The 144,179-nt window shown below is 41.2% G+C and overlaps 1 protein-coding gene and 1 pseudogene across 1 annotated transcript; both read left to right on the top strand.

Moving 5' to 3' along the window:
• The first annotated feature begins 258 nt into the window (after nt 1-258).
• Nucleotides 259-866, top strand: LOC101050611 (tubulin beta chain-like; annotated as a pseudogene).
• Nucleotides 867-24,717: 23,851 nt separating this feature from the next.
• On the top strand, nt 24,718-100,219 carry LOC104650596 (uncharacterized). The gene is made up of 10 exons (XM_074397095.1): nt 24,718-24,839; nt 28,689-28,794; nt 30,512-30,835; nt 68,386-68,517; nt 75,944-75,966; nt 78,983-79,299; nt 79,383-79,473; nt 81,747-81,882; nt 96,608-96,652; nt 96,741-100,219. Exons 1-8 carry the CDS (start codon nt 24,718-24,720, stop codon nt 81,844-81,846), a joined length of 1,215 nt encoding a protein of 404 aa, XP_074253196.1. The 3' UTR covers nt 81,847-81,882; nt 96,608-96,652; nt 96,741-100,219.
• Nucleotides 100,220-144,179: the final 43,960 nt, after the last annotated feature.

A 144,179-nucleotide genomic window follows, 5' to 3' on the forward strand; every position in this document is an offset into this window, starting at 1 on the left:
TGGTCAGGCTGGTCTCGAACTCCTGACCTCGTGATCCACCCACCTCCACCTCCCAAAATGTTGGGATTACAGGTGTAAGCCACCTTGCCTGGCTCTCTATTAATCTAAACGTTTTAAATAAATGAAAGAAAACATTTGTTAGGTATATAGTAACTAACACAAAGTTATCTGGACATAAAATTAAGAAACAGCATATTGAATCCAGAAGTATATTAGAAAATACAAAATAAAGCAGCAAAGTGGCCAGGCCCCCTGGGTGGGGGGACTGGGTCTGGGATGGGTAGTCTCCTCAACAAGATCTAGAAGGAGTACCCAGACAGGATCATGAACATGTTCAGTGCAGTGCCCTCACCCAAGGTGTCAGACACAGTAGTGAAGCCCAACAATGCCACCCTCTCCATCCACCAGCTCATAGGAAAAACAGACAAGACCTACTACATCTATAATGAAGCTCTCTATGACGTCTGCTTCGGAGCCCTAAAGCTGCTATGCCCTCCTACAGTGACCTGAACCACCTGGTGTCTGCCACCATGAGTGGGGTCACTACCTGCCTGTGCTCCCCAGGCCAGCTCAATTCTGACCTGCAGAAGCTGGCCATGAATATGGTTCCATTCTCCCACTGGCACTTCTTCATACCCAGTTTTGCCCTGCTGACCAGCCAGGGAAGCCAGCAGTCACAAGCTCTGACAGTGCCCAAGCTCACTCAGCAGATGTTGGATGCCAAGAACAGGATAGCAGCCTGTGACTCCCGCCATGGCCGCTACCTGATAGTGGCCGCCGTGTACAGCGGCTGCATGTCCATGAAGGAGATGGATGAGCAAATGCTTAATGTCCAAAACAAGAACAGCAGCTACTTTGCTGAGTAGATCCCCAACAATGAGAAAATGGCTGTCTCTGACAGCCCACCCCAAGAGCTAAAAATGTCCACCACCTTAACTGGCAAAAGCAGAGCCATCTAGGAGGTGTTCTAGTGCATCTCAGAGCAGTTCACAGCCATGTTTCCACACAAGACCTTTCTGCACTGGTACACAGGCGAGGGCCTGAAAAAGGTGGAGTTCACCAAGGCCAAGAGCAACATGAATTACCTGGTGTTCAAATACCAACAGTTCCAGGATGCCACAGCCAAGGAAGAGAGCAAGTTCAAAGAGGAGGTAGCCTAGAGCCACCAGTCACCAGGGAAAGCAAGGAAGCGGTGAGAACTCTTCATTCACTCCCAGCCTGTCCTCTGGCCTGTCCCACTGTGTGTGCACTTGCTGTTTTCCCTGTCTACATCCCATGATGTACAGACACCATTATTAAAGCATTTTCATAGTGAAAAAAAATATTTTGGTTTATATCTATGTCATCTTTTTTGCCCAATATACATTTTGTCTTCTATAAAATACCTGTGCACCTACTGAACACTTCCATGTGTGACTGCATATGTGTCTGTATGTCTTAAAGAATAATTATCTACATATCACAGATATAGATCTCAGAGTTTAACTGTGTATGCATTCCTATAATCTCTTCATCTCCTAAGAATCTTAATTTTCATCTTGGACACAGAGGCTATCCTTTATCTTTTGAAACAGAGATTGGAAATCCCGGGCCTGAACTGTTACACTCTAGGGTTAGTAAACTTCATTGAACATCTTTTGCTGATCTTTTGAGTGGGAATATTTTTATTTAACCAGCGGGAGGGATGAGGTTCTCCCTTTTAGCAGCTATTTTGCAAGATGCTTTCCTCATGGGCTTGGTCTCCTTGTCCTCATCATGACCTCATAACCACATCAGTCCTGGCTCATTTCTGAGTAAGCTAGGGCTTTGAGCTCCACTGAGAATCGGGTCTGGGCTCAGGTATCAGGGACACAGTGAAGGGGGAGAGTTTTGCATGCCAAGGTTGGGAGGGGCAAAGCTGGGAGTCACGGAGGGGAGAGAGGTTGCTGGGGATAAGATGATGCCAGAACAGCTCAGGATTGGCCTTGAGTTCCCCTCTAGAGTTGACCTGATTCTGAAGACCAAGACATGGCTCCAATAAACCAGACCCATCCTCATTGTTAGTCTCCTGGGGCCATAAAATCTAGGGGAGACAGGGTCTCCTGACAGAGCCAGGTTAAATTTCCCAGAGATATAGGCATTCATTCACCCTGATCCAGAGCCTTCATACACCCAGGGAAAGAATCGCTATTCCTAAGATAATGGACTAAGGCCAGTAGGGCAATGAGGAAGTGCTGGGGGCATAATGCCCTGTGCACACCCAGCCATCTGAACTCTTCCATGATGGCTCTGTGGGGCCCTCATACAGCCTCCATGCTCCTGCTTGCACTGCTTGCCCAGACAGCAGCCTTCCAGCTCCACCTGAGTTACACAGATCCCCAAGTGAAACCAACCCGCTTCAGCCTTTTCTTCCACAGCCCCTGTTTATTCCCAGGAGATTCAGTCTCTTTCTTTTGCATCCTGGGTCCCTTCACTTGTGCTTCCACTGTGGGTGGTAACAAGCTCTGTGCCCTTTGGCATGGATCTCTCTGTTGGAAGACACAGGACACCCTACAAGTCAGGGATGGGTGTCATCCCTCACAGAGACAGCCATGTGGCCCAGGTTCTATACACACCTGCAAAACTGCTATTTCTGGCTTCTATAAACAATCTCTGACTGGGTTGGTGGCTGACGCCTGTAATCTCAGTGCTTTGGAAGGCCTAAGTTGGCAGATGGCCTGAGTCCAGGAGTTTGAGACCAGCCTGGGCAACATGGTGAAACACAGTCTCTACAAAAAGTTAAGAGAGAGAGAAGAAAGAGATGGGCACAGTGGCTCATACCTGTATTCCTAGCACTTTGGGAGGCCAAGGTTGGTGGATCACCTGAAGTCAATTTGAGACCAGCCTGGCCAAAATGGTGAAACCCTGTCTCTACTAAATATACAAAAATTAGCCAGGTGTGGTGGTATGCACCTGTAGCCTCAGCTACTCAGGAGACTGAGGCAGAATAATCACTTGAACCTGGGACGTGGAGAGTGCAGTGAGCTGAAATCTGAGATCACACCACTCCACTCCAGCCTGGGTGAGAAAGTGAGACTTCATCTCAAAAAAAAAAAAAAAAAAGAAAAGAAAAGAAAAAGAAAAAGGCAGGGCACTGTGGCTCATGCATGTAATCCCAGCACTTTGGGAGGCCAAGGTGGGCAGATATGTGATCAATAGATAAGACTGTCCTAGCCAACGTGGTGAACACCTGTCTCTACTAAAATACAAAAAGTTAGTTGGACACGGTGACATGCACCTGTAGTCCCAGCTACTTGGGATGCTGAGGCAGAAGAATCACATGAACCTAAGAGGCAGAGGTTGCAGTGAGCAGAGGTGGCACCACTGCACTGTTATACCAGAGCAAGTATATAAAATTAACACCTAGGCCAGGCACAGTGGCTCAAGCCTGTAATCCCAGCACTTTGGGAGGCTGAGGCGAGTGGATCACGAAGTCAAGAGATAGAGACCATCCTGGTCAACATGGTGAAACCTCATCTCTTCTTTTTTTTTTTTTTTTTTTTTTGAGACAGAGTTTCGCTCTTGTTACCCAGGCTGGAGTGCAATGGTGTGATCTCGGCTCACCGCAACATCCGCCCCCTGGGTTCAGGCAATTCTCCTGCCTCAGCCTCCTGAGTAGCTGGGATTACAGGCATGCAACACCATGCCCAGCTAATTTTTTGTATTTTTAGTAGAGATGGGGTTTCACCTTGTTGACCAGGATGGTCTCGATCTCTTGACCTTGTGATCCACCCACCTCGGCCTCCCAAAGTGCTGGGATTACAGGCTTGAGCCACCATGCCCGGCAGTGAAACCCCATTTCTACTAAAAATACAAAAAATTAGCTGGGCATGGTGGCGCATGCCTGTAATCCCAGCTACTCAGGAGGTTGAGACAGGAGAATTGCCTGAACCCAGGAGGTGGAGGTTGCGGTGAGCCAAGATCACGCCATTGCACTCCAGCCTGGGTAAGAAGAGCAAAACTCCATCTCAAAAATAATAATAATAATAATAATAATAATAATAATAATGCAAGCAACTGTGTACTCTCAGAAACTTGAGAAATGTGACCAGGATCTCAGCCAGTGTTACCCTTATAATGCAAAGCCCTGCAGTACCATCTGTGACATTTATTTCTATTCACTCAAAAAAAAAGAGATTAATTTTTTTTTTTTTACAAATTACTTTATACCATTCAAATCAACACATAAAGTGGTGCATTTAGAGGTTTTGGTTGAGGTGTCAGAGGCCACGTGACTAGAGGAGGGGGCTGAAGTCTCAGAGGATACTCAGGAGAAGGTTGAGTGTTGGTTGAGACAGCAGGTCATCCAAGTGAAGGAGTTGGCTGAAGTACTAGGTAAGACCTAGGTGAAGGAGCTGGCTGTGGGCTGAGAGATCATGAGTAGATTATTTAGGTACTAGAGGAGACTCATTTGAAGGTGACAGCTAAGGGAGGCCACTGAGGTAGAGAAGGTGGCTGAGGTTCCAGAGGCCATTAACTAGAGAAGTAGGCTAAGGTCCCAGAGGTCACACTGCTGGAAGAAGAAGAGGTTCCCCAGGATAGACAGCTGGATGAGGTGGATAAGGTCCCCCAGGACAAACACCTGGATGAGGTGAATGGGGTGCTCCTGGAAAGGCAGGTAGATGAGGTGGATGGGGTCCCCCAGGACAGACAGAAGGATGAGGTGGTTAAGGTAACTCAGGACAGACAGCTAGATGAGGTGGATAAAGTCCCATAGGAGATGCAGCTGAGGAGGTGGTGGGGGTCCTACAAAACAAACAGCTGGAAGACATGAAGGAGGTCCCAGAGGACACTCAATTGCTGGAGTTGTCTGCAGTTTCATAAGATCACCAGCTGGGTAAGATGATGGAGGTACCAGAGAGTACTTGACTGGAGGAGGTGACTGTGGTCTCAGAGAACCTTCACTTGGAGAAGACAGTTGAGGTGGCACGGGACCCTTGAGTGAAGTAGGTGGCTGAAGTCCCAGAGGACACGTGAGTGAAATAGAAGGTTGAGGTGCCAGAAAACACTCAAGTGGTGGAGTTGCCTGTGGTCTCAGAAAATTATTAGCTGAAGAAGATGGTACAGGTAACAGATCTAACTTGGGTGGAGGTGTGTGTGGTCTCCAAAAACCTTCAGCTGGAGGTGGTGGTAAATATATCAGAGAACACTCAAGTGGAGTTGTGTGAGTTCTTAGAACATCTTCAGCTGGAGACGATGGTAGAGACACACCAGAGGACACTCAAGGTGAGGTGTGTTGGGTCCTAGAAAATCTTCAGCTGAAGACAGTGGTAGAGGTACTAGTGTACACTCAAGGGAAGGTGTCTGTGGTCTCAGAAAATCATCAAGGTGAAGAGATACCAGAAGACACTCTATTGAAATAGGTAGTTGAGGTCCCAGGGAACACTCAAAAGGTGAAGCTACCTGTAATCTCAAAAAATTATCAGTTGGAGAAAGTGGTTGAGATCCCAGAGGACACTGGATAGAAGGTGCGTGTGGTCTCAGAAAATCATCAGCTGGAGATGATGGCATCAGTACCAGAAGACACTGGAGTAGTGGTGTCTGTGGTGTCCAAAGATTATCATCTGGAGAAGGTAGTAGAAGTGCCAGAAGACACTCTGGTGGAGTTGTATATGGGCTCAGAAAATCATTGGCTAAAGGTGGCAGAGGTAACAGAAGACACTCATGTGTAGGTGTCTGTGGTCTCGAAAACTCATCATCTGGAGAAGATGGCAGAGGTACCAGAAGACACTCGGGTGGCGTTGCATATGAGCTCAGAAAGCCATTGGCTGAGGAAGGTGGTAGAGATGCCAGAAGACATTCATGTGTAGGTGTCTGCGGTCCCCAAAAAATTATCATCTGAAGAAGGTGGCTGAGGTTCTAGTGGACACTGGAGTCAAGGAGTTGTCAGAGGTCCCAGAATACCTTTAGCTGATGGGAATGGTTGAGCTCCCAGGTGACACCCTGATGGAGGAGGTGGCCAGCAACCCATCAGTGGTCTTGAAGGATCAGCCATGATGTAGGGTGAGTAGGGCAATCCTGAGCAATGGTGATGCTGTGCTGCAGCCATATTAACCTGCAGGAAGAAGGAGAAAGTGTTTTGAAATATATTAATTTGATGGACAGCAATACCTTATGTTGCTGCTGATAGTTTTTTGCACCTTTCAATCCTCCAGGTTTCAAAATAGCAGCATCAGTGTCATGAAGTCACCCTTCCACTAAGTACCGCCGACAGCTGGGGAGTGAAGAAAAGTCATTGGGACAAACTGCTTTCCCCACATGCCACTGTGTCTGTCTGCAAATGTAGGTAGGCTGGGGCCCTGCCCCAGGGAAGACAGAGTCATAACACAGTAAGGAAGAAGCATGTTTCAGACACAGGAGTGTCTATGTCTATCCTCATTTCTCCGTTATCACCATCACTAGAGCATGCTCCTTGCATCAGATAAACAGCAAGTAAGAAAGGCATGAAAAACCCATTGTCCACACGTATTACAGCTTCTTTTTGGAGCATGTTCTCCAGGCCTTTTATGTTCTGTCTCTGATTCTCACAACTCTGCAAGTCAGCGTGACCATCCTGCTCCAAATCTAAGAAAACAGAGGCTCCCCGAGGAAGGAGAGCATGTGCCCAGGGTCACACAGCTTGCAGGAGACAGAGTGGAAGTGGATTCCAGCTCTGCCTGCAGGACCCTCTCATTTCCCCTCTGCTTCCTTTCTTGACAAAGGGTCTTCTTCACTCTGGGGGTGCCCCCTGTGAAAACAAGTGGCTCTAGGGAAGTGTGGATTCCTGAAGACATGCAGGAGAACTTGGAGAGGGTTTTCTGACAGAACAATCCAACATACTGAAGTCAATTAGGCATGGCTGGAATATTTCTTTTAACTCCCAGGTAATACAAATTTTAAGTGCATTTTGACATAAATAATACTATTGTCCCTGGAAAAATGAGGTGGGAATTCTGAAAAAAAGCAAGTTTTAGAAAAGTGTTTGATTTCAAGTGTACAATTCCCATCATATATAATCATAGGTCTTGACAGCTATTGAAAGTACAGAGGCCACATGAGAACAAGCATAGCTGAGCATCATTTAAGGCCTTCATTGGGAATCGTCAGTGTGGGTAATAGGTTACATTCACTTTCACTAGCTCACAGTCAAGGTGTGTTTTCTGTTACAAACATGGAAACTCTGACACTTAGAATATTAGATCAGGGGCACAACCAAAGTGAGTGAAGGCATTTTTGCACAACACAGTTACCAACAGGAATGGGACTGTGATGAACTATGAAATTGAACTTGTCAAAAAGCGTTCAAAATTGCACAAAGCACATATTAATGTTGGATTAATGAGTTTTCACTTTTATCACTTCTGGGAATACAGCAGATATTTCAACTGTTAATCATCTACCTTACAGAAGAAAACAAAATCACAGCAAAATAAAAGAAAACCCCACATATTTCAGAAATAGACCCCACAACATCTTGAGTAAAAGGTATCGATCAGTGTACACTGGGCCATGAGACCTACAGCAGTGGAGGTGAGTCTACTCAAGATGACTAGCTGGGAATGGAGACGCCAGAAATCTTGTGGGGAAAGTTTTGCTTCTGAAAAAGTCAAGACAGAAAAGGTATCACAGTACCCACAGAGCAGATGCCAGGCCAGGAGAAGGCAATGGAGGAAAAGACTACAGTGTCCTAATACAGGCAGAGTGAAAATTACTCCAGCATTTACCTCTGTCTTCTCTGTGTTTTCAGTTGGGACACAGCTGCTGTTTCTCATGGGAACTGAATGAGGTCCTGAATCTGCTAAGGGCTAGAGAAGGGAATGGGGCTAAATCTGGCTTGCATGTTCTGTGCAGAATAAGAAACCCTCCACGCCCTCCACTGCCACCTCACTCTCTTTTCCACATTCAGGTCCCTTACCAGAGTCACAGGGTTTATTGACCAGGTGTCTCAGAGGAGCCTGGAGCCCTCTGGGCCTGAGCCTTCAGGAAGACACAGCAGAGCCCTGGTCCAGGGGTTTTCTTAACTCTCAACAGGCTGTGGACAGGTTGGGCGCTAACCAGTTGGAAAGGAGCTTAAACAGCCATGGATGGAAAGAACTTCTATAGGCCCAGGACAGAAGCAGCACTGCTCCTTATAGGGGCATTTAAAATTCTGTGGATTCACAGTGAATCTAACCTCCATATATCACCAGGCATTGTCAATATTTATGAACAGAAATAAACATAATAATACCAACAGTCATGAGAAAAGCTAAGAGCTACAGAAATTAAATGGAGGCCAGGTCTGGTGGCTCACACTTTTAACCCAGCACTTTGGAAGGCTGAGGCAGGCAGATCACTTGAGGTCAAGAGTTAGAGACAAGCCTGGCCAGCATGGTGAAATTCTATCTCTACTAAAAATACAGAAAGAAAAAACTTGCCAAGCATGGTGGCAGGCGCATGTACTCCCAGCTACTTGGGAGGCTGAGACAGGAGAATTGCTTGAACTCAGGAGGTAGAGGTTGCAGTGAGCAAAAATCATGCCACTGCTCTTCAGCATGGGTGACAGAGCAAGGTTTTCAGAAAGAAAGAAAAAAGAATGAAATCAATTGGAAAGTTTTAGGGTCACACTTCAAATGGTAAAGGAGTAACATTACATAGAAATTTAGCTTACTAAAGGAGTTACATAGTTCACAGTAAACAATTTAAACAAGCAAAAAGAATAAAGGAAGTTCCAAAGACTGCAAATAAATGTTTCTTTTCTTAAAGCAGATCTCATGGTACTGCTTTATTGATCCATGAAGACATTGCCCAAAAATCTCTGCTCTCATCAGCACTTACAGCTCCCATTCTAAAATGCTATTGTTGTTACTTTTCTGAAATGAAAGAAAAATAAAGCCTTCACACTGACTCAAGGTGGGAAAGGGAGCTGGCCCATTTGCCTTGTAGGTTTAGCAGTTAAAAGTAACCAAGACTTCAGGGTGGGGCAATGTCCACAGTCAGTGGAGGGGCCTGAGCTCCACCATTCATAGGGAACCAGCCAAGAGGCATTCAGCCAGAGCACCTGAGAAAAATGGGGTCCTGCCACCCAAAGGGATAACTGTTCTCTTCATAAGTGCTTGGAACTGTTTCCAGGAAACATGACAATTACCCCACCCAAGCTGTCACCACCAAAAAGAGAAGCAGGGTGTGTGGATTGTGCAGCAGAAATTAAGCGACTGCCTTGATGGGAGCTCCTACATCTCCAGAAAGGGTTCTCTATGCTCAGGTGTTTCTTGGCCAGCTCCTCACTCATGTGTCTCTCTGGCACTCTTGTTTTTCCTCATTTCCCATGTAGAAGACAGAGAAAGAATTGACTCAAAGAAGAATTAAAACACCACGTTCTTTACTAGACACTCAAATCTTCATCTTAAAAAAAAAAAAAAATCCTTAAAAATGACCATCACAACTGGGTGAGGTGGCTCACGCCTGCAATCCCAGCACTTTGGGAGGCTGAGGTGGGTAGATCATCTGATTTCAGGAGTTTGGGAGTGGCCTGACCAACATGGAGAAACTGTCTCTACTAAAAATACAAAATTAATCAGGCATAGTGGCACATGATTTTAATTCCATCTACTCAGGAGCCTGAGGCAAATAATTGCTTGAACCCAGGAGGTGGAGGTTGCATGAGCTGAGATTGCACCACTGCACTCCTTCTGAGTAACAGAGCCAGACTCTGGCTCAAAAAGAAAAAAAAAAATCCATCACAATGACCTATCTGTGCTGATTGTAGGCAGCCCTCCTCTGCCATTTCCCTATCCAAGGCTCTAGCACAGAGCTGTAGGGAGAAAAATACATCCATGTCCTGACCTCACTGACTGTGCCCAAAAGCAAGGAAAACAAACAAACAAAACTTACTCAGTTGTCAAGAGCCTTTCTTGCAGAAGGGGCCATCTGAAAAAGCCACCATGCCCAGCCTGAAAGAACATTTTTTAAATTCTTTTTAGAATTTGATTCTTCTGATTTGAACTCTCAGGTAATACAAATTACCTTGGAGCTAAATTCAGAAGTAGTACATTAAAAAACATCCCATCCCCAGGCATGGTGGCTCATGCTTGTAACCCCAGCACTTTGAGAGGCTAAGGTGGATCACTTTGAGAGGGTGGATCACTTGAGATTGGGAGTTTGAGACCAACCTGGCAAACATGGTGAAACCCCATCTCTATTAAAAATACAAAAATTGGCTGAGTGTGGTGGCAACTGCCTGTTGTTTCAGCTGCTGAGGGTGGGGGCTGAGACAGGAGAATCACTGAATCCCAGGAGGTAGAGGTTGCAGTGAGCCAAGATCACACCATTATACTCCAGTCTGGGTGACAGAGCAAGACTCTGTCAAAAAAAAAATAATAATAATAATTCCCACAATTTATATTAACAATTCTCTTTTCAGGACTAAGTGGGGTAGGGACTATTAAATGCAGCAGGGCATGGTGGCTCACACCTGTAATCCCAGCATACTGGGAGGCTGAGATAGTGGATCACCTGAGTTCAGAGTTCAAGACCAGCCTGGCAAAAATGGTGAAATCCCATCTCCACCAAAAATACAAAAATTAGCCAGGCATGGTAGTACGCACCTGTAATTCCAGCTTCTTGGGAGGCTGGTACAGGAGACTCACTGGAACCTGGGAAGCAGAGGTTGCAGTGAGTTGAGATTGTGCCACTGCACTCCAGCCTGGGCCAGAGACTGAGACTCAGTTTCAAAAAAAAAAAAAAGAGACACTGTTAAATGTGCCTCGGTTTCTTCATAACTCATCTATTTTCTGTTTTCTACATATCTCAAAAGGCAGTCCTGAATGGAGGGTAATTATGTAGGTTGTAAAAACAAAACATACTTCCTCTTCCCTTGAATATAAAACAACATTGCGGGATTAGTGCTTTTTTCTTGGATCATTGCTCAGAAGGAGGGTCAGCCCCCAGCCACATTTTTACTATCATGAATAGCAAGAGAAAATGTACAGCTCAATTTACCCAATGGACAAAAAGGCTCAAATGATGGCACAACTTAGCAGCCAAATTCCTATTAAGTACAGACTTTGGACATACTGATCCCTCTCCACTTGCAACTAAGAACATGCACTTTGAGTGGTGTCATTCAAAATGACCCTGCCCAGACACACTCTTCACTGATTCTCTGAAGGGTAGTTCCAACAGATTCTCTGGGGCTTTCTCTGCATCATGAGAGGCAGTGCAGCTCTGCCCTTCACTTTCCTGCAGTTTGTCACCTCTTCTCTGTGATCTCAGAGGAAGTTTGTCTCAGGCCAACTGTTTGTTCCTTGGGCTCTTTCATTTCCCCTAAATCACTTACTACCCTTCTAAGTTGCCTCCATCTCCATCTATCTCCCTCTCTCCTAAAAAGAGAGTCCTCCTTAAGCATCAGCCATCTGAACCTTGTTGCAGTCTCATTTTTTGGCTGGCTCCCATGTTTATGCCTGTTCTATGTTTTTCTTCTGTTAAGCTGTCTGTTGATAGTTCATTTCTGCCCTGAACTTTCAGAGGGAAGAGTAAAAGCTTTCCTTCCAGCCATACAATAGAACTATGAAGCAGAAAATTTTAGACAGAATTTCCTATTTAAGTGACAAAATGTCATACTCCATTTCTGATAAAGAGCACAAAGGTTAAAAAAAAAAAAGAAAGAAAGAAAGAAAGAAAAAAACTGGCTGAGTGCAGTGGCTCACGTCTGTAAGCTCAGCAGTTTGGAAGGCCAAGGAAGGCGGATCACAAGGTAAAGAGATCAAGACCATCCTGGCCAACATGATGAAACCCCATCTCTACTAAAAAATACAAAAATTAAGTTGGGCGTGGTGGCTCAAGCCTGTAATCCCAGCACTTTGGGAGGCTGAGGTGGGTGAATCACGAGGTCAAGAGATTGAGACCATCCTGGTCAACATGGTGAAACCCCGTCTCTACTAAAAACACAAAAAATTAGCTGGGCATGGTGGTGCATGCCTGTAGTCCCAGCTACTCAGGAGGCTGAGGCAGGAGAATTGCCTGAACCCAGGAGGCAGAGGTTGTGGTGAGCCGAGATCACGACATTGCACTCTAGCCTGGGTAACAAGAGCGAAACTCCGTCTCAAAAAAAAAAAAAAAATTAGCTGGCCGTGGTGGCGCACACCTGTAGTCTCAGCTACTCTGGAGACTGAGGCAGGAGAATTGCTTGAACTGGGGAGGTGGAGGTTGCAGTGAGCCGAGATCACACCACTGTACTCTAGCCTGATGACACAGCAAGACTCCACCTCAAAAAAAAAAACAAAAAACGTATTTTTGACCCAAAACTCTGTTGGCATTCTATTAAATAAACACCAACCTATTTAATTTTTATAATGTCAATGACAGATATTTTCATAATTCTTATGCTAATAAATCATTGCCCTGATGTTTTTGGTAAAACCCAATATTCATAATAAGGTCCAGAATTATGAATTGTTTTAAATAATTTCTTCTTATTTGTGATTACATGTATACCTCTACAGGAAGTTAGTATACTCTCACACAAGCGAATTTTTTGGAGGAAAAGGCCAACTGTAGAAACCCCTGGAAACACATAGTGATAAGCATCCTCAGAACGCCAAGAAAGTCATGCCCAGGATACAAATAATCAGGTGGAAAACTGATCACTTAGAATAATAATAATTGAAATAATGAAAAGGTCAATGACATTTACAATATTTCAGTAAAAAATAGTAATCTTTAGAAACTATCAACCTTCTCCAAGTGGTAACCACATCCCTCAGATAGCACTAGGGGATTTCACTGCTTCAGAAAAGATTGGCGGTTACCAGTTTTATGTTTTTTGCATGTCTGGTAGTGTTTTTAGGCATTCTGAATGTAGAGCAGCTATTTTTTTTTTTAATTGGTGTAAAGCAAGCATATCCAATTTTTTGGCTTCCCTGGGCAATATTGAAAGAAGGAAACTTGTCTGAGGCCACACATAAAATACATTAACACTAACAATAGCTGATGATCTAAAAAAAATCACAAAAAGGCCAGATGTGGTGGCTCGTGCCTGTAATCCCAGCACTTTGGGAGACTGAGGCTAATGGATCACCTGTGGTCAGAAGAGCCAGACCAGCCTGGCCAACATAGTGAAACCTCATCTCCACCAAAAACACAAACATTAGTGAGGTGTGGTGGCAGGCGCCTAGAATCCCAGCTACTCATGAGGCTGAGGCAGAAGAATCACTTGAACCAGGGAAGTGGAGGTTTCAGTGAGCCCAGTTATCTCCATTGCACTCCAGCCTGGGAGACAAGAGGAAGAGTTTGTCAAAAAAAAAAAAAAAAAAAAAAAATCACAAAAGAATTTTTTTTTTTTTTTTTTTTGAGACAGTGTCCCGCTTAGTCACCCTGTCTAGAGTGCAATGTCGCAATCTCGGCTCACTGCAACCTCCACCACCTGGGTTCAAGCCATTCTCCTGCCTCAGCCTCCTGAGTAGATGGTATTACAGGTGCCTGCCACCATGCCTGTTTAATTTTTATATTTTTCGTGGTGACAGGGTTTCACCATGTTGGTCAGTCTGTTCTGGAACTCCTGACCTCAACTCATCCACCAGCCTTAGCCTTCCAATTACAAGTGTGAGCCACTACACCTGGCCTGTCATTTCTTTATATTTGAATAACATAAGGACTTTAAGACCCTTTCTCCTTTGGGTCAGTCAATGATCTGCACCATACACATTTTACAAAACAAAGGACAATACAGTCCTCATTCACATCCTGGTCATGTCACTCCTAGTGACTCCCATATTGCAAACCTCCCAGCAGGTGCAGCCCTTTCCTCTCCATCTGATGGGCTTCTCAGCTCCCATCACACTGACTGGACATGGACTCTCTGGAGGCAGCCCCCAAGAGTAGAAGACACGGATGATTCAGAGTTTCTAAAAAAGCCATCAAACCAGATGACACAAAACTCAAATGACATTTCACTTTGTTTGGGTTTATTTTGTTTGAGACAAGAGAGCAGTGGGCATCCAAGTAATCTTTTTTGAAATCTTTGTAGAGATGGGGTTTGTCTCTGATGTCCAGGCTAGTCTTAAACTCCTGGACTCAGGTGATCTGCCCATCTTAACCCCTCAAAGCACTGAAATTACAGGACTGCACTGTGTAAATTGCCACATGACACAGCCCAATAACAAGGAAGAAACCCCCTGAGTCCAGCATCTACTCACAAGTGTGGATTGATGGCTGGGAAATCCCAGCAGGAAGAGCCAAAAGAGCAGGCACCACACCCACATGTCCTGGTCCTGTCAGGGCACTCTGAGGAGGCCAGGACAGAGGTGGGGGTGGTTTAGGGCTGGGGGAGGGAAGGGGAAGGGGATGGTGTGAGATCTGAGTTAGGGAGGGGGACAGGAGGGAGGAGAAGGGGGGATGTTGGGTACCTGGAGGAGGGGGTCTGGGAAAGGATCTGGTTCAAACTAAGTCTTCAAAGGTGAATGGGAGGTTCAGCTACAAGTCAGGGAGAAAGTCCATCAGGGAGGCAACAGGACATGTGGAGGACAAGAAAGCAGGAGGCTCAGGAGCAATTAGACGGAGACCAGGGCTCTGGTTTCCACCAAACTTTCTCTTGGCTGGGCACTGCCTAAGCAACCCTTGGGCTTTATACTCCTTCTCCACCAATCCCCTGCCCTGGAATGTGGTACCTCACAGTGGACATTCCACAGAGCACCTACATTCTCCAATGCCCCTCCCCCATCTCAGTCCCCCATGCACCTCCCAAGGCTCTCTGCAACCTTCACAGACCTGATTTCTGGTCTTCTCCACCAGCTGCCTGTCCCTGCTTCTAGGCGGCTCCTTCCTTGCTGAGCTCCCAGGATTTCTCATGGTCAGTCTTGGCTGCAAAACATAAGAAACAAATGATGGCAGAATGGAAGGAAGAACCTGACACACAAGCAGAGTAGGGGGCTCCACAGGCCCCTCTCAGCCATTCATATTCTAAGCAACAAAACATCAGAAGAATGTGGGAAGTCCTAATAGTAAACCATCTCCATCACATCCATGGAGCCATCTGTCCATCATCCCGTATCTCGCGAACAAGTGTTGGAGCTACACTAATTTTAAGCATGCACAGTACATTTATAAAAATTAACCTGACTTATTTTGTTCATCAAGCAAATCTCAATATATTTCAGACAAATCCAATCACGCAGCAGGTTTCTGATCACAGAATTGTGCTAGAAGTCAATGATTAAAAGCTAACCAAAAATTATTATATGCTTGGAAACTCAAAGTGCCCTTATAAGATATCAACAGAAGAAAGAATCCAAAATGAAACAAGATTGCCTTTACACTCAGTGAGATCATAACATGGCAATCAAATGTCTCCCTCTGGCCCAGGAATTCCACTGCATGGCACAAGGTTTTGTGGTCTCAAATTACTCCTAACCCACCTAAACATGTTAACATCTTGAAACAGGGTGATGATGTCACTTATCTATATTATCTTACTGCCTGTGAAGGTGGACTTTTAATTCTGAACCCTAATGAGGGGGAGAAAACCAAGTTGATTCTCATGGTTGAGCTCCCAAGGATGTCCAAGGACTCTGTGCATTTCAAGAGACAAAGTTCATCAGCTTCTCTCCTGGGGGATTCGGCCACAGTACCCAGAGGGTTTGGCAACATCATGAGTGATTGCTAGTGAGTGCCAAGCTGGTGGGCAGGACCCAGGGGTCTGGTGACCAGGTAGGATCCCCACCGTCAATTATCTTTCCTGGACCCATCCTCAGCTAAGCTTCCCAAAGGCCTGCTTCTGCTTAATCAGAGTGTGTTCAAACTTACTCAGGCCTCTCGCAGCTGAAAACCACTGCTTTAATTCTCCTTACAATTTACTGTGACATAAAGTTATTGTAAACTGCAAATATTCTATTCATGCTACAAATGGAAAGCCAATGCCTTTACCATAAATAGAAAAACAACCCTGAGACACAAGGAAAACAAAAATGAAACAGGGATAACACAACTATGGCATTCAATTCTATTCATATGCTGTCACCTGCATGCAGAGCCCCAGATTCGGGTTATCTGGGTTGTAAAAGGAGAGACTAAGTAAGTGGGTATTAAAGTCAGATTAGCCCAGAAATGAATGGCAGGGTACCCTCATGACCATGAAGGGTTGCTGGGGTCACCTTGGTTATAGCCCAAGCAGCGACAGGGTAAGGAAGGATATGTGGGCAGAGTTTGAGGCCTCCAGCCGGGGAGGTGATTTATGCAGCCTAGGAAAGCCTCCTCAAAGCCAGGGTCAACCTCCCTTGCAGGCAGGTCCCTCATGAAGACAGGGCCAGGCACCTCAGATTTGAGACCAGCTGTACTGCTGACCGGCTGTGTGACCCTGGGTTGCTTTCCTTCCACACATGTGAGTGTCCATTGCTGTGTCAATGACTGTCTGAGGATAGGAGGAAGCAACCTGTTGAGCAACTGTGTATCGAATGTCATCACCTCCCAAGGACATCTTTCCTTCCAAAGCTGGTACCTTGGAAGGTCCTTGGCCACTAAAGACAATAATGATAATAACAACAGTAAATCATCATTTATGGCTGTTGAGGCAGGGCAGGGAGTAGGGGTCCTAAGTCCTTGATAAGAATGAGGGTCTGGGAACTCCTAAGGACAGCTGAGTGAGTCCTGCAGGTCTCCTGGGTCCCCAGGGGCCAGGTCTGTCTTCAGTGGCATTGGGCCTAGGCTGGGATGCTGAGACAGCCACTGGAGTATCAGCAGGACAAACAGGCACAGAGGCAGTGGATCCATTGGAGGTGGCAGGTGTAGGATCATCTGTCTACCAAGTAGAGTCACCAAGCCTGGCTGCCCACTCCCTCCCACAGATGATGCCCTGTCCCTTGCCTCACACTTTGACAGGGCAGCAGCTGGCACCTGGGGCCCCATGGAACATCACTCTAAGACCTCTGTGTCCTGGTCATTGAATGGGCAGTTGAGTCACCAAAAGCCATTGAACAAGGAGGAAGAATCTGGTCCCACGATGTTTTGGGACAGTGTTTAGCACAGGAAAATGCACAGAATACATGCACGACACAGGGGAACTGTTGGTGTAGGAGCCAATATTTTATGACCTCCACCCCTAATCTGAGCACTCTCACCTGCGCAATCTGAAAGAAACAGGAGACTTGCAGGAAAGATAGTGCCTGGATTTAATTTAAAGGAACTAAAATGTTAAATGTTCACACTCCTGATATCCTGCCAAATCAACTCTCTCAATGCTCCCATCTTCATCACTATCATATGGGGTAACTGAGGCCGTCAGAGACTTACTGACTCAATGCCACTCAGTTGACTTCTGAGTTCACTGCTGATCACATCTGAACAAACTTCTTTTTCTGAAGTTTACCCTATTTGATCATGATGCTAATGATTTTGTGCAGCTCTGGGACAAACTCTACCTGGTAGAGGATAAAGCAAATGCAGTGACTCAGTCCTGCTGTCATTTCCCATCAATTCCCCACTCTCCTCCTCTGTCCCTCCACAGTCTCCCACACAGGCTGACACTGTATGGTGGCCTCAGTGGAGTCCACTGAGTATTTCAGGTTCTCCTTTGGGCCCCTTGAAGGTGGAGGTAGTTAGGGGATTTGCTTGGACTCAGGAGATGTGAGTGGAAGTGAAATGTGTCTCCTCGAGGCAAAAGAGTTGGGAGCCATTGAGACTGGCCACCCCTTCCTTCATCTCTTAGAGCTGCTGACAGGTCCCATATCAAGGCTGCTCCTTTATTCTCATCGCAGATGAGGGGATGTGGGGCATAGGGCCCACGAGAGCCATGGAGGACGTGCAGCATGAGCAGACAAAGAGCCTTCAGTGTTGTAAATTTCCATGTTTTGGGCTGTTTATTACCTACAGTGATACCTAGTTCATCTTAGCAGGCATGCACCATCTACTCCATGTTCTGTGAAGCAGACTAGAATACCATCAGAATGTGCACTGGCTGTCAGGCACATGTAGGCTTCAGTTCCAGCTCTGCCTCTTATTAACTGCAACCTCAGGCATTTAACTTTCAGTCTCAGAGCCTCAGTTTCAACTCTGTAAAATGGGTTGGCTATATTATCTTAGGTTGTGGAGAGAAATAAATGATATAAAAATGCATGTAGAGCACTGAGCCCAGGGCCTGGCAGACACAGTGAGTACTCAGCATTAGCCATGCAGCTTCAGAATGTGAATTGACTGTCAATACCCAGACAATGCAGCAAAGTATTACAAAAAGAGAAATGTAAACTTATTTGCATGTGATTTATTTCTTTCTAAACAGATAGGATAAAACTATGGACCAGGCACAGTGGCTCATGCCTGCAATCCGAGCACTTTTTGAGGCCATGGTGGGCGGATCATGAGGTTAGGAGTTCAAGATCAGTCTGGCCAATATGGTGAAATCCTGTCTCCGCTAAAAAATACAAAAGTTGGCCAGGTGTGGTGGTGTGCACCTGTAATTCCAGCTATTCAGGAGGCTGATGCAGGAGAATTGCTTGAACTCAGGGAGGCAAAGTTGGCAGTGAGCTGAGATCACAACACTGCACTTCAGCCTGAGTGACAAAGTGAGACTCTGTCTCAAAAAATAATAAACCGTGTACATTCTTTCATAGCCAGTGTGTTTCTCTTAAATAATATATCATTAATATTTTTAGCTCAAAAACAAAGGATCATTTTTGAGATTATCATTTTAAATGACAAGATAATGCTCAATTTAATGAGTAATTTAATTATTACTATTGGACTTCTTGCAGATTGCAAAGAGTATTCAAAACAAATGAAGTAGAATAAAAAATATGTATTACATGTCATAAATATGACTTCATTAAGTCTTTTATTCAGAAATATAAAACACATATATGTAATATAGAATTTATTTATTATGAGTCATGTTAAAAAATAGTTTAAAAGCTGCTGATATGTTTCCTTTGTTCAATACCAGCTTGGCTAACATGGTGAAAATCCATCTCTACTAAAAATACAAAAATTAGCCAGGTATAGTGACACATGATTGTAGTTCCAGCTACTCAGGAGGCTGAGAAAGGAGAATTGCTTGGACTCAGGAAACAGAGGTTGCAGTGAGCCAAGATCGCATCATTGTACCCTAGCCTGAGCAAGAGAGCAAGACTCTGTATCAAATAAATAAATAAATAAATAAATAACCTTTTTAAGTATTGTTGGGCATTTGTCTGCTTGTTTTTCTTTAGGTTAACATGCCAGCAGTGATTCTTTTTGAGTTTCTGACACAGGATGGCAGTTTTTATCCAAATAAGTCAACTACTCTACCCCATCCCTAAGACACTTGTATGGAATGAAAAAGGAGGAAAAAGCCAGTACTGTGACTGCCTATGCTTCCCCCAGCATGGCCCCCTGTGAGACGTGTGGCAGCTGAGACCAGGAACTGTTCAAGGGCACCAGGCCCTGTCTGTCTGTACTCACTCACCTTCCTCAGGTATTCACATGGGGGATGGCACTGACTTTACATGCTGCTGCAGCTCCTTGGTGAGCTGGCCCTGGTCATGGGACAGGAACTGTGGGGTCAGGACAATAGAGGTTTCAGCACCTGCAGAATGGGAACAGAAGCTCATTATGAGTGCTAAGCTATTAGACAATTTTTTAAAAATGTTTGTTGAATGAGTGGAAAAACAAGGTGATATTTGAGTCTATAGTGGTCAAGAGCATGGTAGCCTCGGAAAGGGTCAGAAAACCAAGTTCAAATTCCTGTACTTTGAATTTCTACCTCATGCCATGCCAAATTACTTTACCCCTCTTCACCTCAGTTTCCTTCTGTGTGAAATGGGAACAATAAATTTCATTCCTCATTCAGTTTCTGTCAAGGATTCATGAGATAATACCTTTAAATCATCTGACTCATTTAAATGTATCATCATTTCTGTCATAACTAGTGGGATCAATTTCACTATTATTGCATATGCAGTTCTGTGCCTGAAACCTACAAAAGAAAAAAAAAGAAAGAAAATCTTACCTCTAAAAAGTGTCAGTGATTTTTCATTTTTATATTATTATTATTATTCTTTTTTTTTTTTGAGACGGAGTTTCGATCTTGTTACCCAGGATGGAGTGCAATGGCGCGATCTTGGCTCACCGCAACCTCGGCCTCCTGGGTTCAGGCAATTCTCCTGCCTCAGCCTCCTGAGTAGCTGGGATTACAGGCACGCACCACCATGCCCAGCTAATTTTTTTTGTATTTTTAGTAGAGACGGGGTTTCACCAAGTTGACCAGGATGGTCTCGATCTCTTGACCTCGTGATCCACCTGCCTCGGCCTCCCAAAGTGTTGGGATTACAGGCTTGAGCCACCGCGCCCGGCCGCATTTTTATATTATTAATCATAACCGTATTTAATCACACAAGGCTTTGTACATGGCAGGTGCTCCATAAACACTTGTGGAATCAATGCATATGGGCTCCACAGCCACACTGTTTAGATCCTGTTCGGCCTCCACCACTTATGAGCTGAGTGACCTGAGCAAGGTAATTCACCTCTTTATGTCTCCGTTTCCTTCACTATAAAATACAGATAATAAGAATCCCTAGCTCCTTAGGTTGTTGCCAGGGGTGAATGATTTGGCACATAGTAGGGGCTTTTTAAACATTCATTAGCTGTGATCTTTCAAATCTTTCTTCTCAGAGCCACTGACGAGGCCATAGTGCCACCTGGTGACCCTAGAGTGTAAGTACACGTGGTCGCCAATATGCTGTCTCTTCACCACAGGTCCCAGACTGGCTAGTTACTGCCTGGATGTATCTACTGCATCTGCCTTCTCAGGGCTCAGGTAAAGACTTTTGTATTTTCCTCTTTGAATTCCTGCAGATGGGGTTGAGGTTGCCCGACACAGCTGGGTGATCCACGGAGTAGTGACCGCCTATGCCAGCCCTATGAGGCAGCTGGAGAATGTTCCTTCCTTCTTAAGTTCTGGGCAGATGCCAGGGCTGGGGTGACCCATGACCTCAAGTTTCTTGCTTTGGAGGGTCACATTAGTTGTTGGCAAGGAAGGCAAAGGTCACAGGAAGCCAGAGACCCGGGACCTCTCTGTGCCATGGGCCCAAACAATAAAGACCTGAACAGTCTATGCTAAAAGCTCAAGGCTAGAGTGCGCCCCAGGGCTTCTTGCCTCATGACCTCTGCTGAGGGAGGATGTCCTCCCAGAGATTTGGGAGCTTGTGGCAAGCAGTCTTCCCAGCACAAAATCCCTTGGAAACCTCAAACTGTGTCTAAAACATTCATGCACATTTTGCATCCTATTTCCCATATGTCAGTGTGTTAAAAAAATAAATAAATAAACCTCAATTTCCTAAATATACAAGAGAAATGGGTATTGTAGGACAATTCGGCTTTTTAAAACATGTTGTTATTTAGGCCAGGGATCATGGCTCACACCTGTAATCCCAGCATTTTGGGAGGGTTAAGTGGGTGGATCACCTGAGGTTGGGAGTTCGAGACCAGCCTGAACAACAAGGAGAAACCCCATGTCTACTAAAAATACAAAATTAGCCAGATGTGGTGGAGCATCCCTGTAATCCCAGCTACTTGGAAGGCTGAGGCAGGAGAATCACTTAAATCAGGAAGGTGGAGGTGTGGTGAGCCAAGATTGTACCATTGAACTACAACCTGGGAAACAAGAGCAAAACTCTGTCTGTCTCTCTCTCTCTCTATAAATATATATATACATACATATATTATAATATATAAAATATATATATTATAATATATTATATATAATATATGTATATATAAAAATATATAGTATATATAATATAATTATATATATTTATATAATATAATAATACTATATATAATTTAAAATATATATATTATATATATAGTTATTTAAAAATCTTCCCTGCCCCCTTTCTGAACTCCAAGAATGCCAAATACTTGTTGAACAAATTTTATTAAATTATTAAACCCACCTACTATGGGCCAGGTGCAGTGGCTCACAAAGTGTAATCCCAACACTTTGGGAAGCCAAGGCAGGTGAATCACTTGAGGCAAGAGTTTAAGACCAATCTGGCCAACATGGTGAAACCCCATCACTACTAAAAGTACAAATATTAGCTGGGTGTGGTAGTGCATGCCTGTAATCCCAGCTACTAGGGAGGCTGAAGCAGGAGCCACTGCACTCCAGCCTGGGTGACAGAGCAAGACTTCATCTGAAACTTAATTAATTAATTAATTAAAATAAATAAATAAATGCCTACTATATTCCAGCCACGATTCATGGTCTTGGGCTATAGCAGATAACAAACTGACAGGGTTCCTCTCTCCTGTAACTTACATTCTTATGTGATAATGATGAGGTTTAACATTAATTAAGCTGTTACTACATGTTAGTTATGGTGCACAGTCTTTCCCACACATTATTACACTTAAACCTACTAGAAATCTTACAAAGGACATAGTTATTTTTCCCTGAAAAACTGAATCTTAGACAGGCACAATGGCTCACACTTGTAATCCCAGCAGTTTGGAGGGCCGAGGCAGGTGTATTACCTCAGGTCAGGAGTTTGAGACCAGCCTGGCCAACATGGTAGAACCCCATCTCTACTAAAATTACAAAAATCAGGCCTGGCACGGTGGCTCATGCCTGTAATCCCAGCTCTTTGGGAGGCCGAGGCAGGCGGATCATGAGATCAAGAGATCGAGACCATCCTGGCCAACATGGTGAAACCCCATCTCTACTAAAAGTACAAAAAATTAGCCGGGCATGGTAGTTCGTGCCTGTAGTCCCAGCTACTTGGGAGGCTGAGGCAGGAGAATTGCTTGAAACTGGAAAACAGAAGTTGCAGTGAGCTGGGATTGTGCCACTACACCTCAGCCTGGCAAAAGAGTGAGACTCTGTCTCAAAAAAAAAAAAAAAGGTTACAAAAATTAGTTGGGTGTAGTAATGGGCACCTGTAATCTCAGGACTCCAGTGGTTGAGGCAGGAGAATAACTTGAACCCAGGAGGAGGAGGTTACAGTGAGCCAAGATCACGCCATTGCACTTCAGCCTGGTGACAAGAGCAAAACTCTTCTCAAAACAAACAAACAACAAAAATCTAAGTCTCAGAATGATGAAGCACTTTGTCCAATGTGACACAGATAGTAAATGTTGAGACCTCGCAGCCAGTCAAAGCGTATCTCATTCTAAAGGCTGTGCTATGTGCTCTCTACCCCATGGAGAATAATTTTTACATAATTGATGACATTTCTACACAACAATATTCTTGTCTCAAGTCCAAGACTGCCTTCTATACCACTATAATACTGGCTTTCTGGTCCGTAAAGATGCCATTCTAATGAGTAATCAGGTGGCCTATGAAGATACGGCCAAAGTCATCATGTGTGTACACCCATAACCCTATACACACTCGTCCTGTGTTTGATTCAATTCTTTTTTTATTACTGAGCAAAACTGAGATTTAAAAGGGTTAAGGGTTTTTGGGTTTTTTTTTTTTTTTGAGACTGAGTCTCTCTCTATTGCCTAGGTTGGAGTGCAGTGGCATGATCTTGGCTCACTGCAACTTCCGCCTCCCAGATTCAAGCAATCCTCGTGCCTCAGCCTTCCTAGTAGCTGGGATTACAGGCATGCACCACCATGCCTGGCTAATTTTTGTATTTTTAGTAGAGATAGGGTTTCGCCATGTTGGCCAGGCTGGTCTCAAACTCCTGACCTCAGGTGATCCATCTGCCTCAGCCTCCCAAAATGCTGGGATTACAGGTGTGAGCCACTGTGCCTGACCTAAAGGTTTAAGGTTTTTATATCCACATACCTTTCTGTATTGCTTTTGGAGTCTCTGGTTAAATGAATATTCTTTATATTTTTGTATTTTTGAGACTTAGTCTCACTCTGTCGCCCAGGCTGGAGTGCAGTGGCACGATCTTGGCTCACTAAAACCTCCACCTCACAGGTTCAAGTGATTCTCCTCCCTCAGCCTCCTGAGTAGCTGGGACTACAGGTACGTGTCATGGTGATGCCTGGCTAATTTTTTGTGTTTTTAGTAGAGACGGGGTTTCACCATGTTAGCATTAACTTTGGGATTTTTCAGCTGGGTTCCTCAGGGAGTCTAAAGAATGTGTCTCTGATCTTGTAGAGAAGTTAAATGATTAGATTTATTTGGCAGGTTGTATGGGCGGGCATTGTCAAATGTGGTGATACTGCATGGGAGGGCATTGTCAGACGAGGTGACAGTAGATCTCATCTCAGTTATACTTATGGGTATATTCTTGATATACATGTTCCAGAAATTATATACATTTACACAATTTTAATATGTTATGATTTGTAATTTTGATTGTTATGCTAAATATTTGCTAAAGTCATATGTATATAAACATGTTATTAATGGCTTAGCTTAGTCGCTCATGCCTATTATCCCAGCACTTTGGGAGACTGAGGCTGGTGGATTAACTGAGGTCAAGGAGTTTGAAACCCACCTGACCAATATTGTGAAAACACATCTCCACTACAAATACAAAAATTAGCCAGACATGCTGATACATGCCTGTAGTCCCAGCTACTTGGAAGGCTGAAGCAGGAGAACTGCTTGAATCAGGGAGGCAGAGGTTGCTGTAAGCGGACATGACACCACTGCACTCCAGCCTGGGTGACAGAGCAAGACTCGATTTAAAAAATAAATAAAATACAGCATACTGCAAGAGGTCAGGCTGGCCAAGACACTCCATCTGCTACACACTTAGGCCCACCACAGGCTTCATGCTGATGCATGCTCTTCTCAGGCTGTGCCAGCCAATGACTCTGCATGTCAGGGATTCCAGATTCAGGCCATTCCTGCCTTACAAGCAGCTCTTACGTGGACAGTCTCCTCTGGACTCTCTGCAGAGCTCTCAAATGGTTGTCAGACCTGCATTGTGGTCAGTATGCTCTCCATGAATATTTGTTTTATTTTATTTTATTTTTATTTTAAATAGAATTTGGAGTGCAGTGGCTCCATCGTGGCTCATTGTAGCCTCCACCTCCTGGGCTCAAGCAATCCTCCTACCTTGGCCTCCTCAGTAGCTAGGACTCCACATTCATAACACTATGCTCAGCTAATAATTTTATTTTTTTTTTGTAGACACAGGGTCTCGCCATGTTGCCCAGGCTGGTCTTGAACTCCTGGCCTCAAGTGATCCTCCTGCCTTGGCTTCTCAAAGTGCTAGGATTATAGGCAGGAGCCACTGTGTCCATTCATGCCTTTAAAAAAAATTTTTTTTTTAATTTTTATTATTATTTTTGAGACAGAGTCTTGCTCATTCTGTCACCCGGGCTGGAATGCAGTGGTATGATCTCAGGTCACTGCAACCTCCCCCTCCTGAGTTCAAGCTATTCTCCTGCCTCAGCCTCCCAAGTAGCTGGGATTACAGGTGCCCACCACCACACCAGGCTAATTTTTGTATTTTTAGTAGATGTGGGATTTCACCATGCTGTGCAGGCTGGTCTCAAAGTCTGGACCTCAGGTGATCTGCCTGCGTTGGCCTCCCAAAGTGCTGGGATTACAGGCGTGAGCCACCTCACCTGGCCCATCCATGCTTATTCTTGCTCCCCCTTTCCTTTATTCTTCACAGGCTTTTTTTTCCTGTCAGTCTCTTGCACATCAAATTCCACCTTGTCATCTGCTTCTTGTGTTATGAAACCGAACTGGGATCAGCTCGCCTGGTTCCTCCTTTGTTCATTGTACTCCCATGGCACAATGGCTACCAGGAGTATCCTTCCTGCAGTCCAGGAAGTAAAACTTGTGTTGCTGAAAGATCAGCTGTCTCAGTGCTAATTTTTCTTTGTGGTACCGAGCATCTATTTCCAACATCTATTTCCAACACTACCTGAGCCCAGGAGTTTGAGACCAGCCTGGGCAATGTAGCAAGACCCCATCTGTACAAAATTAAAGAAAATTAGTCAAGCATGGTGGCACACACCTGCATCTGGGATTACAGGCATGCGCCACCATGCCCAGCTAATTAGTAGAGACAGAGTTTCACCATGTTGGTCAGGCTGGTCTCGACCTCCTGACCTCAAGTGATCCACCTGCCTTGGCCACCCAAAGTGCTGGGATTACAGATGCGAGCCACTGTATCTGGCCCCAAACTTTTCTTATTAAAACAGGGTCTCCCTCTATCACCCAGGCTGGAGTGCAATGGCACAATCATAGCTCACTGCACCCTTGAACTCCTGGGCTCAAGCAGTCCTCCCACTTAACCTCCTGTGGAGTTGGGACCACAGGAACTTTTCTACTTCCCACAATTTACTCCTCTATTACTTTACAGTTTTCCTTTTTAAAACTTTTAAAACATGTTTTGGCTTAGCTGTTTTGAGTTTTTAAAAGAAAAAGCTTCTCTCTCTCTTTTCTCTTTTTTTTTTTTTTTTTTTTTGAGACGGAGTTTCGCTCTTGTTACCCAGGCTGGAGTGCAATGGCGAGATCTCGGCTCACCGCAACCTCCGCCTCCTGGGCTCAGACAATTCTCCTGCCTCAGCTTCCTAAGTAGCTGGGATTACAGGCACGCGCCACCACGCCCAGCTAATTTTTGTATTTTTAGTAGAGACGGGGTTTCACCATGTTGACCAGGATGGTCTCGATCTCTTGACCTCGTGATCCACCCGCCTCGGCCTCCCAAAGTGCTGGGATTACAGGCTTGAGCCACCACGCCCGGCTCTCTTTTCTCTTTACACTATTTCTCTTTAGTTTGACTTCCCATCCCTCTCACACACGCACATTCTCTTACTATTTTATGACGTATATGAACCCTTTTTTAACATTTTGCTGGCCAGAGCCAGACTTGTCTTGGGCCAATGCTTGTGCTGTTGGCTATGATTACCTTCTTGCTTATCACGTTGTTCAATGACTTTTCAGGGTTAAGTGCTCTTTTCTTGAAAAAATTCAATATATTTTTTTAATGTTCATGCTTGTGTGGGCCTGCAGGCTACTGTACCTTCTCACTTGGAGCACCCGAATTGACAGAGGCAGTATTTATCCATGCAATCAATACTATCTCACTGATCAATTCCGCTCCTGACGTATTCCTAACAGAAATGAGGGCTCAGGCTGCCTGGGCAGGGTGGCTCATGCCTGTAATCCCAGCATTTTGGGAAACTCAGGCAGGAGAATTGCTTGAACCCAGGAAGCAGAGGTTGCAGTGAGTCATGATTTCCCCATTGCACTCCAGCCTGGGCAACAAGAGCAAAACTCTCTCTCCAATTAAAAAATAAAAAATAAGGCCGGGCGCGGTGGCTCAAGCTTGTAATCCCAGCACTTTGGGAGGCCGAGGCGGGTGGATCACGAGGTCGAGAGATCGAGACCATCCTGGTCAACATGGTGAAACCCCGTCTCTACTAAAAATACAAAAAATTAGCTGGGCATGGTGGCACGTGCCTGTAATCCCAGCTACTCAGGAGGCTGAGGCAGGAGAATTGCCTGAACCCAGGAGGCGGAGGTTGCAGTGAGCCGAGATCGCGCCATTGCACTCCAGCCTGGGTAACAAGAGCGAAAACTCCGTCTCAAAAAAATAAAAATAAAAATAAAAAAAATAAAAAAAATAAAAAAAGAAAGTAATGAGGGCTTATGTCCACCAAAAGTCATTTATAGAATTCATAGCAACTTAATTAGTGATAGCTAAAAATAAGCCAGATGTCCAACAGCAGTAGAATGGATAAATAAAATTTTGGATATGTAATATAATGTATTATTACACAGTAATGAAAAGTAACAGTCACTATCTACAATAAAATAGGTAAACCTCCCAGACATAAAAGAAGCCACATGATCAAGAGATCTCATTAACTGAGTAAAGGAATCTATGTGAAGGGAAGCTGCAGGAGTCCACTTAGATTTATGAAAATCATTAGGGATGCAGAGTGAGGATTTTTTTTTGAATCAAGATCTCATTCTGTCATCCAGGTAGGAGTGCAGTGGGGCAATGTTTGTTCATTGTAGCCTCAACCCACACCACCATCCCAAGAACCCTGGGCTCAATCAGTCCTCCCCCCTCAGCCTCCCAAGTAGCTGGAACAACAAGCATGCACCACCACACCTGGCTAATTTTGTATATTTTTTGCAGAGACCAGAGCTCCCTATGTTGCTCAGGCTGGTCTCGAACTGCTGGCCTCAAGCAATCCTCCTGCCTCAGCCTGTCAAAATGTTGTGAGCCACCCCACCCGGGCAGAGTAAGGATGTTTTTGAGGACTGTGGTAAACAGCCTCCTCATATTTATGTCCTGTATAATCCTCTCTGTTTGAGCATGGGCTGGACCTAAGGACTATTGAGACTCTTTTTCTTTTCCTTTTTTTCTTTTTTTTTTTTTTTTTTTTTTTTTGAGATGGAGTTTTGCCTTCTAGGCCAGGCTGAAGTGCAATGGTATGATTTTGGCTCATTTCAACCTCTGCCTCCTGAGTTTAAGTGATTGCCCTGACTCAGCTTCCCAAGTAGCTGGGATTACAGGCGTGTTCCACTACGTTCAGCTAATTTTTACGTTTTTAGTCGAGACGGTGTTTCACCACATTGGTCAGGCTGGTCTTGAACTCCTGACCTCAGGTGATCCACTCACTTCGGCCTCCTAAAATTCTGGGATTACAAGTGTGAGCCATCATATCTTGCTGGACCTAGGTGCTATTTTCTAAGTAGCAATAGAATGCATAAAAGTGATGGGATGTTACTTCTGGAATTAGGTTACAAAAAAAGGACTAGGATCACTCTCTCGTTTTCATTTTCTCTTCCTCTTTCTCCTCCCTAGCCCTGGGGCAAGCCAGCTGCTTCTTATGAAGAGGTACAAGTGGACAGGAACTGAGGCCTGCAGCCAACAGAGAGCACCTGAGGCCTTCTGGCAGCTGTGGAAGTGGGTTTGAAAGAGGATTGTGAAGCCTTGCGAGAGCTGCAGCCCTGGCTGACAGCTTGATTGTATCCTCATGAGAGCCTGAGCCAGAGGACACAGCTAACCTCTTCCAGATTCCTAGCCCACTGAAACTGTGAGGAAAAATAAACGTGTATTGTTTATTAAGCTGCTAAATTTGGGGCGAGTTTTACCCAACAATAGGTAATGAATACAAGGATATTGCTTATTACTCAAACTCACTATATAAAGCCCCTGAAAAATGGAAAGCTGCAACAAGGGAAACACTGAGAGTCTCCAAGAACACTGTGTTTCTTCTTAGACACAATGATAAAAGCACATACATGTGTTTTCCTCTCAGTTTTGGCCACCAGGAAGCTCAGAGCCAAATGTATGACCCAATTTTCATAACTGTGTAAGCCCCTATGACTGGCTTATCTGTGTTCTTATTCCTGACCTTTCATTTTATTCTCACTTTTTGTTTTCTTTTTCTTTTTCTTTTTCTTTTTAAAAAAAACGACGGAGTTTCGCTCTTGTTGCCCAGGCTGGAGTGAGGTGGCGCAGCTCACCACAAACTCGCCTCCCAGGTTCAAGGGATTCTCCTGCCTCAGCTTCCCGAGTAGCAGCTGGGATTGCAGTCATGGGCCACCATGCCAGGCTAATGTATTTTTAGTAGAGACAGGGTTTCTCCATGTTGGTCAGACTGGTCTTGAACTCCCGACCTCAGGTGATCTGCCTGCTAATTTTTATATTTTTAGTCAAGACGGGGTTTTACCATATTGGTCAGGCCTCCCAGCATGCTAGGATTACAAGCGTGAGCCACTACGCCAGGGTGTGACTTTTCCTTTTCTTCGTACTGATTTTATTAGCTCATCTATATTTTTCTGTATGATACGAATTATGGGAAGGCACCTCAAATTCAGCTTACAGAGAAGCAAGGCATTCATAAATTTGTTTTTTGTGTTTTTTTTTTTGTTTTGTTTTGTTTTTTTGACTCTCACTCTATGGCCCAGGATGGAGTGCAGTGGCACCATCTTGGCTCACTGCAACCTCCGCCTCCCGGGTTCAAGTGATTCTGGTGCCTCAGTCTCCTAAGTAGCTGGGATTATAGGCGCACACCACCATGCCTGGCTAATTTTTTATTTTATTTTATTTAGTAGAGGCGGGGGTTTCACCATGTAGGCCAAGCTAGTCTCGAACTCCTGACCTCAAGTGATCCACCTGCCTCAGCCTCCCAAAGTGTTGGGATTGCAGGTGTAAGCCACTGAGCCCGGCCCATAAATCATTTTTTTAAATAGTTTTTTAATTTAAAACATAGTTGTGCACATTAAAAAAAAAAAAGTTTTGCACAGGTTGAACACAAAGTGCCTGGAGGTTGTGGTGGGAACATCAGGTCATAGGAGGGTGGCTCAGAATCCCCAAGCATTGGCCAGGGGTGATTTGGATTGTGTCAGAAATATCAAGTGATAACGACAAAAAAGGGAAAAAGGATCGCAACCAGTTGCCATACCAGAGGGAGGGTCTAAGGGTTCACCCAGCTACCCACAGTGTGATGCTCGCTAAGTGTTCCTGACAGCGGTTCCCGTAAGCCCCTCCCACCCAGTCCCACCCCTCACACCAGCCCCGCCCTTCACGCGCCCCGCAACGCGCAGCCTCAGTCTCAGTCAGCCAATTCGGCCTCCTGGGCGGCTGCGCGCTCAACCCCCTCCCTCCGTGCCCGTGCATAGCTTGCTCCCTCTGCCCGCCTCATTTTGGGGCGGTTGGGCTGCGCCCGTGGGGTAGGGTCCGGAACAAGCGACGGAGCCAATGAGGCGCGGCGGCTGCATCAGGCCGACTGCCAGCAGCGGCTGAGGTGGAGGCGGAAGGAGGCGGAAGGAGGCGGTGGCGGCGGAGGGGCAAGATGGCGGCGCCCGTCCAGTTCTTCTGAGAGTGTTGGTGCTGTGGTGGTAGCGGGTGGCCCAGTATGCCGTGTGCGCAGCCCGGATCCTGGAGTGGGAGTAGGAGCGGGACCCCGAGCACCCGGCCCTCTGCGACCTGCGGCCCTGGCTGAGGTGCTTTGCTGCCCTTGCCTCCATGTAGCGGTTGGGGAGTGGGCCGGGAGCGGCCGCGCCAGTAGGTAGTGGAGGCTGGGGGTGGGGAGCTCGCGGCGGGAGCTCAGGCCTGGGCCGCCAGGGACCTGCCGCGGGGAACGGACGGGGTCGGGCCGGGGCCGGGCTTGGGGCGACAGCTGGGCGCTCCAGCCCGAAGGGCGGCGAACGCCCAGGCCGCGCAGCGTAGGTGATGGGGCTACGAGGCCACTAGGGAGGGATGAGGTGAAAGTGCAGCCGCGAGGCGGGGGCGGTCCGGGTGCCGTCGGGCGGGCGGGGGCGGCGGTGGCGCTGGGCTGGAGCGGGAGAGTCTGAGGAGGGTGGGTCCCGGTCAGCCTGACAGGTTTCCTGGTTCTCGGTTGGCGGGCGGGGGTGTCCGCCGCACCCGCGAGGCCAGCGGCCACCTCTTGTCCTCCTATCGCTGCAGCCGAAGCTTTGGGGCCGGCGCGGACTCGGGGATTGCGTTTCCCAGTGTCTTCCTGGTCAGGCCTCTTTGTACTCCAGCGCTAGTGAGAATTTGCAGACTTACTGGGACGGTGACATTTATGGGCAAACACGAGTTTGACCCTACCCTGGAAGAAGATACGGGCACTTATTATATCTGATTTCTTGGATTTCCCCTTGTATATTTCAGTGTGGCAGGAGGGGGAAATGGTCTGAGTTTAAGCTTCATTGGTGTAAAGGACAAGCATGTTGTGTGTATGGTGGTGTTTTTAGGCATTGGAATGACTTGTAAAAGTTGTTACTTACTAGTGTAATAGGATACCCACAACAGACTAAAAACACATGCTTTGCTAAACTTGAGCGATTGGTTTGTGTTACTGATCACTTTAGTGTATATATTTTTTAATATTGTAATTGGTTTGTCTGTTACATTTTATTTTAATGCATTAAATTTTCCTAGGCAAGTTACTTTGAAAAACGGAGGAATTTACATTTTAATGGTTGCTGCTGTTTTTTTTATGGGGGGGGTATTACAAACATAACAATTTGAAGGAATGATTTCAGAATTGATAGATTATTATTTTAATAGAGACTATGTCTAATTAGGTGTTTGTTAACATGTTAGTAAACAGTCACATTTGACCAATTTCTTCACCTCCTGTTGATTGGTATATTGGTATGTAGACAGAAATGTATAGCTCACTAGTTTATTTTGATGCACATATTGTTGATTACATGAACAAATTAGCATTAGAGTTTGTCTTGTTATTGGTTACAAACTTCAGGGTGCAGATCTTTCCACTTAGCCTTCTTACGGACCAGATACTCTATCTCATTTGCTCTTAAACCAAAATCCTGTAGCTTTTTACAGGGGAAATAATTATTACATGGCCAAATGAAACATTTTCAAAATGCATTTAAAATGTAGGTATTAGTTTACAGAGGAAAATACATAGATGTGACAAAAAGCTCACATTTGTTGGTGGTGGTTATTCCAAACCAAGGTAATAGACTGATTAGAACCTCAGATACCCTTGAGAAACATTGAGTGTCTTTTATGCAAAATTTTAATGTTATTCCACTTTGGGAAAGGATTTTTAAACTCATAAGTACCTTCCACCTGAAGTTAGTTGATTGAATAAATATGTAAGAAAAACATGCAGCAGCACATTTCAAGTATTAAGAAGTAAAAATGGCTTTTGATCCTAGGTTAATATGGAATTTAAGCAGAATTATTACCGATTTCAGATTTTTTTAAAAAACAAGTAGACTAAAATTAGTAGACCTTTTAACATTGGGGCATGGAAGGAGTACTTTACTGTATGTTTAAGTTCTTAAAGTTGACTTTTTAAAAGAGTTTTGAACCATTTAATAAGCATACACTCTATTCTCATAGTTAAATGTCCTGTAAGAGCTGTGTGTGCATCATAAAACGTCAAGAAGTATATTAAAAGTATATTAAAGTACATGTAAGACTAAAGGTAACTGGATCTCTTTATAGTTTAAATTTGAATTTAGTATGTTGTGACTGAAAGTGTTGTTTCAGTGTGTCACTGTGGACAGAAAACAGTTTAACTTAGACACTTGTTAAGGACAGATAAAAATAAGATATGCTAATAAGAGTAAATAACTTACTTGCTATCTATACAGTGAAATTATTTTAAGAAATTTGTTCAGTTTGATCAGCCTGTTTATAAACTACTTATAAAAATCAAGTAGTTTATAAACTACTCATAAAAATCAAGTAGTTTATAAACTACTCATTTAATAAATGAATTTACAGGTCAGCTTATTTTGGAAATAGTTTATAAACAGCCTGCTCAAAATCACATATGTATATATACATATATAATCACATATATGTACATATGTAGACTAATTTTCTTTTGGAAGTAGGTAGACAAAACATTGAAAGTTTTTATTTTGTCAAGCTGAAAGAGACTTTAATGAAAGCTGATTATTGGACACCTCAAGTTAGTTTCTTTTGAATAGTGGTTGCCATGTAGCAGTGCTACTCAAAGATGTGACTCCTTAGGAAAAGAAAGTTGAGCTCAGGCCAGGTGTGGTGGTTCACACCTGTAATACCGCTTTGGGAGGCCGAGGCAGGTGGATCACCTGAGGTTGGGAGTTCGAGACCAGCTTGAGCAACATGGAGAAACCCTGTCCCGTCTCTACTAAAAATACAAAATTAGGTAGGTGAGCGTGGTGGTGCATGCCTCTAATCCCAGCTACTTGGGAGGCTGAGGCAGGAGAATTGCTTGAACCCAGGAGATGGAGGTTGCAGTGAGCCGACAACAAGAGTGAAATTCCATCTCAAATAAATAAATAAGTTTGAAGCCACCTGGCTCACGCCTGTAATCCCAGCACTTTGGGAAGCCGAGATGGGTGGATCTTGTGAGGCCAGTAGTTCAAGACCAGCCAGACCAACATGGAGAAACCTTGTCTCTACTAAAAATACAAAATTAGCTGGGTGTGGTGGTGCATACCTGTAATCTCAGCTTCTCAGGAAGCTGAGGCAGGAGAATCACTTGAACCTGGGAGGCGGAGGTTGTAGTGAGCCGAGATCACACCACTGCACTCCAGCCTGGGCAATAAGAAAGAAACTCTGTCTTAAAACAAATGAAAAAAATGTTTGAGCCCAGAGACAAGTTAACAGATGAAAAAGATTCTGAAGAAAGTCCTCTTTCAGGATCCAGTGTCAGCACATGGTTTTGGATTGCTTATACTCAACTTTATTCTCATTTCACAATCACAAATGTCCTAATCCAAAGAGAACAAGGTAGAGATTAAAGAGAGAATCTTGAGGGACATGTGTTATCTGTGTGTAAAGTCCTCTTTTATTTTGGGGCCATAATGATGTAAAGGGCCAGACTTTTAGATTTCTAAAGAAATATTTTCCCCAAAATTAGGAGGCTACAATAGAAATGCTGATTTTTTTGTTTTTTGAGACAGAGTCTTGTTGTGTTGCCAGGTTGATGTGCAGTCGTGTGTTCTCAGCTTACTGCAGGCTCTGCCTTCTGGGTTCAAGTGATTCGCCTGCATCAGCTTCCTGAGTAGCTGGGATTACAGGTACATGCCACCATGCCCAGCTCATTTTTGTATTTTTTTTTTTTTTTTTTTTTTTTTTAGACAGAGTTTTGCTCTTGTTACCCAGGCTGGAGTGCAATGGCGCGATCTCGGCTCACCGCAACCTCCGCCTCCTGGGTTCAGGCAATTCTCCTGCCTCAGCCTCCTGAGTAGCTGGGATTACAGGCACGTGCCACCATGCCCAGCTAATTTTTTAGATTTTTAGTAGAGACAGGGTTTCACCGTGTTGACCAGGATGGTCTCGATCTCTTGACCTCGTGATCCACCCGCCTTGGCCTCCCAAAGTGCTGGGATTACAGGCTTGAGCCACCGCGCCCGGCCCATTTTTGTATTTTTAATAGAGACAGGGTTTCACCATGTTGGCCAGGATGGTCTCGATCTCTTGACCTTGTGAGCCACCATGCCTTGCCTGATTTTTTATTTTTACCAGGTACAGCCAATAAAAGCAAATAGCACACCACTATGTCCCATCACCATTATTTCATTTAACAAAAGGATATTTTCACTCAAATAATTTGAAAGAACAGAATCTGTCACGATAAATTTTATTTTTTACCTTTTTGAGACAGTCTTGCCCTGTCACCAGGCTGGATTGTGGTGACGTGATCTTGGCTCACTGCAACCTCTGCCTCCTTGGTTTGAGTGATTCTCCTGCCTCAGCCTCCTGAGTAGCTGGTACTACAGGCATGCGCCACCATGCCCAGCTAATTTTTGTATTTTTAGTAGAGACAGGGTTTCACCATGTTGGCCAGGATGGTCTTGATCTCTTGATCTCATGATCTGCTCGTCTCAGCCTCCCAATGTGCTGGGATTACAGGCATGAGCCACTGCACCCAGCCAGAATAAAAGATCTTTAAATTGAATCATTTAGTTATATTAAAAAGTTTGCTTTCAGACCAGCCTGGCTAACATGGGGAAACTTTGTCTCTACTAAAAATATAAAAGTAGCTGGGTGTGGTGCCATGCACCTGTAATCCCAGCTACTCTGAAGGCTGAGACAGGAGAATCACTTGAACCTGGGAGACAAAGATTGTAGTAAGCAGAGATGGTGCCATTGCACTCCAGCTGGGATACAAGAGTGAAACTCCTTCTCAAAAAAAAAAAAAAAAAAAAAAGTTTACTTTTTTGTCCTTACTTTTCCCCATTTTCCCATGAATCAATGAAAATTCTGCTGCAAACTTAACACCAGCCTGCCAGCTAACATTAAGTTAGCTCTCCCTGCCCCCCTTAGTTTGGTATACTGAGCTCAAATCTAAGGGATCTGGGGGGGCTTCCAGCTCTCCCAGTTCTTAGACTTGTGGCCTTATCTTTATGGTGCCTCAATTTATTACATGAAATAGGGATTTTTACACCTACTTAGGGCCTGGCTTACACCTGTAATCCCAGCACTTTGGAAGGCTGACACCTGGCAGATCTGGAGCTCAGGAGTTTCAGACCAGCCTGGGAAAAGGGCAAAACCCTGTCTCTTAAAAAAAAAAAAAAAAAAAATGCAAAAATTAACCGGGCATGATGATGCATGCCTTTAGTTCCAGCTTCTTTGGAGGCCAAGGTGTGAGGATCACTTGAGCCCAGGAGGCTGAGGTCACTGTGGAGTGAGCCATGATGGTGCCACTGCACTCCAGCCTGGGTGGTAGAGAGAGATCCTGTCTCAAAAAACCAACCAACCAATATATATATATGCGTTACATGTGTTTCTGAAATAAAGTCTGTCCTCAGTTATAGCTGTTACCATTGATTGGAGATGTTACTTTTTTTTTCAGTGTTTGATAATAAATGCCTTTAAGTATAGTAAGTTTCTTATATATAGTCATTTATATGTTTAAACATTAATTGTTTTAATTATTTTATTGCTGATTTCATGACATAGCATAAAGATGTGTTCCTTTAAAACACTTTTGAAGTTGTGCAAGAGAAACTAATATGGAGAATATTCTCTTTTTTTTTTTTTTTTTTGAGATGGAGTCTTGCCCTGTCACCCAGGCTGGAGTGCAGTGGTGTGATCTTGGCTCACTGGAACCTCCACCACCCAGGTTCAAGCGATTCTCCTGCCTCAGCCTCCCAAGTAGCTGGGATTACAGTCACCCACCACCATGCCCGGCTAATTTTTGTATTTTTAGTAGAGACGGAATCTCACCATGTTGGCCAGGCTGGTCTTGAACTCCTGACTTCAGGTGATCTGCCCACCTCAGCCTCTCAAAGTGCTGAGATTACTGGCATCAGCCACTGTGCCCAGCCCTAATATGCAGAATATTGTATGTAGGTATTTTCTATATATCAGACCCCCTCTAAGAAGGGTTACTGTGTAAGAATAGTACAGATGATCTGGAAAGGTTAATAGGTGTGACAAATTTATGCTTCTTAACACTGTAAAAGTAGTCTGGTTGTCCTATGGTATATGCGTAGGACACATACCGTAGGGACTTGGTTCCAGGACCCCTATTTCTACCAAAATCCTGGCATACTCAAGTCCCCACTGTGGGCCCTGCAGATCCTGGATGTGTGAAAAGTTGGGCCTCCATATTTGCAGGGCTGCGTTTGGTTGAAAAGATCCACATATAAATGGGCCCATGCAGCTAAAACCCGTGTTGTTCAAGGGTCCACTGTATTTGAAAATTGAGTCCACAAAAAAAGTTGCCTTGTTTTACAAAATGTTGGATTACTACCTCTCCCATATCTTAAAAAAAAAGTACCATCTATTTACTACCCCATTGAGGTAATAAAACTTTTAGAATAGAACCTAGGGCCAGGTGTGGTCCTTCAAATCTGTAATCCCAGCACTTTAGGAGGCTGAGGTGGACAGATCACCTGAGGCAGTAGTTTGAGACCAGCTGGGCCAACATAGTGAAACCCTGTCTCTACTAAAAATATAAAACATTACCCAGGTGTGGTGGTGTGCACCTGTAATCCCAGCTACTCCTGAGGCTGAGGCAGTAGAATCGCTTGAACCCTGGAAGCGGAGGTTGCACTGAGCTGAGCTCATGCCACTGCACTCTAGCCTGGGCAATGAGTGAAACTCCATCTCAGGGGGAAAAAAAAAAGACCCTAGAAGTATTTATTGTATTTATTGCTCCTTGCTTTGTCTGAGACTCAGAGGTTAAGTAACTTGCCCAAGATAACACAGGTCATAGCAAATTGAGACTTGACACCTGGCTTCCAGAGTACTTACTTAGAGTCACCTCTGCACCCCCATTTTAAAAATTAAATCTTGTCTAGGTAATGCATTTTCTGCTTAATATTTGAAAGATAACAAGGCATGTACAGTGAAAAGTCTTCTTATCCCTTCCCACAAACAGTTCTCCCTGTCAGTAGACTGCTGTGAAACTTTTCAGAGCCATTTGATGCATAGACAAACATCCATATGACCATATTATTCCTCCTTTTTTTTTTTTAACAGGGGAGTGTCATGTATATGTTCTGGGATAGATAGACTGCTTTTGGCTTGGCATTTGGTCCATTACTCCCGTACTTTAAATTTGCTCGTATTTATATTTAGTGAAATGTTATTAACTTGCTAGGACATAAAAGGGAATTTGTTCTAGTAGTTTTTTTTTTTTTTTTTTTTTTTTTTTTTAAATTTTGAATCTTAATTTTTTTTTTTTTTTTTTTTTTTTGAGACGGAGTTTCGCTCTTGTTACCCAGGCTGGAGTACAATGGCGTGATCTCGGCTCACCACAACCTCCGCCTCCTGGGTTCAGGCAATTCTCCTGCCTCAGCCTCCTGAGTAGTTGGGATTACAGGCACGCGCTACCATGCCCAGCTAATTTTTTGTATTTTTAGTAGAGACGGGGTTTCACCATGTTGACCAGGATGGTCTCGATCTCTTGACCTCGTGATCCACCCGCCTCGGCCTCCCAAAGTGCTGGGATTACAGGCTTGAGCCACCACGCCCGGCCTGTTCTAGTAGTTTTGACTAACCAAGATGAATTTAGGAAATAAAATTCTTAACATTGTCATTGTTTCTTGGTATGGAAATTTCAGAAGCAGGTTGAACTACAGAGTCCAAAAGGAATAAAGAAATATCACAAAGAAGTGAATCTGGCCTGTAGTAGAGATAAATGTTAATACTTACAGATAATACTTACTGTGTGCTAGGCAGTGGTCTAAATGCTTTACATATATTATTGAAGTCTCACAACAGTTCCATGAGGCAGGTGGCTTTTATCACCATTTTACGGATGACTAAATTGAGCCACACAAACTAACACTTGATCCAGATAGTACAGTGGCAGAGGCCTGATTCTAACCCAGTGGTCTGGCTCAAGAGTTCAAGCTCTTTACCACTATTTCTTTCTGTCTTCCTGTCTTTCCTTCTTTCTACTTCTTCCTTTCCTCTCTCTCTCTATCCTTCCCTCTCCTTCCCTTTCCTTTCCTTCCCTCCCGTCCTCTCCTCTCCTCTCCTTTTTCCTACCTTCCCTTCCTTCCCTTCTTTCCCTTTGTTTCCTTCCTTTCCTTTTTTTTCTTTCCTTTCTTTATTTTTTGAGACATTGTCTCACTCTCTCTTCCCAGGCTTCGTACAGTGGTGCAATCATGGCTCACTGCAGCCTTAACCTCTCCACATCTAGTAATCCCCCCACCTCAGCTTCCCATGTAGCTGGCTCTACAGGTGCACACCCCACCACACCTGGCTGATTTTTTCTATTTTTCATAGTGACAAGGTCTTACTTTGTTGCCTGGGCAGGTCTCAAACTCCTGGCCTCAAGCGATCCTCCCACCTTGGCCTCCCAAAGTGCTGGGATTACAGGTGTGAGCCAACCACAACCAGCCTTTTACCACAACTTCAAATTCCATTTAGATCTAATATTATTATAGCTATAACCATATCAACCAGATTTTTAGAATTGCAAAAAGAAAAAAAAATGCTGCCATTTTTGGTATTTGTATGACAAAAATATATAGAGTTTTTATTATAGCTTTTACCTGTTTAGAGCACTCTTTGGAAAGGCAGGGAAATTACTGTGAAAGTATTGGTATTCGGGAAGTAAGTTCTTGGAGTGTTTGCATTCTAAACCTGAAGGTGTGAGGAGTTGGTTTGTCACACCCAGTTAGCTAACAGATAGGCAGTGGGGGTGAGCTATCCAGGAGACTTAGCAGGTTAGCCTAGGGAGGAAGAAGATAGGGGATCAAGGCACCTGGAGGGAGGGAGAGTGAGAAGAGTTTGTTTTAATCTGTCCTAGGTTGGGGTAGCTCTTTCTGAGGGAGGACTTGTCATGTGGACCTGCTGCACATAGAGATGGGATAATTGGACCTGAGTTGTGATGCTAGCTAAAGTACCACACAGATCTGGACATTTAAGGAGTTCATTTCCTCGATCATTAGGAAGAACTTGAAAGGGTAGCAAGTGGTCATATTTGAATGTAACATACTCACCTGGGTTGGGAAAGAACTGGAATCTAGAGCTTGGCCATAAAAAGTGCAAAATCAGGTGTTCTTGTAAACACTGATAAGACACAGCACTGATCCCTGGGCCTTTCTTCTATAAAGTGCTTGTACAGGCTGAGGATCCCCTAATCCAAAAATCCAAACTCTGAAATGCCCCTGTGAGCATTTCCTTTGAGTGTCATATTGGAACTCACAGTTTTAGGATTTTGGAACATTTCAGATTTCACAGTTTCAGATTTGGGATTGCCTAACCGGTATATAATGCACATATTCCCAAATCTGAAAAAATTCCAAGTGCAAAGTGTTTCTGCTCCAAAGTATTCAGATAAGGAATACTCAACCGTAATGGATTGTAATAGACTTGTATTAGATTACCATTTTTCAAAATTTGTATCTCAGAATCCTTGTTCTGTGTCAGTGAACCAGGGATTTCATATGCCTTTGATTCACATTTTAATGTTTTAAACTTTAAAATGTTATAATTGTTTGTATAAACTCAAGTACATATCATGCTAAATTTTAATATATTAAGACAACTGATTTGTACTACCAGGTTATCTCAAGAGAGTTATACTGAGTGAAGGCCGAGTGTGGTGGGTCACACCTGTAATCCCAGCACGTTGTGAGGCCAAGGCGGGTGGATAACCTCAGGTCAGGAGTTCAAGACCAGCCTGACCAACATGGCAAAACAATGTCTCTACAGAAAGTACAAAAATTAGCCAGACATGGTGGCGCACACTTGTAATCCCAGCTACTAGAGAGGCTGAGGTGAGAAAATCACTTGAATCCGGGAGGTGGAGATTACAGTGACCTGAGATTGCACCACTGCACACCAGCCTGGGTGACAGAGCAAGAGTCTGTCTCAAAAAATAAAAAAAAAAAAAGAGAGAGAGAGTTAAAGGTTACATACTGTATGATTGCATTTATGTAACATTATTGAAATAACAAAAACTGCAAAGATGGAGAACAGACGTAGTGTTTGCTAGGAATTAGGAATGGGAGGTGAGGGGTAGTGTGGTTTGAAGTTGTAGCATGAGGAAGCTGTGTAGGGATGGAACAGTTCTGTATCTCAGGTGTGATTATACAAAGCTGCAAATGTGATAAAATTTCATACAACCACAAACACACATACTGCATACAAATCCTAGCATTCTCAAGTCCCATTTTGCATACAAAACTGGTGAAACCTGAATAAACTTGGGATTGTACCAAGGTCAGTTTCCTGATAGTGACAGTTTACTAGAGTCACATAAGTTACAACGTTGGAGGAATTTGGGCCAGCATACTTTGGACCTCCCTGTGTACTTTTTTTTTTTTTTTTTTTTTTTTTTTTTTTTTTTTTTTTTGAGACAGAGTTTCGCTCCTGTTACCCAGGCTGGAGTACAATGGCGTGATCTTGGCTCACTGCAACCTCCGCCTCCTGGGTTCAGGCAATTCTCCTGCCCCAGCCTCCTGAGTAGCTGGGATTACAGGCACGTGCCACCATGCCCAGCTAATTTTTTTTGTGTTTTTAGTAGAGACGGGGTTTCACCATGTTGACCAGGATGGTCTCGATCTCTTGACCTCATGATCCACCTGCCTCGGCCTCCCAAAGTGCTGGGATTACAGGCTTGAGCCACCACGCCCGCCCCTCTGTGTCTTTTTTTTTTTTTTTTTTTTTTTTTTTGCAAATTCCTGTGGTTTGTAATTCTAGTACTTTTAAAATAAAAAGGTGGCCAGGCATGGTGGCTCGCACCGGTAATCCTAGCACTTTGGGAGGCTGAGGCAGGTGGATGACCTGAGGTCAGGAGTTTGAGACCAGCCTGGCCAACATGGTGAAACCCTGTCTCTACTAAAAATGCAAAAATTAACTGGGCATGGTGGGGTATGCACCTGTAGCCTCAGCCACCTGGGAGGCTGAGGCATGAAAATTGTTTTGAACCTGGGATGCAGAGGTTGCAGTGAGCTGAAATCACACCACTACAATCCAGCCTGGGCAACAGAGCAAAACTCTGTCTCAAAATAAAGCAAAATGTAAGAAATCAAAATAAATAAATAAATAATAAAATATAAGCAATGCATTTAGAATATTTGAGAGAAAATAAGCAAAAGGAAGAAAATGTAAATTGTCTATAATGCTCATACCCAGGACAACAATCCTTGGAATAGAGTTTCTCACTTTGTATATAGACTTGAAACATTTTAAATAAAATTTTATTTTTTAGGCTGGGCACGGTGGCTCATGCCTGTAATCTCAGCAGTTTGGGAAGCCAAGCTGGATGGATCATGAGTTCAAGAGATTGAGACTGTCCTGGCCAACATGGTGAAATCCCTTCCCTATTAAAAATAGAAAAATTATCTGGGCATGGTAGCACTTACCTGTAGTCCCAGCTACTACTAGGGAGGCTGAGGCAGGAGAATCACTTGAACCCAAGAGATAGAGGTTGCAGTGAGCTGAGATCACACCACTGCACTCCAGCCTGGGCGACAAAGTAAGACTCTGTCTCAGGGAAAAAAAGAAAAAAAAAAAAGCCATTTTATTTTTTAATTAAATTTTTTTTCTTTTCCTCCTCAGAAAGAATAAAAATGTTATTTATTAGTAAGACTATAGTTTTATGTTGATATTTTGAAATTTTAGGGTGGTGCTTGTTTGCTCCTGTAACATTCTATAAGCACATTCAGTACTATCAGAACTAATTACATTATGCAATAACGTGACTGCCTTATGCATATATCAGCATTAGTACATATTGTAAAGTTATTTTTTACCAAAAAGTTTACAGCTACCAAGTATTCACATTCTTTAACAGTATTACAGAATTAATTTAGAAATGTTCTACTTTTAAAACTTCTGGACAGGTGTAATTAAATTCTTGAATAAATATACTATTTTAAAAACACACAGAATACAGTCTTTATCATTTGCAAAATATACTTTATCATCTACTCATTCTTGTGAATCAGGTTTTTCTTGATACCATGCAATCAAAACAAAACAAATTTGACAAAAGACTGCCTAATCATCCATAATTTAAAGTTTGTGTTCATCAGAAGAATTTTATTGTTCTCATTATACATGTTCTACATTAGAGTTTTTTTTCTTTTGAGATGGAGTCTTACTCTGTCGCCCAGGCTGGAATGCAGTGGTGCAATCTCAGCTCACTGCAGTCTCCTCCCAGCTTCAAGCGATTCTCCTGCCTCAGCCTCCTGAGTAGGTGAGACTACAGACATGTGCCACCATGCCCGGCTAATTTTGTGTGTGTGTGTGTGTGTGTGTGTGTGTGTGTGTGTGTGTGTATTTTTAGTAGAGACATGATTTCACCATGTTGTTCAGGCTTGCCTCAAACTCCTGACCTCAAATGATCCACCCGCCTCAGCCTCCCAAAGTGCTGTGATTACAGGCATGAGCCACCATACTCAGCCACATTTGAGCTTTAAAATACACTGATAGAATAAAATACTGCTTTAATCTGTTTCTTATGTTATAGATTCACATACAATTCATTTAGAAAAATTCTTGTACTAAAATATTTAAAGATATTGGATTATTATTTATAAGTTTTGTTTTGTAGTTAGCATCTCTAGGGGAATTTCAGGGACACTGTTGCTGTCTTGTGATTATTGATCCTTTTAAAAATCATTGTGTTTGAGAAGTAAAGTAGTAGAAAATCTATGACAAAATAGGGAATTAAAATAGACAGTGTACTCAACGCCACTGTGTTTAAAGAGCTTGATTAATTTCTGTACATTGTGCTGGTGATTAAGATCTGGGACTCTAGAGTCAACCTGGGTTGAAGTCTTGGCTCCATCACTTGATCTCTTGTCTCCGTTTCTTCCTCCATAAAATGAGGGCAATAATAGTGTTAACTCATAGGATTATTATGACTATGAAGTGCACTGGTACGTGTAAACAGTCCTGGTCCCTGTCATAAAGGTACTCATAAAACATTATTATTATTTTAAAACACGATTGAGATCTTACTGTATGTTTAACATGTCTTTTCCTCACTTAACATATTGCGGCAGGGCGTGGTAGCCATAATCCCAGCTCTTTGGGTGGCTGAATTGGGTGAATAATCTGATGTCAGGAGTTTGAGACCACCCTGGCCAACATACTGAAACTCCATCTCTATTAAAAATACAAAAATTAATTCCAGCTCCTTGGGAGACTGAGGCAGGAGAATTGCTTGAACCAAGGAGACGGAGGTTGCGGTGAGCCAAGATTGTGCCATTGTACTCCAGCATGGGTGACAGAGTGAGACTCTATCTCAAAAAAATAAATAAAAAACAAAAATATATCACAACTATTTTCCAATGTTGTTAAAAATTCTACCAGTAATGTAAGGGAATATTGGGTGCCCTGTACCCTTGCCAATATTGGGCATTCTCACTTTTTATATATTTGCCAATATGATATATGAAAACTGTCTTGTCATTGTTTTGATTTGCATTTTCCCTGAGCATCAGCAAGTTTTAATGGTTTTCACATTTAATAAAAGTATTTTTTAATTTATAATCACCTTGTTTGATAATGAGGTTTTCATGTTTTTATTAACTGTGTTTCTTCTCCTGCCTAGATAAATCTTAGAATTTTTCACATTGGTTTAGACAGATGCTAGTACAGAGGTCTTTTTAAGTCTGTGAAAATTTTAATGATTTTTCTTGGTAATTTTTGTCTGTAGATTCAAGTTTAGAAGGGCATTTCCCATTCTATCATGTAGGTATATGTAATTTGTTAGTTTTAAAAAACATGACTTCTTTAATCCCCTAGATTGTAGTTTACTAGGTGTTACATTAGTCTTTTGGATATTGCCTGTTCATACCTTTGCCCATTTTTCCCCCTTCTGGGTTATCTTTTTTTCTTACTGCTTTATAGAAATTCTTTAGATATCACAATGGTGAATCTTTTGTTATATGTGTTACATGTATTTTCTCCTCATTTGTTACTTGTCTTTTAATTTTGTTTATTGTGTCTTTATATAGAAGTTCTAACTTAATGTGGTCAGATCTTTCACTTAAAAAAATTCTTAATTATTCAACTTGAAAATCTCACTTCTTTATAGCTTTTGGGTTGTGTGTGTGTGTTTTTTTTTTCCTTGTTCAGCAAAATATCTACCATCTCAAGATTATCTTTAAAACATTTTCATATATTTTATGTGAGAAATTTTTTTTCACCCTGAGCTCATTTAGTTTGAAATGGAATTTCCTTTTCTGTCTAGTGTGAGGGTAGGAATCTGACTTTTTCCCAGGTGGATAGGCTTTTGTGTCTCTCAGTTCACTGACTTGTTCATATTTCAGATGCCACAGGTTTTCCTGCATACATAAGGCCTCTTTCTGGAGTCTCAGTTCTGTTCCAGTGACAGGTCTGTCTGTGTTTATTCCATTACCATCCCTCCCCTGTGGCTTATTATAGAAGTTTGATACCTGATAGGGCAAATATACTCATTTTCAATTTTTTCTTAGCTATTCTCATGAATTTACTGTTTCCAGTGAATTTTAGAATTATTTTGATGAGTTTTAAGACAAATCTCATTGAGATTATGATTAGAATTGTGCTACTTTTATAGATGAATATGGGAAGGAGTCAGTTCTCACTAGCAGGTCTTTCCATCAATGAGCATACTGTATCTGTTTATTCTGGAGTTGCCTCTCTGATAGCAGTTTTAACCTAGATGCTCATTATAGCATTATTTTGTTCTAAACACATGTATTACAAAGATAATATTAGAGTAAATGAGTTGAGGGAAAAGCCTTATCTCAACTCTCCCTGTTTTCATTTCTCTTTTCACCTTTAACTTTGGGTCTGAAGAGACTTTATCATGATACATGGCATATGTATACTCAGGCTCTTGTACCAATTGGCAGTATAGTATCTCTTTTTCTTATTGTCATTAATATAATAATTAAGGACTAATCAAGTTGGTAACTGTATTTAACTTTTATGTTAGATATGAAGGATGTTTTCAGTTTCTGAGAGTACACATTAAGGTAGTGCTTTTACTGTTGTTTTATTTGAAAAATGTTTCAGGAGGTGTTGTTTTAGGTTTTTTTTTTTTTAAAAAAACTCTTTTGAGATAATATGTAATTATTGTGAAAATTACATACACTATTGCAGCTTAAAAAGAAGAAAGTACCTTTTGAGAAGGTGAGAGTTTTGTTCTCCAAACTTTCAGTCACTGAAGTGCCTCCGTGTTACTTTTGCCATATATTTTTGTATCATCAGTACTGTTAATTTGTAACAGTTTCCTTAAAATTTACTAAAGAAATCCAAAAATCCTTAGTGATAAGAGCTGTGAACTCATACATTGATGTATATTAGATAAATACATAACGTTGATTTATGTACATTGCTGTATATTAAGAAATGTGTAACATTGATGCATATTAAATAATTTATTCAAAAGTATGTATACTTTATGACACGCTGGCACAGTGAGTGGAAGAATAGGTTCTGAAATCAAGGTTTCATGGTTTTAAATTCTGATTCTGCTATGTCCTCCATCAGCGATACTACATAATAAACTTAAGCCTCTGCTTCCATTTTATTTGTTAAATGAGGTTAGTATGCCACCTGCCATGTAAAGTTATTATAAAATTAAACAGCAGGTATACAGTCAGTCAGCACAGCCCTAGTACATAGGTGTTCCACAAATACTAGCTATCATTCAATAGAATAATTTGTTTTTTGTGGGTTTTTTTCTGGCTTATTCTCCTGTATTTGGCCATTAAATGTTGATGTTCCACCAATCAGCCCTAGGCCCTTCTGTCATTCTTTTTTCCCTAAGCAGTCACAGCCATGTCCATGGGCGAATCCAACATTTCCATCTCTACCCAAATCTCTGCTGTTGAGAACTCCATCTGCTAATACCTAATTGCCTAGTGGATATCTCTACATGGATGTCTCAAAAGTATTCTAAATTCATCATGTACAGGATTTATTTTATATTTTTCCTCTGAAAATGCTGTTTGCTATCTTAATGAAAGGCATCACTGGCTGGGCACGGTGTTTCATGCCTGTAATCTCAGCACTTTGGGAGGTTGGATTGCCTGAGGTCAGGAGTTCGGGACTAGCCTGGCCAACATGATGAAACTGTCTCTACTGGGAAAAAAAAAAAAAGCACAAAATATTAGCTGGGCGTAGTGGTGGGTGCCTATAATCCCAGCTACTTGGGAGGCTGAGGCAGGAAAATCACTTGAATCCAGGAGGCAGAGGTTGCAGTGAGCAGAAATTGTGCCATTGCACTCTAGCCTGAGTGACATAGCAAGACTCCATCTCCAAACGAAAAGAAAAGAAAAGAAAGGCATCACCACCCAAGCAATTGTGCAAGTTAGAAACCTGGGACTTGTCCATGAATCTTTCTCCTCCTGTCCCCCACTAAATTCAATCAATCATCAGGTCCCATTGACTGTTTTTAACCTTCTTCTATTGTGAACTATAACATACACACGGCTAGGTGCAGTGGCTCACGCCTGTAATCCCAGCACTTCAGGAGGCCAAGGTGGGCGGATTACATGGTCAGGAATTCTTTTAATAATTTTTTTTTTTTTTTTTTTTTTTTTTTTTTTTTTTTTTTGAGACGGAGTTTCGCTCTTATTACCCAGGCTAGAATGCAATGGCGTGATCTCGGCTCACCGCATCCTCCGCCTCCTGGGTTCAGGCAATTCTCCTGCCTCAACCTCCTGAGTAGCTGGGATTACAGGCATGCGCCACCATGCCCAGCTAATTTTTTGTATTTTTAGAAGAGATGGGGTTTCACCATGTTGACCAGGATGGTCTCGATATCTTGACCTCGTGATCCACATGCCTCAGCCTCCCAAAGTGCTGGGATTACAGGCGTGAGCACCATGCCCAGCCCGCCATGGTCAGGAATTCAAGACCAGCCTGAACAATATGGTGAAACCCGGTATCTACTAAAAATACAAAAATTAGCCGGGCAAGGTGGTGCACACCTGTAGTCCCAACTACTCAGGAGGCTGAGGCAGGACAATCACTGGAATCCAGGAGGCAGAGATTGCAGTGAGCCATGATTGTGCCACTGCACTCCAGCCTGGGTGACACAGTGAGACTCCATCTCCCCGCCCCACCAAGAAAACCATACACATAGAAAAATCTTTGAGTGGTGCATCTTTTGTTGTTGGAATCAACAAAGTGTAACCCTGTAACCTATATTCAGGTCATTAAATAGACCAATGCCAGCACTCCTAAAAGCCCTAATCAGCTCTATGTTTCCTCCTTCTGAAAAATGTTACCTCTCTCTTGACTTTCATGAAAATCATTTTCTTTTCTAAGATCGCACCCAAACTTGGTATTTTAGTTTTCCCTGCTCTTTGAACTTTATATAAATAGAACCATTTAGTTTGTTTTCTTTACTTGGCTGCTTTCACTCAGTGTCATTTTGTGAGATTCACCAGTGTTTTATGGAGCTGTAGTTTGTTCATTAGACATTGCTGAATAATACTCTCCTATGAATCTAACACAATAGTTGTATTCACTCTCCTTTTTTTTCTTTATTGGAGACTCAGTTTCACTCTCTTCACCCAGGTTGGAGTGCAATGGCTCAATCTCAGCTCACTGCAACCTCCGCCTCCTGGCTTTAAGCAATTTTTCCTGCCCCAGCCTCCCAAGTAGCTGGGACTACAGGTGTACACTACCACTCCTGGCTAATTATTGTATTTTTAATAGGGATGGGATTTCACCATGTTGGCCAGGCGGATCTCAGACTCCTGACCTCAGGTGATCTACCTGCCTCTTGGCCTCCCAAAGTGCAGGGATTAGATGTGAGCCACCATGCCCAGCCTTCCCTCCAGTTTACAGCAATTATGAATACTGCTGCTATGAACTTTTTTTAAATCTTCAGATTTACTTAGTAATGCCAGATTATTTTTCAAAGCGGTTGCAGCAGTTTAGATTCCTACCAACAATGTATAAGAATTCCTGCTTATCCACCTCTTTGCCAAGGCTTAGAATTGTCAATATATTAAATTTTATTAACTATTCTGGTAGGTACATGATGGGTTTTTGTGTGTAACTGAGGTGTACATCATACACAATAAAATGTGAAAAATGTGCAGCCTGAAAGAACATTTTACATATAAATATATCTATGTAACCACTACCAGATGAAAATATAGAATATTTCTATCACCCCAGAAAGTTCTCTCATGCTCTTTTCCAGAAAGAAGCTGCTATTCTATCCACAATGTTTTGACTTTGGCCACTATACATTCGTTTTGCTTGTTTTTGAACTTCATATTGATGAGTTCAGACAGTATGGACTCTACTGTGTCTGGCTTCTTTTGCGTAGCATAATGTGGTTTTTTTTTTGGCAATTTATCCAAGTTGTTGGTTACACTTTTTTTCTTGCTGAGTTCTGTTGTATGATTATATTATACTTTGTTTATTCATTTTCTTAATGATTGTAGGTTTTGGATATTGTACATTAAGCTGCTATGAACATTCTTATATATACTTACTTCTCTTGAGTATATATCTAGGAGTGGATTTCTGGGTCATGGGATAGGTGAGTGTTTAACTATTAGAAACAACAGAACAGTTTCCCAAAGTGGTTGTACTAATTAACACTCCACAGTGGTTTTAATTTGCATTTCCCATATTGCTAATGAGATTGAGCAGCCATATATATATATATATATATATATATATATATATATATATATGGCCATTTGTATATCTTCTGTTTGAAGAGCTTATTGAAGTCTTTTGCCTAATTTTCTGGTAGGTGTTCTTTGTTTTAATGGTTTGTATAAGGGATAAATATATTGATCCCCTCCCCTCCCTGCCTCATATCTGTGTTGCAGCTATCTTTTACTAGCTAGTGGCTAGCCTTTTTATTCTCTTAAAGGTATCTCTTTGCTAACAGAAACATTTTTAATTTTTGTTTTTAATTATTACAGATACATAATAACCATACATGTTTATGGAGTAAATGTGGTATTTTGGAGCAAACATACAATTGATAATTATACAATGCATAATTATCAAATTAGGGTAGAGTACCCCATCACCTGAAGCATTTATCGTTTCTTCATGTTAGGAATATTCCAATTCTAGCCTATTAGTTATTTTGAAATATAAAATAAATTACCGTTAACTGTGTTACCCTATTGTGCTGCTGAACACTAGAGTTATTCATTCTTTTTAACTGTATTTTTGTACCCATTCACCAATCCCCCCTTATTTCCCACTTCCCTTCCTGTCCTCTACTCTGTCTACATGGGTTCAGTTTTTTTCTTTAGAGCCCACATATGGGTGAGGACATGCAATGTTCTTCTTTCTGTGCATGGCTTATGTCACTTAGCATGATGTCCTACAGTTTTATCCATGTTGTTGCAAATGGCAAGATTGCATTTATTTTGGTGGCTGAATAGTACTGCATTGTGTACAAGTACCACATTTTCTTTATCCATTCATCTATTGATGGACACTTAGGTTGATTCTGTATTTTGGCTATTGCGTAAGGGAGTGCAGGAATTTCTTCAATGTACTGATTTCTTTTTGGGGGGTGTATACATAGCCATGGGATTGCTGGATCACATGGTAGTTCTATTTTTAGTTTTTTTTAGGAACCTCCACCTAGCGATTGTACTAATTTACATTCCCAACAACAGTGTACAAGGGTTCCCCTTTTTCCACATCCTTGTGATCATCTATCATTGCCTGTCATTTTGATAAAAGCCATTTAAGCTGGAGTGAGATGATAGCTCATTGTAGTTTTGACTTGCATTTCTCTGACTAAAGAAATTCTTAATTTTAATGTTGTTGAGTATTTCTGACTTTTCCTTTGTAATCAGGGGGTTTTTGTATCCCTGTGTGAAGATAAGCTAAATTATTTTCTGTTATCATTTGCCTTTCACATTTAAATCACCAATCTCTGGAATTTTTGTGTGTATGGTGTAAGGTGGGGTCAGTTTGTTTTCCTAGATGACATGATGATCATGATGACGATGATGATCATGATGATGTTGTTTAGTTCCATTTATTGAAAAGGTCATCCCCTTCTGCTCTGTAGAGCTTCCTTTGTCACAAATCAGGTGACAAAGGATTTGCCTGCCTCTTCTCTTCCTGGTTTCCTGAGACCCTTTCAGAGTGGGATGTTGGCCAGGTCAAAACTATTTTCATAGTAACAGTTGGTGATTTTTTTGCCTCAGACTCATTCTCTCACAAGTGTATGATAGGGTTTTCCAGAGGCCACATGAAATGCAGTGTTGCAACAGGTTGAGCGCAGAAGCAGATAAGAGAACCAAGCTGTCTCCAAAACAAAGGAGATCTCCAAAAATGTCGAACAGTGCCACTCTTCTCACTTTTCTAAAATTTGTTTTGGAAAAGTTATTTTTTATTAAAGTGTTACTTATGTTAGCATATAACAGATTTCTTATTATTTTTAAATGAATGAATTGATAATTAAAAACTTCCCTGTTTTGGCTGGGCATGGTGGCTCATACCTGTAATCCCAGTACTTTGGGAAGTTGAGGCGGGCAGATCACCTGAGGTCAGGAGTTCGAAACCAGCCTGGGCAACATGGTTAAACCCTGTCTATACTAAAAATACAAAATTAGTGGGATATGGTGGTACATGCCTGTAATTTCAGCTACTCAGGAGGCTGAGGCGGGAGAATTGCTTGAACCTGGGAAGCAGAGGTTGCAGTGAGCCAAGATCATGCCACTGCACTTTAGCCCGGGTGACAGAGGGAGACTTTCTCAATAAATAAATATATTAATTAATTTTCTGTTTTAATTTCTAATGTGATAAATATAATAGCTATAACCTATGTTAACTAAAGCATTTTAGAACCTCAGTAGTTTGCAGGAATGTCAAACCAAAAAGTTTGAGAATCACTCATCTAGTTTTATGTCTTGATATCCAGTGGATAATAAATCTTGGTTATGTGTGACCCTGGGCCCTGTGTATTTTTCCATGTAGATTTTAGGATCAGCTGTGTTGTTCCACAAGAATACCTTTTAGGATTTTGACTGGAATTGTGTTGAATCGGTTGGAACAATTGAAAATTTTTTGTTTTGTTTTTAGTTACACCTGCTGTAATGGGAATTTGAAATCTTTATACCATTGAATCTTCTGATTCATAAACATTATTTCTCCATGTGTTTTGGTCTTTAATTTTTTTTCAGTATTGTTATATAATTTTCTGTATAAAGGTTTTGCACATTTTCCAAACAGAATTTTTGAAGGAAAAAATTCTACTTAGAAATAAACTGGCCAGGCACAGTGGCTCATGACTGTAATCCCTGCACTTTGGGAGAGAGGCCAAGGTGGGAGGATCACTTGAGCCCAGGAGTTTGAGACTTTAGGCAACACATTGAGACTCTATCTCTACAAAGAAAAAAGTAAGATAAACTTAATAATTAACAAGAATTAAGAAAATCAGAGATACTTCTGAAAAATGTTACAGAACTTTACTGAAGCTCATAAAAGATAGAATAAATGCTAAAACATATTTTGTTCTTGAATAGGATAGCTCTCACGTTGATAAGATGTTAAGTATCCCAAGTTGCCGTATTTTATATTGTTAGAAAGAAACTTTTTTTTTTTAACCTTTCATGATTTCTAAAGTTAAGGTATGCCTTAAAACTGATGACATCTTCCAGGTACTTTTGGCCATGTGGTAATTATGAAGTTAGGTTAGGAGCATCTTAATTCAATTTATTTTACATAACTTTCATTATAAGCACAAGTCAAATGTGATATGAAAACGGAAGCGTTTAAGTCTAAAGAAGCTCTTTCATGTGGCATAAAATAACTGTGCATCTTACATTGAAAATGTCTTAATTTTAGTGAAATAGGCCAGGCACAGTGGCTTTAGCCTATAACCCAGCACTTTGGGAGGCTGAGGTGGGAGGATTGCTTGAGGCCAGGAGTTGGAGACCAGCCTGGGCAATATAGTGAGATACCGTCTCTGGGGGGATACACACACACACACACACACACACACACACACACACACACACGTATATATATAGTAAAAAATATATGTATATATATGCATATATACATATATATGTATATACATATGTGTGTATATATATATACACATACACACACACACACTCTCTCTCTCACGTAATTTGTGAATTTAAAGTAATCCCAATTAATATCTCAATAGGCTTTTCAAAACTTGATTCTAAAGTTTTTATGAAAGAACAAAAATGAAATTTTTCACAAAAATTATGAATCTCTTTCATGAAGGGGGTATTAGTGCTGTCAAATATTCAAGTGTATGTTGAAGCCAAACCAATTTGCGCATCAGATCACTGGCACAGAGTTGAGAGCACTGAAGTAGCCTCATTTATAGGAATGCTTTATGTGGTCAACAGTGGTATATGATGAAAATAGTGAATTTTTTAGTAAATAGTATTGGATGAACTCAGTAGCCGTTTGGGAAAAAAGAGTAGCTTGCTATCTCACTTTTTTTTTTTTTTTTTTTTTTGATACGGAGTCTCCTTCTTGCCTAGGCTAGAGTACAGTGGTGTGATCTTGGCTCACTGCAACCTCCACCTCCCAGGTTCAAGCGATTCTCCTGCCTCAGCCTCCCGAGTAGCTGGGATTAAAGGCATCTGCCACCACACCTGGCTAATTTTTTTTTTTTTTTTTTTTTTTTTTAAGTAGAGATGGGGGTTTCACCATGTCAGCCAGGCTGGTTTTGAACTCCTTACCTCAAGTGATCCACCTGCCTTGGCCTCCCAAAGTGCTAGAATTATAGGCATGAGCCACCAAGATCACACCGCTGCACTGCACTCCACTCCAGCCTGGGCAACAGAGCAAGACTTCTCATCTAAAACAAACAACCAAAAATAAAATAACAACCTTGACATGGCAAAAACTCTAGTATAAACAAAATTGGGACTCCAGTGATAAGCTGGGAAAAAGTAGTTGCCATACAGCGTGTTCAAAGGGCTAATTTCCTTTACAAAGTCACTTGCTAATAGAAAAGGCCAACAGCTCAGTAGACACGTTAGAGACAGTTCAAAGGAAGGACAAGTGGCTTTCATACATGAATGTATGAAATGTTCCTCAGTTTCAGTCGTTATAAGAGAAAAGCAAATTGAAAGTATCCTGAAAGCATTTTAAAGATACGATTAGCCAAGATTAAGAACTTTGATTAGCTGTTGGCTAAGGTGAAGAAAAATAGCTACTTCCATATATTAATGGTATGATTCTAAACTCTATGGAGAGTAATTGAATAATATTTATTAAAATTTAAGAATGTACATACCTTGTGTAGTATAGATCAGTTTTGATAAGTTGTGATGTATTTACATAATGGGACACTATAGAGCAATAAGAGTGAATGAATTACAATTCACACAACATGAAATACTCACAAACATAATGTTAGGCGAAAGAGCCAAACACAGAAATACATGTTCAGAAACAGACAAAATTGTTGTGTTAGAAGTCAGGTTAGTATTACTCTTGGGGAGCTCACTGGATGGAGACGTGAGGGGCTTTTGGAGATTTATGATCTTCATTTCTTATTTTTTTTTTTTTGTCTGTGTTAGATGGGATTATTTTGGGAAAATTCATTGAGCTATGAACTTAAGAATTATGTACTGTTCTGAATGTATGCTATACTTCAGTACACATTTTTATGTAAATAAAAATAGCGTGCATACATGCAGTCACACACAAAGAATTCACATAACTTTTGTTTTAGCAGTTTTATCCTAGGCATGTAACATATTCTTACACACTCTTGCATATGTGGGGATTAAAAATAGCACGAAGGTATTCAATGCTGTGTTTGTAAGCACAAAAGTTCATACAAAACCTAATTACTCATAAGTAGGGAACTGGTAAAATAATAGATAGTGAATTAGTAGCAGCTCTTAAAAATAGTAAGGCAGCTTGATATGAAGTAATTTAGTAAAGTCTCTAAGGTATAGTAAATGAAAGGACCAAAGTGCATGAACAGTACGTGTAGTATGCTCCTATTTGTGTATAGGTGTGTTTTATCTCAAAAGGCATATATTTGCAAGCATGTATAGATAGAATATATTTGGAAAGATGAGACTATATCCTAACACTGACAGTCTCTGAAGAGTGGAAGTGAGTGGCCAGAAGGCACAATTGGGTGATACTTTCTATATTAATTTGTGACTTGATTTATTTTTATTTTTAATTGTGATAAAATGCATATACTAAAACTTATTACCTTAAACATTTTTAAGGGTACAGTTCAGTAGTGTTAAGTATATTCATATTGTACAACCAGTCTCCACAACTTTTTCATAGCCATTTAACAAGTACTTAATACTTCCTCCTGCCCTCAGCAGTCAACCATTCTACTTTCTGAGTCTATAAATTGGACTACTCTAGATAGCTCATGCAAGTGGAATCATGTAGTATTTGTCATTTTGTAACTGGTTTGTTTCACTTAGCACAATGTTCTCAAGGTCCATACTATTTTGTGACTTTTGAATCCTGTACATTGTTTATTTATTACCCATTTTCAAAAGAGCATTAAAGTAAAAAGACGACATTATTCAGAGCTGGTTAATTACATAGTAAAAAGTTGATGGCTGGTGTGTCTTTTTCATTTCAACCAATATTAAATGTCAGTTTAGGCAGCAAGACAACTTTATGACAAAGCACCATTTGAAGCTGGGTTTATGACATGTTTCTCATTTTGTCATCTATGGGTAACCCCAAAATGCAGGCTCAAGTCCCCAGCCTCTTGACTCTGCTCAACAGTTCCCCGCCCCCCCACCTTCACTTACTGTACATCTTTGGCCTGCTCTTCCAAATCTACCTCTTTTCCCCCAGAACAAGCTGCTTCTATGCCAAGGTTATGGCTTCCTCCTTGCACATTTTCCTTACATCTCTGACCTGGAAAAGGTGGGGTTTTTCATTCTGCTAGCTTTTAGTGCTCCTTTGAAATCAGTATTCTGGAGCCCTCTGCAATAATATTGTTTCTCATGGATTGAAATTCATTGTTTCTAGTAGGATTTTTGACTAGATGTGGGAACAGAAGAACAAGTTGAAATAACTCTGAAGCTTATAGTAGGACTGGGTATCATTAACTGGCACAGAAGGAAACGGGCTCTAGGTGGAAGGTATGTGACTTGCTTTTGAAAATAGTGGTGTGAGATTCTGGCCTGCAAAAACAGCTGGAGTTGTGAGCTAGAAATGGGGACTTAAAAAAATAGGGGTGTGTGTGTGTGTGTGTGTGTGTGTACACGCATGTGTGTATGAAAATACAGAAAAATAAGATAATGTTACCCATCATTCTTAACACTTTAAGTGAATTAACTTCTGTTTTTTCCTCTGGCTGTATGTGCATAAAAGTATTTTTATAGCCAGCATGGTGGCTCATGCTTATAATCCTAGCACTTCGGGAGGCTGAGGCCAGTGGATCACTTAAGGCCAGGAGTTCAAGACCAGCCTGGCCAATGGTGAAAACCCCATCTCTACTAAAAATACAAAAATTAGAGCTGGGCATGTTGGCACGTGACTGTAGTCCCAGCTACTCGGGAGGCTGAAGCACCAGAATTGCTTGAACCCCGCAGGCAGAAGTTGCAGTGAGCCAATATTGCGCCACTGAACTGCCTGGGTGACAGAGCAAGACTCTGCCTCCCTGCCCCCCCAAAAAAATTATACACACACACACATTTTAAAGTGTAGAAACTGTATTTTTTATTCATTCACATTTTCCCCTCTCTGTGAATGAAGAAGTCGAAAGCCATCACATAGTTACTTCTGTTAAGAGCCCCAAAAGAGGTCATGAATGAATTTGTGGGACTTGTTGAAATTTCACAGTGTGATATCTTACACAGTTGTAGAAGGAAATGTGGCAAGAATAGGATTTTGGAAATTTGCCTAAACTTTCCTAAAACTTCAGGATTCAGGAATCAGAAATCACAAAGAGGTAGGAGAATTAAGAGTTCAGTGTCAAACTAAGAAGAGCAGAGCAAATTCCAAGAAAAAAGAAAGAAAAATATTGTTTGGTGTTTTAAAGAGGTATAGCTCAATGAAGACTAAGCCTTGAGATACTAAATTGAGGGCATGAGAATGGCACGCACATGCTTATAATCCCAGTGCTTTGGGAGGCCTAGGTGGAAGGATGCTTGGAGCCCAAGAGTTTGAGGTTGCAGTGAGTTATGAGCAACTGTGCTCCAGCTTGGGTGAGAGTGATACCTTGTCTCAAAACAGCAGCAAAAAGATACAATATTGAGAAACTGATACGTGAATATATATTTGAATATATATTCTGTCCAGCAGTGATGGAATAACAAGGAATGGATTTACCTTGCTATTTTAAGCAACTAGAAAACTGGACAGTATATGAAAAAGCAATTTGTAATGTACTGAGTAACAGGCAGCACAAGACTGTGATCACTGAAAGGTGGGAAACAAACCTGCTGAGTTCTGTGGTTGCTCCAATTTATTATCTGGAGGTAGTTTTCAGGGTGCAGAGCAGGGATGGGGAACCCAAATTAAAGCCTGGTGTCTTACTGAATTGAAAAGACAAGATGGGGATTGGCAGGGAGCGAAGATTGTCATAATTTGTGGAGCAGAGTACCAGAGATGTGGGAGTGGTACACAGAACTCCAGAGGCAAGTGGAGGATTCTCCTGAAGTCAGGTTGAGTCCTGACCTAGACATGCATGAGAGGAGAGCACCTGAGGTCAGAGAAAGAACCCCACTAGAAAGGAGCAGGCCAAATGATTCCTGGAACTCACACAGAGCTGGGAATAGTCTGTGTTGCCATTAGCCAGAGTATATACAAGGGCATCAAAAGGGCATGGCCTTTTGCAATGAGGCTAAATTAACCCTGAGTTAAAGGGTACTCTGGACCTACTCTCAATGAAAAAGCAAGTGTTAGAAGATCCAGCTGATTTAAAGAATCTTACCTGTGTGTGAGAACAAAGTCCAGTGCTATTTAAGGAAATACACAAAATCTAACAAGCTCACAATGTTAGACATTCAGTAAAATGACCAGGCATGCCAAAAAAAAAAAAAAAAAAAAAAAAAAAAACAGGAAAATATGGCAAAATCAGGAGAAAAATCAACTAGATCCAGAAATGACAGAGATGATGGAATTAACAAAGACATGAAAACAACAATTACAGATATGTTCTTGCTTCGAAAAAGTAGAGGAAATGGTTAAAATAATGGGAAGAGAACTAGAAGGTATATTTTGAAAAGACCCAAACAGAACACCTAGAGTTGGAAATAAATTTTAAAGTGCAATGATGGCATTAACAGTAGTTGAGGCACTGCATATCAGAAAACTTCAAGACAGCAATAGAAACTGTCCAAAATGAGAACAGAAAGAAAAATGGAAAAATTGATACAGCATCAATGACTATAACAAGGCTAATTGTTAGAGATAGAAACAGTCTGACATACATGTAATTAGAGCCCCAGAAAAGAGGGAAAGGGGAGAACAGAAAAAGATTGTAAAAAAGAATAGTGACCAGAAATGTTTCAAATTTGATGAAAACTATAAGCCCACATATTTAAGAATCCCAAGGAGAATAACTATAAAGGTAACCATGCCAAGACACATCATCATCACATTTTTGGTAACCAGTGATAAAGTGAAAATCTTGAAAGTAGGCAGAGAAAAAATACACATCATGTACAGAGTAACAGAGATAAGAATGACAGCAGACTTCTCATCAGAAACTTAGCAAATCAAAATACAATGGAGATAACTCTTTATTTTTATTTTATTTTATTTTATTTTTATTTATTTTTTTTTTTTGAGACTGACTGATTCTTGCCCAGTCTGGAGTGCAGTAGTGTGATCTTGGCTCACTGCAACCTCCGCCTCCTAGTTTCAAGCGATTCTCCTGCCTCAGCCTCCTGAGTAGGTGAGATTACAGGTGCATGCCACCACACCTGGCAAATATTTTTGTATTTTTAGTAGAGATGGGTTTTCACTATGTTGGCCAGGCTGAATCTCAAACTCCTGATCTCATGATCTGCCTGCCTCGGGCTCCCAAAGTGCTGGGATTACAGGTGTAGGCCATTGCGCCTGGCCTGGAGAGACATCTTTAAAGTACTTTTTAAGAAAGCCTACTGGGGCTGGGTGCAGTGGCCAACACCTGCAATCTCAGCAGAGGCAGAAGAATCACTTGAGTCCAGGAGTTTGAGACCAGCCTGGGTGACATGGCAAAACCCTATCTCTGCAAAGAATACAAAAAATCAGCCAGGCACGGTGGCTTGCCTGTGGCCCCAGCTCCTTGAGAGACTTAAGGTGAGAGGATCGCTTTAGCCTGGGAAGCAGAGGCTGCAGTGAGCTACAATTGAGCCACACTGCACTTTAGCCTGGGTGACAGAGTGAGACCCTGTCTCAAAAAAAAAAAAAAAACAGAGGCCTACTGCAATTTGTTGCTGATAGACCTCCACAAGAAATGTTGAAGTTGTTCAGGCAGAAGGCAAATGACAAAGGATTGAGAAGTGCTAGAAATGGTAACTGTGGGAGTAAAAATAAGACATTCTTTTTTTCTTTTTTAACCTCTTTAAAAGATTGTTGTATTGAAGGTGATTGCTAACAGGTACAGGATTTAACTTTTTGTGTGATGGAAATGTTCTGCAATTAGTGGTGATGGTTGTGCACCATTGTGAATTAAAGAAATAGTAGCTTTCAAAAGAGTTGTTTAAAGCAAAAATAATAATGCATTATAAGTTTTATAACATGTGGGAGTAAAAGGTATGACAATAGCACAGGGAATGAAAGGGGATGGGAAGGGTATAAGAAACATTACTAAGGCTTTATTTATTTATTTATTTATTTCGCAGAGTATCGCTTTGTTGCCCAGACTGGAGTGTGGTGGCACAATCCCTGCTCACTGCAACCTCTGCCTCCTGGGTTCAACAGTTCTGCCTCAGCCTCCCAAGTAGCTAGGATTTCAGGTATGCACCACCACACCCAGCTTATTTTTGTATTTTTAGTGAAGGTGAAGTTTCACCCTGTTAGCCAGGCTGGTCTTGAACTCCTGACTTCAGGTGATCAACCTGACCTTAAGTGATCTGCCTTCCTCAGCCTCCGAAAGTGCTGGGATTACAGGCATGAGCTACCATGCCTGGCAAAAACCTTAATAAGGCTCTTAAGCTGTATATGAAATGGAGTCATCAAATTTACATCTAGAAAATTAAAACAATTTATCGTCCCACTTCAAATGTACGGGAGTGCCAATATCCTTGTCCATGTGTGTATTCATTTAAAAACACTGCCACCCAGATGTTTTTAAAAACTTGATTACCCTAGACACCCAGTCCTCACTGTGCTTGAGGGATACTTTATCTCTGAGATCTCTGAAATTCTATCAGAATCTCTTTACCTTAAATTTGGCTAAAACATAAAATGTATACATTTATTTATTTCCTTTCCTACTCTTCTTACCCCCTTTCTTCATAAGCATAGTAATTTCTTTTGTTACTACTTCAGCTTCAGTTGTTCTAGAATGTGGACATTTTGAAGACACATTCCATGTCTCTCTTATTCTCTGTTGTATCATGGCTGTAGTATACTAGATGCTCGATGCTCAATAAATTTGTCAAAAAAAAATACTGTTTTCTTTCTATACACAGTATTGGTAAGGTTGATCTGCATATTTCTAACATTTTTTTCTTTCATCTTGTTAATCTATTTTGTCTTTTTGATTTGAGTTGTAGGATAATTCATTTACTTATTTTTTTGTGTTACTAATTTTTGTTTGGTTATATTGCATCTGCTACTTACTACTTCTATTGCTGTTTTAAATTTGGCAAATCATGCTTTTCATCTCTGAAAATCTTTTCATCTCTGAAATCTTTCCTCATATTATTCTGATTTCATTTTTACAGATGCAAAATTCACTCAAATTCTATTAAAATATTAAGCACCTTGCATTTCACATTTTTCTTCAACTTATACCACATACTGTGAGACTGTCAAGTTTTTAAATCTCTTTTTCAGCTCTAGGGCACTTAAACTTTAAAATTAGGGTGTTTAAAACCCCTTAGGACTGGGAAATAAAAGAAAATGGAGTACCCATTTCTTCCTTCAATCCAGCCACCTCAACACATAATTAAAATGTGGTATTGGTGCTGGACACAGTGGCTCACACCTCTCATCCCAGCACTTTGGGAGTCTGAGACAGGCAGATCCTGTTAGCCCAGAAGTTTGAGACCAGCCTGGGCAACATTGTGAAACCCCATTTCTACAAAAAATTAGCCACACCTGGCGGCTTGTGCCTGTGGCCCCAACACTTGGGAGGCTGAGGCGGGAGGATTGCTTGAGCTCAGGAGGATGAGGTTACAGTAAGCTGTAATTGTACTCTAGCCTGGGTGACAGAGCAAGACCCTGTCTCGGAAAAAAAAAAAAAAACCCATGAAATTTTTATTAGTATAAAGTTGGGTCTAAGAGTTTTATTTGCAAAGATTACCATGTGGGGGTAATCTCTAGACATTTTTGCCTCCCTGGCCTATTTTGTAAGATCCCCCAAAGGTGGAGAACTGGATCAGGAAAATAAGCAGAGCTTGAATACACACTGCCATTTTTGTTTTGTTTTGTTTTGTTTTGTTTTGTTTTTGAGACGGAGTTTCGCTCTTGTTACCCAGGCTGGAGTGCAATGGTGTGATCTCGGCTCACCGCAACCTCCACCTCCTGGGTTCAGACAATTCTCCTGCCTCAGCCTCCTGAGTAGCTGGGATTACAGGCACGTGCCACCATGCCCAGCTAATTTTTTGTATTTTTAGTAGAGACGGGGTTTCACCATGTTGACCAGGATGGTCTCAATCTCTCGATCTCGTGATACACCCGCCTCGGCCTCCCAAAGTGCTGGGATTACAGGCTTGAGCCACCGCGCCCGGCCCACACTGCCATTTTTAAGAGGACAACAAATTCAGAACTTGAAAGAATTGGAGTTACTTCTTTCCTTAATTACACTTTGGAGTTTTGCCCTCGGGACCAAGAAATGAATGTGAGTTGTTCTTCCCTAGGAGTCCAGTCTAATGCTAGACATACATGTTAATAAGCACAATCAGTGCGACAGAAATTGGTGGCGTGAAGGTAAAGTGAAGAGACCTGTAATTCATGGTTGATGTTTTCCACTGAGTGGCCAGCATGGGTTTTATGCAGAATGGAGGACATACGAGATTTCATTTTGCGGTAATAGGAAACTGTAACCTGGGATGGGTAAAAAGAAACTACAAAGCAATGCTTACGCTCAGATTGGAAACTTTGAATTTGTACTGGTGCTAATTATGAGTTTTTTCCTAGTAGTATTTATTGCCCCTATACAGGGGTGGAAAATGAAACTAGTGTATTTACTCAAAATAAGTGATTTGAAGGAAATTGCGACTGAGCAAAGTAGTGCTTTATAATCAGCCCCAGTTTTCAGGATAAGACTGCTAGAGACTCATTACTTTTTACATTATAATGTGAAATTAATCATTAAAATCTTAAGTAAAAATGGAGGTTTTTGGCCAGGTGCAGTGGCTCGTTTCTGTAATCCAAGCACTTTGGGAGGCTGAAGGGGGTGGCTCACTTGCAATCAGGAGTTCAAGACCAGCCTGGTTACCAACAGGGCGACCGTCTGTACTAAAAATACAAAAATTAGCCCAGTGTCTTGGCTCATGCTTGTAATCTCAGCTACTTGGGAGGCTGAGGTGGGAGGATCACTTGAGCCCAGGAGACGGAGGTTGCAGTGAGCCAAGATCACAGCACTGCACTCCAGCCTGGGAAACAGAGTAAGACTTCATCTCAAAAAAAAAAAAAAAAAACCCAAACATACATGGTATGTTTCAGCCCGTTGTACTTACTCTCCTTGTCCAAGCTCAAATTGTCCGTTTTTTAGCCTGTAGTGCCACTTCTGCTTGGCTCTTGGACCTTGTAACAATCCTGTTTATGCTTAGTTTCCTTGTTGTCCAATGTGACACAGTGTTCTTGGCTTATCTTGCATATTTCCTGCCCAGCCACTTTTCCAAGAAGAATGTGAACATTTAAAACAAAAAGTTTCAGGACCCCAGTTGCACCCAAACCAGCTTAATCAGAATCCCTGGTGAGGATAGGGCCAGGATACAGACAGGGTCCCCAGAATGGAGTGTAGTGGTGGGATCTCAGCTCACTGCAACCTCTGCCCCTGGATTCAAGTGATTCTCCTGCCTCAGCCTCCTGAGTAGCTGGGACTACAGTTGTGAGCCACCACTCTCAGCTAATTTTCATATTTTCAGTAGAAACAGGGTTTTGCCATGTTGGCCAGGCTGGTGTCCAACTCCTGACCTCAAGTGATCCGCCCGCCTTGGCCTCCCAAAGTGCTGGAATTACAGGCATGAACCACCACACCCTGCCAGGATACAGTATTTTTTAAAAAGCACACCCAGCCTTGGATGGAAAACCACTTGAGGAGAGTATGCTGCCTTATCGGGCTCTGTAAACACCTTATCTCTGAACAAGACTGGGACTTTGAGTGGAGTCCTTGGCTAAAGCTCTCATTGCTACATGGTGACCTTTATTCCTCTCCTGTTTAAAGCTTGTGTTTCAGAATTTTGACCCGAATGCATCTGTGTTGAAAGCCGGGCTTGGTCTGTCATCCCAGGACTCTGTGTCGGTCCCTTTCCTTGCCTATTTGTTGAGTTGGAGCTCATCTTCATGCCTCTGGTAAATAAGTTATTTGATAGCTTGCTTAGAGTCTCAGTACTTTCCCCTGCCCTTAGAATGAATACCAAAATATGTGGCCTGCAGTGTAGACTATGCACAGCCTTCACTGTAGACTGCTCAGGCCCCCTCTTGGTTCCTGGAGTCTGCCATGCTTTCTTCTACCACCAGGCCTTTGCATGTGCTGCTGTCTGCTGGGAATGCCTTGCCTTTCCTCATTGCTTAGTTCTCCTCTACTCATCTTTCAGGTGCCAGCTTGACTGTCTTCCTTGGGGAAGCTTCTCTGACCTTGATACACCAGATCAGCCCCCATGTGCTGACTTTGTCTTATTGGTAATATTTCTCTTTACCTTCAGGACACACATCAAGGCTCCAAAGTTGCAGTTTTGCATTTGTTTGTGTGATCATGGGATGCATATCTCTCTAGAGCCTGACTCTTTGGAGCTCACGTCCTGTCTCCACCAGTTTTAGCCGTGGGACCTTGAACAAATCATTTCATCTCTGGTCCCCAGTTTCTTTTAACTGCAAAACAGGGATGATATAATATTTTCACCTACCTTGTGAGGTGGGGATGAAGATTACATAGGGTAATTTGTGTAAAGCATTTAGAACAGAGCTAGCTACTAATAGTAGAGAATCTTGGCAGGAATTACTAATGATTACTTCAGGGGACCACAAGCTCCATTACAGGCAGGGGTCATTTCTGTTTGTTTAGATTTGTATGCAGGGTGCTTGGCACATGGATGGTGCTCAGGAAATACTTGTTGGATGAATGAATGAAGTAGAGATAATAGTAATACCATGTTTATAGAATTCCATGAGGATATAAAATAATGCAAGTATATAAGTTCTTGGTAGCGTGTCTAGCTCATATTAGGTGGTCAATAAATATTCAATGCCTGAATAAGGAAAATAGGGACAATAGTAATACCAGCTTAGGAGGTTGTCGTGGGGATCTGAGGTAACCCTGTAATACCTTGTAGAGTGCCTAGCACATAGTAGGTGCTGAGAAAATATTTGTTGATGAATGAGTGAAGTGGGGATGATGGTAACACCAGCTCCTATGGTTGCTGTGGGGATAGAAGATAAGGCAGTTCGATAGCTTGTTGTATTGTGGTTGCACCTGGTAGACACTCTGTTGAGTGAAAAGAGAGGAGCTCCTATGAGTTTCTTTCTCCTGGGGCTTAGGAGAGAATCCTTTTGGGGTACAGAATGGTATGGAGCGGTCACTGGTCCTCTTGAAGGAAGAATGGGCAGCTTGCTACTCCTTGCCAAGCTCTGACCTGGATGTAAAGTTGAATCATTCCTTTCCCTCTTCCTCCCTAACCTGTTCTTTCTTTCCACTAGAATATTTGCCCAGAGTCCAGCACCTCCTTCCTGTCCAGGATTACTTTTTGGTGGATCACAGGATAAGGCTGGGCCCCTGAGACTTCAGGGAGGTGGTGGGGAATGAATGAATGAATGAAAATGCTGAGCTCCCTGCTTGACTTCTCCTTCGCTCTTCTGCAGAGTTGTCTTGAATCTACCTGTGCTGACCATGTGGTTTTGGAGACACCAACATTGTCCTCCCAAGTCCATCACCTTGAATCTAATAAACACATGAGCCATGAGCAGCTTAAATATCTGCAGAAGGCTTGGCCTGGGACAGCCATGCAGTGGACTGCTCTTGCTTTAGCTTTAGATTTGGGTATTTATTTATTTATGTATTGCCTAGACATCATGTTCAACCTGACAGATTTGGGTTTTTTAAATATTAGGTATAGTTATTATTGACATTGTTTCCCTCCCATCCGCCACTCCTTAGAAAAATAATACTGTCTCACCATAGGAAATGTGGGTTTAAAAAATACATGTGCAGATCAGTAGTAAGGAAACACCCAGAGCAACAGCTGTTACCATTTTAATATGGTCTTCTTTTCTCCTTCTGGTCTTTTCTTTTTGAGATGGAGTCTCACTCTGTCTCCCAGGCTGGAGTGCAGTGGTGCGATATCAGCTCACTACAACCTCTGCCTTCTGGGTTCAAGTGATTCTCCTGCTTCAATCTCCTAGGTAGCTAGAATTACAGGCTTGTGCCATTGTGCATGGCTAATTTTTGTATTTTTAGTAGAGACAGGGTTTTGCCATGTTGGCCAGGCTTGTCTTGAACTCCTGACCTCAGGTGATCCACCCAGGTCAGCCTCCCAAAGTGCTGGGATTACAGGTGTGAGCCACCATGCCCAGCCACCTTGTGGTTTTCTTTTGGCACATCTTTTTCTGCCCATTGTCAACATCTTATTGGGGATTATTTGAAGAATCTTTCTTTTACCCTAATATGCATCTTTTTGGTTTTTTGGTGACAGGCTTTCCCTCTGTTGCTGAGTCTGGAGTGCAGTGGCACAATCGTAGCTCACTGCAGTCTTGATTTACTGGGTTCAAGTAATGCTCCTACCTCAGCCTCCTGAGTACCTGGGATTATAGGCACGCTCCACCATGCCCAACAGATTTTTCTCTTTTTTGCAGAGATGGGATTTTACCATGTTGCCCAGACTGGTCTCCAGCTCCTGAGCTCAAGTGATTCTTCTGCCTCAGCCTCCAAGATTGCTGGTATTATAGGAATGAGCCACCATGCCCAGTCTCATTCTTCTCTTTATGAACTTTTTACAAACATCTTTTTAAAAGATTAGATGTTTTAAATAATTTCTTCAAATTACTATTAAAGAATGTCACTGGAACAGTTGATGTAATTTGTATATGAATGCAGGACAATGCAGGACACCAGATGGATGCTAATAACATTCATTCTTGTTTTGGAAAATTATGCTCCAGTTACATAAGAGTATGTCCTAGATTGTAAGGGGATAACCTGTTATTTTTAGAGGTAAAGATATGTGAAGCCCACATCTTACCTTTTTTTTTTTTTTTTTTTTTTTTTTGAGACACAGTCTTGCTCTGTTGTCCAGGCTGGAGTGCAGTGGCGTGATCTGCAGCCTCTGCCTCCTGGCTTTAGGTGATTCTCCTGTCTCACCCTCCTGAGTAGCTGGGATTATAGGCATGCACCACCATGCCTGGCTAATTTTTGTAATTTTAGTAGAGATGGGTTTTCACTATGTTGACCAGGCTGGTCTCAAACTCCTGACCTCAGGTGATCCACCCACCTCAACCTTCCAAGGTGCTGGGATTGCAGGTGTGAGCCACTGAGCTAGGCCTTTAACTGTCTGAATGGTTTAGAAAAAGATGATGCATTTGCGTGCGTGCGTGTGTGTATGTGAATGGATAGAAGTAGAATGTTACTGTAAATTTGGTAAAATGTTAATAGTGGTGAGTTGAGTGAATTCTTAGTATGATTTGAATAATTTTTCTATAAGTTTGAAATTATTTTAAAACAAAAAATGAAAGTGCTTAACTTTTTATTATAAAGATGTTCAGCTGACCAAGTGCAGTGGCTCACACCTGTAATGTCAGCACTTTGGGAGGCCAAGGTGGGTGGATTACCTGAGGTCAGGAGTTTGAGACCAGCCTGGCCCATGTGGTGAAACCCTGTCTCCACTAAAAATACAAAAATTAGCCAAGAATGGTGGTAGGTGCCTGTAATCTCAGCTACTTGGGAGGTTGAGGCAGGAGAATCGCTTGAACCCAGGAGGCCACTGTTAAACAGTGAGCTGAGATTTCACCACTGTACTCCAGCCTGGGTAGCGTCAGATGGAAAGACTAATATAAGAAAACTCAATAAGCTTATCACCCAGATTTCACTATTGCTAATTCTTTGTCATGTCAGCCTTTTCCCCGCTTCCTCAACCTGTTTTCTTGGGGGATTCTGGCTCTATTGCCCAGGCTGGAGTGCAATGACACGATTATGGCTCCCCGCAGCCTCTACCTCCTGGCCTCAAGCAGTCCTCCCACATCAGCCTCCTGAGTAGCTGGGACTACAGGTGTGAGCCATTATGACTGGGTAATATTTTTTATTTTTACTTTTTGTAGAGATAGTCACCCAATTGAGCTCATGAAGTTTTCCCATCTCAGCCTACTGAAGTGCTAGGATTAGAGGCATGAGCTACTGGTCCTGGCCCATATTAGCCTTTTTTAATGTAAAACTTTTAAAAGTTGTCAGGGCATGGTATCTCACACCCATAATCTCACACACTTTGTGAGGCCAAGGTGGGAGGATTGTTCAAGCCCAGGAGCTCAAGATCAGCTTGGGCAACATAGGGAGACTCTGTTTCTACAAAAATTAAAAAATAAAAAATAATTAGCCAGTCATAATGGCTCACACTTGAAGTCCCAGCTACTCAGGAGGCTGAGGTGGGAGGATCACTCTAGGCCAGGAGCTGGAGGCTGCAGGGAGCTGTGATCATGCCACTGCACTCCATCCTGAGTGACAAGCGAGACCCTGTCACCAAATGAATGAATGAATGAATGAGGCCTGTAATCCCAGCATTTTGGGAAGCTGAGGGGGCCAGATTCATTGAGCTCAGGAATTTGAGACCAGCCTGGGCAACATGGTGAAACCCTGTCTCTACTAAAATACAAAAAATTAGCCAGGTGTGGTGACATGTGCCTGTAGTCCCAGACTTGGGAGGCTGAGGCAGAAGAATTGCTCAAATTCAGGAGACAGACGTTGCAGTGAGCCAAGAACACGCTACTGCACTCCAACCTAGGTGACATAGCGAGACTCCATCTCCAAAAAACAAAAAAATAAATACATGAATTAATGATGAAAAATTGAATTACAGCCATCTTGACATTTTCCTCCTAAATCTTTTTTCCCTATATCTTTTCTATGTACGCCTCCAAAAGAAAGCCATTTTTCCTTTATGACCCAACAGAATGAGCTGTAATAACCTCGTAATATGTGCAAATGTTTATCCACATTCAGACATCCCCAGCTATGTGGCTGCCTTCGTTCGCAGCGGGCAGTTGTGCTGGGGAGGGGCGCAGCATCGACATGCTTGTGGAATCAGTGAGCCCATCCTCCTCCTCCTCTCATTGACTCTCATTGCCTAACTCCCTTGTGTCTTGGCATCAGGTTGATCATCCGGGACTACCACCAGCCCCTGGAGAGCAGTGGCCTCTGGTCCTTAAACAAGGAGGACATGTCGGAACAAGTCATGCCTGTTTTGGTAAAGAAGTGGACGAAGAAATGCACCAAGTCAAGGAAGTAAGTGTGTTTCCTTGTCCTCTAGAATGCCCCAGTTCCCTCCTTCCCACCCATGTGGCCTGAATCCAGGCTGTGGCCCTGGCATTGCTGCTTGTTACTAGCTTTGTGGTTCTCGCTTCTCCTCTGGGCCTCAGTTTGTTTTTCTGTCAAATGGGGTAAAATCTCACAAGTCATTAAGGCAACTGAGTAGAAAAGAAGACAGAAGCTGGGCATGGTGCCTCACGCCTGTAATCCCAGCACTTTGGGAGGCCAAGGCGGGTGGATCACAAGGTCAGGAGTTTGAGTCCAGCCTGGCCAACATGGTGAAACCCCATCTCTACTAAAATACAAAAATTAGCTGAGTATGGTGGTGAGTGCCTGCAATTTCAGCTACTTAGGATCCTAGGCTGAAGCAGAAGAATCACTTGATCCCAGGAGGCAGCAGTTGCAGTGAGCCAAGATCACACCACAGCACTTCAGCCTGGGAGACAGAGTGAGACTCCATTTCAAGAAAATAAAAGAAGAGAGAAAAACGCTGCCCAAGCAGGCAGTTGATGATATTTGCCATGGCATGTGACTGTCCCTCCTTGAGTCAGTCAGTCTTTTTTCTGTCATTTCTGAGCATCTGGCATCCCATGTGATCCTGCTGTTTCAAGTGTTTCTGTCCAACACACCCAGCTGACCATGTACGTTTGTTTAGCCAAAGAAGCCACATTTACGGGTGATTTTGGCTGTACTGGATTTTAGACTCTGCCCCCTATGTAAGGTGTGCCCCACTGTGCCACCTCTGTCATTCTTTTGGGAATCCGTTCAGGGCCTCCACTGCACATACCTTAACTCTTCAAATCAGACACCATCAGTTGCACGATACATTATTATTGTGTGTAACAGTAAGAAAGAAAAGCAACTGCCAATTAAACAAGGACATAAGACGCATCCCGAGCCTGGACGAGCTGGAACATGAAATTGCAAGTGATATGTGGGCAGTGGATTGTGGCCATGGGGACAGTAGGGTGGCTTGTTTTTGTTTCTGTTGCCTGTTCTGGGGTAAGCTTACTATGGTAAGCTGTGGCAGAGCCAGCCTAGTGCACTGGATTCTCCACAGACCCGCTGGCCTTACAGATAAATTCCCAGACCCAGGTTCAGTTCCTCATTCTATTCCAGGGATGCCCAGGATACAGGCCTTCAGTCAGACCCAGATGGTGGGTGGAAATCTGGGACATCCATGATGCCGGCCACTAGGACATCAGCAGGGGACCTCATGACCCTGGTGGGTGGCTGTTTGGGTGGTCTAGGTGATGGGAGAAATTGTCTTGTGGGAGATAGATAAAGCTTGGTCCTCCATGGCTGAGCATTGTACGGAAATGGCCCATGTCCATGACCCAGCTGAAGGTCATTGGCAGGCAGAGGTGGGGTCCCTGTTTATTACATGGAGACAGAACTAGTAGGATGGATGGATGGATGGATGGATGGATGGATGGATGGATGGATGGATGGATAAATGATAGATTGGTAGATAGAGGATAGGTAGATAATAGATGGATAGTGGATGGATACATGATAGGTGGATGGATAGATGATAGAGGGATGATTGATAGATGATGGATGAATGTATGGATTGAGGGTGAGAGGGGATCTACTAGGGAAACTGGATCATGTGATTATGGAGAAGTCCTGTGCTAGGCCATCTGCAAGTTGGAGAACCTGAGAAGCTGGTAGCATGGCTCAGGCCAAGTCCAAAGATCTCAGACCCAGGGAAGCTGATGGTGGAATTCTCAGTCCACAACCAAAGACCTGAGAACCTGGAGTGACTGGGGTCAGTCCCAGAGTCCAGAGGCTAGACAGCCTGGAGTTCTGATTTCCAGGGGCAGGAGAGGATGACATCCTGGCTACAGAAGAGCGATCACATGAATTTACCATTTCTCTGACTTTTTCTTGTGTCTGGACCCTCTGCTGATTGAGTGGTGCCCAGTCACATGGGGTAAGGATGGATCTTCCTTATTGAGTCCACTAATTCAAATGCCAGTCTCGTCTGGAAACACCCTCACAGGCACACACGCAGAAATAACACTTTACCAGCCATCTGGATATCCCTTAACTCCCTCAAGTTGACCCTTAACATCACCTGTCACCTGGATTCCTTCAGCCTCACCTGCAGTGTTCTCCCTGCTATTAAGGCCACATTTGTAGCATGAACTTCAGCATTTCTCATCACCAACACCTCTGCTGATCACCTGGCTTGGCTTCCTTTCTTGGAAGAAGGATGCCCACCTTTGTGTCCCCTGGAGCTTGCCAGGCGAGCAGGTTGTTGGAGACACCATGGGAGAGGCAGAGCCTTGGGAGGAGGACGGACTTTGAATCAAGAAGCTCCTTCACTGATGTGGCTTTTAACTCACTGAGCAGGTAAAACTGCTGTTTTTGTGCTTAGTGATGTTTAGTTCCTGAGGGTTCGGGAAGGGGAACAAAACACATACTTTTTTTTTTTTTTTTTAGACAAAGTGTTGCTCTGTCACCAGGTTAGAGTACAGTGGCATCATCTCAGCTCACTGCAACCTCCACCACCTGGGTTCAAGCAAGTCTCATGCTTCAGCCTCCCAAGTAGCTGAGATTACAGGTGTGCACCACCATGCCTGACTTATTTATTATTTTATTTATATATATATATATATATATATTTTTTTTTTTTTTTTTTTGAGACAGTTTCACTTTTGTCACGCAGGCTCGTGTGCAATGCTGCAATCTCGGCTCACTACAACCTCTGCCTCCTGGGCTCAAGTGATTCTCCTGCCTCAGCCTCCCGAGTAGCTGGGATTGTAGGCATGTACCACCACACCCAGCTGTTTTTGTATTTTGAGTAGAGACAGGGTTTCTCCATGTTGGTCAGACTGGTCTCAAACTCCCAGCCTCAGGTGATCTGCCTGCCTCGGCTTCCCGAAGTGCTGGTATTATAGGTGTGAGCCACTGTGCCTGGACTTTTGAATTTTTTTTTCTCTGTAGAGACAGGTCTCACTATGTTGTCCAGACTGGTCTCCAACTCTTGACTTCCAGATATCCTCCAGCCTCAGCCTTCCTAGTAGCTGGGATTACAGGTATGATCCACCATACACAGCTGAGTTCTGTTTTATAACAACCCAGGATGCCCTGGGGAAGGTGGATATTAGGGATGAGAGTGAAGGCAGGGAGAACTGACTGGGGATCTCAAGGCCTGTCCATGAAGTTCCTCCATGCCTCACTGGGAGCCTCTATTTTCTTTATTTTGACACAGGGTCTCTTTTGTCCAGGCTGTAGTGCAGTGGAGCCATCTCAGCCTCCATTGCCTAGGCTGGAGTGATCCTCCCATTTCAGCCTCACAAGTAGCCGGGTCTGTGGGCATGTGCCACCACACCTGGCTAATTTTTTTTTGTAGAGATGGTATCTTGCCAGGTTGCCCAGGTTGTTCTTGAGCTCCTGAGCTCAAACAGTCCACCTACCTTGGCCTCCCTAAGTGCTGAGATTACAGGCGTAACCTTCCATTTATTACCCAGAGCATTTTCTGAAATTTCAGTGAGATAAATGTCATAATAAGCTGTGCCCTAATCCTGAATAAGTGCTGGGCAGGTTTTAGTTGTACAAGTTGTATTTATTCATTGCTACATTTCCATCTTGCTAGGGAGGGTGTGGTGAGAAATGGCTCACTGGTCTCGAAAGCAGGCCACCTGAAAGGGGGCTGACTCTGTGAGTACCTTGGTGTTTAGGGATGCTCAGCGTGGGACCAGGGTGTCATTTCCTAGGGACATTGATAGATGAATTGTTTGCTTTATTTTCCCAGAGGCATAAGCCAGATCTGGCACCTATAACCCCTGTGGAACTGGAGATAATGACAAGAACAACCCTGTCCTAGGCTGGAATTTCCTGGTGTGGCCCTTTATACCCAGATCCCTTTAGTTAATCAGAGAAGGGAATGCAGCCCGTGCAGCTCTGGGCTGCTGGGTTTCCTAGGCTCAGGGACCAAGTGAGGGAGTCCTGGGGTTGGGGGTCTGCATGGCTTCTTGGACCCCTTTACAACCTTTATGGACCCCTTTACAACCTTTATTCACCACTGAGTGACTTCCTCTCAAAAGTCAGGTGTGCCAGGGCACGGTGGCTCATGCCTGTAATCAAAGCACTTTGGAAGGTGGAGGTGGGAGGATCACCTGAGGTCATGAGTTAGAGACCAGCCTGGTCAACATGGTGAATCCCCGTCTCTACTAAAAAATACAAAAATTAGCTGGGTGTGGTGGTACTTACCTGTAATCCCAGCTACCTGGGAGGCTGAGACACGAGAATTACTTGAATTGTTTGAAGCTGAGATGGCACCACTGCAGTCCAGCCTGGGGGACAGAGTGAGACTCCATCTCCAAAAAAAAAGCAGGTGTGAGCGATCTCCCTGCTTCTACATTTGGGTTTGGAAACCCAATGCTTCGTTGGTTTGTGTGTAATAGTTTTATGTTCTCTTTTTTGTGTATGGCCTCTTAGAGCTTAGGGCCATTTTGAATTGTGGTTTCTGCTGGCATGACTATAAAATGCTTTGTGACTCTGGTTTTGTTTTGTTTGTTTTTTTTTTTTTAAGTTAGGCATAGTTACTATACAGCCAGCCACTCCCTTCCCAGACATCCACCCAAGGGAGCTGAGAACATAGGTTTATAAAAGATTGATACAGGAACATTCTTATCTACTTTGTGATAACCCAAACTGGAGGTAAGCCAGACATCTATTAGCAAGTGAACAGATGGATTTACCTATTATGTGCATCTGCACAACTGAATACTAAGTTATGTACAAGAACAAACTATTGGCTGGTTTGTTCAACAAACAGTGGCTCATGCCTGTAATCTCAGCACTTCGGGAGAGGTGGGTGGATCACCTCAAGTCAGATTAAGACCAGCCTGGCTAACATGGTGAAACCCCATCTCTACTAAAAATTAGCCAGGTATGGTGGTGTGTACTTAATCTCAGCTACACAGGAGGCTGAGCCGTGAGAATCACTTGAACCTGGGAGGCCGAGGTTGCAGTGAGCCAAGGTGGCACCACTGCATTCCAGCCTGGGTGACAGAGTGAGACTCCATCTCAAAAAAAAAATTTTTTTTAAAAAAAAGGATGGTCGTGGTGGCTCATGCCTGTAATCCCAGCACTTTGGGAGGTCGAGATGGGTGGAGATCAAACCAGCCCGGGCAAAACAGTGAAACCCCGTCTCTACTAAAAATATAAAAAATTAGCTGGTCAAGGCAGCTTGCACCTGTAGTCTCAGCTACTTGGGAGACTGAGGCAGGAGAATCAGTTGAGCCTGGGAGGCAGAAGCTGCAGTGAACAGAAATCATGGCTATTGTACTCCAGTCTGGATGACAGAGTGAGAATTCGTCTCTTTTTAAAAAAAAAAAAAAAAAAAAAAGAGGCTGGGGACTGTGGCTCATGCCTGTAATCCCAACACTTGGACACTTTGGGAAGCCAAGGCAGGTGGATCACCTGAGGTTGGGAGTTCAAGACCAGCCTGACCAACATGGAGAAACCACATTTATACTAAAAATACAACAAATTTTGAAGAGAAGTAAGATACAGAGTTTATCAATGCATCACGGTAAAGTTAAGGGACTAGGGTGTAAGAAGAATGTGATGTACAGGCAGAATGCAGGGGCACTGGAGCTAGAAGTGATCTTAGGGAACACAGAGTCACAGAAGAGCAATGAGATGCCATTTCTTGCTCAACTCCAGTCCACTGGCAGCAGTCAGCTGGAGGGCTGCTTGGACCTAACTCAGTGGGAAAGAATGCCATGAATGACTGTGGGTGTCTGCTGTGTGCATGAGAAGGAAGGGAAGGGCCCAGTATTTGACATGCTTGAGATCTAACCCCTTCATTTTCCTTATCACAAAATCTAGAGCCAAGGATGTGAGCTAACCGGCTTCAGGGTCACACTGTGAGCTGGCAGTAGAATGTGGCAGGTGACCTGACTTTCAGAAGAACATTCCTCTGAGCCAGCGGCTGACCAAAAATGGACTGAGGTCCACATATGGCTCATGAGCTCAGCATGAATTTCATTGTTTAATTTTTTGGAGACAGAGTCTTGCTCTTTTGCCCAGGCTGGAGTGCAGTGGTATGACCTTGGCTCAACACAACCTCCACCTCCCAGGTTAAAACGATCCCGTGCCTCAGCCTCCCAAGAAGCTGGGATGACTGTCATGCTCCACTGCACCCAGCTAATTTTTTTGTGGGGCACAGCGTCTCACTCTTTTAACCAGTCAGGAGTGCAGTGGCATGATCCTGGCTCACTGCAACTTCCACCTTTTGGGTTCAAGTGATCCTCCTGCCTCAGCCTCCTGAGTAGCCATGACCACAGGTACATACCCCACGCCCAGCTAATTTTTTTTTGTTTTTAGTACAGACCAGGTTTCACCATGTTGGCCAGGCTGGTCTCAAACTCCTAGCCTGAAGCATCTCGCCTCAGCTTCTCAAAGTGATTCTCAAAGGCATGAGCCACAGCGCCCAGCCAGATTTCATATTTTTAATGGCGGAAAATCAAAATAATATTACATGACAGATGCTAATTCTGTAAAATTTAAATTTTATTGTTTCTAAATACATTTTTACAGGAACACAGTCACCACTCATTAATTTCCATATTATCTAAGGCTGCTTTTCCACTACATGGGAAGAGACAGGTATTTGTGACAAAGACCATATGTCCTGGAATGCTGAAAGTTTCCAGAAAAGTTTCTTACTCCTACTTTCTTCCAGTGTCTCTTAAACTTTCATGTCCATACACACTACCTAGAGAACTAGTTACAATTCAAATTCTGTTTCAGTAGTTCTGGGCTAAGGCCTAAAATTCTGCACTGTTAATAAGCACCAGGTGATGCCATGGCTGCTGGTCCATGGACCACACTTTGTGTAGTGAGGATCAACTCCAGTGTGTCTCTACATGTTGACCTGAACCAGCAGCAGCAGTACCTGAGGATGTGTTAGGAATGCAGATACTCAGGTGCACCTAGACCTACTAAACTGAAAATCTGAGTGGGTCCCAGAAAGCTGTGTTTAATAGTAACAAGCTATCAGCCAACAGAGTGGCTCATGCCTGTAATCCCAGCACTTTGGGAGGCCAAGGCAAGTGGATCACCTGAGGTCAGGAGTTTGAGACCAGCCCGGCCAATATGGTGAAACACCATCTGTACTAAAAATATTTTTTAAATTAGCTAGGTGTGGTGTTGCATGCCGGTAATCCCAGCTACTCAAAGGCTAAGGTGGAAGAATCGCTTTAACCCAGGAGGCGGAGGATGCAGTGAGCCAAGATCATGCCACAGCACTCCAGCTTGGGAAACAGAGTGATACTCCATCTCAATCAACCAACCAACCCACCAACCAAATATATTAAGCTTATATTAAGCTATCCAGGTGATTCTGATGCAGGCTTGAATTTGAATACCATCTCTCCTGCAGGTCCAGACTCTGAGAGACTTAAGGTAAGCCTGAGAAAATTCAGTGTGAGCATGAGCATGCTTTCACAAATGCTGAAAAGGCTAGAACTTCCTTAAACATTCCACCTGCAACTCAGCTAACATGAAGCAAGTGGTAGTTTAACAGATAAGTTTCATATTTATAAAAATGTTCAACACTGCTTCACAGAAAAATTTGTTAACCTGACCAGGAAGGAATAGTTGTAATGAGCATAACATTACAAAAAGAATGACACAGTTAATAATAAAAAGACAGAAAAGACATGGGGCATCATCTGAAGTCATCCTTCACCATTAACTGTTTTTAACTGTGCTTAAAAGGGAATTTCCATAATCCATCTGTATATGGTCTCCTGATAAGTGGCCAGCTTTGCAAAATGGTAAGTTGCACTGTTTGTTTGTTTTTTGTTTGTTTGTTTTTTGAGATGGAGTTTTGCTCTTGTTGCCCAGGCTGGAGTGCAGTGCCATGATCTCAGGTCACTGCAACCTCCGCTTCCTGGGTTCTAGTGATTCTCCTGCCTCAGCCTCCCGAGTAGCTGCGATTACAGACATCTGCCACACCTGGCTAATTTTGTGTTTTTAGAAAAGACAAGGCTTCATCATTTTGGTCAGGCTCGTTTCATCATTTTGGTCAGGCTCGTCTCGAACTCCTGACCTCAGGTGATCCACCCCCGCCTCTGCCTCCCAAAGTGCTGAGATTACAGGTGTGAGCCACTGTTTCCAGCCTGCACTGTTGTCTTTAAACTTTTCAAAGCCAGCTAGGCAGGGATAGATCTGTCACCGTACCCCAGGACAGGCACCAGAACACTCAGTGTAGCATGGATCATGATAGTGAAAAACAGGGAACAACCTGTTTTTGCAATGAATTGGAGAAAAGGTAATGCCAGGAGGGTATATCCACATGCCAGACAACCATGTATCATGAACACAAATGAAGCCAGGCATGGCAGTGATGCACCTGCAGTCCCAGCTACTTGGGAACCTAAAGCAGGAGGATTGCTTGAGCCCAGGAGTTCGAGGCTGTAGTGAGCTACAATCACACTACTGTACTTCAGCCTGGGGGACAGAGCGTGACCCCATTTCAAAACCAAAACTGGGAGGAAAAAAAAAAACAGAATGAACCCAGATGATAATATTATTAACTACACAGAGAACTCTATGTACACTATGATCCCATTTAAATCTCAAAATATTTATTAAAACCCTATATGCTTATACATTTTCTTCTAAAAGCATGCACGAAACTGTCACTTTGGAGGAGAGGAACTGATGGAAGAGAAGACAATATACTTTTATATCTTAATGATTTTTTTTTTCCTACAGTGCATAACAAGTATTTGTTCAGCACCTGCTGTGCATTGTTTCATGTACTAAGGATACAGCAGCCCACCTGGAACTGACATTCTAGTGGGGAAAGAAAATAAAAGTGTACTTTTAAAAATTCTTTTTATTTTTTATTTTTATTTATTTATTTATTTATTTATTTATTAGACAGGGTCTTGGTCTGTTGCCCAGGCCAGAGTGCAGTGGCTCAATTTTGGCTCACTGCAACCTCTGTCTCCCAGGTTAAAAGGATTCTCATGTCTCAGCCTCCTGAGTAGCTGGGATTATAGGCATGCATCACCATGCCCAGCTAATTTTTTTATTTTTTTAAACAAAGCAGGGTTTTGCCAGACTGGTCTGGAGCTCCTGGCCTCAAGTGATCCACCTACCTCAGACTTCCAAAGTGCTGGGATTACTGGTGTGAGCCACCATACCCAGCCCAAAATAAATAAATTTTAGAGTGTGTTTAGACCATGCCATATCTATGGTCTAACCACACTTGACATGTGTTCCATGGGACACTTACAGTCCATACTTTGTGACCAGTTGGTGATAACATGAGGAAGCAGCACCATCATGGAGATCAACTATGGCACCAAGCGTGCCATTCAGCTCAGCTCACTTTTTTTTTTTTTTCTTACAAGACTTGCTTAATGCAGGAAGCAGAAGACACTGGTTTCCATCCTGGCACAAATGCCTTAGCCTGCCATGTTGGCCAGGCTGGTCTCGAACTCTTGGCCTCAAGTGATCTGCCCACTTTGGCCTTGAAAGGGCTGGGATTACAGGTGTGAGCCACCATGCCTGACTGCCACCTGCTCATTTATAAAGCCCGCTGTGATTCACTTGCAACCAAAATTGAGAATCTTTGGTGCAGAGTGCCTCCCCAAGTCCAGGAATGATCTGCAGCCCCCACTTGCCTTCCAGGCATGTCCATGCCTCCCTGTGGCTATTTCTGTGAGACCCTGCATTTTTGAGTTCTGCTTTTGTTTGTGTCACCTGAGCATGTTTCCACAGTCACCCTGACCATACTGCTGACTGCATATTTATCCCTTTTGTATCTCCCATCCTGGGTCCTCTCCCACCTCTCCTGGGGTCAGTCCTTTCTTGCCTTACATTGTGCTGCTTTCTCTCCTGGCACCAAAGAATGAGGCAGCCAGTGCAGAGTCGGGGCTGTAGTCGTCATCATCACTGAGGTATTATGAACCAGGAAAGAGACGTGATCTGTTTCAACACAGCACAGTGTCCAAGCGCCCTTGATAAATGTTGGCTGCCATTGTCATTGTTGATGTTCTGGTGATTATTGTTGATGCTGGGTGGATTCTTCCTGGGATCGGGGCAGATATCCAGCTGTCCTGTCCCTCAATGTCCTTATCAGGGTCCTTCCCTAAGTCTGCAGCTAAGGCATCTGCCAGGGCCGGGGTCTCATCTAAAGATTCAACCGGGGAAGGGCCCACTTCAAAGCTCATCTTGTCATTGGCAGAACTAGGTTCTCCAATTGTTCAAATGTTGAAATACTTGCTTATTACTGTGGAAACAGCCTGTGCCCCAGGTACCTTTTACAATGAACTCTTGGGAGCTCTCTGTGATATGGGCACTAAAGGGTTAATTCCTGGCACTACAGGGGTCCCTGGGCCTCTGCCTGGTGGATAATGCCCTTGTCAAACTGATTATCTATTTTGAATATCACCTCTTCTTGCAGTGCTTGGGAACCAGGGGGCTATGCCCTTTCCTCCTGCAGCTCCTTGCATCCTGGTCCTGGGAAAGTGAGCTTAACACAGCAGAGATACTGTTATCTGGGCTGGGTTTTACCCATCACTGCTGGTACAGGATGCTTGCTCGGGCCCAGGGCCCTCAGTGAATGGAGCACTCTGCATAGCTGCAAAGCACTGTTCCTGCCCCAAAGGACTGAACTCCAGATACCACCTGGCCCTCAACCAAACAGCCTGTTTACGGCCTCTGCAGAGCAGGTCTACTTTCAGAGCATCCTGGCTGTCCATTGCTCTACCATCTCCTCCCGTAAGTGGCCAGTTTTTCTTGCCCTTGGTTTTAGCATCTGGCTCATATAGCTCCCCTCCCCTTCTTTGTCTCTTTTTTGCCAGGGGTCACGGGCATCAGCAGTCCAGGGAAGGAAGCAAAGCAAATGGAGAATGGCATGTTGGTGACAGACAGTATGGGGAAGCAACTACAGAGGTAAGTTGGGGGAGGTAGTGTGACTCATACAGGCCTCATGATTTCACCATCTGCCCATACTTCTGACACTCGAGTTCCCTACATGGTGTGGGTCTTTGCATACATCACTCGGGGGGACCTGGAATGTTCAGTCTTTGTGAAGCACCATTCAATATAAAACTATCTCAAGGATAGGAATGGAGGTTCATGCTTGTAATCTCAGCACTTTGGGAGGTCGTGGCAAGAGGATCACTTGAGGCCAGGAATTTGAGACCACCATGGGCAATATAGCAAGATCCTATCTCTACAAAAAAGGAAGCATCCTCCTGTTTGATTATAGAGGGCTTCCTTAGATCCCTGGGGATTTACAGCATATGCAGTATGCTAATCATGCTAGCTTTTAAAAACTGGCTAAGTTGGCTGGGCATGGTGGCTCACACCTGTAATCCCAGCACTTTCGGAGGCTCAGGTGGGTAGATCACCTGAAGACAGGAGTTCAAGACCAGTCTGGCCAACATGGTGAAACCCTGTCTCTACTAAAGATAGAAAAATTAGCCAGGCATGGTGGCAGGCACCTGTAAATTCTAGACACTCAGAAGGCTGAGGCACAAGAATCATTTGAACCCAGGAGGCAGAGGTTGCAGTGAGCTGAGATTGCACCATGGCACTCCAGCCTGTACAACAGAGTGAGACTCTGTCTCAAAAAAGCAAAAACAAAGAAACAGCAAAAGAACAACAAACATTGACAAAGTCAGAACCTAAGCATACCGGATCTTGGGGATTTGAGAAAGGATGGTGGACCTGCAGTTGCTATAGGGGTCAGAAGAGGGCAAAGATGATGTGGCCTAGCACTGTGCCTTGGTACGTGTCATTTTTGCCGTTGTTATCATCTTACGCAGCCTGCATTCTATTGGGAGATTCCAGACAGTGCATAAGTGCAGAAGGATTTAAGATTTTCATCCAAGATGCTAGCTTGGATTTGTGAAATCCTAGGTCATGAAGCAGGAAGGCCCAGCTCCCCACCTGAATTCTAGATTTCATCCAGAGTTGATTCTGATTCTTCCCTCTGCTGCTCCCTGAAAACCCACACTTGCTTTTGGATTTGAGGGCCACTGCCACCTCACTTGGCCTTAACTAAAGACCTTTGCACAGATCTCATGGGCAAGGAAAGGTTACCCAGCCCCAGGCCCTAGATCAAAGAGGAGAGGTGCTGGAGGTTTCTTTGGCCTTCAGGAAGTGTTTTCAGGGGACACAGTTTTGGGGGTGCAGTGATGAATACATGGGGCTCTTGACTTCAGGTAGCTTGTAATCTTGTTCAGGAGATAAGTAGGTAGAGGAAGGCATAGAAAGTTCCACAGCAAAGAGCCACATCTATGTTTTATATGGTCTCCACAATTTCTTTTCTTTTTTTTTGAGATGGAGTCTCCCTCTTGCGCAGGTTGGAGTTCAGTATGCAGTGGCACCAACTCAGCCACTGAAAACAAAACTGTGGGCAAGACAGTCTGATGTTCTCTGGGGTCTGCATAAAGATAATGACCACTGATGTACAGAAAGTCCTTTTTTTTTTTTTCCTTGGAGACAGGGTCTCACTCTGTCGCTGAGGCTGGAGTTCAGTGACACAATCATGGCTCACTGCAACTTCTGCCTCCTGGATTCAAGCGATTTTTCTGCCTCAATCTCCCTAGTAGTTGGGACTACAGGTGCCTGCCACCATGCCTGCCTAATTTTTGTATTTTTAGTAGAGACAGGGTTTTACCTGTTGGCCGGGCTGTTCTTGAACTCCTGGCCACCAGTGATCTACCTGCCTTGGCCTTCCAAAGTGCTAGGTTTACAGGTGTGAGCCACTGCAGCCAGCCAAAAAGTGCTTTCTGAGTAACATGCTTGCATGAAGGAGAAGCCAGGGCAAGATTCCACACCAACCTCCACCAACAACAATTTTCTTGTAAGACAAGAAAATTGAATTAACTAGGTACTTTGCCCTATTTTTTCATCATGTTTCGTATTTTGAAACTTTTTCATGTTTGAAAGATTATCTAAGATGTGCCCTTTCTGTTTTATCTTTTATTTGAGACCAATTAGAATTGATTAAAAAAAAAAAGCATGCACTTTTTATGTATCAGTGGTCATGAGCTTTTTGCAGACCCCCAGAGATCATAACAGATTGTGTTTTCCACAGGCCTCATTCCTGCCTGAGCCATTCCCTTTCTCTGGGGACCTATAACCCTGGGGAATGACATGTCTATATATATGTTTACATGTGTGCCTGTGCAGTTGACATCCCTGTCCTTTTCCAGACAGCTCAGCAGCTCCTCCTCCTATAGCGGGGACATCAGCAGGCACCACAAAAGCACAGCAGAGCTGCAGAAAGCCAAAGCCAAGAAGGAGGAGACTTGAAAGCTGATGAAGGCTGACAAGGCACCAACAGGGCAGGTGAGATTTGCTTTCAGTGATGATGGTGGCTACAGCTTACAGAGCGCCCACTGTGCAAAGTGCCTTATCTACAATACACCTGTAAAGGTACTATTTACTGCACCAGAAACTGAGGCCAGAGAGGTTTAGAGACTTACCCAGGGTCACTGCTGGCAAGCAGCAGAACTGAGATTTGAACCCTAGCAGACTCTAGGGTTGGTGCTTGTAGTCTCTGCTCTACTGACTGCCACATCGACTTGAGCAGCTTAGGAGCTCTCATTAGCTATAGGCAACCTTAATGCTTTAAATCAGGGCTGCCTGCAATGTGGGGTTCAGTTGTGCCTGAAATGGTTTTAGGTTATGTGCAAACACATTCAATGACAGACGAGTGTTTATTTCTTTTTTCTTTTTTGAGATAGAGTCTCACTCTGTCACCCAGTCTGGAGTGCAGTGGTGCTATCTTGGCTCATTACAACTTCCGCCTCCCAGATTCAAGCAATTTTCCTGCCTCAGCCTCCCATGTAGCTTGGATTACAGACACTCGGTACCACACCCAGCTAATTTTTGTCTTTTTAGTAGAAACAGGATTTCACCATGTTGGCCAGGCTGGTCTTGAACTCCTGGGCTCATCTTCCTTCCTCAGCCTCCCAAAATGCTGAGATTACAAGTGTGAGCCATTGCACCTGGCCTGTTTTTCATTTCTCATTTAGTCCTTTTGATTATGTCCCTGAGAAAGTCTCAGTTGGGTCCTAGCTTGCTTTCAGTACCTAACAGCCACTAGCCTCCCTTTGTAACAATGAGAATGGGTTTCAAGCTCCTAGTTTTATTTATTTTTTTAAAAGATCATCTATTTGGGGCAAGTGTTAATTCTCTATTTATGGTAGTGATCCAAAGTTTATTTTTAAAAACAAATGTGATTACATTTTTTAAAAACTAGGAATGGAATTTTTAATTCAGGTAAAAAAAAAAATAAGTATACAGATAAAGAAAAAAAAAACCTGAAAGTGGTAGCGGGGAGTGAGGTTGGGACACTTTCTTTTAGATCTGCTCTACTGAACTAGAGGAGCAAGATCAAACAAATTTAAAAGCTAGCAGAAGAAATAACTAAGTTCAGAGCAGAACTGAAGGAGATAGAGACAAAAAACCCTTAAAAAAAAGATCAATGAACTCAGGAGGTGGTTTTTTGAAAAGATCAAAACAGACCACTAGCCAGACTAATAAAAAAGGGAGAAGAATAGATGCAGAAAAAAGTGATAAAGGGGATATCACCACTGATCCCACAGAAATACAAACTATCATCAGAGATTACTACAAATACCTCTTGCAGATAAACCAGTAAATCTAGATAATATGGATAAATCCCTGGACACATACACCCCCCAAGACTAAACCAGGAAGAAGTTAAATCCCTGAATAGACCAATAATAAGGTCTGAAATTGAGGCAGCAATTAATAGCCTACCAAACAAAAGTCCAGGACCAGACAAGTTCACAACTGAATTTTACCATAGGTAAAAAGAGGAAATGGTACCATTCCTTCTGAAACTATTCAAAACAATACAAAAAGAGAGAATCCCACCTAACTCATTTTATGAGACCAACGTCATCCTGATACCAAAATCTGACAGAGATACAACTAAAAAAGAAAATTTCAGGCCTATATCCATGATGAATGTTAATGGGAAAATCCTCAATAAAATACTGGCAAACTGAATCCAACAGCACATCAAGAAGCTCCATCATGATCAAGTCAGCTTCATCCCTGAAATGCAAGGCTGGTTCAACATATGCAAATCTATAAACATAATCCAGCACATAAACAGGACTGAGACAAAAACCATGATTATCTTAATAGATTCAGAGAACGTCTTCTACAAAATTCAGCCCTTTATGCTAAAAACTCACAAAACTAGGTATTGATGAAGGTATCTCAAAATAAAAGCTATTTTTGATAAACCCACAGACAATAACATAGTGTATGGGCAAAAACTGGAAACATTCTGTTTGAAAACCGGCACAAGACAAATATGCCCTCTCTCACCACTCCTACTCAACATAGTATTGGAAAATCCGGTCAGGGAAATCAGGCAAGAAAAAGAAGTAAAGGGTATTCAACTAGAAAAAGAAGAAGTCAAATTGTCTCTATTTGCAGATGACATGATTGTATATTTAGAAGACCCCATCATCTCAGCCCAAAATCTCCTTAAGCTGATAAGCAAATTCAGCAAAGTCTCAGGATACAAAATCAATGGGCAAAAATCACAAGCATTTCTGTACACCAGTAACAGCCAGCCAACAAAATCATGAGTGAACTCCCATTCACAATTGCTATAAAGAGAGTAAAATATTTAGGAATACATGTAACAAGGAATGAAAGGACCTCTTGGAGACTTACAAACCATTGCTGAAAGAAGAAAGGAAACAAACAGATGGAAAAACATTCCATGCTCATGGTTAGGAAGAATCAATATAGTCAAAATGGCCATACTGCCATTTTGTAATTTATACATTCAATGCTATCCCATCAAGCTACCATTGACTGTCTTCACAAAATTGGAAAAAAACCACCTTAAACTTCATATATAACCAAAAGAGAGCCCCCGCATAGAGAAGACAATCCTAAGCAAAAAAACCAACAACAACAACAACAAAAAAAAGCTAGAGGCAGTATGCTACCTGGCTTCAAACTATACTAAAAGGCTACAGTAATCAAAACAGCATGGTTCTGATACCAAAACAGAGATAGACCAATGGAGTAGAAGAGAGGCCTCAGAAGTAATGCCACACATCTACAGCCATCTGGTCTTTGACAAACCTAACAAAAGCAATGGGGAAAGGATTCCCTATTTAATAAATGGTGTTGGGAAAACTGGTTAGCCATCTGCAGAAAGCTGAAACTGCATCCCTTACTTACACCTTATACACAAATTAACTCCAGATGGATTAAACATTTAAACCTATGACCTAACAACATAAAAACCCTAGAAGAAAATCTAGGCAATACCATTCAGGACATAGGCATAGGCAAAAACTTCATGACTAAAACACCAAAAGCAATGGCAACAAAAGCCAAAATAGACAAGTGGGATCTAATTAAACTTCAGAGCTTCTGCACAGCAAAAGAATCAATCATTAGAATAAACTGGCAGCCAACAGAATGGGGAAAAATTTTTGCAATTACCCATCTGACAAAGGGCTAATATCCAGAATCTAGAAAGAAATGAAATAAATTTATAAGAAAAAGCAACCCCATGGGCAAAAAATATGAACAGACACTTCTCAAAAGAAGACATTTATGCAGCCAACAAACATGAAAAAAAGCTCATCGTCACTGTTCATTAGAGAAATACAAATTGAAGTCACATTGAGATACCATCTCATGCCAGTTAGAATGGTGATCATTAAAAAATCAGGAGACAACAGATGCTGGAGAGGATGTGGAGAAAGAGGAATGCATTCACACTGTTGGCAGGAGTGTAAATTAGTTCAGCCACTGTCAAAGACAGTGTGGCAATACCTCAAGGATATAGAACTAGAAATATCATTTGACCCAGCTATCCTGTTACTGGGTGTATATACCCAAAGGATTATAAATCATTCTATTATAAAGACATATGCACACACGTTTATTGTGGCACTGTTTACAATAGTAAAGACTAGGAACCAACCCAAATGCCCATCAATGATAGACTGGATAAAGAAAATGTTGCACATGTACACCATGGAATACTATGCAGCCATAAAAAAGGATATGTCCTCTGCAGGCACATGGATTTAACTGGAAACCATCATTCTCAGAAAACCAAACACTGCATGTTCTCACTTATAAGTGGGTGTTGAACAATACGAACACAGGGACACAGGGAGGGGAACATCACAAACTGGGGCCTGTCGGGAGGAGAGGGGGTAAGGGTGGCATAGCAGGGGGTGGAGGGATTGGGGAGGAATAACATTAGGAGAAATACCTAATGTAGATGATGGGGATGGATGCAGCAAACTACCATACCACATGTATACCTATGTAACAAACCTGGGCGTTCTGCATATGTACCCCAGAACTTAGTATAATTATTAAAAATAAATAAATAAATTGGATGCAGCCTTGTTATGCTGCCCAGGTGGTTCTCAAACTCCTGGGCTCAGGCAACCTCAAACTCCCAAGTAGCTGGGACTATAGGTGTATATCACCACACCCAGCTATTTTTCCTACAATTTTTAATGTTTTATTCTCACTACAGAACCAATAATATAAGTAGAGGAACAATCCTACCAAGTATATAATACCCAAATAATAAGTGTTCAAGGAAAACAGCTATATGCTATTTATTGTAGTTTTTCAACTAAAAGGTGCCAGGGAGAGTCCATGCTTACCACAAGTAATTTGGCCCACTGAAGATTTGTACTGGCAAAAATATAGATGTCACACTAGTATGATTTAAAAGTCAAAGTGTTAAAATGTATCTAATTAAACCTTAACCAAATTTCATATTTTCTCTATTGAGGAAAGCATTTCCTAATGTGATTTTTCTGTTGCTATGTGTCTTCTAGTTCATTTTTGTTCAGCCCACACCCTGTCACAGTACTCATCAGAATTCTGTTAGTTGTCAACATTAAATAAAATTTTTAAATCAACTAGCCATATGTCTATGGTTTTCTCTGACCAACTTTCCATAACCATCATAAAACAATAGATAAAACCACTGCTAAATTTTAAAAGTAAATACTATGCAAAAGTTGACTGAAACAAAATTTTACAAGAGACCACTTTACCTTGGTAGTAAATCAAGTCTTCATTGTCTGGTTTAGGGCATGAATCCACACACAGTTACTGGAAAATGCTTTAGAGCAAAAATATACAATAAAAATGAGCAACTTTCTTTTTTCTTTTTTACAAATTTTTATCTGCCAATTCATATGCAGCTTCCCCCTCCAAAAAACAAAAACACAGCCTGGGGAAGGTCAGCCATCTGAATATCAAATAACATTTCTTGATACAATTAATATATGGCCTCTGTTCTAAAAATAGATTTTGGTTACCTATTTCTGCCTCCAGCTGTCCAAATCTATAAAATACTCAATGAAAACTGACCTTGAGCTTCGTAACAAATACTGACAGCCAATATATTGACAGAGCTTGACAATAATTTACCCGCACAAATTATCTGTCCTGAAGCAGAACGTGAAATTCAGTTAATGGATGACATAACTTTTGTCACCTAAACTGGAAGGAACCTTATGACCCAAAACAAGGTAGAAAGATCCACTGTCCCTTGTCCATTATCTATCTCTGGTTAAAAGACTAATCTGTGTCACTTCAAAGTGGCAGTTTTGATTCCCCAGCATAAAAACCACTTAAGAAGGTCCCAGTGCTTTCCTTTGTCCTAAAAGAGTGCAGAGAATCCCCTGCTGTATTTAAAATATGTAAGAGCTAAAAGTACAAAATGTATAAAAATAACATTAACAATTACAAAAATCCAATTATTTTCACTCTATAGGTCCTACCTTTTTCAGGTCCACATAAACTAGTAAGCCCTTAAAAACCTTCATAGGCACTCGGATATCCAATGAGAGAGTCTGCTGGAAAAACAGTCCTGGCATTTGTACCTCTTTTTCCCTAAGTACTACCTAAATATCTTTAATTCCTATGGGTTTCCACTTCCAGATTCCACCTATGCAGGGCTCCATGGCAGTTTCCAATAATCTTCAAATCTTCAGTCTATGAAAGCACAGATTCCTGAAAGGATGGCCTCAGATGACCAGGAGTGGGAACACTCTGTATCCCCGCTCCTGAATAACAACCTAACTGGAGTCTCTACTAACTACCAGAACAGACACACCTCCAACTACCCAGCTGAACTTCAAGACTGATTTGACAGCCAGTGATGCCCCTGACCCAGCTTGCATGGCTATGGGGAGGACATCAGTGAATTGGGAAAAGAGGCAGAGATGAGGAGACACCTGCCCTGGGCCACAGATCTATGTAGTTCAGCAATCTCCAGCCCATCAGTACTCAAGGGGCTCTAAGCCACCCCTCTGTAAGTCAGGATGGAATTAGATGATACCACATTTCTGTCTGCTGTAGAGACTCCTCCCAGTGTCTCCAAATGTTTTAGCATCTTACAGCAAAAATCAAGTTTGTCAGTTCTTGATTTAAAAAGAGCACAGCAATCTGTTTAGAGTTTCCTTAAACTCTGTATTTTAGTGTGCCTTTGTAGATAATTCCCAGTATCTTGTGTCCTTCATCTTTACAATTTATCAGGCTTGTCATAAACCCCAGTATTCTACTCTCTTATTGAATAATCCATATCCAGTGTCTCGTTTCTCTTCAAACTTGGCCTTCCCCTGCTCATTCCATTCTTAGCCATTTTCATTGGGTTCACGAGCTAATTCCCTTCTCATTCTATCCAGTGGGTACACCAGACCCACTCCCCCTTTGTATTATTAAAACACATGCCAGGCCAGGTGTGGTGGCTCATACCTGTAATCCCAGCAGTTTGGGAGGCCAAGGCAGGCAGATCACCTAAGGTCAGGAGTTTGAGACCAGCCTGACCAACATGGAGAAACCTCGTCTCTACTACAAATACAAAATTATCCAGGCCTGGTGGCACATGCTTGTAATCCCAGATACTCAGGAGACTGAGGCTGGAGAATCACTTGAACCCGGGAGGCGAAGGTTGCGGTGAGCCAAGATTGTGCTGTTGCACTCCAGTCTGGCAACAGGAGCAAAACTGTGTGTCAAAAAACAGCCACAACAACAACAAACAACAACAATCTACCAATGGAATAAAAAAAAGAAGGAAGAGTATTGGGCTTTAAAATGGGTTCAAATCTCATTTCTACTATGCCTTATGTCCAAAAAAAAGCATTCTAATCTCTTTGAATCTCAAGTTCTCTATCTAGAAAATCATTTGACCAGAACGTTCAACAAAGATTGAAGTACTAGAAGATATTTTAATTAGTCCTTAGATTCCTTAAATTTCTGTAATTCTATGTGCTTTTGGTTCTGTCTGTAGGAAAATTGAGAGTACATAGCCAGCAGAACTTGAAAACATAACAAAAGAAATGCCAAGGAAGAAAAGTCATGGAAAAAGAAAAAATAAAAATAAAAAAGCATTATGGAAGTAGGCAGAAATACTAGCCTACAGGGAAAACAAAACTGGGAAGTTAAATAATTTCTCTCTAAGACTTGCCAAATCTTGGTTTTGTAAAATTTCCAGTCCTATGGCCAAACCTTTACTCTGCCCTAAAAGCTTTGATGGTTAATTAAAAAAAAAGAAAAAAAAAAAAAAAGATGCTGGTTACCATAAAAATTGTCAGATTTATTAGGACAAACTCAATGACTAACCTCATTTCTAACAGTGACCTAAAATGAGAGTTTAACTTATTTAAACTCATTAATTTAGACATTAATTAAAATTAATCTGACTAATCTTATTCAGACGTATACATTGATCAAAGTGCTACACAGATATCTCTATCAGTCTGTATTGAGGAGTAAAAGAAAAGATTTCAAAGCCAGATAGGCTGATGGTCAAACTGTGTGGGTCAGCTACTTTGTGAACTATGGGATCATGATCCAATTAACCTCTCTAAACCACAGTTGCCTGTTTAATAAACAGTAGGTTATAAGAACACAGATGTTGTGATGGCTTTATGAGATAAATGCATAGCACATAATAGAGTGGTTAGCCCAGAATACAACACTCGACAGATACTAGTTTCTTCCATCTATATTTTCTTAGTTAACATAATTTTTTAAATCTGTAAAATCCTACCTGACTGCAGGTTCATCAGAACTCCCAGAATCTATTAAAGGAAAAGGTAAAATGCATTTTAAATCAACAATATATAGAATATTAAAACAGTAAGAAAGTACAGTGATGCATGCCTGTAATCTCAACTATTTGGGAGGCTGAGGAAGGAGGATCACTTGAGAAACCAAGAAGTTTTAGGCTTTAGGAAACATTGCAAGACTCTACCTTCATAAAAAAAATTAAAAGGATGCACAGTTGTGTACATGATTTAGATAATTTTTCTTTAAAGTATAGGACTGATGCTTTGTTACAAAGCATTCATTTGAGACCACACCTGGGACCTTATTAGAATTAATATAAATTATACCTATTGGTATGCAATTAATGCAGTAAGAACTCTTACTTCCCTTACTTTGTATTTATTAAATGCAAAGAATTTATCAAAATTTGATATCTACAAGTGAACTGCAGTATACAAGTCATCCTAGCCAAACCCTATGAAATTGGCTAAAAATGGTATTGTTAGCAGAAGAGATGGAATGAGTGACCAGTGTCAAACGGCATAATTTCTGGATCAAAATATGAGGGGGGCAGTTAAAACACAGTAAACAGTAGTACCCCTTATCCACTCTGTGTGTGGAAAAGACACACTTACCATGTTTTTCTCTGCTCTCACACCACACAATAATCATCAATAAAGAAGGCTTCTGTGACCAAACGTGTGGAAAGATTTTACCCACCAACAAGCAAGCAATCACTTCTGCAGATGACACAAACTGGGTGTCACCTAATTCAGTTCTCACACTGTCTAAAGATAGCATCAGATTCCACAGGTAAAGGGCTCAGTCCCATGAGACTGCCTCCCTACATCAGTCCTAAATCTGAAATTCCAGAACTTCTGACCAATCAGCTTCAAATTGGGGTTCCCAGGACTCCCTCTTTAGGTTAAATTGAATTGCTGGAATGGCTCAAAGTACTCAGAAAAACATACTTACCAGCATACTATGAATGACATTACAAAAGGTGCAGATGAAGAGATGCACAGTGCAAAGTATGGGGCTAGTGGCACAGAGATTCCATGCCCTCTCAGGACACACTACCCTCCAGGAACCTCCATGTATTCAGTGATCTGGAAGCTCTGCAAGCTCAGTCCCTTTGGGTCTTTATGAAAGCTTCAATACATAAGCATCACTAATTAATCACTGGCTGTTGATGACTGACAACCTTCAGCCCTTCTCTCCTCCCCAGAGTTTGCAGAGTGAGACAGAAGATCTCAAACCTCTAATCAGTCAAGTCTTAAGGATGGTGACCAGTTCCCATCCTGAATCTACATAGGTGCTTCCAACCATTGATCATTAGCATACCAAAAGACATCACTTTGGAAATTCTGAGGAGTTTAAGAATTGTACACCAAGAAATGAGTCAAAGTCCAAACACAGGTTTTACATCTGCAGTTTTGAATTATGTGGTTACAGCTACTAACAGTTAACTGTATTCCAAACATATTACATTGAAAACTCCAGAAATAAACAAGTCATAAGTGTTAGTGTGCCAGTCTGAGAAGCACAATAAAATCTTGAGCTCTTGCCCTCCATTCATCCCAGGATGTGAATCATTCCTTTGTCCAGTGCATTCACACTGCATGTGCTGTCCAGCCATTAGTCATCAACATGGTCTCCTCCTACATCCAGCCATCAACATCATTAAGGCCTGAAGGTCTAGAAACACTCAAAGTTGATAATCTTTTTTCTTACTTAGAGTCGGGGTGAATAGTGGCCTAACACTACATGGCAATGCCTACATCATTCACCTCACTTCATCTCATTACATAGGCATTGTATCACTTCACATCATCACAGGGAAAAGGGTGAGAACCATACCATGTATTTTAAGAGACCACATTCAGAAACGGGGATTCTTGCAAAAACCAGCTGCCAGTAGAGAAGAGCTCAAGAGATTAATGTGTTACTCTGGCCAATATTTTTGGGGAAGGCGCCAGCTGTTTTACTTAATTGTAGCTGTGTGCTCTGCCCTACATATAACAAGGCCCAAATTCACCTGTCATTTTACCTCCCACAGAAAAAAACCGCTGAAAAAATTACTGCTTTAAGAACTTACCCAGTCTGAACCACATCACAGAACAAGACTGTCTCAACAACAACAAAGAAACAAACCTAATTGTTCCCATGTAAAAATAAGTCTCGGTCCACACTAGATCTGAAGCATTCTCAATGCCATGAGACAGGACAGAAATATATTTAAAAAGTATATTCCTGCTTTCTGCAGAAACAAAACTGTTCAACTTAAGGTTTTGTAAGTCAAGAAAAAGAGCAAAAAATGCAAAAGTAAAATTTGAAAGGCCATTTCATTATCAAGGGCTCATGATCATCAGACATTAACAAACTATGTATTGTTCAAAACTTCGATTCTGAATTTTGACGTAAGTTGCAGTTTCATTCGAGGATGTCCAAGAGGTCAAATAAGACAATGTCATTTGGTATTTTCGGTCTTGTTTTTTTTTTTTTTTTTTTTCTTTTAAGAGAGAACAGTAAACTTCTTAAGAGAAATGAATTGTCATAACTTCATAGGCTAAAGGCTCATGAGTCATAATTCTAAGGGCATTTGTAAAATATGGTGGTGCATGCTTGCATTCTGAACTTCTCAGCCTTAAACTCTCATATAGTAAATATTCAGATACAAACTGATTAAACAAAAAGCCCCTTTTAATCTGACATTATTTTTCCTTTTCATTTTTTGAGACAGAGTCTTGCTCTGCTGCCAGACTGGAGTGCAGTGGCACAATTTTGGCTCACTGCAACCTCCGCTTCCCGGGTTCAAACGATTTTTGTGTCCTAGCCTCCCATATAGCTGGGACTACAGACATGCACCACCATGCCCAGCTAATTTTTTATATTTTAATAGAGATGGGGTTTCACCATGTTGGCCAGGATCATCTCGATCTCCCTACCTCATGACCCACCTGCCTGAGCCTCCCAAAATGCTGGGATCACAGGTGTGAGCCACCGTGCCTAGACTATTTTTCTTTATCTTTTTTTTCTTTCTTCATTTATCAGGAATAGGAGAGTCTAATTAAATGTGGTAGAGTGGTATAAGGGAATACAATGAAAAGTATAAAATGAATTAAACCAGAGCTAATCATATCAGGGTGGATACATCTAGAAAACAATACAAAGTAAACAAAGTGGCAGAAAGATATGTGAAGTGTAGAACCACTCACCTTCCATTTTAGGACACATAAAAATTCTGCATATTATTTCAGAGCATCATAATATAGTTAAGGATTTCAAAAGCGTATCAAAATGGAAAACAGCCAGTGATACTGGTAGCTTCGATGATGTTCATGATGTTGGTTGCTTGTATGCAATTATTTTTTTAAAAAACGTTTATACCAAAAAGTCTCCACCATTTTTAAAGACTGTCCTCCAGTTATGAATGATTACTTTCCTAGTTTTTAATAATCAGAGATGCCACAAAAACACACATATACACACCCATACATACACACACAAGCATACACAGTGTGCTCATTAGAACATCTCATTGGCTTCGATCATCAATGTAATAACATTAACAGGAAGTCTCTAACGTTAGACAGAAACTGACATCTAAGTAAAGCATTCTTTTAGGTAAACACCAGAACTCCAACTAGCACATAAGACACTGGAAATATCTCAGAGTCTCAAACTTCACTACTTTGAATCCCTGACAAGTATAAAAATTCCATATTGGAAGTGTTATGCTATTCAAAATATTAAAATAGAAACATCTGAGTTAAAACTCCTATTCTTGGCCGGGCACAGTGGCTCAAGCCTGTAATCCCAGCACTTTGGGAGGCCGAGGCAGGTGGATCACGAGGTCAAGAGATCGAGACCATCCTGGTCAACATGGTGAAACCCTGTCTCTACTAAAAATACAAAAATTAGCTGGGCATGGTGGCACGTGCCTGTAATCCCACCTACTCAGGAGGCTGAGGCAGGAGAATTGCCTGAACTCAGGAGGCGGAGGTTGCGGTGAGCCGAGATCGCGCCATTGCACTCCAGCCTGGGTAACAAGAGCAAAACTCCGTCTAAAAAAAAAAAAAAAAAAAAACTCCTATTAAAATTTTGCTTTCTTCTAAATTTATTTTTATTGAAATATGGATACCAACAATAACATTTATGCCAATGCCTTTCATTCAGTTTAGAACATAAAGAATTAAGAGTAAGAAGAATGTGACTACTTCCAGTCATTTAATGTACTTATTTTCAGCATTCCATTTGTATTGGAAATGTACCTGCTATTGATACCTGTACATTCTTTCTTTGTACTGCTTCTCTCACAATAGGATCTTCCATTTCAGTGGTAGGCTGAATGAGTTTTAAAAGAAAATAACTAATAAGTCATATATATTTTATACAATATAAAGTTAGTAATTAAAAATAAATACATATAATTACCTTCAAGGAAGGATGTTATTCAGGAGGCCCTACAAAGCAAAGGGGACATGTCATCAATTGTATGTAGGTATGACCAGGCCAACCAAACATTCATGCAGTGTAATCAAGCTGAGTCCTCATGCCTGGGTATGAAAATAATTATTAAGGTTCTGAGGGTTCTTTTTGGCATCTTCTTTTCATTGCCTAGGACAGCAATGTGATGGAAATACATTGAGTAAAATAGGAATATAGGATCCCTAAGTCACAAAGTTTGTATTTCAAAAGTGAGATTGCTTCAAATGCCTGTAGAAAAATATGGATATTAATGTGAACACATTGGGCTGATAAGAATAAAAGGGACCATTAAACAGTAGAGCAAATCATAACATGAGAGAATCAATGTCAAGGCTGATGGTGAATGCTACAGAGTTTTTAAACTTGAAACATCAGAGGCATTCATACCAGAACACCACAAATACTTATCATGTGCTTCCCCTTGTCCTGTCACTTAGGTAATACACCGTTGGGATGCCAGTTCAGATGAATGTGTGATTCACCTCTTATCAAAGAAAGTGTTCTAAATTGATCAGCAATGACATACACTTATGAAATAACAGTTTCTCAAAATTCTAATTTTCCCATGCCCATGTGGCTACTGAAGCACCTACATTTCTCATATTCTCTCGTTTGACCTTTTCTTAAGAGTTCCTTGATCCACTCATGCAAGACTTAAAACATATCAAATAAACCATACAGAATAAGATTTCAATATCAAAATACTTATCAAAAGAGAAAACATTGAATTGCCACAGTGTTCATAGAAAAGAATAAACTTCCATGTTTCAAGATCAGTGCAGTGTACTCACAGAATAAATTTTATAATGACTGCTTCTAAAATTAGCTAAGTTTGGCATGTCATCTTACTCTGTAAATGACTTTTATAAAACAGCTATCGTATCAAAGAACTGGCTGACCCCCCAAAAAATTAGTCAAAATACAACTTAACCACATCTTATTCACTCATGTCAATGAAACTTCTTGCTCTGAGGCCTGACAATTATGAAGAGAAATTAGCTGTTGTGCTTTATCCCAATTCTAGCACTCCCTCCTGCCTCCAGTTCTCTCCACTGCAATAACTGTTTTTGCTAGACTGGGTATATGTCCAAGGAACTGGAAGTAAGGTGTCTCAAGCTTCCTTGGTTTTGACTCCAAAGTCCCCCAACAAACATTTTTTTCTTCCCCTTTCCTTGCCCTTTCACAATCCCTCTTCCTTTGCAAAAGTAATCTTTAGATCTGTCATCCCGATGCTTCTCTTCCTAACTGCTTTTTATGGATAATTGCAACCATTTTTTTCATACGTATTCAGCAGTAGTATACACCAACAATTTCTGTTTTCATCTCATTCTGCTTCCTCTGTGGCTAGAATACTGCTTCAGAAATAAAAGATTAATGCCTTCCCTTGATTCTGTTATTTTTTTAAATTGCTGTTCAATGGTTCTTTTTCTAGATTTCTCTAAAGTAAGGCTATTTCCTTGTTATTCAGAGCTGTGTACAAGGAACAGCACCAACACCACCTGAGTACTCCTGAGAAGGGCAGAATCCCACACGTGCTGAATGAGAATGTCCATTTTCCAGAAGCTCGTCAACTAATTCATGAAAATTTGGATGCCCTGTTCTACACTAATGTGCTTCCACATTTGTTTACCTTAATTGCCCATCTAGAACTTAGCCTCAGTTTCTTCCCTATTAAGTCCCTGAATTTAATTCTGCATTATAAGCCATAATGTTTCTAATACACTTTTAATCAGGCTATACCTTCTCTAACTTCCTCTCCATAAATCACATGACTATTCAATTATGTTAATTTGGCCTATATGATACTATCCGATGAAGTTATAACATTTTCTATAAAACTAAATTATGGCCATACATGGCTGGCCATCTGTGGTGATATTCATCTATGGTAGATAAAACACAGATCTGTGTGGTGAGGTACCTCAATCCTTAATGCCTCTCCAATAGTGAGAATGACAGCAAGAGCAGGAAGATGTTACTTTAATTCTCTGACACATTTTGGTGCTGGAAGCTGACATTACCTTCTTTCCTACTTCTATCACTCTGCTCTTCCTTCTTCTACAAATCAATTTGACTTTACTACCCACCTTTACATACACCCACATACTGTTTTTTCATTTATTCCAGGTACACTCTGCCCTCCTCATTCTTTTATTCATTTCCTCTTCCCTCTTTCCTGATTTTCCTAAGATCTTAGAGAATCTTAAAATGGGAACTAATAATTCAGCTCCTTTAGTGGTACTCTCAATAGACTCAACTGCTGACCCCTGATTAGATATAAAACTTATCACCATTTTACTTCTCCTTTACTTATTATACATTTAATAGAACATTTTCTTTAGCTATTTGAATATATTAGTGCTCTTATTTTTTTAAAAATAAAACATTCCATCAAATGACTTTTTAAATCAAATAGTATTCTTACCTTCTTTTACATTGACTATACTGCGTTTTTTGTTTTGTTTTGTTTTTCCATTTTCAGGTCCAGGTAAAGGCTCTGACAGTTTCTGAAGGACACACTGCTGAGGTAATATCAAGCATGAGTTTCCATTTAAAAAATTATAATGAGTTTCATAAAGACTTTCTTACCAACTTTTTTTCTTTTTTTAAAACAGGATCTCTGTCACCGATGGCTGGAATGTAGTGGCATGATTATGGCTCAGTGCAATCTCAACCTCCCGACCTCAAGCAATCTTCCCATCTCAACTTCCTGAGTAGCAGAAACTACAGCTGTGTGCCGTCATGCTAGGCTACTTTTTTATTGTTTTTGTAGAACCAAGGTCTCACTCTATTGCCCAGGCTGGTCTCAAATTCCTGGTGTTGTGGGGTTTGTTCTTTTTTTTTTTTTGAGACAGTCTCGTTCTGTCACCAGGCACCAGGCTGGAACACAGTGGCATGATCTCAGCTCACTGCAACCTCTGCCTCCTGGGTTCAAGCAATTCTGTAGCCTGAGCCTCCTGAGTAGCTGGGACTACAGGCATATGCCACCACACCCAGCTAATTTTTTTTTTTTTTCTTTTTGTATTTTAGTAGAGACGGGATTTCACCATGTTGGCCAGGATGGACTCAATCTCTTGACCTCAGATCCACCCACCTCAGCCTCCCAAAGTGCTGGGATTACAGGCATGAGCCACCATGCCCAGACCAAACTCTTTGTCTTAAGTAATCCTTTCACTTCTGCCTCCCAAAGTGTTGAGATAACCAATGTGCACCACCACAAAATGATAAAGGGGATATCACCACAGATTCCACAGAAATACAAATGATCATCAGAGATTATTATAAACAAATCTATGCACATAAACTAGTAAACCTGGAAGAAACAGATAAATTCCTGGACACGTCCATCTTCCCAAGCTTAAACCAGGAAGAAGTTAAAACCCTGAATAGACCAATAACAAAAACTGAAGTTGAGGCAGCAATTAAGAGCTTACCACCCAAAAAAAAGCCCAGTTCCAGATGGGTTCACAGCCGAATTCTACCAGACATACAAAGAGGAGCTGGTACCATTGCTTCTGAAACTATTCCAAACAATCTAAAAAGATAAAATCCTTCCCAAATCATTTTATGAGACCAGTATCATCCTGATACCAAAACCTGGCAGAGACTCAGCAAAAAAAGAAAACTTCACTCAAATATCCATGATGAGCACAGATGCAAAAATTTCAATAAAATAATGGCAAACCAATTGCAAAAGCACATCAAAAAGCTTATCCACCATGATCAAGTAGGCTTCATCCTGGGGATGCAAGGCTGGTTCAACATATGCAAGTCTATAAATGTAATTCACCACATAAACAGAAACAAAGACAAAATCCACATGATTATCTCAACTGATGCAGAGAAGGCCTTTGACAAAATTCAACAGCCCTTTATGTTAAAAACCCTCAATGTATTGATGGAACGTATCTCAAAATAATAAAAGCTATTTACGACAAACCAACAGCCAATATCATACTGAATGGGCAACAAAGGGAAGCATTCCCTTTGAAATCTGGCACCAGACAAGGATGCCCTCTCTCACCACTCCTATCCAATATGGTATTAGAAGTTCTAGCCAGAGTAATCAGGCAAGAAAAAGAAATCTAGGGTATTCAAATAGGAAAGGAGGAAGTCAGATTGTCTCTTTACAAACAACGTGATTGTATATTCACAAGACCCCATCGTCTCAGCCCAAAATCTCCTGAAACTGATAAGCAACTTCAGCAAAGTCTCAGGATACAAAATCAATGTGCAAAAATCACAAGTATTCCTATACACCAATAAGACATTTACAAAGAGAGCCAAATCAAGAATGAACTGCCATTCACAATTGCTACAAAGACAATAAAATACCTAGGAATACAACTAATAAGAAATGTAAGAAAACTCTTCAAGGAGAACTACAACCACTACTCTACAAAATAAGAGATGGCACAAACAGATGGGAGAAACATTCCAGGCTTATGGTTAGGAATAATCTATATTGTGAAAATGGCCATACTGCCCGAAGTAATTTGCAGATTCAATGCTATCCCCATCAAGCTACCAATGACCTTCACAGAACTGGAAAAAACGACCTTAAACTTCATATGGAACCAAACGAGGGCTTGCATAGCCAAGTCAATTCTAAGCAAAAAGAACGAAGCTGGAGGAGCTGGAGGCATCACCCTACCAAACTTCAAACTGTACTACAAGGCTACAGTAATCAAAACAACGTTACTGGTACCAAAACAGAGATATAGACCAATGGAACATAACAGAGGCCTTGGAGGCAACACTACACAGCTACAACCATCCGATCTTTGACAAACCTGACAAAAACAAGCAATGGGGAAACGATTCCCTGTTTAATAAATGGTGTTGGGAAAACTGGCTAGCCATGTGCAGAAAGCAGAAACTGGACCCCTTCCTGACACCTTACACTAAAATTAAGTCCAGATGGATTAAACACTTAAACATAAGACCTAACACCATAAAAACTCTAGGAGAAAATCTAGGCAGAACCATTGAGGGCATAGGCATAGGCAAGGACTTCATGACCAAAACACCCAAAGCATTGGCAGCAAAAGCTAAAATAGACAAATGGGACCTAATCACAGTCCACAGCTTCTGCACAGCAAAAGAAACGGTCATTAGAGTGAATCGGCAACCAACAGAATGGGAAAAAATTTTTGCAATCTACCCATCTGACGAAGGGCTGATAGCCTATCCAGAATCTACAAATAACTAAAACAGATTTACAAAAAAAAAAAAAACCCATTCAAAAGTGGGTGAAGGATATGAACAGACACTTTACAAAAGAAGACATACGTGAGGCCGACAAACATGAAAAAATGCTCATCATCACTGGTCATTAGAGAAATGCAAATCAAAACTACATTGAGATACTATCTCACGCCAGTTAGAATGGTGATCATTAAAAAATCTGGAGACAACAAAATCTGGAGAGGATGTGGAGAAATAAAAACACTTTTACACTGTTGGTGGGAATGTAAATTAGTTCAACCATTGTGGAAGACAGTGTGGTGATTCCTCAAGGACCTAGAAATGGAAATTCCATTTGACCCGGCAATCCCATTACTGGCTATATATCCAGAGGTTTATAAATAGTTCTATTATAAGGACACATGCACACGAATGTTCACTGCAGCACTGTTTACAATAGCAAAGACCTGGAATCAACCCAAATGCCCATCGATGATAGACTGGACAGGGAAAATGTAGTACATATATACCATGGAATACTATGCAGCCATCTAGGGACGTGGATGAACCTGGAAACCATCATTCTCAGCAAACTGATGCAAGAACAGAAAATCAAACACCACATGTTCTCACTCATAGGTGGGTGTTGAACAATGAGAACACATGGATACAAGGAGGGGAGCATCACACACTGGGGTCTCTCGGGGGGAAATAGGGGAGGGACAGTGGAGGGTGGGGAGTTGGAGAGAGAGAGCATGGGGAGAAATGCCAGATACAGGTGAAGGGGATGAAGGTAGCAAATCACACTGCTATGTGTGTACCTATGCAACAATCTTGCATGTTCTCCACATGTACCCCAAAACCTAAAATGTAATTTAAAAAAAAAATGAATAAAAACGAGGTCAGAGATGTGGCTCTATCTTTGTCTGATGCATGTGGATTATACTTACAATAAAATAAACCGCATTGAGATCCCTAGGGATAAAGGTCTTAAAAGTCCTGAAAGAATCTTGCTTCTACTTCTAAATATTCTAGCCTTCTGCTTGATTTCTAGCTAAAAATGTGGACTAACTCTTGCTATTTCAAAGTACCTGAACCAAACTATGAACTCTCACCTAATGTATAAGATTCAATATTTTAAACATCAATTTAGTATTAACTGGCCTTTTAGTACAAACAGTTACCTTGTCAAACCATGATAAATAGCATAATCTTCTGCATCTCATACACACATAAATTGAGTAAAGACATTAATATTTTGCTGAAGAAAAATACAATACTTGATGAACCATAATGTACAGGAAGGATGAGCGCTATTCTAAAATAACAAATATCTCCAAGAACTTTAATAAAGTCATTATGAAACAGCTAACTTAATACACTTTATCAATTTAATATCCTCCCTGTCAATGTAGACATAATAACCATGTACATGGACTAGCTTGTGTCTATAAAGTGTTCATCTTTGTAAATTATCGCCAAGGCTAAAAGAAAGGGACAAGGAAGTCTCTTGTTCCATTGAGGTACAACATAATACAAGTTGCTAACTTATATTCTCCCTTGATGGCCAAGAAACTGTGCTGAGGTCATTTATCTAAAGTAGGCAAAGATTTAAATGAAGATTTCCCCATTGCTTTCCTAGTCTGATATATTGTAATTCACATCAGCTAGGGGTCAGATAAAAGCTATCTACAGCCTGAAAACAATAAATAATAATGGCAATACTAGTAGTCATAAACTAAAAGTCCACACTTCAAAAATTAACAAAACTAATACAAAAACCTTTAGCTAATAAAAGATTACAATACTAAAAATATCAGATTACAAGTAACAAACACTCCATATTATAAGAGAAAATGGATCCTACTATATGTTATGTTGCTTAGTCCAAACATTTGCTTTCTACCTGATTATTTGTGTATTTTTCACTATATGCCAATAATTATGTTACTCTTATTAATATTTCTGACTTGAGTGACTCCACTCTAGAACACTCAGGTTTTTATTTTAAACAAGAACTATTGTACTGTCTTACCCTATCAACAGCATGTACATTTGCTTGGTTTTTCACTAAAAATTCCATCATTTGGGGCCGGGTGCGGTGGCTCAAGCCTGTAATCCCAGCACTTTGGGAGGCCGAGGCGGGTGGATCACAAGGTCAAGAGATCGAGACCATACTGGTCAACATGGTGAAACCCCGTCTCTACTAAAAATACAAAAAAAATTAGCTGGGCATGGTGGCACGTGCCTGTAATCCCAGCTACTCAGGAGGCTGAGGCAGGAGAATTGCCTGAACCTAGGAGGCGGAGGTTGCGGTGAGCCGAGATCAAGCCATTGCACTCCAGCCTGGGTAACAAGAGCGAAACTCCGTCTCAAAAAAAAAAAAAAAAATTCCATCATTTGCTGTCTCCTGCAAATTATAGCAAATAAAAATGGTGTGTTCCTGTCCTATAAAACAGAAAAAAAAAAAAAAAAATCACAAAATTGCAAATTTCTCAAATGAACTAAAAATCTTCTTTAAGGTGTTTGAACTTCAACATACAATATAGAAAGGAAGTAAATGAAAACCAGTCCCTTCCTTCTCACTCCTCTGTGCTTTCTGATGTGCTGCTCTCTGCCTTGCAAACACCCCTCCTCTGCCTCACCACATTAACTGTGGTCATCGCCAAAACTTCCTTCAAACATACCAGTCCCAAGAATCCTTGCTTTGATCACAGCACTTAGCATGGTATATTAAAATAACTTCATTGTTTCCCACTAAAACCAAGAGCTTCTTGAGGGTAAGGCCTGTACCTTTTATCTCTATAGCCCCCAAATCCTAAAACATGGTAGCAAATACTTTAAGATTCTTACATAAATTAATGATCTAAATTATTATTCCTAGAGTAGTGTTTCTTAAACTATATTCCAAAGTTATTTGCTTATTGTGCCACACAAGAGAAATTCCATGACAATCTGCATATGAGAAGTATTATGAAACTGTATTTTATATCCAATAATCAGGAAATCTCTTGAACTTCATCTGATACCCATCTGACAATACTTTTTGTGGCAAATATTAACATTTAAGAAATTAAGAGTTGCAGAGATACAGTTTCCAGAGCTTCCCAATGCAGTTGAAGGTTTTCTCTGGGTGGTACAAACTTGCTTGATTCACTTCTCTCAATGATATTAGGATCCCAAATGCCAATGTCAGGCACTCCTGCTCCAAATGGCTCACTAAGGAAATGAGCTCTGAATTAAGAGTGATTGGCTTCAAATGTACATAGTTTCCATATTATTAAATAGTCCATGGGTTTCTTTTAATACAAGAGAACAGAATTTTATATTAACTGTTAAAAAGCTCAGTATGTTCTGTGTAACAGGGAGAGGTTTAAAAACCAAATATTAAAAAAAAAAAAAAAAGTTCAGTAAGAAATTCTATTCTCAATTGTAATGGTACTGCTGGAACCCTAATGCAACTCTACTTTTTAAATCCATTTTTATTGGTTTCTATTTAAATGGCTATTTAAAATTACTTTTTATTTTTGGCTAAATATAAAGCAAATACAAATATAATGGCTTATAAATAAAAGTTCTCATACTGATCCATATGGGTTATTTCTAACATAATGAAAGTCAGTAAGTCACTTGCATTTTTAAGGAAGATTGCTGAGGAGAAAGATATAATCTGCAATATTTGTAAACTATCCAACTATAACCAGGAATAACCTAAAAAAAACTTCTAGGTGTTCGTATGGAAAGATGATTATTTGTGGTACAGATAAAGAAAAAGAGTTTTAAACTAAATTCTAAAATTCAACCCCATAACTGAGGTATTTATATAATCTATAGACTATATATTATAAACAAAGACACACTGGCTTAAAAAGCTTGAATTTTTTATCAAAGTATACAACAACATAAGAGTTGTAAACTCAAATACTTACAAGGACAAAGGAAGGTTATCCCACTAAGAAAAGTACTGATGTGGGCACAGTAGCAAACTGGACTATATATGCCTTTTATAAAGAAACAACCTCTGCACAGCAGACCAACAGCATAGAAACTCAGGGGACATCATATTTCATTTTTCAGGACAAGTCTGAAGTCCAGATGTCTGCATAAGTCTTCTAAATTTTACATGTTGACTCAATTTATAAGAGGCAAAGAAATCTGTGCACATTTAGAATAAAGCCCCCTTTTGTTTTTATATTTGTGATGAATATGTAACTAAATGGTTGTGTATAATCCAAGTATTTGCATGTAAAATATTTTCTTTCTCTAGTATCATATATTTTACCAAAAAAATCAGGTCCTCATATATAATAAAAATTGCTATTAAGACACATAATACCCACTTCAAGAATTTTTCCAACATGTATTCATTCACAATCTGTTTGTATATAATTTTCCCAGATTGTTAGCCAAATAGATAGTTTATACGACTGTCAAAACTAAATTATTAAAATAATTTCTATGGAAATTCTTTTAATCAAAAGAATTTTGGTTTATATCAAATTTATATCAACTTCATGGATTTCACTGTATAAAGCTGACATCCTGGTTATGCTAAAGATCTATAAACTGAATAGACACGCTGAGATCGTTCATAATACAACTTAAACTAAAAAAAAAAAATTTAGGGGGTGACAGGAAGATGGCCGACTAGGAACAGCTCAGGATTTCAACTCCCAGTGAAAGTGCAGAGGGTGAGTGGAAGCTGCATTTCCAGATGGATTTTTATTGCCCACAGACCAGGAGATTCTCAGATGGAGGAACCCTACGGGTCACCAGTGCAGCTTTGGCTGGTGTGGCTGTTTTGGCCCGCATGGCTGTTTTTGCCCGCGCGGCTGCTTTGACCGCACCCTGGTACGGCAGTTCTCCGTACAAAAGACACTGGTCTGGGTGCCCTCTTAGCTGGCAACTGGAGCCCTGAGACGGAAGAGTCGCCCATTCATCTGAAATAGCGAGCCAGGCCAGGAGGTTCCTAGGCAAAAAAACCTCCAGGAATCTCAGCGCTGCTGTTTCAGCCAGCTCAGTGAGTTGTGGCACGGGAGATCCTGGGGCCTTTTCAACAGGTGACTGGACCACAGGGTCATTCAACTAAAAAAAAAAAAAAAAATTCTGAGTCAGGGAGCCAGGTTATCAGGCTCGGCTGGTCCCATTCCCCTGCCCCCAACAACGGCAACAATAACAAAAAACAGATATTGAAAACGCTCTGGGTTCAGCGTTTCACAGCAAGCACAGCTGAACTCAGGACGGTCCAGCTCTGTGAGAGAGGGGCATCTGCCATTACTGAGACTCTCCACCACTACAGAGGCAGCCTGCCATCGCTGAGGCCTGCTGTTGCTGAGGCAACCCACCATTGCCGAGGTAACCTGCCACTACAGAGAGAGTCCGCCATAACAGAGGCGGGCCACCATTGCTGAGGCAGTTCTAACTATACCCATATAAACAGGACTGCAGGGAAGATCACATGGTAGCTGGGCGGAGCCCACAACAGCTCAGCAAAGCCTCTGCAGGCAGACAGTGACTAGGTGGCCTCCTAGCTGGGCAGGGCAGCCCTGAAAGAAAAAAAGAAAGGACAGCAGCACAATGGAAACTCATAAATAAAGCCCTAATTCCCTGGGACAGAGCACCTGGAGGAAAAAAGGTGGGGGGGAGATTATGAATTCTGCTGCAGCAGATCTAAACGTACCTGAGCAGCAACTCTGAACGAATGACGGAGCTCACAGCCCAGGACTTGAGCTCCAATAAAGGACAGTCTGTCTCCTCAAGCAGCTCCCTGACCCTCGTATATCCAAAGAGTCAGCTCATAAAGGAGAGAACAGACTGACATTTGGCGGGCATCCTTCTGGGAAAAAGACAGCAGAAGAGGAAACTGGTAGCAACCCTTACTGCTCTGCAGCTGCTGCAGGTGATCCCCAGGCAAGCAGGGCCTGCAGTGGACCTCAGCAGTCCTACAGCAGAGGGGCCAAACTGTTAGAAGAAAAGCTTAAAAAAAAAGAAGTAACTTCAGCATCCACAAACTGGAAGCTCACTCAGAGACCCAATCTGAAAGGTAGTAACTACAAAAACAACAGGTGGATAAACCCACAAAGATGGGAAAACACCAGCGTAAAAAGGATGAAAACTCCCAAAACCAGAACACCTCTCCTCCTAAAAGGGATCACAACTCCTCACCAGCACGGGAACAAGACTGGATGGAGAAGGAGTGTGATAAAATGACAGAATAAGACATCAGAAGGTGGGTGATAAGAAACTACAGTGAGCTAAAAGAACATGTTCTAACCCAATGCAAAGAAACTAAGAACCTTGAAAAAAGATTTGACAAAATGCTAACGAAAATGGACAACATAGGAACATAAGTGAATTGATGGAGCTGAAAAACAACACGAGAACTTCGTGAAGCATGCACAAGTTTCAACAGCCGAACTGACCAAGCAGAAGAAAAGGATATCAGAGGTCAAAGATCAACTCAATGAAATAACACGAGAAGGCAAGAACAGAGAAAGAAGGGTAAAAAGGAATGAATATAGTCTCCAAGAAATGTGGGACTATGTGAAAAGACCTAATCTACGTGTGATAGGTGTACCTGAATGTGACGAAGAGAATGAATCCAAGCTGGAAAAACTCTTCAGGATATTATCCAGGAAAACTTCCCCAACCTAGCAAGGCAGGCCAATATTCAAGTCCAGGAAATACAAAGAACACCACAAAGATATTCCTCAAGAAGAGCAACCCCAAGGCACGTAATTGTCAGATTCACCAGGGTTGAAATGAAGGAGAAAATACTAAGAGCAGCCAGAAAGAAAGGTCGAGTTACCCACAAAGGGAAGCCCATTAGACTCACAGCAGATCTCTCATCAGAAACCCTACAAGCCAGAAGAGAGTAGGGCCCAATATTCAACATCCTTAAAGAAAAGAACTTTCAACCCAGTATCTCCTATCCAGCCAAACTAAGCTTCATAAGTGAAGAAAAAATAAAATCCTTTGCGAACAAGCAAGTACTCAAAGATTTCATCACGACCAGACCTGCTTTACAAGAGCTCCTGAAAGAGGCTCTACACATATAAAGGAACAACCAGTATGAGCCACTCCAAAAACATAACAAATGGTAAACAGCATCAACACAATCAAGAATCTGCATCAACTAACGAACAAAACAGCCAGCTAGCATCAAAATGGCAGTATCAAATTCACACATAACAATACTATCCCTAAATGTCAATGGACTAAATGCCCCAATCAAAAGACACAGACTGGCAAATTGGATAAAAAGCCCAAACCCGTCAGTGTGCTGTATCCAGGAAACCCATCTTACATGCAAGGATACACAAAGGCTCAAGATAAAGGGATAGAGGAAGATTTACCAAGTAAATGGAGAGCAAAAAAAAAGCAGCAGTTGCAATTCTCATCTCTGATAAAATAGACTTTAAAGCAACAAAGATCAAAAGAGACAAAGAAGGACATTACATAATGGTAGAAGGATCAATGCAACAAGAAGAGCTAACAATCCTAAATATATACGCACCCAATACAGGAGCACTCAGATACATAAGGCAAGTTCTTAATGACTTACAAAGAGACTTAGACTCCCACACAATAATAGTGGGAGACTTCAACACCCCATTGTCAATATTAGATAAACCAGACAGAAAATTAACAAGGATATCCAGGACCTGAACTCAGACCTGGAACAAGCAAACCTAATAGACATTTACAGAACTCCACCACAAATCCACAGAATATACATTCTTCTCAGCACTACATCACACCTACTCTAAAACTGACCACATAACTGGCAATAAATCACTCATCAGCAAATGCAGAAGAACGGAAATCATAAAAAGCAGTCTCTGAGACCACAATGCAATCGAGTTAGAACTCAGAATGCAGAAACTAACTCAGAACCGCACAGCGTCATGGAAACTGAACAACTGGCTCTTGAATGTTGACTGAATAAACAATGAAATGAAGGCAGAAATAAAGATGATCTTTGAAACCAACGAGAAGGAAGACACGACATACCAGAATCTCTGGGACACATTTAAAGCAATCTCTAGAGGAAAATACATAGCAATAAGTGCCCACATGAGAAGCAAGGAGAGATCTAAAATTGAAACCCTATCATCAAAATTGAAAGAGCTAGAGGAGCAAGATCAAAAAAACTCAAAGCTTAGCAGAAGACAAGAAATAACTAAAAGCAGAACTGAAGGAGACAGAGACACAAAAAACCCTTCAAAAAAATCAATAAATCCAGGAGCTGGTTTTTCAAAAAGATCAACAAAATAGACCATTAGCCAGATTAATAAAAAAGAAAAGAGAGAATAACCAAATTGATGCAATAAAAAACTATAAAGGGGATATCACCACAGATTCCACAGAAATACAAACCATCATCAGAGATTATTACTAACAACTCTATACACATAAACTAGTAAACGTGGGAGAAATGGATAAATTCCTGGACACTTGCCTCCTCCCAAGCCTAAACCAGGAAGAAGTTGAAACCCTGAATAGACCAATAACAAGGGCATAAGTTGAGGCAGCAATTAAGAGCCTACCATGCAAAAAAAAGCCCAGGTCCAGATGGGTTCACAGCTGAATTTTACCAGACATACAAAAAGAAGCTGGTACCATTCCTTCTGAAACTATTCGAAATAATCCAAAAAGAGGGAACCCTTCCCAAATAATTTTATGAGACAAACATCATCCTGATACCAAAACCCAGCAGAGACTCAACAAGAAAAGAAAACTTCAGGCCAATATCCATGATGAACATAGATGCAAAAATTGTCAATAAAATACTGGCAAGCAGATTGCAACAGCACATCAAAAAGCTTATCCACCATGATCAAGTAGGCTTCATCACAGGGATGCAAGGCTGGTTCAACATATGCAAGTCTATAAACATAATTCACCACATAAACAGAACCAAAAACAAAAACCACATGATTATCTCAATTGATGCAGAGAAGGCCTTTGACAAAATTCTACAGCATTTTATGCTAAAAACCCTCAATAAACTAGGTATTGATGGAATGCATCTCAAAATAATAAAACCTATTTAGGACAAACCAACAGCCAATATCATACTGAATGGGCAAACACTGGAAGCATTCCCTTTGAAATCTGGCACCACACAAGGATGTCCTCTCTCACCACTCCTATTCAATATACTACTGGAAGTTCTAGCCAGACCAATCAGGCAAGAAAAAGAAATAAAGGGTATTCAAATAGGAAAGGAAGAAGTCAAATTGTCTCTATTAGCAGAAAACATGATTGTATATCTAGAAGACCCCATCATCTCAGCCCAAAATCTCCTGAAACTGATAAGCAATTTCAGCAAAGTCTCAGGATACAAAATCAATGTGCAAAAATCACAAGCATTCCCATACACCAATAACAGACTTAAAGAGAGCCAAATCAAGAATGAACTGCCATTCACAATTGCTACAAAGAGAATAAAATACCTAGGAATACAACTAACGAGGAATGTAAAGGACCTCTCCAAGCAGAACTACAAGCCACTGCTCAACGAAATAAGAGAGGACACAAACAGATGGCGAAACATTCCATGTTCATGGTTAGGAAGAATCAATATTGAAAATGGCCATACTGCCCAATGTAATTTACAGATTCAATGCTATTCCCATCAAGCTACCAATGACCTTCTTCACAGAACTAGAAAAAAACACCTTAAGCTTCATATGGAACCAAAAGAGAGCCCGCATAGCCAAGTCAATTCTAAGCAAAAAGAACAAAGCTGGAAGCATCACACTACCGGACTTCAAACTATACTACAAGGCTACAGTAATGAAAACAGCATGGTACCAGTACCAAAACAGAGATATAGACCAATGGAACAGAACAGAGGCCTCGGAGGCAACACAACTTATCTACAACCATCTGATCTTTCACAAACCTGACAAAAACAAGCAATGGGGAAAGGATTCACTGTTTAATAAATGGTGTTGGGAAAACTGGCTAGCCACAGGCGGAAAGCAGAAACTGGACCCCTTCCTGACACCTTACGCTAAAATTAACTCCAGATGGATTAAAGACTTAAACATAAGACCTAACACCGTAAAAACCCTAGAAGAAAATCTAGGGAAGCCGGGCGCGGTGGCTCAAGCCTGTAATCCCAGCACTTTGGGAGGCTGAGGCGGGTGGATCACGAGGTCAAGAGATCGAGACCATCCTGGTCAACATGGTGAAACCCCGTCTCTACTAAAAATACAAAAAACTAGCTGGGCATGGTGGCGCGTGCCTGTAATCCCAGCTACTTAGGAGGCTGAGGCAGGAGAATTGCCTGAGCCCAGGAGGCGGAGGTTGCGGTGAGCCGAGATTGCGCCATTGCACTCCAGCCTGGGTAACAAGAGCGAAACTCCGTCTCAAAAAAAAAAAAAAAGAAAATCTAGGGAAAACCATTCAGGACATAGGCGTAGGCAAGGGCTTGATGACCAAAACACCAAAAGCATTGGCAACAAAAGCCAAAATAGACAAATGGGACCTAATCAAAGTCCACAGCTTCTACACAGCAAAAGAAACAGTCATTAGAGGGAATCAGTCACCAACAGAATGGGAAAAAATTTTTGCAATCTACCCATCACACAAATGGCTAATACCCAGAATCTACAAAGAACTAAAACAGATGTACAAGAAAAAAACAAACAAGCCCATTCAAAAGTGGGAGAAGAATATGAACAGACACTTTACAAAAGAAGAAATACATGAGGCCAACAAACATATGAAAAAATGCTCATCATCACTGTTCATTAGAAAAATGCAAATCAAAACTACATTGAGATACCATCTCACGTCAGTTAGAATGGTGATCATTAAAAAATCTGGAGATAACAGATGCTGGAAAGGATGTGGAGAAATAGGAACACTTTTACACTGTTGGTGGGAGCATAAATTAGTTCAACCATTGTGGAAGACAGTGTGGCAATTCCTCAAGGACCTAGAAATAGAAATTCCATTTTACCCAGCAATCCCATTACTGGGTATATATCCAAAGGATTATAAATCGTTCTACTATGAGGACACATGTACACGAATGTTCATTGCAGCACTGTTTACAATAACAAAGACCTAGAACCAACCCAAATGCCCATTGATGACAGACTGAACAGGGAAAATGTGGTACATATACACCATGGAATATTACGCAGCCATCAAAAATGATGAGTTTGTGTCCTTTGTAGGGACATGAATGAACCTGGAAACCATCATTCTCAGCAAACTGACACAAGAGCAGAAAATCAAACACCGCATGTTCTCACTCATAGGCAGTTGTTGAACAATGAGAACACATGGACACAGGGAGGGGAGCACTACACACTTGGGTCTGTTGGGGGGAAATGGGGAAGGGACGGAAGGGTGAGGAGGTGGGGAGAGATAGCATGGAGAGAAATGCCAGATATAGGTGAAGGGGAGGAAGGCAGCAAATCTCACTGCCATGTGTGTACCTATGCAACAATCTTGCATGTTCTTCACATGTACCCCAAAACCTAAAATGCAATTAAAAAATATAAATAAATAAAATTTAGGACTGGCTATTATTTTAATTGAGAAAACCCAACTTGTAATGAATATTTGCTGACACATAATCACTTGTATGGTGACAAAGGGACATAATATCATTAAAGAGTCAGCGTCTACTTATTGAAAGATTACCCATAAGCAAATTTTTAAAGACTCTCTGAATGGCAGTGAGTGATTAATGCTGGAGAAAAAAAGGTGTTTTTCTGCCAGCTGAAAGATACTGCCTATAGTATTCCTTTTCACTTCCCAGTCACAGACATGGAGAAAGACAGGTAAGTCAGGCTAATCTTAGTAAAAAGAATAATTTTGAAGAAAGTAGCACCTAGCAAATGCCAAATCTTCTAGAGATTTTTTCAGATACAGAAATGTATATATTGCACTTATCTGTTCTGGGGTTCTTAAGCAGGAGTGTATCCAAACCTCAAGGTTTTTCTTTGTTTTGTTTTGTTATTGTTGTTGTTCTGTTACTGTGGTTATAGTTAAGAGTCTCACTGTGTTGCTCAAGCTGGACTCAAACATTTAGGCTCAAGCTGGGACTAAACGAATAAGCCACTGTGCTCAGCTTCAAGAAAACATTTTTAAACATACACATTGAGGCCTTATTAGATCTATTACATCAAAAGGTTCAGGGGAAAGCCTAAAATTTTAGATTTTTAACAAAATTTGCTCAGGTCATTATAATCCACAATTCTGAAAATTAGTGCAGTAATTCGCATCCCTCACCCATATGACTAATTCCCTTTATCAGTTGTAGATGTGGCCAAAAAAAGAAAAGAATAAGAGATAGAGTCATTTATTAAATCTACATCTAATTTTCACGGGTATGAATACAGCAGGGACAAATAAACTCAAAATCCAAATTTATTTTGCTATTAATAAGCTCCTTATCTCCCACCTTTCCATCAAGACATTCTAGATTTGAGAGGAAGGTTTAAACTCTTAAATCTAAGTGGCTGTTTCTGCCTGGATGGGTAGTAAGTCAGTTAATAATTTGTTTCATCTTCTGTTGAAGTATTTCTCATTTTGTCACCACATATTCACTGTCAATATGGTTTCCTCAGAGTCCTCCTAAAATTAATCTCTAGGCAAGTTTCAACTCACTCTCTTTTTCAAACCAAAATTTATTAGTCCCAAAGCTAAAGAGCACCTTGTCTCAACACATAAACTGGAATAACAACAAACTAAAACAAAACAAAACAAAAAACTCTTCTTGGCATTTTCCATTATTACCTAACTTTCAAGTGATCTGTGTATTTCTAGTGACTCTCCTTTTCCCTCCCCATTTTTCCCTCTTAAGACTTGCCACTGAGAGATGATACATCAGGTTTTTAGAAAATCGTCAGCAGCAGCAAGATATCCATTTATTCTAATTGCTTTAGTTTTGTTTGAGCTTTAAGATAAAGCCTATTTTCAGGGCATATTTTCTTTCCTGTGTTGCTTTACATTAATTAGGAAAAAAAAAACAAAACCTGAATTTGAAACAAATTGAAGAGGTTTTACCTTTAAGAAATTCACAAATATTTTCTAAAGTGTATTTTTAAAAGTTGTGCCCTTTAATGCTTCTTTCAAAGTATCAGTATTTAAAATACAATTTTAGACAATTAAGTTATTTCAAAATAACTCAATTTGCTTGCATTCAGCAAGTGACTGAGCTTCCAAATATAAAAAAAAATGACCCTTACCTATGTCAAGGTTAAAACAAATATTTTGAAAAGAAAGTTGATTGATCTACACCTTGTCCATTGCTTCAATATTTGCATCATGAGAAAGCAGTTTTTCTGCCAGTAACATACTCTCATTATACCCAACATAATGGAGACCAGTGATACCATAGATATCTTTAAGATTTGGAGTGGTGCCATGTTTCAGCAGAATGATAGCACAAGTCTCTTCCTGGTAACATATAGCCTGTCCATATTAGATTAAGAAATAGACTGTAAATTCTAAGAATTCAAAATACACATTCCACAGGTTTCACCTGGTTACATTTAAATAAGATTAATTTATTTTAATTATATATATATATATATATATATATATATATATATATATATATAAATCCATGTTATGCTGAAAGAGTTGGCTACTATGTACTTGTATCAAAGGTGTGTGCCGTTTTGTTTGTCAGAAACGTCACCCTGGTATTTTCTGTTAACCAGGAGAGTGACCACTTCCACACAGCCACTGGCACAGGCCTAATGTAGAGCAGTTCTATGAGAGTAAGAAGACATTTTAGGAAACTGTAGTGCAACATCTCAAAACATGCAGTCATTCACATAACTGTAAACATTGAATAGCATGTTTTTCTTCTTCCTTATTTTTCTTCAAGAAAGTACAATACTTATTAGCCCTTATTGCTCACCACCTTAATGAAAACAGCAGCCTATTTGAATAGAAAGAGCTCAATCTTTGGATTCAGTTCAACTAGGGTTTCAGTCCTACTTTAAACTCTGTCATTTACCAGCTATTACTTAGCCTTTCAGTGCCTCAAATTCCTCACTAGTAAAAACAACAATAATAGCTATCTCATAGGACATCATAATGCTTAAATGAGAAACTATGTAAAGTATTTAAAACAGTTCCTACAGCAACAACTCAAAATTGTTAGATTTTTGTTTTTTGAGACAAGGTCTCACTCTTTTGCCCACGCTGGAGTGCAATGGTGTAATCATACCTCACTGTAGCATGGAACTCCTGGGCTCAAGCAATCCTCCATATACAGCCTCCTGAGTAGCTGGGACTACAGATGTGCACAAGCATGCCCAGCTACTAATTTAAAGTTTTATGTGGAGTAAGAATCTCATTTTGTTATTCAGGCTAGTCTCAAACTCCTGGCATTGAGTGATCCTTCCACCTCAGCCTCCCAGAGTTCTGGGATTATTTCTATTACTACTATTTAATAAAAAAAATTTAATTAAGTAAAATAATACAATTATACCTACTTTGTAGGATGACTTAAAGAGCAGGTCACATTTTAACACCTCTGATATTGGAATGCCACTTATAATTTGTGATTTATTACAACTATAATTGGTAGCACTTTAAAAATTATTTTATTACTATATATAATAATGGGGCATCACACAATCCATGAGCCATTACATTAAGTAGCATATGGTATACTCAGGAGGGCTAGGGCAGTTCTAGGGATATAACTGGTACTTAAATACATTTCAGTTCTTAAAGGTACTATGGGGAAAGAACACGGAAATAACAATAACACGTTTTTTAAACAAATTAATTCTTTGATTTTCTAACAATTTGAAGCCAAAGGAAACTCATGATTCAAACGAATAGGTATGGATCTTCTTTTTTTTTTGAGACGGAGTTTCGCTCTTGTTACCCAGGCTGGAGTGCAATGGCGCAATCTCGGCTCACCGCAACCTCCACCTCCTGGGTTCAGGCAATTCTCCTGCCTCAGCCTCCTGAGTAGCTGGGGTTACAGGCACGTGCCACCACGCCCAGCTAATGTTTTGTAGTTTTAGTAGAGATGGGGTTTCACCATGTTGACCAGGATGGTCTCGATCTCTTGACCTTGTGATCCACCCGCCTCGGCCTCCCAAAGTGCTGAGATTACAGGCTTGAGCCACCAGGCCCCGCCTCATTTTATTCAATACTTATATTTAGAGAATTTATGTAAATCAGACTTTCCAATGATTAACATTAGTTTAAGGCGGATAAACTTTTGAAAGGGCAGTTAAAGGTTATCTTCTACTCTTTTCTAACTTTAGAAATTCTTTTGTTTGAAAGATGAGAGATAAAGTTTAAATGAGATAAAGTCCTAATATCCCCATTTCAAATCTCTCAGCTTGTGCAGACAGGCAGGTAAATATAAAGTTTTTAAGGATGGAAGGGTCCTGAGAGATAGTAGAATATGTCTGCTACATAATAGATACTCAGGTTATGTTCAATGAATAAATTGAATGAAAGAATGGATAAATACGGATGGGGAGTTCAACACTTTTAAATAAACTCCTATAAAGCAGTATTTTTGCAATAGTAATGATTTATATTTGTTATTTTTATTTTCAAAGATTACAAGTAAAATGAAATGATTATCGTTTGCATATATGAGATAAATCTACATGTAAGAAAAATCTATGTACATAATAAAATATATACATAAAATCTGGAGAGAGATAAAAACATTCCCTTTTTATTTCTGAAAAGGCTAAAAGTTCAAAGATAACACACAATAATAATAATGATGATGATAAAAATAGAAAGTGAAAGATTATTTTTATCTTCGCAAGATTCATATTCCTCTTCCCAAGAATTATTCCATTAATAATAAACGTTTACTAGAAGTTTTGTACATGCTCACTGCAGCTATCATAGATAAGAAAAACTTTACTTAAAATGCAAATGCCCAGAAATTAGAAATGTTATCATATTTTGTACACATTTATTGTTAACACAAGACCATAGTATGTTTGTGTGTATGTATAATCAAACTGATTCTTTTTTCCTTGCTGGCTATAACAAAATATATCTTCACACATCAACATACTCCTCTAGCTATTGCCACATTCAATGGTCACATATTATTCCATCCTATGGCTGCAAGAGGTATTTATTTACAGAATTCATTCTATCTGTTCATTTGAAATTAAGTGCTGCAAAAAACGAAGTTCACGCAAAGGGTATTTTATACAATGGAATTGATGGGTAAAGAGTATACACATTTTTAAAATGTAGTACTTACCACCAAATTGTCTATTTAAAAAGTAATCAGAACTTAAACTTTAAGCAGCAGTACAAAACATCCTCACACATATTGTGGAGAGAAAAATTTCATTCCTCTTTCCATTTAAATTCTTCTACCAGAGAACCAAAGGATTTTTTCCCATGTACATAAGTAACTTGTAAATCTACAAAAACGTTCTTTGCCCACTTTTATTAGTTTTTATTTGATTGGAAATAATTCCCTATAAAATGAAGATGCACTTTTCATCTAATGATTTGTATATATAACTGATACACACATAACATTATATCTGTAAAATATATGCTATACATACCAGTACTATACATATCATATGATAATGAATTCCGTGTAAAATAAAAACACACTTCTCATCTGAATATATATATATTATATAGTAAGTACTTTTCAAGTATGTTTTCTTTAGTTTCTTATTTTTTTCTAATACACAAGCAGTTTTAGTTTTTAGTTTGCTAAATCAACCTTCAGAATGCCTGCCTCTGAGGTTATTCTTAGGAAGGCCTTTGTCAACACAAAATATACCTGTAAAATAAGCATTTCTGTTTTCTTCTGATACTTTTCTCATTTGCATGTGTAAAAGTTTCAATCTGTATTCCATCAGGCACTCATGTTTGTGATATAACATTTCATTAGTTTTCTTCAAAGAGCAGGCTTTTTTAAATTAATAATTCATCCTTTCCTATTCATATCTGTTAACATTATCAATCCTTACATTATATTTTATATCATTTCAGTGTTTCTGGATTTCCTATTCTGTTCCATGCATTTATCTGTATTTTCACCTGTTAGTAAACAATTAATTATAGAAATTAACAGTACATTTTAATATCTAGAGAAGCCAGTATTTTTTCAGTCCATTATAAAATTATTTAAAATGTCATCACAATAGTAAAAGACAGCAGGTGTCGTGCAAAAATGTTAAAACCTTGATATTTTCATTTGGCTTATGTAAAATTGATAAACACAGAAAGAACTCACATTTTGAGAAAAATATGTCTTCTCATTCAAGAACACAAAACCCACCTCCCACTTCCAAGTTTCTCTCCAAGACCCTTCAGTAAAGAACCGACCTACCCAGGTGGCTATCGATGTAAAACGGGCAGTTTAATCTGAGAAATTTTCGCCTACTGAAAGTAACTCCGGTATTTTTGATGGGGGAATGAATTCTCTCAGTAGGGACCTCCTATAATGTATAAAACACCATGTTTTAAATGTGAATGTTAAAAATAACAACACTGTCTATGCCTAACTTGGTGAGTTAAATCACTCACATTCTCCACCAAGTGCTCCAGCCGGGAAATTACGAGGGATAAAGCAGCTGAGGCTCATTTGGCTCCGCTGCTCCAAGGGTGCCCGGCGCGTCCCGTCCCGGGGGTAAGCCACACCTAGGGAACCCTCCCACCCCGGGCTGAGCCCCGCTACCTGTGCGGCTTGCCCCGGGCGTCCAGGTCTCCGCTCCTGCGAGCCAGGCAGCTCCATCTCTGTGGCGTGGCCCGGACAGCTGCCCTGTGGAACTTCCGGTTCCGCATCCGGATTCGGCGCCCGGAAGTAGCGTCGAAGGGGTCTATGGAGCCCAGGACCTGAGGTTCTGCTCTGCCTTGGCCTCTGGCTCCCGAGGCTGAGGAACTTCTTCATAGTGGTGACTTCTTCTGAGATCCCCAACAACCAGCTCCTGAGCCCGGGGCTCCTCCCACCCCCACCGAATCTGTGATCCTAAATCGGCTTTCTAGCCCAGAATCCGATCCAGCCTGGTCCACCACAGCCTTCAGCAGCAGCACTCAGGCTGAGTCAGCCCCGCAAGGCCGTTAGGCGCCCGCCTGCCTCACGGTGGCCGCCCAGCTCCCGGAAGCCGCTTCCAGGCACGCGCAGGCAGATGGGACTGAAGCTCGGGGCAGGCGTCGCTGGGCTCCGGGTTCTCCTGGAGTCGCCTGGGCTGCCGGAGGACCACAGGCGCAGGATCACAGCCGCGCATTTTATATCACAAACATGAGTTCCTGATGGAACATTATCAATCCTTACATATGTCTCATACAATGGAGGACGACGCGGACGGGACCCTGTGACTGCCCCACGCCTCCTGAAAGGGAGATCGGGTCTGGCATGGGCACTCGGCAGCACTGGAGTGGCTTTGCAGGCGGCCTGGCTTCAGCGCTGAGACTCTGGCCCCGGGATGTGCCTGGTAGGGGTCAGGTAGTGGGAGACACATGGAAAGTCAGGGGTTGCTCCTTCTCCCCCCCCGGCCCCCATTGCTACCCATGCCAGATGCACACTTTGCAGGTGCAGCTCTGGTACTGGCATGGGATGGCGGAGCTTCCCTTGGGTGGCGTCAGGGTCGCTGAGTGCACAGGCCATGTGGCCTGAGGGTCCACTCCTCTTGGACACCTCTCCGGATCCTGGGCCCCTGTGCAGGGCACTCTGCATCCACACCCATGAGACTGAATGGCTGCTGGTGGGGCTGACAGCCTGACTTTGCCACCTATGTGCTCAGCCTCAGGATTCCTGCTGCTGGGGGTGTGGGCCTGGACTGGGATGTCCAGCCACTTGCTGCTCCCATGCCACATCTGGGCTGCAGGCACCAGTAGTGGATGGGGGCGGGGTACCTGATGTCCTCAGGGTCAAGTGCATCGCCTGCCCACCTGAGGGTGGGCTCTGCCTTTGCCTCCTCCAAGAGCGCAGGGGCCACCAGACAGAAATTTAGGAATGCTTAAATTGAAGGAAATATTCTTTCTCTCTCTTTGAGAAACAAGTGTTGATTTTGTTTTGTTTTCTTTGGTACTCCGCTACAGCACAAAACAAAGGTGATGCAGAGATGAAGGTCCACAGCCAGTTCCTCTATGGATTACCTCCAGACATAAATGTTTGACATAACTGCTTTGGTTGTCACTTTCACCTCAACACTTACATATGCCTACAGATCTGTTCAATCACAACTGTTGAATTTAGAATTATTTAATACACAATTATTTCATAATAATTTAATACCCAAACTATTTTTAATAGTTTACAATCTCTGAAATCCTGAATTATTTTTCTTTGTTTATAATACAATTGCTATAGTAAGATCAAAATCACAAAACTGACATTTCATTGGGTTAAAAAAATATTAAAACATATTATACATAAAAGATGATAGAATATATATGTTTCATTGTAAAAATTATGAGTTTGCAAAATTTTTATGTTTACCAACATTCCTATAATTCTTTAACTTTGACCCCTCAAATCCTATGTCCTCATATTTCAAAACCAATCAGCCTTCCCAACAATCCCACAAGTCTAATTTCAACATTAACTTAAAAGTCCACAGTCCATAGCCTCATCTGTAAAAAGGCAAGTCCCTTCCATCTATGAAGCGGTAAAATCAAAAGCAAACTAGTTACTTCCTAGATACAATGGGGACACAGTCATTGGGAAAATACAGGTGTTCCAAATGTGAGAAATAAAGGGGTTACAGGTATCATCCAAGACAGAAATCAATAGGGCAGTCAAATTATACAAAATAATCTCCTTTGACTCCAGGTCTCACATACCTAACCCTAACCCTAACTATAACCCCTAACTTAAGGACTAACCATGAACCCTAAGCCTAACCCTGCCCTAAACCCTAACCCTAACACTGAGCCTAACCCTGACTCTCTAACCCTAACCCCTAAACTATAACCTTAAACATAGCCCTAACCCTAACCCTAATGCTAAGTCTTGCTGTAGTCCTAACTCTGGCCCTAATCCTAACCCTAACCCTCACACTAACCATAACCCTAAACCCTAAGCCCAACCCTAACACCTAACCCTAAACCAACCCCAGCCCTACCCCAACCCTAATCCTAACATTAGCCCCTAAATTTAACCCCAAACCCTATTTCTAAACCTAACCCTAGCAACCCTTACACTAACCCTAAAACTATAATCCTTACCCTAACCACTGCCCTAAACCCTAACCCTAATTCCTACCCTAAACTGTAAACCTTAACACTAACCCTTAATCCTAATCCCTAACCCTAACCTTACTCCAATTACCCTTAACTCTAAATCTAACCTAAGCTTAACCCTCAATCATAAACCCTAATGTTACTTTTACCCACTCTAATCCTTACCTTAAGCTAAACCTACTCTAACCTGTATATAACCCTAATCCAAAATCTCACTAAAACTTTCACCCTAAATCTTCACTGTAATTCTGACCTATCAACCTAACCCTATTAGTCAGCCTGATCTCTCCCTCTAATCTCTACTATGGAGCTCTCAACCACCAACCTGAACCTCGTATCTTGCAGCCCTTATACCGTAATCTTTAACTGGTAAACTCAGCCTGTAAAGCCCTATGTCCTGATTTGTAATACCCTCACATGCTAACTCTGTAAATACTAATCACAATCTATACCCAATCCTATCCTGATCCATCCTACAGTGTCACTCCATTTCAAGGACTGAAATCTACAGATCTATAACCTTGGAAATGCAGACTTAGTAATCCTCAACAAAATAATAGTAAATTAAAACCAACAGCATTTGGAAAGGATCAAACACCATAAACATGATTTCTTTATCCCAGAAATTCAACACTGGTTCCACACATTAATGTCATCCATGCAGCACACTGTATTATTAGAATGAAGGGAAAACACTCCAAAATTCTCTCAATTGATGCAGAAAGGGCTTCCAACAAAGTTCAACACCATGTCACGATAAAACACACAAAGCTAGAAGTAGAAGGAAATTTCTTAAACATTATAAAAAGCAATTTTGTAAAACCAACAGTAAACATACTTAATTGTCATCACTGAAAGGTTTATTCCTAACAGGGTAACAAGGCACAGATACCTACTTTCACTCTTGTATTCAGTAGTATATTGGAAGATACAGGTAGGGCAATTATGCAAGAAAATAAAATATTCAAGGATCAATTATCACCTGATCTTATATATAGAAATTCCTAAGGAATGTTTAAAAAATTATTAGAGATAGTAAACAAATTGGGTAAACTTACAAGCACAATACCAATACAAAAATCCATTTTATTATTATTATTATTTGAGATGGAGTTTTACTCTTGTCACCCAGGCTAGAGTAAAATGGCACAATCTTGGCTCACTGCAACCTCCATCTCCCAGTTTTAACCAATTCTCCCACTTCAGGCTCCTGAATAGCTGGGATTACAGGCATACGCCACTATACCCAGATAATTTTTGTATTTTTAGTAGAGACAGGTTTTGTCGTGTTGCCCAGGCTGGTCTCATACTCCCGACCTCAAGAGATTTGCCTGCCTTGGCTTCCCAAAGTGCTGGGATTACTTCCCAAAGTGCTGGTTCACAGGTGTGAACCACTGTGCCTGGCAGAAAAATCCATTTTATCTGTATACACTAGCAATTAATAATCTGAAAAGGAAATTATAAAAGTTTCACTTTAAATAAGACTGATAACAATAGTAAGGAATAAATGTAATCAAAGGGCAAGACTTAGATGGGAAAAATTATAAAATATTGCTTAAGAAAATTAAACAAAGCCCAAATAAATGTAAAATCCCAAATAAATGTAAAAACATGTTATATTCATGGATTTGAGGACGGTATTTGTCAAGTTTGCCAAACTACACAAGACAAACTGCAGATTCAATATTATTCCTACAAAAATCCCAAAGGCCTGGGGATGAAAATGGGAAAACTAATCTCAATGTTCATACACAATTTTAATTCACCCTGAATAGCCAAACCAATCTGGAAAAGTAACTCCAAATTTGGAGGTTCGCATATCCCAATTTCAAATCTTATTACAAAGCAACAGTAATCAAAACAGCATCATACTCGCACAAGAATAAACAGAAAGATCAATTGAATTGGATTGGGAGTCCAAACATAAAACAGTACCTCTATGCTGAAATGATTTTACACAAGATCCACAACCATTAAACTGAGGAAAGAATGCTGTCCTCAACGAGTGATGTAAGGCAACTTGCTATCCACATAAAGAGACATGAAATTGTATCCTTACCTCATATCATATTAACAAATTAACTTAAAATCAATCAAAGACCTAACTACGGGAAAACTAAAAACTCTAGAAGAAAACACACAGTTAAATCTTCATGAACTTAGATGTAGCAATGGTTTCGCAGATCTGACAGCAAAAGCACAAACCACAAAAGGAAAAATCGCTAAGATGATTTCCTCAAAATTCAAAACTTTTATGCCTCAGAAGACATGATGAAAAAACTTGAAAAACAAACTTGTTAGAAAAGGAAAACAACTACCTTCTCCTAGTATATGCTCCACACTCAACACAGAACACTTCTGTTATCAGATGCATGGATTTTTTTCCCCACACAGAACAAATCCTGGGTACCAGCTGGATGTCCTACAGTGCAATCCAATTCTGACACTACCGGGAGAAAGCATCAGATCCCACAGGCTAAGGGCTCAGTCCTAGGGAAACAGGTCATGCAGCTTATTGCTTGCAACACATGAGAGGATGGTAAACATGAGGATGATAATTTTTAAAGTGACTTTATTCCAGAGCTTAGCTGAAGGGAATGTATAGCCCCCTGACTTAAGGGAACAGCATCCACTTTCAGGGCAGAAAGCAGGAGCTTTGAAAGGGGTACTTGGCAGGATGGCATGAAGGGGAAGGAGTGAGGAAGTTCAGGGTCTATGGGACTTGCTCTGATGTTTTATCCATTAGGTGGTCTTGCTAGTGCCACCATGGGCAGAGATAGGTTGTAAATGGACTGTTGTATCCTGGCAATCTCTTGGTAGGGGAGAATTCCAGAGGTGCCTAGTTTGTTTCAAGTTTTGGTCCCTGGAACTTATAAGTAAACACACAGTTTGAAAAAGCTTGCAGTGTAGGAAGTGTCTGGTGGAGAGAAGGTAAAGCCTATAATTGCATTCCTAAAAAGCTAAGTAGGAAGTGTGGGAAAAGGAAAAATATAAAAGTAATATATTTCATCTTTAAGAAAGTAAGGGTACTCAGTTACAAGATTGCAACCACTTCAGATGCCAATCACAAACAGTAGGTTCCCAGGTTAACTTCTGTTGACTTGGCTACAGATTGGAGGTTCCCACAACACCCTTATTTGGTTCAGCAATTTTCTTATACAGAAGAATTCCAAATACCTGATACAGACATTCAGTCATTAAGGACATACAGCTAACTCCCCACTCCTTAGGCATGGGCTCTGCATGGTGACTTCCTCCAAAATAATATATACAATATGGACACAGGAAAAAGTAACTTCACTGTGAGAAACCTGAAAACACTATCTCACCCAGGTGATCAAATTTAACATCAATGGTGATAACACATCTTGAGAGCATGAAGTGACTAGAATAGCATTTGCAAACCAAAAATAAAATACAAAGGCCCTTCCCCCAATTATCTGTATAGACTCCCTCGTCTCCACCACAGGACACCAAAGTTAACCTGCAAGACTGGTTCAGGCCATGATGAGAAGGAGGTGGTCAGACATGCCTCATTATGCCCTCCTCCCTTTTGGAATTCAGGAAAAGCCAATCAGCATTTAACATCAACACAGACCTTAAATCTGGTAAGAAGCATTTACAATCTATTCTTTCTGAAGCCTGCAACCTGGAGGCTTCATCTGCATGATAAAACTTTGGTCTCCATAACCCCTTATCATAACACAAATGCTCCTTTCTATTGGTAATAACTCTTTTAACCAATTACCAATCAGCCAAATTTTAAATTTACCAAAAACCCGAAAGTCCTCTTCACCCTAACAGTACTTTTCTAGACTGAACCAATATATATCTTAAATACATTTGATTGATATATCCTATCTCCCTAAAATGATAGAAACCTGCTGCATCCCAGGTTCTTCTGGGGCTTCCTAGAGCTTATAAACCCTAAAGCATAAAGCCTAAACCCTACCCAAACCCTAACCACTAACCCTGAACCCTAACCTTAACCCCTAACCCTGACCCTAACCTAACACTAAACCAAACCGTAACCACAAGCACAAACAACCCTAAACCCTAAACCTAATCCTAAAACCCTAACCCTAACCCCTAACCATAAATACTAACCTTAATTCCTAACCCCTAACCCTAATACAACCCTAACCCAACCCCTAACCCTAACCCACCACACCTAACAGTAAACCCTAAACCGTAACACTAGACCTAGCCCAAACGCTAACAATAATCCTCTAACAGCATAACCCTCTATCCCTAACCCAAACATTAACCACCAACCCAAACACTAACCTTCTAACCCTAACCCCCGACCCTGACCCTAATCAGCACCCTGATATCACCTTCACCCTCGCCCTCAACCCAAACCCGAACTGCAATCCCTAACCCTGTAAGGATAACACTAACCCTAATCACAAGCCTAACCCCTACCCCTAACCTTAACATCCTAACCCTAACCCAATCCTAACCCCTAACCATAACCCTAAACACTAACCCTAAACCCAATACCAACCCCAAACCCCAAACACAAACCCAAATTCTAAACCCTAACCACAACACCAACACTAAACCCTAAACCATAACCCCTAACTACTAACTAAATCTAACCCCTAACTCTGACACTGGCCCTCACCCTAACCCTAACTCCAACCCTAACCCAACCCAACCCTAACACTAACCCAAACCCTAAACCATAAACCATAACCACAAACCCTAACCCTAACACCAAACCTAACCCAACCCCAACCCCAAACCCTAAACCCTAACCCAAAACCCAATCCCTTAACACTTAACACTAACACTAAACCCTAATGCCAACCCCAACCTGAACACTAACCTTAACCGCTAAACTCACACCCTAACCCGAACACCTAACCCCTAACCCAAACCCCTAACCTTTAACCCAAAACCCTAACTCTAACCCCTAACCCTAACCCTACCCCTAAACCCTAACTGCAACTCCAACCCTAACCCCAACTCTACCCTAACCCCAACCCTACCCCTACCCTAACCCCAACCCAACCCTAACTCTAAACCATAATCCTAACCCCAACTCCAACCCTAAACCCGAAACCCTAACCCTCTACTCTAACCCTAACTCCTAACCTATAATCCCTAACCCCTGACCCTAATGCTAAACTCTAATGCATAACCCCTAATCCCTAACCCTAACCCTCACCCTAACCATGGGAGGTGGAGGTTGCAATGAGCAGAGATTGTGCTAATGCACTCCAAGTTTGGCAACAGAACTACACTCTATCTCAAAAAGAAAAAATACAAAAAATTAGCTAGGCATGGTAGTGGGAGCCTGTAACCTCAGTACTTTAGGAGGCTGAGGCAGAATACTTGTTTGAACCCAGGAGACGGAGATGGCAGTGAGCTGAGATCATGCCACTACACTCCAGCCTGCACAACAGAGCAAGACTTCATCTTAAAAACAAAATAGAGAAACAGGTAAACACAAACTCTGCCAATAAGACATGCAAACAGACAACAAGCATATCACAAGATGGTCAATATCATTACCATTACGGCCATCTACACTGAAACCACTATGGCATACTCCTTTCACATACACTATAATCCAAAGAAATGTAAAATAACTAGTGTTAGCAAGGTCTGAGAGAAATCACCATCCTTAAATACCATATGGGGAATATAAAATAGTGCAGCCTATTTTAAAAACAGTTTGGTCTTTTCTCAAAAATTTAAAAATAGGCTGGGCATGGTAGGTAATGCCTATAATCACAGCACACTGGGAGGCCAAGACAGGTGGATCACTTGAGTCCAGGAGTTCAAGATTAGCCAGGAAGACACAGCAAAATCCCATCTCTACTAGAAATAAAAAAAAATTAGCCAGGCATGGTGGCACACACCTGTAGTCCCAGCTACTTGGGTGGCTGAGACAGGAGGATTGCTTAACCCCAGAATGTGGCGGTTTCAGTAAGGCAAGATCACACCACTGCACTCCAGCCTGGGAAACAGAGCAAGAGTCCATCTGAAAAAACAAAAAAGAAAGTGAAAACACAACCTACAGGAAGGAAGAAAATATTTGTGCATTATATATCTAACAACAGTCTGTTAACCACAATGTATAGTTTGTATAACTCAACAACAAAAACAACCGAATTATAAAATGGAGAAACAGTTGTACACACACTTTGCCAATAAGATATCCAAATGGAAAACAGGCACATAAAAGATGAAAAATATCATTATCATTATGGCCATCTAAACTGAATGACATACTCAGTGTCATACTCAATGTCATACATAATGACATATGCAATGACATACACACACTTTGCTAATAATACATGCAAATGGAAAACAAGCACATAAAAAGATGATCAATATTATTATCATTGTGGCCATCTAAACTGAAACCAAGACAGGCCCTCACACACACTAGAAAGGCTATAATCCAGGAAATGTAAAATAACAAGTGTTGGCAAGGTCAGAGAGAAATCACAATCACAACCCTTAAATACTGTATGGGGAATAGAAAACGGTGCAGCCTGTTTTTAACTGGTATTTCCTCAAAAAGTTAAAAATTGGCTGGGCACAGCAGCTAATTCCTGTAATCCCAGCACATGGGGAAGCTGAGGCAGGTGGATCACATGACTCCAGGAGTTCAAGATCAGCTAGTACAACATAGCAAAACCCCATCTCTACTAGAAATACAAAAATTAGTCGTTCATGGTGGCACACCCCTGTAGTCCCATGTCGTGGACCGTCCGGACGGGTAGGCACGTCTGCCCGGGGGTCTCTTGACCTGCAAGAGGGTCCCAATACCTAGAAGAGGGAGTGCGCCTGAGAAAATAATAAAGACAGAGAGAGAGAAAGCGAGGCGTCTGGAGGGCTGATAGGCTGTGCCTAAACAGCAAATTTTATTTTTCAAATGCCAGGAATAAATACACTTTCTTGGCTTTGGTATACGTCATAGTAAGAGGAAATGCAAATGTATACCTTACATGGCCTATACAAGAGAGAAATCAGATACACAATGGTTGCAAGAGGAAATGCAAATGTATACCTTACATGGCCTATACAATAGAGAAGTCAGATATGCAATCAGTGGTTGTAAAAAGTAACAGAATTTCCTGTAATCACAAAGCTTGTTTGCATCCAGACATTATTCCTCCTGGCTGCAGGTATCTCCGGTTCGATCTTGTTTTAGAACTGAGATGTGAAAAGGTTTTCTGGTTTTGCTCATCAGAATATCTCTTAACCAGATTCTCCTTTGTCTACTCCTAACTCAACTTAACTCAACTTCCCCATTCAGGAATCTCTGAGTCAGGAATCAAAGCCATCCCTTATGGTGGTATTTTGCTTTGCAAATATTGACAGTTAAACCATTATCTAGGGTACAAGGCAGTTAGGTAAGTAAAGGTTAAAACTTATTCTTAAAGTCATAAAAAGGTCATAGCAGGAACTGGTTGCTGGTAGGGGGTTACTCGGTCTAGCAGCAATGCATAGTTTTAGGCCCAAACGATATTGTGGTTGATATTAGAAACTGATCATTCATCTTTCTTCCTATATTTCCGGATAGCTCGACTGCCTCCAGTAGGAAACTGTGTTTAGGATCAAACTCACCGTATAGTGAGACTCACGCCTTTTAGGGGTCTCACACGGGAGTGTTCCCCACAGTCCCAGCTACTTGGGAGGCTGAGACAGGAGGATTGCTTGAGCCCAGAATGCAGAGGTCACAGTAAGCCAAGATCACACCCCTGCACTCAAATCTCAGTGATAGCAGAGGACCCTGTCTCAAAAAAGAAAGGCCAGGCATGGTGGCTCACACCTGTAATTCCAGCACTTTGGGAGGCCAAGGTGGACAGATCGCTTGAGGTTAGGAGTTCAAGACCAGCTTGGCCAATATGGCAAAACCTCAAAATATGAAAATTACCTGGGATTTCTGGCATGCACTTGAAATCCCAGCTACTTGGGAGGCTGAGGCAGAACTGCTTGAACTCAGGAGGTGGAGGTTGCAGTGAGCCAATATTAAGCCACTGCACTCCAGCCTGGCTGACACAGCAAGATCCCATCTCAAAAAAAAAAAAAAAAAAAAAAGAAAGAAAGAAAACCAAAATGTCTGGGAGTGGCAGAATGCAGTATAATTCAACAAAAAATTACAGCTCACGCCTATAATCCCAGCACTTTGGGAGGCTGAGGCGAGCAAATCACCTGAGGTTGGCAGTTCGAGACCAGCCTGACCAACATGAAGAACACCCATCTCTACTGAAAATACAAAAATTAGCCAAGCATGGTGGCGCACACCTGTAATCCCAACTCCTCAGGAGGCTGAAGCAGGAGGGTCACTTCAACCCAGGAAGTGAAGGTTGTAGTGAGCTGAGATGGTGCTACTGCACTCCAGCCTGGTGACACAGCAAGACTTCATCACAAAAAAACATCCAAAAATTTGGTGGACGTGGTAGTGGGAGCCTGTAATCTCAACTACTTGGGGGGCTAAAGAAGGAGAATAACTTGAACCCAGGAGGCGGAGGTTACAGTGAGCTGAGACTGTGCCCACTGCACTGCAGCCTGGGCAATAGAGCAAGACTGTCTCAAAAAAAAAAAAAGAAAGAAAAAAAAAAAGAAAGTGAAGACACCCCAAACAAAGGAAGAAAATATTTGTACATTATATATCTAACAACAGTCTGTTAACTACAATGTTAATTTGCATAACTAAACAAAAACAACCAAATTACAAAATGGAGAAAGAGTTGAACACACACTTCGCCAGTAAGACATCCAAATGGAAAACAAGCACGTAAAAAGATGATCAACATTATGGCCATCTAAACTGAAACCACAATGACATACTCCTTCACACACACTAGAAAGGCTATAATCCAAGACAAGTAAAATAACAAGTGTTGGCAAGGTCAAAGAAAAATCACAACCCTTAAATACCGTATGGGGAATATAAAATAGTGCAGCCTATTTTTAACATAGTTTGGTGATTTCTCAAAAAGTTAAAAATAGGCTGGGCACAGTAGCTAATGCCTATAATCACAGCACATTGGGAGGCCGAGACAGGTGGAACATTTGAGTCCAGGAGTTCAAGACCAGCCAGGATAACACAGCAAAATGCCATCTCTACTAGAAATACAAAAATTTTCCAGGCATGGTGGCACACACCTGTAGTCCCAGCTACTTGGGAGGCTGAGGCAGGAGCATTTCTTGAGCACAGAATATGGAGGGTGCAGTAAGCCAAGGTCGCACCACTGCACTCCAGGCTTGGCAACAACACAAAACCCTGTCTTCCAAAGAAAAGGTGGGGCATGGTGGCTCACGCCTGTAATCCCAGCACTTTGGGAGGCCGAGGTGGGTGGATCACGAGGTCAAGAGATCAAGACCATCCTGGTCAACATGTTGAAACCCCGTCTCTACTAAAAATATATTTTAAGGTAAAATCTGAAAGTCTTGGTCAGGCAGCTCCGCTTATCAGTGGGTTCTTAATAACCCATTTTTTTTTTCAAATTTCATCTGATGGATCCAAAATGTGTTTGATCTTAGTATAAAGTACCCTTTATCTAAGCAGTATCAGTCCTACTGCTAAAATGATACTGCCCAAAAGTGAATGGTGTTAACAACAAAGTCTCTAGAACCAGAAATAAGTATGTTTAAATCCAAAATCCATCACTTTCTAGCCATGCTGCCATGTCCAACTAATTCTCATTAAATATCTTACTGAGCACACTCGACTTTAGGAATGCAAACAGATAGGGGTTTACCTTTCCTGGCTTCACTCTTGTGAGGCAGAGCCAGACACTAACACATCTATTACTCAAGTTAATGTAAAGAATTAACTGGTACAAGTGCTGTGCAGGCAGGTCGCTGGAATGATAAGGGTATCCAGAGAAGGCTTTGCTCCAGTTACAAAGGTCAAGAAAGTCTTCCCCTAGGAAGGGCAGCTGGAGCTGAGATCAGAAGCATGAGTGGGCAGTATGTAAACAAAGTAAATCGAATCTGGCATCCCAAGCAAAGGTGTGGTGCAGAAGGACCTTGACCTTGACCAGTGCAAGATGCTGAGTCTTTACAGTCCAGAGAAGAGAGGAGAGGCACAGAGTGAGGTCAGAAAAATGAAGAGGGGCCTGTGGCCATAGTGAAGATGTTTGTCATCATTCTAAGGAGGATTGGGAGATGTCGGGCATGGTCCGACTTATGTGGAGGACAGACTGGGGAACAGCACAGATGCAGGCACACAGGTAGAAGGCCAGGAGGTAATCCATACAAGCACTGTGATGAGAATTTCAAAGGAAAGAGAAAACAGAAGCTAAGGGATATTTAAGAACTAAAATCAGCAGGCCTGTTAATGTTAAGTCAGATATGAGAAGTGAGAGAAAGAGATAAACCAGAGCTCACTCATAGGACATTGGCTTGTGTGACTGGATAGGTGGTGGCACCGTTCTTTGAAAAACAAAATGTAAGGAGGAGCAGACTGGTGACTTAAACCTCTGAGCCTCAGTTTCCTTTTCTGTAAAATGGGAATAGTCCTACCTATATCACAGTGTTGTTTAAAGCATTAGAAAATGTTCCTAGAAAATGAAGCCTCCATACAAACTGGTGTATGATTCTCCTCCAAGTAAATGGGAGCTATTCTTACAGTCTTCTTTTTCTTGATCTGATTAGAAATTCAGGATCTCAGGTATTCATTTCTTTTCACCCTCTTCTCTGATGGCTCTACCAAATTGCTGGTTTACTGATCTAACTACCCTAAATAGTCTCTAGTACTCCATACTAGTAAAATAGGCAAGGTAGCAATTGCACTTCTAAATGGATTATTGTAAATGTCACTGCTACAGTGCAGCTCACAGTGGCTCATCTGGCTGTTCAAGGGAAAAAAATCTATTGCAAATGCAGCTCCCATTACTTGCCAAATGTTTGTGCACAAATGCATTTATTTTACCAGGATTGTAGTGCTAGGTCATTTAAGGGGAATGGGAAAATACCACTCACAATTGAAAGAGAGAAAAAAAATAGCATGTATACAGCACTCCAGAGTTTGTAAAGCCCCATGTATTAATGGGACCTCACACTGGGTGCAGGAGGCTGAGGAAAGGAGAAACGGTAGGCATATTCATGATTATTTTTAAAAGTAAGGTTAACTTTAACAAAGTTACTTGTTCAAGTTCACAACACAAGGAAATCATACATTTCTGTGACTAAAATATAAGTGTTAAGGCTCCCGATTCTCTCATATGTCTATCAAAATCCCCCACCTGCCAACATTAAACGATACAATGCAGACCATAAAAACCATATAGCTACTGAACAGAGGAGAGGGGCAAGGTCAAAACTCATTTGAACTTTCACAATCATATTTTATCAATTCATAATTGCTTCACTATTATCTGTGGTTGTCACTAATAAACAAGATGTAATGAGCCATTGCTACCTCCCAGACCAAATGTTAAACACTTCATTTATACTGTTTCACTGAAACTTTACTTTCAACAAAGCTGCTTTCAAAAATCAGAATTATGAAAGTACAGATGAAAAAATGGAAGCTGAGAAAGCTTAAGTTGATAAACATTCTCCTAAATCCTAGCCTTTTCCAAAGCCACTCCACTAGACTGCCATGCTTTTGCAGAATATATTGTATTCATAGCAGAGTCAAATACAAATAAGGACAAAACAGTGAGTACTTTTTAGTTCTTCTGGGTATTTTGGGAAATTCAAACCATGTCTCCCCTTGTCCTAAAAGCATTTAATGTAGTTTCACCCATTCAATAAGCAGAGATGAACTGTTACCAGGCAAGATACCACTCTGGTTTCTCTGTAACGGTATTTTTTGTGTAAGAAATATTCATATCTCAAATGCTGATCCTCATTCTGCTGCTTACTGGCCTAATAACCTTGGATGACTTAGCAACTCAGACACTTAATTTTGTAGTCTGTGAAGTGGGGTTGACAATAGTTCCAATACCATAAAATAAATGAATCATTTGCAGAAAACACTTGATATGGTCCCTGGTACATAATTAGTATACCACACATATTGGTGGTGATTATTTTTTATTTTGATGATCCTCGTGATCACAGAATAGAGGTTAGCTACATTCTACAGAGAGGAAACTGGTTCCAAGACATAAAGCGTTTTGTTTAATTTCACACAGCTTATTAATGATAGAACAAAGATAAGAAAGCAACTTTCCTAAATGCGACAGGGCAAAATTTTGTTACTACAACCTCCAGCAACTCTCTGAGGAGGGTGGGTCTTGGTAGCTGGAGGATTCTGAAAGTAGAAGTGGGGAGAAGCCAAACCGCTCATCAGAAAGGATTGAGAGATCAAGAGGCCTGAGAATGATTCAGAAGTGAGAAGAAAGGGCAAAGAAATCAAATATGCATGCGGGGGAGGTCAGTGAAAGGGTGGGTGGAGGAGGAAGGGCAAGGGAGAAGGAGAATACATTCAAAAGGATTTGAGAAATTTGTTCACACTACACAATGTAAACTTTCTCTACCTTCGATGTTCAAAATCATCATGAAAATCTAGACTACATACAAATGAATGCGTGTCTACAGACTAAAAGAGAGCAAACCCCTGTATAAATATGGTAAGGGAGGAAAACAGTGCACACAGGGCAGCCCCCATCTAGGCATCTCAGGGGAAAGCAATTGGCCCCATGCTGTATGCTAGGTGAGAGAGAGGAAAGGGGTTATGGAATTAGGTTGTATTTACTAGATGTGGCTGAAGGCAAAAAGAGGGAGGAAGAAAAATCACCCAATTCTGCATGATCTGAGAAAATCTGGGGAAGAGTTTTGGTTTCCAGGATACCATTCTTAGTATAACCAGCTTCTAAAGTGGAAGCGGATTATACATTCACAAAGCTGGCCAGCCAACCGGCCCCAATGCCTAGAAGAGAATCACTCAGGCACATGCTCCCTGATAAACTTGGGAGACACATGGATGATTTAGAAAGGATGATGACAGAGGTAGAACTGGAGACTTGCCATTATTGTTCCTAATTGTTTTTTGCCATCCTAACTATAAACAAACCAGGAATTTTCTTATGGCACACTCAAAAATAATAAAATCCCCTTATTTCTGTCCTTTGCTTTTTTTGCCAAAAATAAAAATTATACAAAACAGAATATATATTAGCTACATGTTTGCTGAGGCTCAAATGCTTACATTGCTGTGTTTTAAAATCATATTTGCTGAGATATTGTTTGTTTTTATATCCCGTGGCCTGAGCATAGTAATAATTGCTTCCACCTGCTGGTAGAAGGTAGCAAGAGAAATGAAAGAAGAGGTAACACAGGGAGGAGGGCGGAGGTTGTCAGGAAACAAAACTAGATTAAAAAGCTGATCTCACTTCCTAGAGACTGAACAAATATATCTGTGCTGTGTCCCTCTGGAAGAGGCATTCACCACAATGCTCCCTTTATCCTGCCTTCTTTATCTAGGCCTCCCCTACCCCATTCAAAATGTACCATATACAAGGCGAGTTGGGGTGGGAGAAATATAAATGAAGTCAAACGATCTGGATGTGAGCTCCAACTTCTACCACTTATTAATTGTGGGTTTGTAAATGAAAGCTTTCCCCTCACCTATGAAATAAAGTTATAAGTTTTGTTTGTTTGTTTGTTTGTCTTTGCTTTTTATTTTGAGATGGAGTCTTGCTCTGTTGCCCAGGCTGGAGCACGATAGTGCGATCCTGGCTCACTGCAACCTCTGCCTCCTGTGTTCAAATGATTCTCTGGCTTCAGCCTTCTGAGTAGCTGGGGTTACAGGTGCACACCACCACACCCAGCTAATTTTATTGTATTTTGAGTAGAGTTGGGGTTTCACCATGTAGGCCAGGCTGGCCTTGAACTCCTGATCTCAGGTGAGTATGAGATCATTGGCTGGGTGCAGTGGCTTACACTTGTAATTCCAGCACTTAACGACTGTGCCTGGCCAAGAGTGTGAGTATTTTCAATTAGTTTTGTCAATGACATAATCCAAGGGCTCTGTATGTTTCCATGAATATCCATTACCATGCATAGACAAAAGTCCCATATGTGTCTTTTTTTAAATTGCATTCTAGGTTTTGGGGTACATGTGAAGAACATGCAAGATTATTGCATAGGTACACACATGGCAGTATGATTTGTTGCCTTCCTCCCCATCACCTATAAATGGCATTTCTACCCATGCTATCTCTCCCCAACTCCCCACTCCCAACTGTCCCTCCTCTATTTCCCCCCGAGAGACCCCAGTATGTGATGCTCCACTCCCTGTGTTCTCATTGTTCAAAACCCACCTATAAGTAAGAACATGTGGTGCTTGATTTTCTGTTGTGTCAGTTGGCTGAAAGTGATGGTTTCCAGGTTCATCCATGTGACCCTACAAAGGACACGAACTCACCGTTTTTGATGGGTGCATAGGGTTCGATAGTGAATATGTGCCACATTTTCCCTGTCCAGTCTATCATTGCTGGGCATTTGGGTTGGTTCCAGGTCTTTGCTATTGTAAACAGTGCTGCGATGAACATTCCTATGCATGTGTCCTTATAGTTGAACAATTTATAATCCTATGGATATATACCCAGTAATGGGATTGCTGGGTCAAATGGAATTTCCATTTCTAGGTCCTTGAGGAATCGCCACACTGTCTTCCACAATGGTTGAACTAATTTACACTCCCACCAAAAGTGTAAAAGTGTTCCTATTTCTCCACATCCTTCCCAGCATCTGTTGTCTCCAGATATTTTAATGATCGCCATTCTAACTGGCGTCAGATGGTATCTCAATGTAGTTTTGATTTGCATTTCTCTAACGACAAGTGATGATGAGCATCTTTTCATATGTTTGTTGGCCTCATGTATGTCTTCTTTTGCAAAGTGTCTGTTCATGTCCTTTGCCCACTTTTGAATGGGCTTTTTTGCTTTTTTCTTGTAAATCTCTTTTAGTTCTTTGTAAATTCTGGATATCAGCCCTTTGTCAGATTGGTAAACTGCAAAAATTTTTTCCCATTCTGTTGGTTGCCGATTCACTCTAATAACTATTTCTTTTGCTGTGCAGAAGCTGTGGACTTTGATTAGATCCCATTTGTCTATTTTGGCTTTTGTTGCCAATGCTTTTTGTGTTTTAGTCATGAAGTCCTTGCCTATGCCTATGTCCTGAATGGTTTTGCCTAGATTTTCTTCTAGGAATTTTATGGTGTTAGGTCTTATGTTTAAGTCTTAAATCCATCTGGAGTTAATTTTAGTGTAAGGTGTCAGGAAGGGATCCAGTTTCTGCTTTCTGCACATGGCTAGCCAGTTTTCCCAACACCATTTATTGAACAGGGAATCCTTTTCCCATTGCTTGTTTTTGTCAGGTTTGTTAAAGATGAGATCGTTGTAGATGTGTGGTGTTGCTTCCAAGGCCTCTGTTCTGTTCCACTGGTCTATATCTCTGTTTTGGTACCAGTACCATGCTGTTTTGATTACTGTAGCCTTGTAGTATAGTTTGAAGTCTGGTAGTGTGATGCCTCTGGCTTTGTTCTTTTAGCTCAGAATTGACTTGGCTATGCGGGCTGTCTTTTGGTTATATGAAGTTTAAGGTGGTTTTTTCCCAGTTCTGTGACAAAGGTCATTCGTAGTTTGATGGGGATAGCATTGAATCTGTAAATTACTTTGGGCAGTATGGCCATTTTCACAATATTGATTCATCCTAACAATGAGCATGGAATGTTTCTCCATCTGTTTGTGCCTTCCCTTATTTCGTTGAGAAGTGATTTGTAGTTCTCCTTGAAGAGATCCTTTACATTCCTTGGTAGTTGTATTCCTAGGTATTTTATTCTCCTTGTAAAAATTGTGAATGGCAGTTTGTTCTTGATTTGGCTCTCTTTAAGTCTGTTATTGGTGTACAGGAATGCTTGTGATTTTTGCACATTGATTTTGTATCCTGAGACTTTGCTGAAGTTGCTTATCAGTTTCAGGAGATTTTCGGCTGAGATGATGGGGTCTTCTAAATGTACAATCATGTCATCTGCAAATAGAAAATTTGACTTCCTCCTTTCCTATTTGAATATGCTTTATTTCTTTTTCTCGCCTGAATGCTCTGACTAGAACTTCCAATACTGTATTGAATAGGAGTGCTGAGAGAAGGCATCCTTGTCTAGTGCCAGATATCAAAGGGAATGTTTACAGTTTTGCCCATTCAGTATGATATTGGCTGTTGGTTTGTCATAAATAGCTTTTATTATTTTGAGATACGTTCCATCAATACCTAGTTTATTGAGGCTTTTTAGCATAAAGGGCTATTGAATTTTGTCAAAGGCCTTCTCTGCATCAATTGAGATAATCATGTGGTTTTTGTCTGGTTCTGTTTATGTGGTGAATTACGTTTATAGACTTGTGAATGTTGAACCAGCCTTGCATCCCTGTGATGAAGCCTACTTGATCTTGGTGGATAAGCTTTTTAATGTGCTATTGCAACTGCTTTGCCACTATTTTATTGAAGATTTTTGCATCTTTGTTGATCATGGATATTGGCCTGAAGTTTTCTTTCTTGCTGAGTCTCTGCTGGGTTTTGGTATCAAGATTATGTTGGTCTCATAAAATGATTTGGGAAGAATTCCCTCTTTTTGGATTGTTTGGAATAGTTTCAGAAGGAATGGTACCAGCTCTTCTTTGTATATCTGGTAGAATTCGGCTGTGAACCCTTCTGGACCTGGGCTTTTTTCAGTGGTAGGCTCTTAATTGCTTCTTCAACTTCTGCCCTTATTATTGGTCTATTCAGAGTTTTGACTTCTTCCTGGTTTAGGCTTGGGAGGATGCACGTGCCCAGGGATTTATCCATTTCTTCCATGTTTACTAGTTAATGTGCATAGATTTGTTTGTAAGAATCTCTGATGATAGTTTGTATTTCTGTGGAATCTGTGGTGATACCCCCTTTGTCATTTTTTATTGCATCAATTTGGTTATTCTCTCTTTTCTTTTTTATTAATCTGGCTAGTGGCCTATTTTGTTGATCTTTTAGAAAAATCAGCTCCTGGATTTATTGATTTTTTTGAAGGGTTTTTGTGTCTCTATCTCCTTCAGTTCTGCTCTGATCTTAGTTATTTCTTGTATGCTGCTAGGTTTTGAGTTTCTTTAATCTTGCTCCTCTAGCTCTTTCAATTTTGATAATAGGGTGTCAATTTTAGGTATTTCCTTGCTTCTCATGTTGGTATTTATTGCTATATATTCTCCTCTAGATATTGCTTTAAATGTGTCCCAGAGATTCTGGTATGTTGTGTCTTCATTCTCGTTGGTTTTGAAGAACATCTTTATTTCTGCCTTCATTTCATCAATTATCCAGTTGACATTCAAGAGCCAGTTATTCAATTTCCATGAAGTTGTGCGGTTCTGAGTTAGTTTCTCAATTCTGAGTTCTAACTTGATTGCACTGTGGTCTGAGACAGAGTTTGTTATGATTTCCATTCTTTCGCATTTGCTAAGGAGTGATTTACTTCCAATTATGTGGTCAATTTTAGAGGAGTTGCGATATGGTGCTGAGAGGAATGTGTATTCTATGGATTTGTGGTGGAGACTTCTGTAAATATCTATTACATTTGCTTGATCCAGGTCTGAGTTCAAGTCTTGGATATCCTTGTTAATTTTCTGTCTTGTTGATCTGTCTAATATTGACAATGGGTTGTTAACATCTCCCACTACTATTGTGTGGGAGTCTAAGTATCTTTGTAGGTCATTAAGAAATTGCCTTATGTATCTGGGTGCTCCTGTATTGGGTGCATATATATTTAGGACCGTTAGGTCTTCTTGTTGCATTGATCCTTTTACCATTATGTAATGTCGTCTTTGTCTCTTTTGATACTTGTTGGTTTGAATTCTATTTTATCAGAGATGAGAATTGCAACTCCTGCTTTTATTTGCTCTCCATTTTCTTGGTAAATCTTCCTCCATCCCTTTATTTTGAGCCTTTGTGTATCCTTGCATGTGAGATGCGTTTTCTGAATACAGCACACAGATGGGTTTTGGCTTTTTATCCAATTTGCCAGTCTGTGTCTTTTGATTGGGGCATTTAGCCCATTGACATTTAGGGTTAATATTATTATGTGTGAATTTGATCCTGCCATTTTGATGCTAGCTCGCTGTTTTGCCCATTAGTTAATGCAGTTTCTTCATTGTGTTGATGCTCTTTACCATTTGGTATGTTTTTGGAGTGGCTGGTACTGGTTGTTCCTTTCTATGTTTAGTGCTTCTTTCAGGAGCTCTTGTAAAGCAGGCCTGGTGGTGATGAAATCTCTGGGTACTTGCTTGTTCATAAAGGATTTTATTTCTCCTTCACTCATGAAGCTTAGTTTGGCTGGATATGAAATTCTGGGTTGAAAGTTTTTTTATTTAAGGGTGTTAAATATTGGCCCCCACTCTCTCCTGCCTTGTAGGGTTTTTTCCAAGAGGTCCACTGTGAGTCTATTGGGCTTCCCTTTGTGGGTAACCCAACCTTTCTCTCTGGCTGCCCTTAGCATTTTTTCCTCAGCCCTTTGATCCAGATTTCAAGTCTGCCTTTCTGCTGATTTTGCCTTGTCAATTGTTTCCTTTCCTTTGCTCTGTCTGGAGCTCTGTCTCAAATCCCTGCTCAGCTGGACTGTTTCTGGTCCCTGAGAAGATGCTAGGTCTAGTCAGACCCTCATCAGGCTGGGCCTTATTCCTGTAGACACTTTAGAGTATTTATATATCACAGAGTAAACTGTTCAGAGTCTGACATTGGATGGGCATCATGTAATGAATGTTGGCATCTTCTGCTACCAAAGCCTTGCCCACTTCCAGGGCTTTTTGGGGAAGGCAGGCTACTAATAATGATATGTCAGTCAACTGAGCTCAGAGACGGACTAAAAGGAAGCACCAAGTTATATTGTTTAATAAATGTTAAGCCTTTGCAAAACCTCTTCCTGTTTGACATCAGCTTATTTTTATGCAGGCACTGAAATAAAGCTTTTCTATTCACCAAAATAAATAAATAAATAAGATACCACTATACACTTAATAGAGTGGTTAAAATCAAGGCTGAGTATTGTGGCTAACATCTGTAATCCCAGAGCCAAGTCAGGAGGATTACTTGAGGCCAGGATTTTTAAACTAGCCTGAGCAACATAACAAGACCCCATAGCTAGAAAAAAACTAATTACCCAGTTGTGTTGGCACACACTTGTAATCCTAGCCACTTGGGAGGCTGAGGCAGGAGGATTGCTTAAGCTGAGGAGTTCAAGGTTGTAGTGAGCTCGGATCACACCACTGCACTTCAGCCTGGGTGACAGAGCAAGAGTCTGTCTCTAAAAAAATTAAAATAAGACAAAATAAATGTAAAAATAAATATTAAAAAAGAATAGTTGAAATCCAAAACACACACATTGCCAAATGCTGGTAAGAACATAGAGAAATGGGAAATCCATTGCTGGTAGGAGTGTAAAATGGTACAGCTACTTTGAAAGACAGTTTGACCTTTTGTTACAAAGCTAAACATAGGTTTACCATACAATCCAGCAATTGTAGTCCTAGGTATTTATGCAGATAAATTGAAGATGTACCTTCACAAAACTGTACACAAATGTTTGCAGCAACTTTATATATAATTTCCAAAAATCAGAAGTAACCACAATGTCCCTCAACAGCTGACTGAATAAGCAAACTGTGTACATCCATACAACGGAATATTATTGAGCAGCAAAAATAAATAAGCTATGAAGCCACAAAAAGACATGAAAGAACCTGAAATGCAAATTGTTAACTGAAAAGTCAATCTGAAAAAGCTACATACTATTTGACTTCAACTAGATGGCATTCTGGAAAAGACAAAACTCTATAGAGAAAGTAAAAAGATTAGTAGTTTCTAGGGGCTTGAGAGGAGGGACAAATAGGTGAAACATAGGGAATTTTAAGGACATTGAAACTATTCTCTATGATACTGTAGTAATACCTACATGTCATTTGTCAAAACTGGTAGAACTGTACAGCACTGCTATGGACTGAATTGTGTCCCTACCAAAATATTTATGTTGAAGCCCTAACTTCCCATTGTGACTGTATTTGGAAATAGGGCCTTTAAAAAGGTAATAGGCCATAAGAGTAGGACTTAATATAATAGGACTGGTGATTGTTGTCATTACAAGAAGGTACGTCAGAGCGCTCGCTCTCTCTCTTTCTCTCTCTCTCTCTCTATCAGATGAAAAACAGTTTACTGAAGTTGAAATTCAGTGTATAGGTCTAAATTTTATTTCAGTTTTAATTCCTCTAGAATCAATGCCTGAAATAGCACTTGCTTTAAAAATGGCGCATGAGTGCCCTCTTGTGATAGAATAGGCATTTAAATTCATTAGTAAATATTTTTCAGTTGCATATGAAATAATTTGAACCAAATCATTTAGCAAACACAAAATGTCCTCTATTGCCAGGCCAATTTATATCAGTATATTTTCGTGAGGGAAAGACAAGTACCTAAAAATGTGGTTAGTATTAATAGACAATATGAATAATTCATAATAAAATGTTGTTCCTTTGTTATTACTGGTAGGTCAAACAAAAACTTTGTAAAATAGTCTCTTTTAACTGATCATCAATTAATTATCTAGCAAATGCTCTCCATTTCCACTTTGAAACATAGACAGACTCATAAAACAAGAGGAAGTCTCAGGATCAAGCAGGTAGGCGCTAATGTGCTTCCACTCCCTAGCTCCCACTGAATAAAGTGTCTGTTTTCCAAGCATCAATCATTTGATCCTGAATTACTTAAGTCAATTGTACTTGCTTTAAATATATCTAATTAAATAATATGCAAAGTAATTATTCATTGAAAAAGAAAGAAAATGCTAAAGAAAACAAAGTTGGATTCTTTGGAATGACTTCACGAAAGGTAATTGGGGAAAACAACTTTCTTTTGAAACTACAAAGACAAGAAAACTATGAAAGATAAATAATAGAAGTAATAAAAACATTGAAATATTCTAAATCTAAAAGCTTCATATCAGTAAACTACTTTAAAATAATTTTTAACAAAAGCCTCCATCAGACAGGAAAGGTGGCTCATGCCTGTAATCCCAGCACTTTGGGAGGCAGAGGCAGGTGGATCACCTGAGGTCAGGAGTTTGGGACCAGCCAGCCTAACATAGTGAAACCTCTTCTTTATTAAAAATACAAAATTAGCCAGGCATGGTGGTTCACACCTGTAATCCCAACTACTTGGGAGTCTGAGGCAGGAGAATCACTTGAACCCTGAGGCAGAGGTTGCAGTCAGCCAAGATCATGCCATTGCACTCCAGCCTGGGCAACAAGAGAAAAACTCTGTAAAAAAAAAAAAAAATGGTTTCACCCTCTACCAAAAGACTGATAAAATATTCATTTATACACTTTATTCTAAAGTTAAATATTTAAGGTATTTATTTTCTTTTGAATAATCTCCACTTTAATGAACTTTTTTGATTCGCTAACACTAAAGTGTTTTTTTCTTTATATGTTCAATATATATATTGATAAATATAGATAAAAACATATGTGTAATGTGCATATGGCATGATTGTAAAATAAACTTCACTTAATATTGGAGAGGTGCTTGAAATGGACCCTTTTCTATGTTGCAGGGGATTTCATCCTTAGTGCAAGTTTTCTAGAGGACAGTTTGTCAATATAGATCAAGAGCTTCAAAAATACTCATACCCAGTGACTTAATATTTCCACTTTCAAAAATAAATCATGAATTTACACTAAAACAAACAAACAAACAAACAAACAAACAAACAAACAAATAAATAAATAAATAAAATAAACTTCAGTCTATGTGACCAAAAATACAAGAAGTCTGTCTGCGGTTAAAAATCAAACCATAATATCTGGTATTGACATCTGGGAATATTTGTGTAAACTTTTGACCCTTAAAAATACACTGCTCTTACACTACTGAGCTCACTATCTGTTATAAAAGCTTTATTCTGACAACACTCTGGAATTCTCACCAAAGGAAGGCAGAAAATTTGGGTTTATCAATCTTTAAGTTAACACAAATGACTTATCTGCAAGTCTGAGGATAGTTTTTCATGGTGACAAGACCAACTATAGAAACAGATAAGAAGGCTTCCATTTCACTTTTTATATTATTTTTAATTATCCATAAAAGTATGAATATAATAAGCCCAAATTCCTGCAAATGGGAATATTTCTCCGAATCACATTTATTTTAAAATTTTTGAGCACCTACAATGTGCTCCTTCTGTTTTTCCCTTGAATTTGCACAGGAGCTTCAGTAATAGTCACATCTATTATCAGATTTTAGTATACAATTGTCTATTTTGGACTTTGTAAGATTTGTTAAAAGATAAAATTACAACAAATCTGGTTTTATAGATCTTATGACTTTTATTTGTGAATGTAGAATCAGGCAGCAGTCTAGAAGAAAATGGTTCAAAATGTTCTGCCCTATCACATGGGCAAGTTATATTTATAGCCAGAAAAGTGTAAGTGGCATACAGAAAATAAAGGCGAGGTACCGAGACAGCTAGATTGGCTAGAATTCAGTGTCACTTTAATTCAACTGTATTTGAACAGTTGGCTGCCTGTGATTGACTGAAACTCAACTACTGTGATTGGCTGAGACTCAGCTACTTTTTATAAGAGTGGATTACAGTCTGTTGATACAAGGTAAATCACAGTTGACTCTATGTAGAGAAACATTTAGGACAAACTTAAAATATGTACAGAGACACTTTTAGGTTGAACTTAATTTAATAGTTTTGTCCTTTTGGTCAACTTTTCAATTTTGAGATGTGGACCAAAACTGTAGGCATTGATGTCACTCTCTGTCACCATTATAATGGATTTATTTGGTCTCAAATCCCACAGGGAAATATCAAAACAATGAATTTTGTAAGGTGGGGACAAACAAACAGAACAACAAGGGCATAAACCTGATTAGTTAACATTAGGCCACCTAAGTCACTTCTGGAAGGATTAAAGCAGGTAGGAGTTTCTTAGTCTGTTGACTCAAGAAGACTAAAATCTCTTGTTTTCAGGGGGTAAAAAAACACTGGTCTGTTTTGCTTCTTTAAAGTTTCCTTTTGATTATGTGGCATTTAGTGTGAGTGACTTCATTTTTGGTTTGGTCTGATATGCAGGAGCAAAGCGCAAGACTGCAGCACAAGCACTCACCTTTCATAATTTTGCTTAATAATTTCTCCCTTTTGGTTAGGTTCTCACCTGGGCAATAGTGTGAGCAGAAAGCAAAACTTAGGGAACTTATGTTCAACTTATATTTTCCAGTGAAAGTGAATCTGAATGACATCAATATTCAATACCTTTAACCAAGGTGTCTAATTTATTTATTTAGCTTTGTCTAATGCCATTGTATTTCTACTCTTATTTAACTGTTTTACAACTTTTCCAGTAAAATGAGTACATTTATCATTCAAAACTTTTCCAGGAATGCCCCATGAGAGAAATACACATTGTAATAACCTTTTAGTTACTATAATAACATCACCTTTCCTTCATGGGAAGTTTTTATACAACCAGAAAACATGCACTGAAAGTAGCAATTGAATGAAATCCCTCTATGAAATGTTAAAGTCGCTCATCAGGTAGAGAAATGTACCTGACATACTGGCTACGGTATTAATCCATTCTCACACTTCTATAAAGAACTACATGAGACTGGGTAATTTATGAAGAAAATAGGTTTAATTGACTCATAATTTCACAGGCTATACAAGAGGCATGGCTGGGGAGGCCTCAGGAAACTTACAATCATGGTGGAAGGGCAAAGGAGAAGCAAGCAGATCTTCATATGGTGGCAGGAGAGAGAGAGTGAAGGGGGAAGTGCTAGATACTTCTAAATCACCAGATCTTGTGAGAACTCACTATCACAAAAATAGCAAAGGGAAATCCACACCCATGATCCAATCACCTCCCACAAGGTCCCTCCCACAACATTGGGAATTACAATTAAACATGAGATTTGGGTGAGGACACAGAGCCAAAATATATCAAGTATCTTCCCAGGACTGTAAATTTCACAAGTCAAATACTGGTCATAAACCATGTTAACAGTTTTAGAACAGTCACAAACCCAATATTTATTCACAATTTGGATCATTTTACCTCTTTTGTTTTAATTCATGGAGTGCAAAGCTTTTAACAATGGGAGTTTTAATGACTCAGAAAGAAAACTCAATCCAAGGTGGCCAATTAGGAGCAGCTCAGTATTGCAGCTCCCAGTGAAAGCACAGAGAATGAGTGGATGCCGCATTTCCAGACGAATTTTTATTGCCCACAGACGAGGAGATTCCCAGGTGGAGGAGCCACCAGGTTGCCAGCGTGGCTGTTTTGGCTGGCGCGGCAGGTCTCCACACAAAATACATGGGTCCTGGGGCCATTTTAGCTGGTAATTGGAGATTCCGGGAGACAGAATCACCCATTCAACTGATAAAAAGGGGACTGAAACAGGAAGCCAGGCCAGGAGCTTCCCGGGTACAAAGGTGCAACAAATCTCCATGCAGCTGTTTAAGCCGGTGCACTGGGTTACTGCAAGGGAAATCACACAGATTCTGGAGCCTGTTAAACAGGTGTCTGGAATGGTTGGGAGACAGAGTCACCCATTCAACTAAAGAAAAAGAAGGGCTCTGAGTCAGGGAGCCAGGTGATCAGGCTCAGCTAGTCTCACCCCCACAAAAAAAAACAGCAATGTGCGATGCTCTAAATTGAGAGTTTCACAGCAAGCAC

This window comes from Saimiri boliviensis, chromosome 4 (genome assembly GCF_048565385.1).
Source record: "Saimiri boliviensis isolate mSaiBol1 chromosome 4, mSaiBol1.pri, whole genome shotgun sequence".
Classification (NCBI taxonomy): domain Eukaryota; kingdom Metazoa; phylum Chordata; class Mammalia; order Primates; family Cebidae; genus Saimiri; species Saimiri boliviensis.

Coding starts and splice junctions, on each gene's coding strand:
- LOC104650596 (XM_074397095.1), top strand. CDS start 24,718: ATGACTCTGCATGTCAGGGATTCCAGATTCAGGCCATTCCTGCCTTAC. Junction 28,795..30,511: donor TCTGGCAGCTGTGGAAGTGG/GTTTGAAAGAGG, acceptor GCCCGTGCATAG/CTTGCTCCCTCTGCCCGCCT. Junction 79,474..81,746: donor ATGGGGAAGCAACTACAGAG/GTAAGTTGGGGG, acceptor GTCCTTTTCCAG/ACAGCTCAGCAGCTCCTCCT.